This window comes from Panicum hallii, chromosome 5, assembly GCF_002211085.1.
Source record: "Panicum hallii strain FIL2 chromosome 5, PHallii_v3.1, whole genome shotgun sequence".
In the NCBI taxonomy this organism is placed as follows: Eukaryota; Viridiplantae; Streptophyta; class Magnoliopsida; order Poales; family Poaceae; genus Panicum; species Panicum hallii.
Genome location: NC_038046.1, coordinates 17113316 through 17253162, shown reverse-complemented (window position 1 = coordinate 17253162; position 139847 = coordinate 17113316). Strand labels below are relative to the sequence as shown.

General features: G+C 46.1%; 13 protein-coding genes, 2 long non-coding RNA genes and 1 other non-coding gene across 20 annotated transcripts; 9 read left to right on the top strand and 7 right to left on the bottom strand.

Moving 5' to 3' along the window:
* Positions 1-13785: 13785 nt before the first annotated feature.
* On the bottom strand, positions 13786-20622 carry LOC112894599. The gene is made up of 10 exons (XR_003229006.1): positions 19928-20622; positions 19522-19629; positions 18441-18479; positions 16134-16249; positions 15760-16051; positions 15371-15664; positions 15135-15287; positions 14869-15056; positions 14561-14791; positions 13786-14394 (listed from the first exon to the last, which is right to left on the bottom strand). It is a non-coding gene; the product is annotated as an uncharacterized LOC112894599 (long non-coding RNA).
* Positions 20623-22999: 2377 nt separating this feature from the next.
* LOC112894812 (uncharacterized membrane protein C776.05) lies at positions 23000-26838 on the top strand. Its single transcript, XM_025962625.1, has 8 exons — positions 23000-23235; positions 23354-23437; positions 23812-23869; positions 23971-24071; positions 24522-24617; positions 24690-24783; positions 25319-25556; positions 26095-26838. Exons 1-8 carry the CDS (start codon positions 23158-23160, stop codon positions 26465-26467), a joined length of 1122 nt encoding a protein of 373 aa, XP_025818410.1. The 5' UTR covers positions 23000-23157; the 3' UTR covers positions 26468-26838.
* Positions 26839-27554: 716 nt separating this feature from the next.
* Positions 27555-27974, top strand: LOC112892517. Its single transcript, XM_025959660.1, has one exon. The coding sequence runs from the start codon at positions 27555-27557 to the stop codon at positions 27972-27974; it is 420 nt and encodes a 139-aa protein (XP_025815445.1).
* A 2830-nt stretch (positions 27975-30804) lies between these two features.
* LOC112893852 lies at positions 30805-32029 on the bottom strand. The gene is made up of 2 exons (XM_025961367.1): positions 31733-32029; positions 30805-31648 (listed from the first exon to the last, which is right to left on the bottom strand). Exons 1-2 carry the CDS (start codon positions 31862-31864, stop codon positions 31205-31207), a joined length of 576 nt encoding a protein of 191 aa, XP_025817152.1. The 5' UTR covers positions 31865-32029; the 3' UTR covers positions 30805-31204.
* Positions 32030-39269: 7240 nt separating this feature from the next.
* Positions 39270-45575, top strand: LOC112893095 (nitrate regulatory gene2 protein-like). The gene is made up of 7 exons (XM_025960255.1): positions 39270-39491; positions 39572-39658; positions 39779-41155; positions 41891-42072; positions 43465-43688; positions 44139-44469; positions 44687-45575. Exons 3-7 carry the CDS (start codon positions 40141-40143, stop codon positions 45119-45121), a joined length of 2187 nt encoding a protein of 728 aa, XP_025816040.1. The 5' UTR covers positions 39270-39491; positions 39572-39658; positions 39779-40140; the 3' UTR covers positions 45122-45575.
* A 1675-nt stretch (positions 45576-47250) lies between these two features.
* LOC112892249 (serine/threonine-protein phosphatase 6 regulatory subunit 3-like) lies at positions 47251-56169 on the top strand. 2 transcript variants are annotated; one of them, XM_025959388.1, is made up of 19 exons: positions 47251-47499; positions 48479-48582; positions 49031-49117; positions 49200-49275; positions 49392-49466; positions 49618-49671; positions 49960-50019; positions 50096-50212; positions 51436-51530; positions 51820-52022; positions 52168-52265; positions 53379-53482; positions 53562-53727; positions 53815-53937; positions 54032-54114; positions 54209-54350; positions 54565-54594; positions 54893-54963; positions 55047-56169. In XM_025959388.1, exons 1-19 carry the CDS (start codon positions 47461-47463, stop codon positions 55663-55665), a joined length of 2346 nt encoding a protein of 781 aa, XP_025815173.1. In that variant the 5' UTR covers positions 47251-47460; the 3' UTR covers positions 55666-56169. The 2 variants fall into 2 exon arrangements, with proteins under 2 accessions (XP_025815173.1, XP_025815171.1); XM_025959386.1 differs by having other exon boundaries at positions 55044-56169.
* A 1258-nt stretch (positions 56170-57427) lies between these two features.
* Positions 57428-59078, bottom strand: LOC112892516 (histone deacetylase 2-like). The gene is made up of 2 exons (XM_025959658.1): positions 58065-59078; positions 57428-57904 (listed from the first exon to the last, which is right to left on the bottom strand). Exons 1-2 carry the CDS (start codon positions 59076-59078, stop codon positions 57428-57430), a joined length of 1491 nt encoding a protein of 496 aa, XP_025815443.1.
* Positions 59079-61881: 2803 nt separating this feature from the next.
* Positions 61882-68431, top strand: LOC112893246 (probable starch synthase 4, chloroplastic/amyloplastic). Its single transcript, XM_025960459.1, has 16 exons — positions 61882-62006; positions 62430-62538; positions 62749-62824; positions 62921-63848; positions 63965-64016; positions 64587-64709; positions 64794-64869; positions 64945-65129; positions 65228-65419; positions 65517-65585; positions 66415-66624; positions 66743-66868; positions 67061-67210; positions 67410-67471; positions 67562-67637; positions 67735-68431. Exons 1-16 carry the CDS (start codon positions 61882-61884, stop codon positions 67903-67905), a joined length of 2730 nt encoding a protein of 909 aa, XP_025816244.1. The 3' UTR covers positions 67906-68431.
* Positions 68432-68564: 133 nt separating this feature from the next.
* On the top strand, positions 68565-70457 carry LOC112893247 (NADH dehydrogenase [ubiquinone] iron-sulfur protein 7, mitochondrial-like). The gene is made up of 2 exons (XM_025960460.1): positions 68565-69369; positions 69888-70457. The coding sequence occupies exons 1-2, from the start codon at positions 68993-68995 to the stop codon at positions 70120-70122; spliced, it is 612 nt and encodes a 203-aa protein (XP_025816245.1). The 5' UTR covers positions 68565-68992; the 3' UTR covers positions 70123-70457.
* A 3324-nt stretch (positions 70458-73781) lies between these two features.
* Positions 73782-74547, bottom strand: LOC112895852 (histone H2B.1-like). Its single transcript, XM_025963850.1, has one exon. It carries the CDS (start codon positions 74464-74466, stop codon positions 74005-74007), a length of 462 nt encoding a protein of 153 aa, XP_025819635.1. The 5' UTR covers positions 74467-74547; the 3' UTR covers positions 73782-74004.
* An 11664-nt stretch (positions 74548-86211) lies between these two features.
* LOC112895845 (translocase of chloroplast 159, chloroplastic) lies at positions 86212-90982 on the top strand. The gene is made up of 4 exons (XM_025963843.1): positions 86212-87149; positions 87246-87446; positions 87535-87729; positions 87818-90982. The coding sequence occupies exons 1-4, from the start codon at positions 86346-86348 to the stop codon at positions 90746-90748; spliced, it is 4131 nt and encodes a 1376-aa protein (XP_025819628.1). The 5' UTR covers positions 86212-86345; the 3' UTR covers positions 90749-90982.
* A 1489-nt stretch (positions 90983-92471) lies between these two features.
* Positions 92472-93935, top strand: LOC112895846. Its single transcript, XR_003229288.1, has 3 exons — positions 92472-92736; positions 92807-93268; positions 93406-93935. It is a non-coding gene; the product is annotated as an uncharacterized LOC112895846 (long non-coding RNA).
* Positions 93936-97512: 3577 nt separating this feature from the next.
* LOC112896071 lies at positions 97513-97651 on the top strand. Its single transcript, XR_003229360.1, has one exon. It is a non-coding gene; the product is annotated as a small nucleolar RNA Z247 (small nucleolar RNA).
* A 12771-nt stretch (positions 97652-110422) lies between these two features.
* Positions 110423-113708, bottom strand: LOC112895068 (SNF1-related protein kinase regulatory subunit gamma-1-like). The gene is given in 7 exon segments (XM_025962938.1): positions 110423-110664; positions 110666-110930; positions 111014-111186; positions 111386-111652; positions 111950-112392; positions 112494-112655; positions 113063-113708. Coding segments are annotated over 6 exon segments (1461 nt in total). The 5' UTR covers positions 112654-112655; positions 113063-113708; the 3' UTR covers positions 110423-110511.
* A 323-nt stretch (positions 113709-114031) lies between these two features.
* On the bottom strand, positions 114032-116814 carry LOC112895154 (probable WRKY transcription factor 47). Of its 2 annotated transcripts, none has more exons than XM_025963033.1 (2): positions 115559-116807; positions 114032-114438 (listed from the first exon to the last, which is right to left on the bottom strand). In XM_025963033.1, the coding sequence occupies exon 1, from the start codon at positions 116631-116633 to the stop codon at positions 115605-115607; it is 1029 nt and encodes a 342-aa protein (XP_025818818.1). In that variant the 5' UTR covers positions 116634-116807; the 3' UTR covers positions 114032-114438; positions 115559-115604. The 2 variants fall into 2 exon arrangements, with proteins under 2 accessions (XP_025818818.1, XP_025818819.1); XM_025963034.1 differs by lacking the exon at positions 114032-114438 and having other exon boundaries at positions 115424-116531; positions 116699-116814.
* A 7878-nt stretch (positions 116815-124692) lies between these two features.
* On the bottom strand, positions 124693-130414 carry LOC112895227 (plant cysteine oxidase 1-like). 3 transcript variants are annotated; one of them, XM_025963163.1, is made up of 7 exons: positions 130138-130414; positions 126681-126737; positions 126284-126550; positions 125549-125664; positions 125281-125437; positions 125010-125189; positions 124693-124904 (listed from the first exon to the last, which is right to left on the bottom strand). In XM_025963163.1, the coding sequence occupies exons 3-7, from the start codon at positions 126525-126527 to the stop codon at positions 124795-124797; spliced, it is 807 nt and encodes a 268-aa protein (XP_025818948.1). In that variant the 5' UTR covers positions 126528-126550; positions 126681-126737; positions 130138-130414; the 3' UTR covers positions 124693-124794. The 3 variants fall into 3 exon arrangements, with proteins under 3 accessions (XP_025818948.1, XP_025818947.1, XP_025818949.1); XM_025963162.1 differs by lacking the exon at positions 130138-130414 and adding an exon at positions 128648-128821; XM_025963164.1 differs by lacking the exon at positions 126681-126737.
* Between the last annotated feature and the right edge of the window lie 9433 nt (positions 130415-139847).

Below are 139847 nucleotides of genomic sequence, written 5' to 3'. Positions count from 1 at the left end.
CGGATCCCAACAACAAGATTTGTCTACAAATAACCCCTGTATTTTATGGTTTATTTCTTAGCACTCATATTAATCTTGCACATGTTGTTATTACGCCTTGTAGGTTTTACTAGTTCATGCCCGCGCGTTGCTAGGAGGGCCAAAAACATATCCAATGCAGTACATAGAGTATAAAAAATATATTAACAACATGCAATTTTGAGCGTTGCAATAGGCATAAAAAAAGCCAACAAGTAGACATCAGATAATAATAATAAAAGTATAAACATAACATGTCTGCATTTCCAAAAAAAAACATTGACCTTCTGATGACAAAAAACAACACAAATATAGAAACCACTCGGCCCACTCTATCCTTTTACACAAATGGAATTTTAAAACCTTGACAAACTGAAGTATAATTCTTATAGCTTCAGCACGACAATCAAGTGTCTGAACGGCTCTAGATCTTCGCATCAAAATTCTCCACAGTAAAAATGGTCAAGTTGAAGTCTGTCGCTTGGTTTTGAGTGAGTCTGGATGTGTAATCATCAAACCTTCAGCTCCTAGTTAAAACGAAAGCAAAGCACAGAAGTTTATCATAAAACCTTCAGGCTTCAACAGGCCAAGTTGAGTAAAAAAAGCTATTATGATACATATATAAATCATTGATCACAACACTTCAGAGTTCGGAGAGAGAAGAGAGCACTGTTTTGCATGTATACATGCAGGTATTATTCCATGATCCCTTGATCATCTGTACAATTATAAGTAGACATGTGTCCCTGCTCTTTTACCAGAACTCTTAATGCACAGAACCATGAAAAATTCATGGCTTGTGGCTTCTTTAATAAAAGATGTAGTTGATGTGCCATCTGTGAAACTTTAGAAAACGGTTCTAAAAGAGAATCTATAGTGAGCTATGAAAATTCAGGCATGTTAATGATAGGTAACTGACTATGTGTAGAAGGGTCTCATTGTGCATGAAGGATCCTTGCTTTTCATCTGATTTGTGATTCCCTATCTTAAATGAATTTTTTTTTTCTAGTGCTAGGGGTGCATGCCCAGGGAAGCTAGAAGTTCACCGGAAGAAACATATCTATTAGGACACTAAACAAAACAGAGGAAAAGGGCATAGACAAGTGCAACATTTCTTAGTCTACACAACGCACCAGCTAACCAGATGCATTTTATCAGCTCATCATTTAGTCAAGTTTATTTTGCTTGAACTTCTTTCACTATGAGCAAATTGCCAAGCTACCTCCCGCCTCCCTATTGGATACCCTATTAATCTTAGCTACGCAACGTAATAAATGACAGGACAAAGTAACCTACTACTATAATACCCTAAAATTTTCCCATGTAGTGTACAGTGTCAGAACCGGGATCACGGGACTGCGCACACGGCGTACTTGTTCTGAGATAAAGGGTAGGATATGGCCCACACCCTACACCAGTTGTAACTACTCGTATAGGAGTAGGACTAGTCGGAATAGAAGGAAACTACACGAGTAGTATTCGGGTAGGACTCCTAAGCTAGCATCGAGCTAGGATTTGCATGTAACGCTATCCCTCCAGACCATATAAGGACGAGCAGGGACCCCCTCCAAAGAATCATCATTTAAGTTAATACAAACCACCACACAGGACGTAGGGTATTATGCATACTGCGGCCCGAACCTAACTAAAGTTTCGTGTTCCTTGCAGCTTCGAGTTCCTAATCTCGGCGACACCCTACCTACAATCTACCACCTTGGGGATATCCCTCTATTGGTTTGGAGGTTAAACACCGACAGCTGGCGCGCAAGGTAGGGGTGTTTATCGAGCATCCACCGGAGAACTCGATGGCATCTTTCAACTTCACCAGCATTGTGCCCGATGAGGGCACTACTTTCATTTTCAGCTCCTGGGTCTATACCGCCAACGGCTTGGGTGGCTTCCACAGTCATCTAGCCAATACCAAGAAGCCGGAGGCATCCGCTCCAGCACCATGCCGCGACATCGATGACCCCGTCGATGAATTCGGCAAAATTCGATTTTCCGATCCAATTGGAAACTACGCAAGTCATCTCATAGCAATCTCTTGCCCCCTGATCAACGCCGGCGACCTGGTCGCTAGAATATATCAGGTGGACTGCAACATCGCCATGTGTATCAAGCTCACGGAAGCTGCTCTTCGACATCCTGGTAACTTGAGTTCCTTAACCCAACATTGTTTTGAGATTTCCCATCATCCTATTGCCTGCACTGGCGACATCTTCTTTGGCATCGACCGAGTCTACCAAGACATAGCCAAATGTATCAAGCTTGCGGAAGCTACTCTTTAGCATTCCTACTCCAAGAAGCCTGAAGCACCTACAACAGCTTTTGACCATGAGCCTGAAGACTTAATCGACAAACTCGAGCCCCTCGGATCGAGCCTACCCAGATTTGAGGCCCTGTACTCCAAATCCCTCTCCGCGTTGGAGGTAGACCAAGATCATCCACTTCAACTCAGAGAAGGAAAAGCCACCGCCTGTCGGGGGGCTCCCGTCTTTGACAACTTCTTGGATTCCGACGACAACGCTATGCCTTTATTTGGCAGTTACAGGGCTCTAGGACCACATTAGTTCCGCCGGGCAGCCTTGTAGGTTGGAAGGACTTGAAACCCTCCAAACCACTCAACCCCGCCTTATCATGCTCCGCTACTGAACTCGACAAACTCCCATTCCAGGAGGGCAGGCCTCTTGCCCCCTCGAATGAAGAAGAAGCTCAAGCTACGTAAAAGATGAGAAATCATGCACCAAAGCGAGAAGTCTTCATGGCTTACATCATAGAAATCTAGCACACAGATGAAGGAAGTTCAGAGCATGTGCAACTGAATGATCATTACATCGACGGCGATGACTACTTCTTCGACACGCCTGCCCAAAACAAGAACACGGTAGACAACTTCAACGGCACTAAGCTCACTGACCATGACCTAGACGCTCAAAAGCAATGCCGCAAGCTCACGAACGCCAAACGCACCAAACGGAAGCAGCGTATGACAGAGCAGCGGGAGCAGTAGCCCGGCAACCTCTACTACTTCTCCACAACCGACCTCCACAATATCATCAACATTGGTCGGGACACTCGTAACATCATCATCGCCAGACAGCAAGAGAATGAAGAAGTGGAGGCCTACAACCCCACCAACTACCACATTCCTCAAGACTACTGAAGCTCAACTCGGAAGCGCAAGCCGGACTCTCCTGACGCTTTTGATGCAAGGATGGAGCAACCAACTCGAAGTAAGACAACTCTCACCTCATAGGAATGCTTCCAGAAGGCCCTCCACAGTTATTACCAATGGCATCCGAGTGCTACACACTCCACCTTTGAATGCCATCGACTCTGAAGGGCCCGGGGAGCTCCACCATTCAAAAGTGGCAAGAAAAAGGACCGTGAAGAAAGGCGATAGGACTACTCGAGGCATGATCTATGCCAAAATTAAAACCTAATTTAATGAGGTTTTCTGAGGGTCTTTAGAAGTTTGTTTGTACAACCATTGTTTTGGATTACATCCCGAAATAAGGGGTTCTTTGAATTTAGTCCAAAAAGACCCTTTTTTATCACTCAATTAGGGAGTTAATTTGTGTTGAAATTCTTTCTCTGTTGGGCTAATCTTGACTCTTTTGCCATGCAACTCCGTCGGTTATGCCAAATGAGCTAACGCAATTTCCCTTCTTTTCCAGTCGATTCTCTTGTAACCTATTCCTCATGCCACAAGTCTCCTCACCAACGTTCGGTGGCTAAGGATAGGTAATAAGAGGAGGAAACAGGAAAAGGAAGGTGCAGATGAACTTTTTCAATATCAGATCAGGAAATGATATCGCAGCCGAACCGCGGGACTACTAAGAATAGTCGCACGGTTTGGCAAATGATTATGGAGTTCACCAATTTACCAAACAAGGTGTCCATGTCGTCAACTCAAAATCATAGTAACACTCCAAGTACTAGCTATCGACTAGTACTATGCGCACCCTATGTTACTGAAGGGGTTTACACACTCAAAATTTCAGTAACACTCCGATTACTGGTTATTGACTAGTACTATATGCAGCTTATGTTACTGAAGGGGTTTTCGTACCCAAAATCCCAGTAACACCCGGAGTACCGGTTACCGACTAGTACCATAGGCAGCTCATGTTACCGAAGGGGTACTTACACCCATAGCTCCAATAACACTCCGAGTACTAGTTGTCGACTAGTACTACGTGCAGCCTATGTTATTGAAGATGTCGGAGGATTTCTCCAGCCGGGTGGAGGAGTGCACCCGTCTAATCCTAGTTTAGGATGAGTTTGGGGCAAGTCTAGGAATGCTTCATCAAGAGGCGTATGAATACATGAAGCACACAAGGGTTTAGAGTGGTTTAGGTTGCCGGAGCGTAAAACCCTACGTCCACTATGTGTTGTATTGCTTGCAAGTTCGTGGGTACTTTTGTCTGTGTGGAAAGCTTGAGACTTGTGTTCTAACGTGCGCGCTCTCCCTTTTATAGGCTCAAGGGGAGCGCGTACACTGAGCGGGATCCCGACAGGTGGACCCGGTGACATATTAAATAACGTACACATTGGAGCCTTAAATGCCTCAGATCCTGAGATCTTTCTCATCAGCCTCCGTGTGTATCCTCCGCCCGGATATGGTCTTGTGCCATCCAGTTAGCATAGAGTCTGTTGTCGCTGACATGCGTAGAGAGAGTCGTGTTGTTGCTGTAGAGTCAGCTCCCGCTGACAGGCGAAGGGGCCATACTGACCTGCCGTGCTGTAGCCTTTGCGTACTGTAGCAACGCACGCCGTGGCCTTCCTGTAGCAGGTCATAATAACCCTTCGCCCATGCGCACGGCGCTGTGATGTGACTACACACTCCTCGCCCACACACGCGGCGCTGTGATGTGACGTGCCGCCTCCGTAACTGGCAGGCTTACCGTGATGTCAGCATACCTGCCCAACGTATCGGAGGGCAGCCCATGCCCTGTCTTGGGCACGTGCACCCCAACCACCGCATTAAATGAGGTAGCTGGGCTGGCTTCTTGCAAAAGGCACAAATCCTCCAGACACGTGGCGGCACTGGTTTAGTGGCCACTCCCTCAGGGGCACGTGGCGGCACCGGACCTCCTCCCCGGAGGGATGGGAGGTCCGGGCCCCCTGGCTGGCCCAGGCGCACAGGCCCCCTAGGGGTCCAGCTTCGTACTGTGGAGGCTCAGTATAAAGGAGCGAACGCAATGACTCCCAGAGAAGGCGAGGGAAACCCTCCCAGTGCAAGGCATCTGTATGAAAATGCCCGGCCGGATCCCAAAAGACGTTAGGAGGGGCTGCCATCTGCAACAAGAATGCAAATGGTGAGACTTTTTACCTTGCTGAGAAATCACAAGATAAATGGAACGAGATAATCAATTCTGATAACAGCAAAGACTGGAAATTAGATGGATGCCTAAGGTACTTAAGATACCCATCTTAAAAACTACCATAAGAATCCTATCAACCCATTCCAGAGATAAACAACACACTACTCATCCTTAATAGACCAAAACGTACATCGTATTCATACAATTGATGATGATTGATGCATGCACGCACTACTCGTTCTCACAACCAAAAATACTGCCGAATACCTTCGGACTTACGCGGTTAATTTCGGTGGCATACTCATACGTCTCTCACTAATAACTAGTCGATAACTCCTATCCATCTTAACCTATTAATCGTGGTTAGTGTACCTGCAGAAGATCACACACACACACACAAACATATATATATATATATATATCATGAACCTTTCACGGCAGCACGACATGAAAGCGTCCTCAAACATTACTATTTGCTATAGAAACAGCATCTGTACAATTACCGCCATACAGACAACGTTAACATACGTTATCAAAACAACGTATTCACGGGGGTACTGCAAAATGCGGGGGTATGAACAGCGATCGCCATACCCTACGCCGAACCATATACTCCCAATATGATCAACCTAAGTTGATATATTGGCAGCATCTCAAGTAGGCCACTGCTTGAGAAACAGTGTTCGGTTCGCATCACCAACGGGAAGGCTAACTCCCCAGTTAGCTGAGGATCCTTACCTTCTTACCTCACGATGGCAGGTGTCGTTACAGGAAGTAAGGTTGGGTTGTGCATGAATTTAAGTTTTGACGGAAAGTAGTGCTGCAAGTCAGAACTATCTGTACATATATAGATATTCCAGTAGCCACCTGTTAATTCCCATATACTTCCCTAGGGCTTTGCGTTCTAAACACCAACCTTAACGGATCCAACGTACATTGTAAACTCATTTGTTGGACAAATTTTATCCAAAAATCACTTTGTAAAAGCTACTGCAATCGTAAGGATAAACCTACGGCTCTAATACCAGCTGTGGCAGAACCGCCTGAATTATTCCGGTTCAAGCGCGCTAGTCATCGCTATACAGCTGATAACAACTCAACGCACTTCAAACAGAACAACCCGTTGGTCTGTCGGGTCTCCGCCCGATACAACCACGGTTCAACAGGACCGAAGCAGGTTTACCTCACACGAAGATGATTTTACAATCACAGTACAGCTCATCAACTTTCAATTTACAGATATGCAAATATTATTACAAACCTGGTTCAAACTTAAAGTAAAACTTATACAAACAGTGTTTAAACCGACAAGCTGAACAGCTTGTCTATTCTCACAGCGGAAGGAAAAAGATAAACACGTGACTACATACATCGCAAAGGTTGACACCATGCTCAGCCCAAGGCCTGGTGTCACTCAGGAGGGTCACTGCCAGCCGGGGACGGATCCCACTCCACGGACCAGCCATGAGGAACAGAAGTTGGCCACGCAGAACTATCTGCGGGGTTCTCGAAGATTATACCTGAAAAAGATACTAGCAAGACTGAGTATTCTAATAATCAGCAAGTCTTACCCGAGATTGGGTATACTTTAGCCCGTAGCTAGACTCATGAAGGCATTGTAAAGGCTCTGGGTTTATTTTCAGCTGAAAAGCAACAAAGAGTATAATCTACTTTCCAATTTTAGCTTCCAAATTCTAGTTGATTATTCATTCTAAGTTAGCATCTACACTAAGCAAGCAAGGTAGAGATTATTATCCATCAAGATTATACCATCAATAGTTACACTTCTTACTCTATGTGGCAGAAGGAATAAGCAGTCTCAATCTCCGCGAGAAACGGACGATTCTGAATCGAGTTTCATCCTTGCAAGGGTAAACCTAACTCACACATTTGGAACATCCAAAGATCGTTCCGAAGCAACTGTTTCCCTCATATTCCGGGTTATGGATCAGGGCCACCACAAGCGACTGCAGGACCGTACGCACACCAATTGTGCAGAACATACGTCTGTAGCGCGACTATATGATCGTATTCCTGTCTGCCTTGCAGAACGCACTCCCACACGTCGGTGCGTGTAAACATAAAATAAAAGTCGAGTGGTGGAGACATGTCCATTTGCCGGGCCATTCAGGTACTAGGCTTACCGCTTTACCATATTTCGCGGCATGTGGCTAGTACTTTCAAACGCTTAGCCACCACTACCACACATATCGACCTTATCAACTTTAAACAAAATAGACAGGGTAAAACTTCAGGTCATGATACAGCACATGACCCTGTCCATCATCCTTATAGTGACTGCAGAATGGTAAACATTCAATTCCTATGTCGCACGAGTGACATGAAATCACTCGACTTTTACCAACCCTATTTAGCAGAGCGTCTATGCGATAAGGACTCGGGTACAATACATAGGATTCCTAAGATCTTATGCAATTAGGGTTTTATTTCAACTCTTAGACGTAATGCAAGATATATAATATAATAATGAAATTGTAATCAATTAAAATACTGGGATATGCATCGGGACTTGCCTTCTTGAGTGGGGGTGGGGGCAGGAATGTCAGAGACTTCCGAACTTTGGTTCGGGACTTCAGTTAGATCCTCGGTGACATTTATCGGGTCTTCAGAAAACCATTGGTCTTGTCCCAAGACTAACTCGTAGTCTCCGTCATCGAGTGTCGTTGATTCTACATGACATGCAATAATTTAAGTGAGATGGTGTTTGAGTTTAAGATTATATTTCACGATAAAGTTGCAATCCAATTAACACACATGAATTCATGAAACAAGGGGGTTTAGTCTTGAATTATCATTTATAGTTAAGTTATGATTATAGTATTGTATTTATTGAAAACAGGACTAAAACATTTGAATTTGAATTCAAATTTCAAGTTTAAATTCAAATCTTAGGTAAATAGAATTATAAAGTCTTGAAAAATTAATTATAGACTAATTATCAACACATTAGATTATGACAAAAAGATCTAATTACTTAAGCCTAAGGAACATGCTTAATTAATCTCAAATCATTTCAAATTTGAATTACCCAAATTCAAAAGAATTTAAACTATAAAATAGTATTAAGTTTGAAACTTTTACACAAACTCACACATAGCCTATAGAAATTACATACCAAAAATCACAATAAACAAAGCTAGCATGAAGAGGTTATACACAAAACACCTCTTAACCTTGGATTTAAAATAGGTTCAAAAGTATTTGGTTTCAAACTAAACTTCATTAATAAAAGTTTTAGGGTTTGAAATCTAGATTCCAACAAAATTAGTTTGGTAATTTTTTGGATTTTTCTACAGTTTTCTACGAATTTTACAAGACAGTAGCATCAACTACAAGGGGGGGTCCTCGGTATATTTGCGCCTGGGTCCTTGGAACACTAAAAACCCTTGCACAAATGCCCCTGCCAGGCCCCGACGGCGGCCGGCCGTTCGGCTCCGGCATGTTCCCACCGGCGGCAAGGTCGCCGGCGGGGAGATGCCGGCTTGGCACGACCAACAGGGCATGGGGAGACGGTTGGAAGGGTGGGGCTCAACGGGCAGGGGTGGAGCACTGCCGGCGGTGAGGAGGGGCGGCGGCCGGGGCGGCGCGTCGCCGTTCCCGGCGAAGGGCCGGCGAACATGGGGATCTAAAGCGCGCAAGAGCACCAGGAGGAGATGGGGATGAGATTCCCGTACTTGAATTGGCCAAAGAAGTGGTGGAAGGATGCTGTCGACGGTGAGGTCGAGCTCGGGCGGCTCCGGTGAGAGGCGGCTCGGGGTGGGGGCGATTCCGGCGAAGGAGGGCTGGAGGTTGGACCGGATCAGGTCAGGGAGCTAGGAGAGAAGGTGGGGAAGCGGTTGGCCGTGGGGATTTGGGCGGGGTGGCACGGTCGAGGGGAATTCCGGCGAGGAGCACGGGCGGGCGTCGGTGGCGCGAGGAAGAAAGGGAGAACAGGCAAGGGAAAGGGGTTTGGGCCGGTCTTATAGCAGCACATTGCTACATAGAAGAGAGGGAGAGGAGAAGCAGCCACGGGATTGAGCTCAAGACTGCGGGCGACGCCGGTGGTTCCCTCGGATGCGTGGCAGCTGCTGGGCTCCGGTGGCCCGACGTGGCAAGGGGAGGGGAGGATAGCGAAGGTAGCACGGGTGGTGGGGGAAGGGGTGGGGCGACGCGTGGAAGGGCGGCGCAGAGCTGCAGGGCGGCGCACATGGCCGGGCAGGGGCGGCGGCGTGCAGCAGAGGAGAAGCAGAGGAGATTGGGATTGGGGAAGATGAAGGGGACCTAGTTGTAAAAAGTAGAAAGTTCAAGGACCTCACTATAATGCACATATAACTTTCAAACCAGAGCTCAACTGTAGATGGGCCCAAAAGCAAAAGTGCAGAGTTTTTCAAGATCTACAACTTTGCTTTAGGGTTCATCTGCAGAAAAGCAACAGTTTTGAAATTAATATGAAACTTAGCAAAGTTTCCAAATTTTATGTAAATCCTATAGATAAAACTACACTACACATATATCCAAAGGGTAGTTTCACCTACTTTTGCGATTTAAACACAAGTTTTGAAATTTTGCAAAATAACCCTCATACATTTGAATTCTACCTTCCATATTCACCCATTTAGCACAAAAGGACCTCTATTAAAATATAATTATATAAACAACCACTTTTCCTTAGCATTAAAATTTTTAAACACACTTTTGCCACATTTTGTACATAATAACACACTAAAAATCTAGGGTGTGACCATGCTATTTACCTGAGTGTCACACGGACCCCCTCATCAACTTGAAGAAGGGGAGAGCTCTCTCCGCCAGCCTCGAGATGAAGCGGCTGAGGGCTGCAAGCGACCCCGTTAACTTCTGCACGTCCTTGAGTCGTGCAGGGGGCCTCATTGCTTCGATTGCCTGGATCTTGTCCAGGTTTGCCTCGATCCCCCGGTGTGACACCAGGAACCCGAGGAGCTTACCCGCTGAAACACCAAAGACACATTTCTCAGGGTTAAGCTTCGTGCACGTTGCGTGCAGTTTGACAAAGACCTGAGCTAAATTTCCTAGAAGGGAATTCGCTTCTCTAGTCTTGACTACGATGTCATCAACATAAACCTCAACTATGTCCCTAATCAAATCACCTAATGTAATGTTCATTGCGCGGGCAAAGGTGGGTAAGGCATTAAGCAGTCCATATGGCAATACAACATACCAATAAAGACCATCCACTATTACAAAAGCTATATGCTTCCTATCTGCCTTAGCCATATTGATTTGATGAAAACCAGAATAGGCATCTATGAAGGACAGCAAGTCACACTCGGAGGTGGAATCTACAATTTGATCTATACGTGGAAGTGGATAGGGTTCTTTTGGACATGCCTTATTGAGGTTGGTGCAGTCGATGCACATCCGAAGCTTTCCGTTGGCCTTTGGGACGACGACTGAATTGGCCAACCACTCGGGGTGGTGGACCTCTTAGATGAAACCAGCTTGCAGCAGCTTGCGGACCTCTTCACGGATGAAGTTCTGCCGCTTGATGGACTGCTTCTATGGCTTCTGTCACACCGGCCTGGCGTCAGGGTGGATCTTCAGATGGTGCTCAATCACCTCCCTGGGGATCCCGAGCATCTATGACGGCTCCCAGGCGAACACGTCGACATTTGCTTGAAGGAAGGCGATGAGCGCGCTTTCCTATTTCTCTCCTAGGTTCCCCCCGATGCGGGTGGTCTGGGAGGGCTCCGCTCTGACCTGGATGGTCTTCACGGGGACATCGTCCGTGTCAGACAGATGAAATTTGGGCGCCCTGGCTGGTGCCCTAGCGCGCGAGGGTGAGGGCTCGAACCCCTCTACGCCGGCAAGTGGGGCGAGACCTGCTGCCAGAGCATGCAGCTTCTCTACTGCCGCTACGGCAGCGGTCCGGTCACGTTGCACGGTGAGGACTCCTGCAGGGGATGGCATCTGGAGGACCAAATACCCATAATGGGCAACGGCTATGAACCGGTACAGAGCCGGTCTGCCAATGATGGTGTTAAATGGGAGGTTCACCTCCGCAACATCGAACTGTACGTTCTCTGTGCGAAAGTTTTCCTCAGTCCCGAACATGACCGGCAGGGAGATGGTCCCCACGGGTAGACGGGATGCGGGCCCACTTCGGAGAATGGGCATGACGGGTCCAGCTTAGACTCCGCGATCTGCAGCTGCTTGAACGCTGCATAGCTGATGACATTGAGGCTGGCGCCTCCGTCGATCAGCACGTGGTGGAGCTTGATGTTGGCGATGGAGGGGCGGTGACAAGCGGTAGCACCCCGGCCCCTGCAATGTTCTCCGGGAAGTCGGATAGCCCGAAGGAGATGGTGGTGCTCCTCCACCGTTGGTGGGGTGCCACTTTTAGCGCCCCCGGCTTCACCGAGAAAACTTCCCAGCGAAGGGTCTTGACGTCCCTCCGGGAGACAAGCTCCGAGCTGCCGCCGTACATGACGTACAGCTTCTTGCGGTGCTCGTCACCCCCGGACTCGAAGTCAGACTGGTGGTAGAGACCCTTAAGGTCCTTCTTTGGGTTTGGTACCCCAACTCCTTCTCCGCCGCGGCAGCGTCAGCGTCAGAGACCTTCTCCTTGTCAGGCCGCCGCGGCGGGGGGAGTGATCCTTGGAGGCCTGCTCGTGCCTCTTGCTGATGCGCTCCGCGAGCTTCAGGATCTCATGGCATTCGGAGGCGCTGTGGCGGGCCCAGGGTGAACAAGACACGACCCATGGTCACTACGCTGCTGGCGCGGATGCTTGCCGCACGAGTTCTGGCCCCGGCCGCTGCCGCTGTAGCGACCGAGCTCCAGTCTGCGGCTTATTTGCACCGCGGTTCTTCTTGTTCTTCTTCTTGCTGCCGCCAGGGGCAGCAGCACCAGAGCCCCCGTCTGGGTGGGTCCTCCTTGAGGGACAGAGTGCCATGCACGGCCCTCTGCAGCTCTGGCGCACTTGTCCGCCAAGACAAACAAGGTGGTCACAATCTCCACTTGATGTGTCGCCAGTTTCTCCAACATCTTCTCATCACGGACCCCCTGTCGGAATGCCATGATAATAGATGCATCGAAAATACATGGAATGGTTCCACGTACCTTGGTGAAGCGGGAGATGAAGGCCCGGAGTGTTTCCCCGGGTTGCTGCCTCACAGCGTGGAGGTGGGCCATCACGCCGTGTTGCTAGTACGCACTGTCGAAGTTCCCCGAGAACAGCGCGCAGAGCTCTCCCCAGGATTGGATGGATCCCGGGGTGAGATTCATGAGCCATATCCGGGCTGGCCCGGTCAAGGCTACGTGGAAGTAACTTGCCATTACGGCGTCGTTACCTCCAGCCGCCGTGATGGCGGTGATGTAGACCTGCAGGAATTCTGACGGGTTGGTAGACCCGTCATACTTTTCTGGCAGGTGGGGCCCAAACTTGGACGGCCAGGCCACCGCTCGAAGGTGGTCTGCAAGCGTTGCGCAGCCCACCCCAGCCACCGGGGCCTGGACACGTCCCTGCGGCTTCGGTACAGCCATGTCGAGCTCGGCCTCGAGGTTCCGACCCTCGATATTGAGCCGGCGCTCACGCGCCCGCTCCATGGAGACACGGGCGTCCTCTCCCGCACGTCTACGATTGAGTTCCGCCCGTAGGTCTTCGGTCCATGCACTCCTCACTGTTGGGGAGTGCACAGAGCCGGATCCGCCGGCGCTGCCTGAATGCAGATCCCCCCGCCTGTAGCAGGTCATAATAACCCTTCGCCCATGCGCGCGGCGCTGTGATATGACTGTACGCCCCTCGCCCACGCACGCGGCGCTGTGATGTGACGTGCCGCCTCGGTAACTGGCGGGCTTACCGTGATGTCAGCCATACCTGCCCAACGTGTCAGAGGGCAGCCCATGCCCTGTCTCGGGCACGCGCACCCCAACCACCGCATTAAATGCGGTAGCTGGGCTGGCTTCTCGCAGAAGGCACGAATCCTCCGGACACGTGGCGGCGCTGGTTTAGCGGCCGCTCCCTCAGGGGCACGTGGCGGCATCGGACCTCCTCCCTGGAGGGATGGGAGATCCGGGCCCCCTGGCTGGCCCAGGTGCACAGGCCCCCTAGGGGTCTGGCATCCTCATGTGGGAGCCCAAGACCATCCCGCGGTGGTCCGGGGCCGTGGTGGCTGTTCTTGAGCACTTTGCCCTTGTGGGCACATGGAGGCGCCGGACCTGCTAGAGCGTGGGGGGAGGTCCGGAGACCGTGCCCCCAGTTATCAGGCCCGGGCCGTTTGCCCTATCACCCAGGAGCTTAGCGTGAGGTTCCATAAGCCAAGTCGGCTAAGTCGCAAAGCTATATGTGCATTTTCCAACTAATAATTCGAATGCCAACCTACATGATTCAGCAGCATTAGTCGCGCCAAGTATTACAAAAACATCGAAGAGGTTGCCACACCTGATTTACATGAGCAATCCAGAGTTTCGCATGACATGAGTAAAACCTGATTTGCTTGCACCCCTACAGGGGTCTAACTTTTGAATACCATGACATCGACTACTTCCAGAAGCGTTGCCTTCGGTGTAGCTCGGATGTTTCTGATAATTCACATAAGTCCTATGATTTTTGATCCTACTCAAAAAGATTGTTCAGTGGTTTGACCATTGTTTCTCATTCTTACTCCAAGCTATCAACTAACTTACGAGCTACTGACTTCACTTCTTCGACAAACTCTGAGAATTTATCCTCAGAGCAGTCAGATGACATGCTGTCAGCTAGTGGATTCAGGTTGGCCTTGGGTCAATAGGATTTCATCAAGACGTGCGCCACATAGGTTTTGGTGGTATCCGAGATGTAGCAAGTAATCTTCTAAGGGGCTTAGTGAAGTCACTCCAACAACGTCTTGTCACTAACCCGCCCTTCTTCGCGAGGATCCACCATGTCGACTACTATCTGGGCAGCAATCCTGAGTTCTTCAAGTTCCTTTTCTCTTATTTCCTTTTCTTCGGCCATGTTCTTGATATGTTGTAGGCACTCTCCGAATTGCGCATCAGCATCTTCAAGTTTCTTCGCCATACACTCTACATCATCTGTGCAACGATATAGCAGATTCTTCACATCGGTCAATAGATCATATTTATATCTTATTATATTATTGAGTTCTGTGGGCAAGCAACAAGAAGAAGTACTCGTACAAGTTTAGACACAAACACTCGGATATTCTACATCAGATAAAAGCAGTCGAATGAGCATTACCTTGGTGAGTTTTGGCCAGGGCTTTGTTCTTGTTTGACAGATTCTGTATCTCATGCTTCAAGAGCAAAACTTCCGGGTGCGCTCCTGCTTAAGGGTGTCGAACTCATTCCGAAGCACAACATTTTTCATGGTATGCTCACCAATCCGGCGGTCTTTTTCCTGCAACTGGCGGGCTCCATCTTCTACCGCTCTGAGTTTGCCCGACTTGATTCTGGATCGATTGGCCAAGGTCTGTACGTCAGGAAAAGGCGGTCAGAACACCAAATACTAGTCGGCAAAGTCAGATATCATCAGTATAGGATACTTACCGTGGAAAATTTATACAATTCCTTGAAAGTATTTTGAAACTCTGTCAAGGTCGCCGAAAACAACATTGGATCTTCAATGAGGCCAGTCAGGATGGCATACTGCCACTTAGGGGGAGTCACCAGGATTCCACCTGAGGAAGAACCCGCAGCACCTTGATCTCTAGGGGCAGGCTGATGCTGCGGGTTACCTGTCACCTTGCAACTAGTAAGTAGTCGGGCGACAGGTAGATTGCTACCCACAGGTGGAGGCGGTACAATATGTTCACCTGCAAGCATCTCCGGGGACGCATCTTTGGCTCCTGATTTAGTCCTGCCAGTTTCAATGCCGACAAGGGAATTCGACGGTGTATCACGAACTGCAACATCAAATGCCCTCTCTAGCTCGGGGGCTGGAGCCTCCACGGCATCGTCCGGATGGCCTAAACATAAGAAAATAACAATGACAATTGTTCCTTACAACAACGAACCTACAATATACAAGTGAAAGCACTCGGATACTTACAGTGCAGACTTCTTTACTCCTAACTTTTTCTTTTTGAGTGGTTTGGGTGCTGGGGCAGCACCTAAAGCACTTGCTAACACCATTGTGCCAGTCATAGGCAGGGTCTGCTTCGACGAGGCAACCGTGAAGATTACCATCACTATGGTGCCAGCCGAGGGCGGTGTTTGCCCCAGCGTGGCTTCAGCAAGACCTATTGTCAGGTCTACTGTGACGGAGGGCATATCTTCTCCCATCATAGTATCATCCGCGACTGCTTCCCCGATCTTTTGCTTAGCATGCTTGAGGTTTGGGGAGCTAGAATTCAAGATTCAAGAAAGAGAATAACTCAATCAAAATCACCACGAGAAAGCAATCAAAAACACTAGTAGGGTCGATGAAGAGCACTGAACTGGGTGTGTCATCTTCAGCGCCATGAGGCAAAGCACCAGCTTTGCACTTCCGGATGGTGGCCCTTGGTCCCTTGGGGTGACTGGGCAAAGGATCACCACCAGAAGTGCTCTAGCCTTCCTGGGAGGTCTTCGTTTTCTTGCCCTTTGTCACCTCCGCCAAGATGCGGTCGTCATCGGTGCCTTCGTCGTCCTCCCTGCCCTCTGAATCAATAGTGGGCCGAGACAGCATCAGGTGGCTCAGACGATCAATGTCCGGCATTGGAGGCATGCTCCTATATACATTTATATTATCCTGCAATAATATTCCAAGATTTGTCATAAAAAATAGATTAAAGGATATCAGAAGTACTCAAGAGAACGATACGACCACTTACCCCTACCTGTTCGGGAGGATTCTTCGCCGAGTATAGGCTCCGCATATATGGGACGGTTTCATCGCCCATGAGCACCCGGCTTACTCGCAGCAAGGCTTCACCTTTCTTAATACGCTCTGCAGAAAACGGAGACGGATCTGAGACGCCAAGTAATTTGAAGCCAAAGCACGCGCGCTTCTGCAATGGCTGGATCCGCCTGCCCAGCCACGTGTACATCACTGATACTCAATAACTCCTATATCCATGTGCTTCTTGATCATTCCGAGCAGCTCCTCGATTTGGCTCATGTCACGGCATGGCATCTTCCACTCGCCATGGATCCTGAGTGCCCCGGCGGTCCTTTCGGGAAGTGAGGGATGATGGTTTTCAATGTAGAACCACCGCTCCCTCCACCTAGACAAACTAGTCGGGAATTTGTAGGGGATGTCCTTCTTTTCCATCCCCTGCCTCAATTGGAACCTGGCACCACCGACTTCATACATGGTACTCGCTTGGCTGTGGCTTGAGATGGAAGAGGTAGCAGAAAGGTCAAAGTGCGGTTCTATCCCCAAGAAGGCTTCACAGAGATGAACAAAGATAGAATGTGGAGAATAGAGATGGGGTTGAGGTGATGAAGTTGGATGCCATAATAGAAAAGAAGACCGCGAAAGAAATAAGAAGCTGGGAGGGCCAATCCGCGCTCAACAAAATATTGAAACAAAACAATCTCCTCAGCCCCTCATATGGTCTCTTATCACCAGCGGCAGAGCACCACTGGATAATCTCCTTGGGTTGCAGGAGGCATTCATCTACCAGCGTTTTGAGGTCAGCCTCAGAACACTTACTTGTTCTCCACCCATCACCGGCGATGGCGGCTAGTTTGGAATCCTTCTCCTTCGACTTAGTGGTGCCTTTCTTGCTCACAATTCTACACGAGCCGCTTCACTCGCGCTCGGGGGCTGAGGATTGGGGCAACGGAGCAGCACTACAGAGGAGGAGGGAGGTCTTGTTGACTACTCCTAATAGGAGAGGATCAACTGTGATTGGCTTAGATCTGAATCTGGCGGCGGCGGCTACGAGACGGAGGAAGACGAAAGGCCAAGGCAGTGAGAGTGCAAGCGAAAGGGTGAGTAAACCTAAGTTACCGCGCGGCTAAATAACCAGCGATGGCCCCGCAATTACTGTGTGGAATGCAAAAGATTTTTTTTCCTCGGGATAAGATTTATTTTGAGCGGTAATTTCAGGTTACTTTGGAAAAGTTATTTGCTTAACCATTTGTTTAGGGTAGCTATCCTGAAAAAAGAGGTTTTCGAATTTCTGAGCCAATTTACTCATTTTTACCATCAAATCAAATTCTTATTTTTTTTCCACAATCCATACCACGACTCTTTGAATCTTTTTTCCAAACCTTGGAATTTGAATTCAAGATTCGGGGTTGCGGAATACGTGTTATCGACGGCTTATTTTTCAAATTTTTAGAAGATAAAAGCTGAAGATTCAAGACTAATTTGACCCTCAGCCTAATTCTTCGATTCAACCTAAGTCTCAGGGGTTACTCCATATGGAGTGCGAGTTTCATCGCACCCCATATAAAAGAAGATTTGAAAACTACTCAGGGTATGAGCACCTCATAGCCTCGATGCAGCCAAGGAAATACTCGAAAGACACCTTTAAATATGAAGTTTGGAAGAACTTAAAGATGCCTTCAGAAGTACTCGGAAGCCTGCAATACTCGACTACAAAGAGGGGGCTTGTCAGACCCGAGGCCACGGAACTGCGCACATGGTGTACTTATTCTAGAATAAGAGGTGGGGCATGGCCCACATCCTATACCAGTTGTAACTACTCGTACAGGAGTAGGACTAGCTAGAATAGAAGGAAACTAACCGAGTAGTAATTGGGTAGGACACCTAAGCTGGTATCGAGCTAGGATTTCCATGTAACCTTATACCCTGAGACTATATAAGTGCGGGTAGAGACCAACTCCAAAGAATCATCATCTAAGATAATACAAACTACCACACAGGACGTAGCGTATTACGCATACTGCGGTCCGAACCTAACTAAAGTTTCGTCTTCCTTGCACCTTCGAGTTCCTGATCTCAGTGACACCCTACCTACAATCTACCACCTCGGGAGTATCCCTCGGTGGGTTTTGAGATTAAACACCGACACATGGATCAGTTTGTCTATTTGCGAATTGGGACGCCAACCACCCAAGCACCTATTGCATAGAAAGTTTATCTTAAAATATGTTATTTTTTTCTGATGAGTTCATCTTTGCAACTGAAACAAGAGAATCCTAGTCTGACCCTTCGCATCAAATACCTCATCTAAATTGATTCCTCCCAGACTTGCAAGTGCTTCCTGCACATATCAAGAAGGAAACAACCATAAGTGCTAGTACTTGACATCGACTGTGTGCAATTCAGGTTACTTGCATGGGATTATAGTTGCAGAAGTGTTTCCTTTTTCAGGTGATCAAAAAGGATAAAACACATGCTCCTTGAGTCAATATGATATGTAAAAGCTGACACAGGAGAGTTAAAAGACCATGAAAAATGAAAACTACAGTAACCAAGGCGAGAAAATAAGCAGTTGAACAGGAACATGATTATAAATTGTGAATCGCCATCCATTTGTCCTCTAAAGTGAAAACAATCTAAAAAACTGAAGTGTCTTCCTACCTGAATCTCAACATCCAAACATACATTTTGAGATATTGTAGCAACATTTTGAATTTATGATTCATTATATTCTTGAAGAAAATATTGTGCCCTGAAACATCCAAAAGCACGCACAATAACAAATGTTTCCTACTCCCACAAACTTAGCTTATTGAGCTCACCAATCTGCAGCGATTTCAGTCAAAAATTCGATATAGCAACCACACCAACAGCACCAAAAATTTTTTAAGGCGGATGCAAGTATATCTGCAGGCTGGCTGCAGAGACTTTCCTCGATTGGGATTATGGAGTCCATGCGGTGCTGGCACTTTTGAGCATTTATAAATCCTAATCATTCTTGCTCATTTCTATTTATGTGTACAGACATATGAAGAACTAACCTAGGAGAGGGAAAGCTTGCCTACCCCATTTATCTGCTGCCTATACTTGAGTAAAATTCTAATCACTGCCAGTGATGTTTGATTCATTTCTTTATTTTAAATAAGTGGTAATAAGTGCAAGCATCATTGCTCCATAGAGGAAAAAATATTTAACACCACACAATTTACATGTATTAAAGCTAGACTTTCTAATTTATATTTCAGTTTAACTTTACTATGCTGCAAATATCTATATTACTAAATGAATAGGCCCATAATGGGAGCTGGTGTAACATAATTATCCAAATTTATAAAAAAATCCACAATATGGAGCACACACAAATCCAAAGAACATCAACATACCAGCATCCTCACTGCATCTTGGATGTTAGAAACTTGGAGTGGACAAAGGAGTAGACGATTGTATTCCATTATACGTATGTTCAACACCATGGTAAGCCGGTAGCCTTCCTGCACCGATGCACAACATGGTTAGTCACGGGGCAAGGACCCTAGGAATGGTCCTGAGATCTAGACGCCACTTGCCTGCTACTGCAGGATGAGGGTGAGGTTGAGGTCACCCTCCTCCAGCTCAGGTGCCGCACGTGAATGGGTGTGCCAACATGATCGCAGCCATGACAAAGAGAGAAAGCGGACTGGAGCTAGGATTTGGATTGCCAGGGCATTGCCGGCGTCACGTGACGGACTCAAGGCATGTGGAAAAGTTGGGGCAGAGACGGGCGAGGGAAGGTGAGGCACGGATAGGAACCTGATGCGGCACAGGGTGTCATGGTGGGATGGACGACCATAGCCCTCACGGCGCTAGCTGCTGGAGCGGGGATGACAGAGATGGAGCTGTTGTAGATGGGATGGGACTGCGAAGATGGCGGCGCATCCGGCTGCCATCACCATGGATCTGTTTTTCTCTCCTCGAGTTCGCCAGTGAATGGAGCGGGACGACAAAGACGGGGTGCAGAGACAGCGGCCGTAGGGGATAGCGGCGCATGCGGCCAGCACCTCCATGGATTTGTCGTCCGCCGCGGACGCCGTGGATCCAAACGCCTCAAGTCCTCCATGGTGTGCAGGCGGCGGTTCTGCAAAAAGTAAAAAAAACAGGGGGAGGGGGCGGATGGTGAGGCAGAGCAGCAATATGAGCGCGGCCGGGAGTTCCTCGACGGCGCTGACAGCCGGAGCTTTGAGGGGGAGATGCAGGCCCAGGGCAGGTTACAGGGTAGAGGAAGCCGGCCTGGGTCACGAGCGAGGCAGCGTGCTAGCGTCGCTTGCAGCGTAGGGGCGGAGGCGGCGTGCTGGAGCCTGCTGGAGCACGAGGGCGGAGGCGGCCGGAGCGCTGGCAGAGGCGTGGTGGCGGCGCGAGGTTGGAGGCATCTGGAGCGCTGGCGGCAGCCTGCTGTCGCAACCTGAAGCACGGGGGCGCGGCCAGTGGACGACGAGCCGCCAGTGGGGTGGCGGAGGAAGCGGCGGCAAGTTGCCCCGGGCGTTCGGGATTACCCGAAACTTCGGGTCGGGTAATTCGGGATTTAATAAATTTGGAATTTTCAAATTGCTACCGAAAGTGTATCTAAAATTTTAATACCTGACATTTTAGATACCTGAAAATTCGGGTTCGGATTTAGAATTACTCATATTACCCAAAATCTGTACAAAGCACACATTTCAGCAGCAAAAAAACAATAAAAAGCAGCAACATAAACAATATTCCAGATTTCCAGCAGCATAATCACACATAACATGATAACGGTATCACACAATCACACAAGTTCTAGATTTCCAGCAGCATAAACATCAATACATTCCAGATTGCTGGCGCTTGACTGTTGCTCCTCTACTGGGTCTTTCGGCAGGCCTGAGGCAAAAAGGCAGGCCTACGATGTTTGGGTATTTCGGGTACCGCGGGTTAGAACCCGAAATACCCGAAATTAATTCGGGATTTCGCATTTGGTACCCGAAAATGTTGTTCGGGCTTCGGGATTTTCGGTTCCGATTTCAGGTTTTCTCAGATTTGGTCTTCGGGTTCGGTTTTTATGCCCGGAGCTAGCGGCAAGTGACAGGCGCGGTAGGCGGCGATTTCGGCGATGGGAGGAGGTGCGGTGCGGATGTTTTGTTCGGCAAGATGAAGGATAGCGGACGGCTCAAAAATTGTTTTGGCAGGACGATGCGGGCAGCCCTATCATCTGTAGATTGGACGGCTGAAGGATGCGGGCGGCATGACGCACGCGTGATTGACGGTGCAAAATTACGTTCGGGAGACCGATACGGCGTCGGGGCGCTAAGATCGCACGACGTAGGTACCGGTCGCCACTTCTTACTTTTTAATAGTGAGAGATTACTCGATGAAATGGTAACTAAAATTGGAACATATCCTAAATACCAATCCAAAGGTTAGTTACTTGGAACAAAAGCACATTGTTTTCATGGTTCTATTTTCACATCACCGCCTCGCGCTCACCGGCAAAACTTTATGAGCTCTTTCATAATTTCCACGGAACATCTCGGTTCCACACTTTGGTATATTTTCCTCTTTGATTCGAACTCTTTATTGCTATACTAATTATGTTCATCTTTACAAGTTTGTATCTCCTATTTGTCCGGCTGCTTCACGCGAGAGTTTGCTTATGCACGCAACTACAATGAAACTACGAGCATTCAACACCTTTAGCGTCCGTTTATTTCAGCTTGTGGGCACTTTTAAACCATTGGCTTTTAAGATCTCCAAAAATCAGATGCCCCTAAAAGCCGGAAGCTAGAAGCATCCTGGCATGAGCTTTCCAGCTTCAGGCTTTCAGGAGTATATGGCTTTTGGGATAATCTAAAAGTTAGTAGTCCAAGAGCTCCAACAGGGCTGGCAAGGTGAAGGGGAACAGGAGAGCTACCTGCCCTTTCTTCATCGTTGCTTCCTCTGGACCTGGACGTGCCCAAGCGAAAAAAACAGATGGAGCAAAACAAATTACCGTAGGCAGCGACAGCGACCCCAAACTTGTCAAGCCTAAGCAAAGAATATTCCAGGATTTGTGCCGTCCGTGTGCGGCTGTGCATCCAGCCAGCCAGCCAGCCCAGGGGACTGTCACCAATTGAAGAATTTGAAGCTCATTGGTTTGGAACATGGAAGTCGGGCAAAAGAACAAACTGGTTTTGGGATCAGCTAAACAAATCTTTGTTTCTAGATGGGGAGAAACCAAATTAAGTTGATGTCGTTCAATGAAAAATGAACAAAGTGGCATTTGGCTGCTTAAAACATTTGGCTACGTGTAGATAACATGGACCTCATTGTCCCTTTTTTTTTAATGACGTGGACCTCACTTTGCATTTACGCAGCATGGATTTAGAAAGGTATTCACATTTTTTTTTGTCACCTGCATAGCTGCCAGCCTGTCACCATTTTGAGTGGTGCAAAGTAAACCTTTGCCTTTTTCTTTTTCTAAACAGAGAATTTAAAGAAGAAACAAAAACTTGCCGGCAATCCAAAGCAGCACCAACGCGTAAAGCACCTATGCGCCGCGACGGGAAGAAATACTATTATTGTAGAGAAAAAGGAAAGAAAAGAGAAACTAAAACGATTTATCCAGACCCTCCCAAACCAAATCACGAGAAATCGCGTCTCCATCGGCCGCCGGGTGCAGAACGGCGAGGGCACACGTGTTCTGGTGTCGCGCTCTAACGAATCATTGACGAGGAACCCCAAGACGCCACGCAGCTCCGTGAGCTCACGGAAAAAAGAGAAGCTTTTTTAGTATTTTTTTTGGATGGGATCAGATTCGAGAAAAGCAAAAATGAAAAGACAATTAAGCTGTAAGCACTGTCACACCGTGTGATCGTATAAAAGGCCACCAAAATCCAAGGGAGAGCGAAGAATAGGAAAGGAAGAGGAAGGGGGGAAATTCATAAAAGAAAGGTGGTGCAGAGGATAGGGGGAGGAGGGAGCTTTTACGTCTTCCAGAGGCCTTGGTCGCGTCTCGAAGGTTCTTGCCTTGTTCGGAAGGGATGGCGTCGGAGGTGGACGACGAGGCGGGGGCGGGGTCGCCGCTGGTCGCCAACGGGGCGGCCGACGTCCGACGGAGGGTGGGTCGCCGCGCCGCCGCCCGGCTGTTGGGCTGGCGTTGATTGGTTCCTGTTGCGATTCCGATTGTCCTTTTTTCGGGGTGAGCTGTTGATCTGTTCTAGGGGTTTCGTGTTGCAGAGGGACCAGGCCAAGGCGATGCTATCCAAGCAGGCCGTCAAGATCGCCACCAAGGCCGAGGAGCACGAGCGCTTCATCTTTAAGGTCATCTCCCTCCTCCCGCCTCCGCTTACAATCCCTTTCCTCCCTTTCCTGTGCAAATCATGTTGCCATCTCAACAAATCTTGCCGCGCCCTTGCTTTTATTTATCGGAAATTAAGGGATTGTTGTCTTGTGTCTCCGTAATCAGTCCAGTCCGCAGTTAATTCTGGTGGGCATCTGTGATGTAACTGTTCGATGAGTACGAGAGGATATTGGCGATGTTCTTATGCTCTCTTTTTTGGGGGCAATTGAGCGGAATGGGATACTGTAGCTGCACCCACTTTGTGCATTTATTGTTCGTACTGTACTGCAAAGATTATTGGATGTAGGGAATGTTGTCACATAGTCACATGGTGACGCGCGTTTTAAATGTGCAGGTCACACACTTGCTGGGTGTTCTTGGATTTGGGGGATTTTGCTACCTCTTGGGTGCCAGTAAGCAAACTGCAGCATTGAACTATTCGGTTGAGCGGGGTACATCATGAGGTTCTTGTTGGTTCCTCTTGTAACACTGTATGCTCTGTTCCTGTTTGCAGGACCACAGGATGTTCCATATGTGTACTGTCTGTTTTATGTCATATTTGTTCCCCTTCGCTGGATCTACTATCGCTACAAGAAATGGCATTACTATCTCCTGGTGAGCCCAATACCATCTCACATTTTTATGTTCTCGAAATGCACCCAGTATCAGAAATATCCTTGAACTTTGTTCAGTTCATCAGCTTAAGTGCGTTGGTGTCACAGTTTTAGGGCTCTACCTCCTTATACTTTGTTCAGTTCATCAGCTTAATTGCATCGGTGTCGCTGTTTTAGGGCTCTGCCTGAAGCATAGCTGTAAAGTGAAATGGCTTAGTGGCACATGTTAGTACGATAAGTGAAAAGTGCTGTTATATAATATTTGGGCAACTCATTGCAGTTGCATGATATATGTACAGTCTCTTTCATTTTGCAGTTTGAATGTTCCAACTTCCTAGTCACAGTTATAAGTTTGTTGGACACCAGCTTGATGTTCTCTTGATGGAATGCCTACATGCAAACCATTTTCTTGTGTGTAAAATATTGTGATTATATTTTTCCTTTTCTTCAGGACTTCTGCTATTATGCCAACACTTTTCTCCTTGTAATGATTCTCTTCTATCCAAAGGATGAAAAGCTGTTCATGGTTTGCTTCTCATTTGCAGAGGTATGAAAAACAATTTTTTGTTGTTTTCTGATCCATTCCAGAATATGTGTGTAATCCTTTAATTCATTACAGGGTCCGCTTGCTTGGGCACTAATTGTGTGGCGCTGCAGCTTGGTATTTAGCTCATTTGACAAACTTGTTAGTGTACTGATACATCTTTTACCTGGTAAGTGATGAGTGATCTCAGCCATGAACAGCCTGATCCAATGTATGGATACTTTACTTTTGCGGTTATGACATCATTTAGTTTTGTGAACTATTTTAGTTCTTTCAGTTCGTTGAAACACTTGACCAATGCGCGCAAATTATTTATGGGGGTTTACACTCTTTGAATTATTCTTCTCTTTGTTGATTAGCATGTGAATATGAGTTGTTAGCGTGCTAGCTCACGATTTCGTGAACTTCCTTGTTTTAGTCGAGCTGAGCTTCCATCTTCGCTTATTATTGAAAATCTATGAAACTACTAGGAACACTTAAGCCAAAATGTTAAACAATTAGAAATAAAAGTTGATCAACATTTACTCTTGAGGAATTGAACAAGAGTGTGCAATTTGTCTGTTAGTCTACATAAGGGCTCCGAGCCTGAAGTCTGGTCTAGGTTATATTGACTCATATTTGCTCTAGGTTCCCAGATTACATCCATTACATTTCCTTTTTTAATATACATATAGTGCTTCATGACTGATTGAGAACATTTACAGGGATTGTTCTGTTCACTATCCGGTGGTGGAACCCACAAACATTTGCTGCCATGCATCCAGAAGGAAGAGCAGCCAGAGTTACATGGCCATATGTGGAGAACAAATCATATTTGTGGACATGGCTGTTTTTTGTTCCTCTAGCTGCTTACACTTTGTGGCAACTTATGTATTTTCTCATAGTTAATGTGCTGCGTCGACAGAGGTTGTTGAGGGACCCTGAAGTCATGACATCATACAGGTACATGTTTGCATTTTTTTTTTAAGGTCCAGCATGCACTGTACCTATTAGCCTACTTTGCTTGATGTACATCTGTATTTTGCATGCCCTCTTGCTTTGTACTGAGAGAAATGAACTCAATAGCTTAAGGGTTAGGCTTATGAAATTGCAATGGGGGAAGATGGATTTGGGTTTGTCCTTGACACACAGCATGCATCACCTGGCCACCATTGGACGGTGATATTAGCACTAATGAACCTAGATAGACACAGTTGCAGTTGTATTTTAATGCAATGACAATGCCCTATTTACATTGATGCAGTCCGTAGATTTGTTGCTTGAGTTTTACTTTGAATTTATATACAAAAGAATCTTCTCATGCTATGTGCTTAAGTTCGTACCTGTTTTTTTTTCCTTTTTGCCCCCATGCATTCCTCAGTTCCTGACTCCTTTCCAGTTAACAAAGTTTGATTCCATAAACTGTTGGTATTCTCAAATATCCTCGCAACATTGAACCTGGGAAACCCAGTAAATTTTCCTGTTATAAACTGTTTTTCAGGGAGCTCTCAAAGAAAGCACAGAAAGCAAACAACATCTGGTGGAGACTGAGCGGTCTGCTGGGTGATAAGAACCGTCAGGTCATGTACATACTGCTCCAGGCGCTGTTCACAGTGGCGACGATGGCCTTGACTGTCCCCATATTCCTGTCGTACTGGATGCACGTGGTGTTCCAGATACTGAAGGTGTGCGCGGCGACATGGAACGGTGGAAGCTTCATCCTGGAGGTAATGCCTCGGCAGGTAGTACAGAAGCAGCAGAAGAAGAAACTCAACATGAAGCCTATCGAACAGGCGAACTCTGCGCAACATGTGGAGCAGGATGATATGCCGGGTAACCAGCACGAGCACACAACCGAGGAGCAAAAGCAGTAGTGGGGAAACCAAAGCAGGGTGTAAGATTAGATTTTGCAGGTTACTGATACATTCTCGATACTACTTTGTGTGAATGTTCCGTTGGGAGTTTTTTCTTTCCCTTTCGACATTTGTCTGGGGTGGCCTCTAGGTTTGGTTGGACTCCTATCACCATGGGGGATATGGTGTGCGCGTGTTTGACAAGGCAAGGGTGGTTGTTCTGATTTCTTTCTCTCTCTTTTTTCCTTTTTTCTTTACCGGTGCTGGTGCATTATGTGTGTAGGAAACTAGAGGAATCTTTTATCTGTGGCAGTTGCGAGTTTGCTCGAGTTGTTGCAACTCTCATGTTTTGAAAGATGATCATGTTAATGATGTGATGCAAGATGATGTTATTTCTTTGATGTCATTGCTGGCATAAGGTTATCTTGAAGGATAGAATAAGGTGCCTTTTGGAGGAGTCTCTGACGGTTTGCTGTGCAAGCATACGTTCTTGGAAGTTGCAATGCAATCCCAGGGCAACTGGGCCGTTGACTGACGGTCGCAGCACGGTAGATCTGCCCGATCTTCTATGGTGAGCACTGCCTCACTGGCGGACTGCGTTGCTTCCTATGCGGAAGAAAGCTGTTTCGTTCGTTCACTGGCATGGCACAGGCACATCAACTTCTCGAAGACTCCGTGGTTGGCCATCTGATCAGACGTGCTACAATGCAGGCGATGAGATCAGCTTCTTTTCGTCACGCTGACGAGGTAAGCGTAGCAGATCAGAATTATTCGTTAAACACGTTGGCGTAGGAACTAATCCTTCCAAGCAGATGGGCTCGTCATCGATGAAATTACCAGTGCCTTTTCTATTAACCAGTGCCTACATGATCAGGATCCAGCTGATCTGATGACCGGGTCTGATCCGTGGGTGTCTAGTCAATTCCCGTCGTCCTCTAGCTCCCTCTCGACACGCCACGCGCCTACTCGCCATGCACGCCGAGGAGCACCTATAAATGGCGCACCGCACGGTAGCTTGTGAATTTTGTTTGTTTGGCCGTTCGATCACTTTGCATCCGATTTCCCCCGTAACCGCGACATGATGGTCGTCGCGATCCGAGTAGCCACCATGACCATGTCGCCGTCCGCGGCGCTGGCCGCCCTGGGGTCCGCGCTGTTCCTGCTCAGCTCGGCCGCCGCCGCGCGCCGCGCGCTCGGCCGCGGGGACGCCCGCGCGGCGGCGTCCGTCGCGGCTGCCACTGCCCTCGTGGCCGCCCTCCTCGCCGCGGTCCGCGCGCACGACCGGGCGCGCGGCCGCCGGCGGCGGGGCCTCCTCCGGGCCGCGGCGTGGGCTCTGTCCGCGGCGCTCACGGCCATGTTCGCGCGCCGCGTGGCCGCTCTCGCGCCGGGCCCGGCCGCGGCCGCCCTGGTCTGGGCCCTGGCCGGCGCCACGGTCGCCGGAGGGTTCTGCTGCCTCTTCGTGCACGGCCGCGGCGGCGACGGCGACCCTGATCACGTCGGCGGCGGGCGCGACGCCCGGCCAGCCTAGCTGCTAGCTAGGACGCGGCGTCAGCTCGCTGCTTAGTACTCCTCGTGCTTCCACAAAACGTATATACGTGTCATACGGTTGAGTTGTTACAAGTAAAATTACCCGTCCAAAACACAAACTCCTAGTAATAATAAGTGGCCCACCATCCAGTAGTACTAGTGCCAAGCTGGAGGATTCGATCTGGCGCGAGTTGGGCTCTGCCATGTTTGCTTCCTGTCTTCTGGGCTCTGGCTGATCACCGAGCTTGAGTCTTGGGCTCTCTGAACGTGTAGAGTGGATGAGTGATCATGTCTGGTATACTGCAGCTACGCAATCCTCAATAGTGATTAGCCAAGTTTTCGCCAGCATGTCCAACATGGTTGCTGACCATGGAAATGGCTTTTATGACAGATAAATGAGACCTGTTTTCCTGCAAGCTAGTATGCTTCCTTCTGGCACTAATCCCTGCATGCACCGAGACTTCCCCTTTGTCCTAAAAATAAATAAAAACCAGAAGCACCGGCCACACAATGCAAATAAAAACCATCGAAACTTGATCTCATGGACGATCTACCGTCCCGGGTCATACTCTCGGATGCCGACGACATGAGAAGCTCACCTTTTGCCGATGCAGCCGGGTGTTAGAAGTGATCTCCGAGCTGGTCAAGGACCGACTCCTCCGCCTCCCACGCGCTCCGATTGGGGGCGCGCTAGCCATTCATTGGCTATGGGGCCTCCTCTCGTGCAGCGCCATGAAAAGAGAAGGGGAGCCGCCAGGGCACACCGTCAAAAGATCGCCGTGCCACTGGGGTTCCACAAAATCCTAGCTCTACCGATCTGGAGAGGCGCTGAAGCGAGGGGACCCGCCTGCAGCACCGTCACCGACCACGCCGCCACCGCCACTGCGACCTCTTCCCCGACTCGCCGTTCACCTCATCGCCGACTCGCACCCTCGTCGTTGTCGATCTCACTCAACGACATGAAGGTTGTCTACCCTACCTCTCTCTCTCTTCCTATCTCTTTTTGTTCATGTATTCTCTCATTGTAAAACACTGTTGTTTATTCAAAAGCAAGTTATTCACCCTCTGATCTATTCCTAGAAGATCCAAGAAGGCAATCACTGGGAACCTCCACACAACCGATTTGTATACATTAATCAGGTCCACGAGTGACCTGGCCGGAAGCGTCATCAGTGTCTTCTGGTGGAGAACCCTGCAGTACCCCCCCTCGGGTTCGATTTTTCGCCTGGTTGCTTGTGCACAGCCTTATTCGTACAAGGCGAGTCTCCTCCAATGAAGGATCCTGAATGATAGCATATGTGATCTGTGTGGGAGCAAACCTGGAACGGCAACGCACTTGATCTTCCGCTGCGCAATTGCGGCTCCATTCTGGCAATCCCTGAGGTTCAATCTGCCATCGGATCTAGGTGGCAATGACATACATCGGCTCCCTCGACAAGCAGCCATCCCAGCTGCCCACTTTGACACCTTCACTCTTGTTTAATGTTGGCAACTATGGAAGTGAAGGAACGACATCACATTCTATCATGAAACATTAAGGGCTAAAAATAAAGCTAAAACTGAAAGGCTAAAGTTTATGGACCCTAAGTCAGACCTTGCAAACCTGCCTGTCGACTACCGCGCTCAGATAGAAGGCTGGATGATAAGTGGTGCTCGCTTTTTTCTTTGGCAATGTAAACCGATTACAATGCTGTAACTGTTTGCTATAATACGATCGTTAAAGGGCCACGAGAGGACCGTTTTGATGGATTACAATGCTCGAATGAACGAAACGGGCGGGGGTTCTCCCCTCCTCCGTTGACCCCCCAAAAAAAATCCATAAAAACAGGACCATCCACCTAGCGTCTCTCGCGGCTCTGCGCATTCCTCCCTGTCCACAATGACCACACCCCCACACACAAAGAGCGCCACCTCATCGAGTGGACATAATTCACCTAACAACAGATTAGTGATCCATGTTGTCGGATGGAAAACAGGGAATTTTCTCCCAGTGATTTCTTTCACCGCTTTCACCGCCTCACGGCTTTGAGTTAGGAGCGTCAGAACGTCCTCGTGTTGTTTTTTTATAACAACCTTATAATATATATTTTAGAAGCAGCAGTCTTATAGAAAGACCCTCCAAAGAGGAGCTAATTACAAACCAGGCCCAAATAGCCAAACACATACGAACACCTCCACACCGGAGGAATCCACGAGCAAGCTGCAGATCACTGTCGGCACCATCACGAAGCTCGCCGACGAGAGCCACCACCAGAGGCACCGACGTCCAAAGGGACCCAGAAGGTGTTTGGAGCATGAGCGGAGAAGCCTCGTTAGGAGGCTTGAAGAGGAAGAAGACTTTGTGATGAAGAATATGGCCAGCGATCCAAGGACGAAGATAAAAACGGTGCCAGCTGATCGAAGAGCGGAATCCTCAAATCCAGATGAAGAATTATTAGGCTGTTCCTAGCAGTTGTCCCATTCCGATAGGGAAAGAGCGCAGCAACATGCCTGGGGCGTGCGTGGTCCGCACTGCTATCGGAGAGCTGCTCCCAGCAGCTTGCGGAGGGTCTCCCGCATGCAGCTTCCCATTGTACCAGATGATATGCCCACCTCCACGTGTCGTTTGATTACAGGTCAGAACAGATGGGATATAGGAAAGAGAAGGTGGGGAAAAGGGAGCAGGAGAGAGAGGATTCCATGTTTCGGATGCAGGATGCGATCGATCAGTACTGGGGAAGCTACAGTGGCCATCTTGCCTCAATTACCGCATGGGGGCCAGTTTAGGGGAGCTGCTGGGATCAGCCTAACACAACAAACAATAATGATCCACGTCATACACAGCTAGGAGCTTACGCAGAAGGGTGCGCGTAAATGGTGACGAATACAGAGGATTTATGCAGCGCCTTTCCGCATCATCGCTCTAATAATCTACATGATACAGCATACAGGTACAAACTGCACCAGATTAAACAAAGCTTACAAACGGAGTCACTGTGCTAATAAAGTGGGCTATTGAGCGTGTGCCCGTCCAGCATCCGGCATGGCGCTTGCACTCTGCTTGTGCACGAACAAGAACAGCTAACACTTTCTGTTCGTGGTTACCTAGTTCTAGTTATGATACAATGCAAAGCTCCCACGCATTAGCAGGATTTCGTTTTTTCCCCATGCAATTACCACATAACATTTGATCGGCGACGTCAGCTTGGCGACGGAGCTCTTGGCCAGCAGCAGCACCTGCCGTGCCGCCGCTCAATCCGACTCCTGCAGGCCGGCGAGCACGACGGAGCCCACGAACAGCCCGGCGGCCCCGGCCGTGAGCACCGTGGCCACGACGGCCTGCGCGGCGACGAGCGCGGCGGAGTCATCGGGCACGACGACCACCGCGGCGACGGCGGCCACGAGGAGCGGCAGCGAGACGGACGCCAGCGCGGAGGGGGACGCCCCCGCGGCGGCCTCCACGAGGCTGAGCAGGCCCAGGTCCTCGGCCTTGGACAGCAGGCCCAGCCGCTCCAGCGAGGAGAGCGTGACGCCGAGCTCCTCGGCCCTGGACAGCAGCCCGGCCTTCTCCACCGTGCTCAGCACCTTGCGCCGCTCCAGCTTCCGGAACACGTCCACGGACACCTCCTCGCTGCCCTCCGCGAAGATGCCCGCGCCGAACCACTGCTTCGACCAGTTCTCGTCGTACCGGTTCACCTGCGCCGGGACACGCGAGCGGCTTGAGCGGAAATCGATCGGGCAAGCTGGGCGGAGCCACGAGACCGATGGGTGCCTACGTACCTTCTTCTTGGGCGCCATGGCCGTGACCTTGAAGCGCCGTCGGCTCGTGGAGGAGGGCGGGAGGCCAGCAGGCTGGGAGAGCCGAGACGAAGAGCAGCAGCCGGAGGAGATCGCTGCTGGTATCGCGGCCATTTCTTCCTACTCTTCTTCTTCCCTGCTGCAGCGACGCAATCTGTTTCCCAGCTCTGTGTTTTTTGTTTTCCCGGACTGCTTGCTCTCTGTTTCAATGTCCGCAGGAATCGAAGGAATCTGAATGTGGCCACTGGCAGAGGGGGCTTATCTTTCGGCTGGACCCACGTTGGGCGAACTGAGCGAAACCGAGCCACAAGTATGTGTGGGCTCGTGGCGACGCTTCCTGCCGGCCAACCCGGGGGCCACGCACTGCCCCAGATGCAACCACTGTACCACAGCCAAGCACGGTAGGTAGAGTGTTACATGGTCATATTTTTCAAAATCATATATCAAGCACCTCCGTATTCATTACGACAAAATCTTGAAAACAAGATCGCATTTGAATAATTTTTTAAAAAAAAGAAATTCGAACATGGAATAATTTTGTTTGAAGCTGGAATAATTATTTTAATAATATAAAAAAATTCCGCCTTCTGTAATGGTTTAACTGTCAGTTACACATGTGACTCCTAATATTTCTGTATGGCCTTTGCCCACGCCTCAAAGTTTACCATTCTTCATGATACGTGTAAACTTCTAATTGTGGGTTGCTCATTCGTGTGCTATCCCAAATTTGACAAAAAATAAAATTCACTTCTTCATGGTCCTACGTATTCTCTCTGATTAAAAGTAAAAATAAGCATGGACCGATAATTTATTTGGAATCATGATACCTCCATGACGGATAATTAAATATTTTCAAAGTATGTTTTACGTGAATCTATAAGCATCTACCTTATGTTAATTTTATATATTGATGGTCAAAGTTAAACAAATTTAGTTCCTAAAAAAGTTAAAAATATTTGATATTACTAACATTACAACGACCTGTATTATAAGTTGGAAATCGGAGGGAGCACACGATTTGGCCACCAGTCCACCACATCGTCGCTTACTACTTACTACTACTGTCGGGGGAAATCTTCAGCAGGGTGGTGGAATACACCCGTCTAATCCTAGTCTAGGATAAATTTGGAGGAAGTCAAGGAACGCTATATCAAGGGGTGAATGAACATGAAAAGCACACAAGGGTTTAGAGTAGTTCAGACCGCCGGAGCGTTAAATCTTACGTCCACTGTATGTTGTATTGTTTGTGAGAACTTAAAGCTTCCAAGAGCTTGTGAGCTTGGGAGTCTCTGAAATTCTCTAGAACTTGTGTTCTAACGAGCGCGCTTTCCCTTTTATAGGCTCAAGGGGAGCGCATACACTGAGCGGGGCCCCGACAGGTGGACCCGGCGATATATTAGATAATGTACACATTGGATCCTTTATGCCACATATTCGAAAATCTTCCTTTTCGGTTCCTCCCTGTAGTCCTCGATCGGGAAGTTGATGTGCATATCTTCTACCAGGGTATGGTTATGTACCGTTTCACGGCACGGTGCCTGCCGTCAGTGACATGCACAGTGGAAGTTGTGCTGTTACCGTTGGATCAATTCCTGCTGACAGGCGAAGGGGTCGTGTTGACCTGCCATGCTGTAGCTTCCGCGCACACTGTAGCAGTGCACGCCGCAGCCCTCCTGCAGCAGATCATAATTACCCTTTGCTCACGCGCGCGGCGTTGTGATGTGACTACACGCCGTCCGCCTTCGTACGCGGTGTGGTGATGCGACGCGCCGCTTCGGTAACTGGCGGGCTTACCGTGGTGTCAGCATACCTACCCGACGTGTCAGTGGACAGCCCACGCCCTGACCCGGGCACGCACACCCCACCTACCGGCATTTAATGCGGTAGTTGGGCTGGCGTCCCGCAGAAGGCTGGCTGCTACCGGACACGTAGCAGAGCTGGCTTAGCAGCCGGTTCCTCATAGGCACGTGGCGACACCGGACCTTCTCCCCGGAGGGAAGGGAGGTCCGGGCCCCTGAGGCCGACCCAGGTGCACAGGCCCCAGAGGGTCCGGCTTCCACACGTGGCGGTACCGGACCACCCCGCGGGGGTTCGGGCCCGTGGTGGCCGTTCCTGAGCACCTTGTCCTTATGGGCACATGGAGGCGCCGGACCTGCTAGAGCATGGGGCGAGGTACGGAGACCGCGACCCCAGCTGTCAGGCTCGGACCGTACGCCCTGTCATCCAAAGGCATAGGGCGAGGTTACGGATACCCTCGCACCTTCGTGCTGGACACCCTAGCAGGAGGTACCCTGTCCGTCCGTATGTACCGACAATTACTATCAATTTATCTGGAGGCTATTAGCAATCAAAGTGTCGCACGGTCATATTTTTCAAAATTTTGTATCAAAATCAAAATCCGACTGCACCACCGCGTTCCTTGCGATGAAATAAGATCACACTTGGATGATTTTTTTGAAATATTTTTTTAACGGGATCAGTTTTTTAAGCTGGAATAATTATTTTAATGGTATAAAGAAAATATTTCATCTTATGTCATAGTTTGACTGCCTAGAATACTGGAAGTACCGAACAATCAATTGTGGAACCTCAGTAGAGTGGGCCGAAGGCCCATTTCCACTACCGCAGATCCACAAGGTAACCAGGGGTGGCCATTATTATCTTGTTTTATTATTGGTCCCCTGCAGGTAGTAGGCTAGTGCCGGTCGCCATCTCGTCTACCTAGAAATCACTAATTTTGAGTTGATTTAAGTGAGACATTTACAACTAGAGAAGGAAGTTTCTTGCCTTGCCATAAATCCAATTGTTGCCACATATGAGTGTCGGCACATTTTCACTTTCTAGCCTTGAGCTGCTGAGAAAGGAGATTTTTGGTGAAAAATTTTTACCTCTTTCTTTTCTGCTGCACTATTGAATTGCACTATAATTCCACTCTTCCGCCAAAGAAAAGGAAAACAGTTCCTCTACAGTATTGCAGAGGGAACGATTCCTCTGCAGTACCGCTGAGGGACTCATTCTCACTGACATGCGGGCCAGATGGACTCTACGGAGGGACTCGTCCACGGTGTTCTTTTCAGGTGTCATATTTGCTCTCTGGCCTTGCTCTTCAGTCTTTTATTCGACATAAGTAAATGTTAATTATCTGATTGAAACACGGCCTTGCAGCTTTTTCCTTGGAACCAGATCTGTAAGAAAGTGGAACACGTGACGAAACTGAACTTGGATCTCGTAACTGATTAGCAGCAATCATCTTACTGCCATGTATATAAAGTCCACTTGGTTCGTGGGTGAAATGTAACTCCATCACCAGCGTTACTATGAGAGCTCTCAGGGTCACATTTGCAATTGAGCCCTAACTCCATATCGGCATGGCCCAAACATGGCCGTGGGATCCCGTTGGCCCATCCCCATGTGGTGGACCCGTGGATGCACTAGCTTTTCTACTTTCCAGACTATTTTGGGGTTTAGGCTGCTAGGAATCAGAGTAATTTGTGAATAGCTGAAAGCTTACATAGAGTTACAGTATAAAATGAGTTGACATAGGAAGCAGCATTGTTTAGTGGACCTCGTCATAAACATCAAGCCTGCCGGTGTTCTGCAGTTGGACAGGCAGCATCAATATCTGTGTAAATCAAAGGTAAGTGGAGCAAAAAAAAAGTTAAGTGGAGCAAGGAGGAAAAGGGAGAGGTTTCTGGGAGATTGCCAAGGTAACCTTCAGAACCTTTTACACTAGCAAGGGCCAGTTGGATAGCAAGCTCAGTATTTACAGTTTGCTGGTGGAGATTATACTCTGTCATGTATTTAACATTTTGAACACATTAGAGGGCCTTGTATGTCGCAAGAAAACAAGCTATACCACAAAATTGAATGCGAAAAAAGTCACTATATGATTAGTTTTCATAGAATTCCCACACAATTTGGAAAGGTAGAAAAAGGCCAGCACAAATCATGTCATGAATGGAGATGGTTGCCCTGCATCATTGGGCATCGCGAAAGCCAGATAGTGCCATCATCATCATTAGGGTTCCACTTCCACGTATTTTGGTGCGCCCGAGTTAAGAGATAGCCTAGCGTGTTCCACTGCAAATGGAACCCTAAGGGCACCCGCAAATGGTTATAACATGTTACTCTCAATGGTTATAACATGTTACTCTCTATAATAGCGTCTACATAGGATATAGCATATAGTGTAGATGATCTGTCCAACAAATTTATTATAGCTCAATTTCCTAAATTATGCGGGTCCTACATGTTAGTAATCTTTTAACACTCCAAGCCTTATCCTCTTCTCCAATCCGACGGCGAGGTGAATATGGTGGGACCCGCTTTGCCGAGGACGTGTGCTAGCGCATCTCGCTTAGGGGTGTTCGGATCTAGACTAAACTTTAGCTCATATCATATTAAATATTTGGTTACTAATTAGAAATATTAAATATAGACTAATTATAAAACTAATTGTATAGATGGAGGTTAATTTGCGAGATGAATTTATTAAGCCTAATCAGTTCATAATTTGATAATGTGGTGCTACAGTAAATATGCGCTAATAATGAATTAATTAGGCTTAGTAGATTCGTCTAGCGAAATAGGCTCAATATGTGTAATTAGTTTATACTTAATACTCATAATTATTAATCAAATATTTAATACAATTAGTTTAGTTCTTAGATCCAAACACCTCCTTATCGTTGCGACATCATCTTCTCCCTCCATATTTTTTTTTAGTTGAGGTGGCTCCACTATAGAGAGCCCCTGACGATCTGTTGGGCTGCCCTAATATAAATCCCTAATGCTAAAGGCCCCTTTCACAGTTTCGGGACGGTGACCAAGAATTTAACTTGCTGCTGGTAGCTAGGTTGTGTGTAACTGTGAACGCTGCAGCTTCCACCCATCTTTTCCCCCCACAAATCTAGGACCCCCCTTCTTTCAAGAAAAAGCAACGACGCTGAGCTGGAGGCGATTAATGAGGCGCCCGCGGCCGTCACGTGCTCCGTGGCTTGGTGCCCGGGGAAGGCGTGTCACCGTGTCGGCACGCATCCAGGATCCACCCGTTCCCCGCCATCATCTTCGGCCGAACATGCCATCATTCCCGAGCGTATGCTTCGCCTGGAAAACACTCCAGCGATCCGTCAGGTTACTACGGGCCACGTACGGGTGTACACCGGCCGTGCAAAGAGGTAGAGCTACGGTCACGTGCCATGTGCCCATGTTTCTGGGGTTTCCCAGGATCTTTCATCTTGATTCGAGACTAGGATTAAAATGAATTTAGCGACTGAACCTGCTGTGCCAACCTAATAATAATGCCGGATGTGTTGTGCAAATGTAGGATAATCACTAAACGTACGCAAAGTTTTTCTTTCCCTAGTTTATCAGAGTTTATGATGCAAACGAATGCACTGACGTAAGTTATGATACTTTGTTATGAAACCAACCGCCGATGTAATTTACAAGAAAAAGTTGTGGGAACTATTTCGTTGACGAGGTTTGAAACAAAAGTTGAAGATTTATGAATGAGCTTTGTGTGTGTAGAAGAGTTAGTTTGTTGTAGGCAAAATAGCCAATTTCATCCCTCAACTTTTACCTCAGCCTCAAATTCATTCCTTAACCATGAAATTGACTAGTTTCGTCCTAACTTTCTATTTGAGCTTAATTTCATCCCTAGTCCTATGTTGGCATGCCAAGTCAACAAATGGGTGATTTAAAGTGAGACAATAGACATAAATAGAATTTTTTACCTCTGATTTTTCTTCACATTCGATGTCTCGTAAAAGATATGATTCAACAAACAATGAGTAAGTACGAATAAACAAAAGTGTAAATATTTTATTCATAGACACAAGATCATCAATAACTTATTTTAGCTATGTTAGTGAACTATGAGTTAGTATACCACTTCAATTGATACCGCTGTTGGATTTGGTAACATGTCTAGAACTTTACATACATTCTGGTATGACTTGGCATGCTAGATCACCCTAAAGATTAAATTGAGTCTAAATGAAAAGTTTGAGGACTAAATTGGCCCCTTTGATAGTTTAAGGGCAAATTTGAGCCTTGGAGTAAATCTGTTTTGCCTTTGCTGTATAAGGATGGAGAACACATTAGTGGTACTGCCCCGTTTGTAAGCACTTTGTGTGGTAGTTTTTTTCCTTTCTTTCTCTCTTTCAAAGCACTCTTACTAAAACTTTGCGTTTGCAATGGAAGCAATGCCGTGCGTTACTCACCCCCATTTTTGCAGCAGCAATAGCTGCGCCTGTCGAAAGAGCAAATTAATTTGTTTGAAAACGTCCTACCGATGGAGATGGTAACGCCGGACACGGGACGAGCGCGACGGGGCCACGCTATATCCAGTCGCGTGTCAGCTTCAGCCTTCAAGGCCCGTGTTACGAATGCGACGAAGAAAATATTGCAGGCTGAGCGGCTGACCACGCCCTGACGCGCAGCCGCCAGAAGAAGAAGAACGGGGGTGATTACGTGTGATCCTGCCATAATCTCCGGCGCTTTTCGTTGCGTTCGGTGGCTCGTGTTTATCCGAGATGATAGTGATACTAGCCCCAGTAGAGTACAGCAGCCAGTGCGTGCTACCACATGCCGTGCCGTGCTGCCCCCACCGTCCTCTTTCTTCTCTGCTCGAGTAGTTGAGTGTGGGGCTGGGGAAACTGCTAGCGCCACCCACAAGCTAACCCAAACTTGTCGCCCACCCGATTCTAGAAGTGCCATTCCCATGGCACACAACTTCACAAGCAATGGATTTGTTTCGGGGAGGGGTGTACTAAAACCATAGTATATCCGATTCTTTTCACCATGGACCCTTCTAGTTGGAGGATGTTGTGGCGCATTTAGTTGCCCGATAGTATTCGATTCTTTACATCTTTTGTTTTGTATGGCTAGTCAACCAACGTAGAAAATCACAAACCAGCTAGTGATCCATATCGTATGGTTTTACTTCCTAGGATTGCTTAGTGAAAGATGAATGTAGCACCGTTGCTAGTACAACGAAAGTTCGACTCGGTTACTCAGAAATATACTTGTTCCGAGTAGGGGATGTCTGCAATTCGGTTCTTTACTTTTGCTTGGTATGGCTAGTCAACCAACCTAGTAAAATCACAAAATTAGATGGTGAAACAGCAAAATGATTTGTGTATGTCCACTCAATTACTTGGTCGAGGAGCAAGGATAACATAAAGGTTCAACTTGGTTATTTTTACATGTTTGCTCCGAGAGAAAACATAGCAGTCGTGCAAGTAGCCTTGCACACAGCTTGCATCCCCACCCCAAAGCGGCTCCATTTTTCACTTGCGTATAGTAATGAAGTACTAAACCACAGTAATTAGGCAGTTTTTAATACATTTACGGCCTCCATGAACCATGATGGACAGTGTGGACCTAACAATAACAGAGGGCAAGAGGAAAAGGAGAGGACAAGTGGCGAGGAGTTTCGGTGACAGGCAGTGGAAAGCAGCAGCTCTGACCACATTCCTGCACCACCCCACCCCCACCCGCGCTGCACAATTTCCTCCTACTTTATTGCACAACCGAATCCCACGCCTTCTCTTCTCTTTCCCCTTCTCCTTTCTCTCTCCCTCCCTCCTGCTCCTGCCGGCTGCCGCCGCTGATCCCTCTCTCTCTCTCCTCCCCCAGGTCCCAATTGCCGGCCGCTCCTCTCTCTCTCCCCCCCATTGCCACCTACTGCACCGGAGGGAGGCGGAGAGGGAAAGGGGGGACGGGTTCTTGGGAGCGAGTAAGAATCACATGATGCCATTACCGCCGCTTCTCCCTCTTTTCCTTATCTTGGCATATTCTTCTCCTCCGCTTGTGTAGATCCTTCCTTTTTCAGCCCCGCCTTCCCAGCCGACCAAGGTTGCTATCCGCGAAGCATTTCTTATCGAAGGGCTCTCTGGTGTTAAGGTAAGGCAAGCAGCCCCAGCTCACTTGTATTCAGGAATCGTCTCCCTCTTTTTCCTCTTGCTGCAGCTGATTGCCTGATTCTTCATTTTTGGATCGATTCTTTTGTCTGCCTTGTTCCAGTTCCAGCTGCATCGGATGTTTGATGCAAAAGCGGCGCAATCGGTAGTTTCTGTGACCGGTTGTTGGCTTGTTCGAGAGGAGGAGCAATTTCTCTGCCGCGGCTTTTAAGCGAATTTGGGGGCAATTTCAGTTAATTTAGTAGGAATCAGGGAAGCCCATCCGGAATTTTTCATTTTCGCGCTCTATGATTAGGAGCTGTGGCTGGGTATTGTCTACTCCCTGGAATTCTAGTGCAGATTTTTACCAGTTTCAGTCGACTTTGATCGAGCCCAGAGCTACCACCAAATTGGGTGTTCCAGTGGGTGTCGCAGTCTGCATTCTTCTAAGACCATCGGTGGGGAATTTGTGCCCGTTGGTGGCAGATGGGTTGCTCCAACTCCAAAGTGGACAATGAGGAGCCCGTGAGGAGGAGCAAGGACAGGAGGCAGCTTATGAAGCAGCTGGTGCGTCGCCGTCCTGAGCTTGCAGCCGCGCACATTGCGTACCTGCACGCCCTCCGCAACACAGGAGCCACTCTCCGAGATTTTGCTGAATTGGAGTCTGCATTGTCGCAGCAGCAACCTGTAGGCCCTGCGGCGCCACCGTCACCTCATCCACCACCACCGCCTCATCCTGAACCATCGATGACGTCCTCAATGCCACCCTCGCCGCGCCCCCCACCGCCTCTGCCTTTTAGTCCAATAACCACCATAAGAAAGATGGAGAAGAGGAATGATGAGCTACCACCACCATCTCTGGCTTTTAGTCCACCAGGGATAAGAATAAAAAAGATGGAGAAGAGGGATGATGAGCTCCTCCCACCACCTCTGGCTTTTAGTCTACCAAGGATAAGAACAAGAAAGATGCAGAATAGGGATGATGAGCTTTATGGGAATGATTCTATGGATGAATGTGATGATGATGATACCGACAGCTGCTCAACTCCTCTACCCCCACCCCCACCACCAGGTGTAGCATGGGAGGACTTGGATCCTTACAATTCCTTGAATTTTCCATCTCCGTTTGCTGATAGGAACGATAAAGAAGTGGGCTCACAGGTTACCATGGAGGATGATCCTTGGGTGGAGACAAACCTGGAATTTGATGGAGAGGAGGATGAAAGTGTGCTTGGAAATGATGATAGCATTGTGAACAGGGTCCAGATGAATCCAGCGAAGAGCAGAGCTCTAGGCGATGACAACTCTTCAATGGTGAACTGGGTGAGAAAGGACTCAGACTCTACAGCGGTGCCATGGAGGAATAAGAAGTCACTCATACAGATTGTTAAGGAGATTGATGAGTACTTCCTGAAAGCAGCAGCAAGTGGGAACGATGTTGTCATTCTTTTGGACTCTGCTGGTGGGCGCACTGATGCCTTAGAGTTAGAGACAAAGAAAGGTAATATATATCAGTGTACTGCCATTATATACGCATTTTTGAGATGTAGCTTCTGCTGTATTCTCCTTTTCTTTTTGAGCGGTGTCAGTACTCTTTTGGAGAAGTCTACAAATCATAAAGCAAAGTAGTTGATATTAGGTTGATGTAAATGTTTTACATCCTGAAAAATGAAATTGACGACAGGATATCCATAGACCCTCAACTGGTACAGAAATTGAATTGATTTAATATGACCACGAGTCATGGTTTTGTGCTTTTGACATTATTCACTCATATCACTGTCTCACTTTTCACTAAGAATCCAGACTTGGAAGAGCGGAGGAACTTACAAAAGCAACCACATAACCTCAATAGATGAGGCTTAAGCAAGTCGTAGTGATGCTTGTCACCTGTCTTCAAATGAAAAGATCAGCAAGAGAAATCGTTTATGCAGAACCTGTCTTAATTTGAAGCTTTATGGGGTTTGATGTTCATGTATTTCTAGGAGAAGACATATTCATGCTTATGAATATATATAATCTTTTATTTGATTTAGTTAACCTATGGAGCTTCTGTTCTACGTCGAGTTTGGTTCTCCAAAACATTATTTTGCATAAATGTATTACAACATCCATGGAAAGTGACCTGTCAATACATCATGCTGTTGCAATAGGGTAAAAAAGAAAGGACAGAGACATTGTATTTCTTGGTGTCCAGCCAAACACTGAATATTGTTGTTTATTTTTCCGGGTGCAGGAAAAAATTCCAAATCTGCGAAGGTTTTCTCCACGCTTTCTTGGAGCTGGTCTTTCAAATCTCAGCAGGCTAACAGTGAATCCTCAATTCTGAATTCTAGTGATGCCTCTGGATATGGTTACCATGGCAAAACACTGGAGAAGCTTTATGATGAGGAGCAAAAACTCTACAAGTTAGTCAAGGTGAACTATTGGACTCCTAGCATTATTTGTGGTTGGTCTATTTTCCAAGAATTGATTTCCTCAATGCCATCGAAAATTATAACTATCCCTTATGTGCCCTCAAGAAACCAATTTCCCTTGCATGCCATTGTTTCAAATTTTTTATCCCCTGCTTGTCACTTCCGTTATAAGCGCGTTAGTGTGCTGTTAAGTAATGATGAAAAGGTGATTTTTCGCCTGAAAGGAATGGACCATATTTTGGTCCTTTTCCTTTCGTGCAGTTATACTGACATGTGTTTGATGCACAGTAAATCATGTATTTTATAACAAGTTGCATGCATGTCCAAGAAATCTGAGAACAGTAGCAACAAGTTAGGAGCTGGACACAGCGACCCCTCAAGAAAACGATTATCCTGCACAGAGTTACTTTGTTTCAATCAATGGCAAAAAGAAAAAAAAAAATCCTTCAATCTACAGAAGAAATCAAGTAAAGTACTTGAGCGGTTGAGCCAAAAGTCAACGGAATTCATCGCCTCTGTGATGTCCAGCAGTTCCAGAAAGTTCGAAAGGCATGAGGCCGCCAGGTCTGTTCCTCACCTGCGCTGCGTAGTACTTGGCTCCATGGTGCCAAGCTCATGCTCGCTGTGCCAGAATGGGTGCTTGTGGACGCAGTCGCCGCCAGTGCTCCACTCCTCATTCTCAAAGTGCTCAGGCTTACTGTCTGGAGGATCACCTTGCTGGCGGCACGGTTCTCACCGCCTGCACGGGGCCAGGAGGCGCTTGCCCCGGTCCTCCGCGCCCACGTGCTGGTTCTCCGTGTCAGCAAGCTCGCCCAGGTGCCAGCAACTTGGCGGATCGATTTGGGGGTGGGTTTGGTGGACTCGTGTGGAGTCGATTTGGGGGAACAGGTGCGCCTTGCTGAGAGATAAGGCCTGCAGTGGGTGGTGCCCATGTTGTCATTGGAGGAGGGGCAGTTTAAGTATTGGAAATAGCCAGCAGTGGTTCTCCATATTATGGGCCCGCCTAGTCATTGGGGGAACCACTTAACAGCCATCGACGGAATGGCAACCCAAGGAAATGGAAATTTAAAATAGTGGCAGTCAAGGGAAGTGAATAATTTGGATGGCACTCAGGGAATCCATATAATTTTTAGTGGCATTGAGGGAATTCTCTCATTTTCCACTGAAAGTATGCGATGCATTACCCAGTGCAGTCTGTTAGTAGAATAAAAGGCTGTTAGCTAGACTTTGAGGTGTAACAAGTTATTTGGGAATTTGTTTCTTGAACAACGCCTGTTTGTTTTCTATTAACAAGAGAGAACAACAGCGTGATGTCAAAATGTCTACATGTTTCCATTTTATTGGTTTACCAAAAGAGAGCACACTTTTATTTTTACTATCCTTTGTACTGCAGGATGAAGAATTTGCAAGGCTCCAGTACAAAAGGCACATGTCAATGCTACAAAAGCTGGAATCAGGAGAGCACGATAAGCTGCATGCAGAAAGAGTTCGTGATGCTATTGAGGAATTGCAAACTCGGATAATCTCATTGGAGGAAGCTGTGAGTTTGGCGTGTTTTTCAATATCAAAGCTTAGAGACGAGGAGTTATATCCTCAGATTATTGAATTATCTGCAGGGTAAGCTCCAGAAGTAAGCTAACTAAAATACTTCTATAGTAAAAAAAAGCTGCTGTTTTAAAAGAAACATTTGCTTATACCTATTCTTGTATTAACATTAGCTGATAGGTGGATTTGGAACTCCCAAGCATGGCTTAGTAACTTGCAAGTCACTCTGCTGAGTGTTGTCATACTGGAGCTTTTTTGTAATTAGTTAGTAGTTTCCTTGTACATAATGTGACCTTTTGTCATGGAATATTAATACTTAATAATTAATGAATGCTGACAGCAAGTTATATTGTAGCTCAGTGTCAATGCCTCAAATGTTATATTTATGCTTAGTCCTTATCACAATACTATTCATTCATGTTATCCTTATCACAGTATTATTTCATTCGTGTCTCATGTTATCCTTATCACAGTATTATTTCATTCGTGTTATCTCTTCTGAACTTTCTTGTTTTGACATAGGCTTGTACATATGTGGAGAAACATGTACGAGTGTCATCAGGTCCAGAACCATATTGCTCAGCAAGCTACTCTCCTAGGAAACACACCTGGGAGTGAGCCAACAAGTGACGCTCATTGCCAAGCAACATCTCAGCTGGAAATTGAGGTCTCTGGATGGCACAGTGCCTTCTGCAATCTCATTGCATTGCAGCGTGAATACATAAGCATCCTTAACCAATGGATTAAACTCACAGACTGCCTTCCTGATGATGATGGCTTAATGAAAAGCTCATCTGGAATCCGTAACCTCTCTGAGGAACTCCAGCGTGCTCTTGAGAGGCTACCTGAGAAGGTATATTAGAACCAACTTGGTCTTTTCTTTCAGTTAAAATCCAGCTTTCAGGAACTTTTGGTTCAGAATATATGATTTTTTTGGTTAATAAGAAACCTATGCATTCTTCATATATGAACTTGACTAGTATACTCACCTGGCATGAACTCCATCACTACTTACCATTTAGCTATTTTCACAAGCTCCTCTCTTAAATGACCCTTATTTATACAAACAGGTAGCAGGTGAAGCAATAAAGACTTTTATGTCAGCCATACACTCTATAGTTGTACAACAGAGTGAAGAGCGCCAGCTGAAGAAAAAGTCAGAAAACATGGAGAGCAAGTTCCAGACCCACTTAGAGAAACATAGTGAAAATGCAATGCAAAGCTCATCCCAGCCTCCAAATAAGAATCAGTATTCAGTATCAAAGAATGAACTGAAATTGGAAGCATTTAGAAAGCAGGTTGAGGAGGAGAAGGCAAGATACCTAACCTCTGTTAAGACAAGCCGAGCCATGACGCTGAACAATCTGCAGACAGGCCTTCCAAATGTGTTCCATACTCTGATGGGATTCTCAGGAGTGTGCGTGCAGGCATTTGAAGGTATCAGCAGGTGCAGTGAAGTCGCTGTTAGCCACTCCGGAGCGGTTTCACCTGCCATTTGCGCGTGACCCTTAGCTTGGATGGCTGTGATTATTCATTGTAAGTAGGCAAAGTATAAATTGGTTCTACGTGAATACCCTTCTTTCCATAACTTCTTCAAATAGTTTTTGGGGATAAATTTTAAGTCAATACAGGCACATTAGTCTTGAATAGATCACAAAATCTCAGTTGGTGAGGAGGTTGTTACTATGAGGTTAGTGGTAGAAGTATGAACTACCACAATTGAACTTTGTGGCTGGGATTCTCGAAAGGATTCATGCGGACTTTAACAGCATGTTCTCACAATATGATGATGCTACTCATCGCAATATATTGCCTAAGTCCAGAGGCTGTCCTGGATCACAATTCACACCCGATATATAATTTTCTTGTCCAATGCTTGACCGTGATTAAATGCATGGGAAGCACTACTCCGTCACAATCCTTTACAAAATTTTACTGCATTATTGTTTTGTCTTGACATTATAAGTTTCTTGATTCTATTTACATACTCTTTATCTCAGCCTCTTCTTCCAACGTGAAATTGCCCTTAAATCTCTGTTGTGACAATTTTTAGTTCTGGTGCCGACATGTAAAATGGATATAGGTTTCTAAAGTTTTTTTTTCCGAGTTATGAAGTGGGTGTTAACATTACTGGATATATTAATTTGAGACAATTACATGTCAAAGTTATTCCACGTAGAAATGTCACGCAGTAAAGCTTGTTTTCACATAATCTGTTGTTGGAACCATCATCTCAATCATAGAGGGTGTACTTTGAGTTTCAGCTCAAGATCATGTGGGTGTGAACATGGCAAGGATGGGGATTGGATATGAGACTGAGAATGCAGAACCGTAAAAGATTGAATGGACCACGCAACGTGCAGCATTGGTAGTAGCAGTATTTTTCCTTCTCCAAAAGATTTATGCTGCATGTGCACCCGATGGTTCCAGGCTAACACCATGTGTTGTCTAGTGTGGGAATCTATTTTCACCGGCCAAAAGGTCCCGAGATATATACGTGCTTTAGACCAATCTTAATGTACAGTGTTATCGTACAGTTATCAAAACTGTCGCGTCAGCTTGACACTGAAATAAAATCACCCCCTCAATGCACAGTTTCATTGTACAATTTTATAGATAAGCTGTCACATTTAATTATTCATTGGTGCTGTGATTAAATATGTCATGTGATCAATAGAAGTTGATGAATGCATGTAGATGAAATTCAAATCCTCCCAATGGAGTTTCATTCTAGTTTCATGGCTCTTGGTAAACGTGTACTCCAAGTTTTATCACCATGAAACTCTATTCTTCTCTTTCTTCATAAATAGCTTGTCATATTATCACGAAATTCTATTTTTCTCTTTCTTCGTATATAGCTTGTCATATCATCACTGTTGTCTATGTGGCATATCATTTAATGAGAATGAAACTTATATGACACTAGAATGGTCCTACGGATCAAACAAGACCAATTTAGCAATATCACAAATGCTGGTTTTAAGAAAAAGACTCATGTCTTAATGCCCATATTAATAGTGGATGGCAGACAAAACTAACTCCAACATTTATTTGTGTACGTGGTTGTACAAAAAGAAGGGATTCAACATTAAATCAATGCTTTGCAATATCATAAAGGTATAATATTTTTCTTGTTCGTGTAGACATAACATGTGAAAAGAAAGATGTGTGCCTACACATGTGAAAAGATAGATGCGGTTAACATTGAATTCTAGGAAATTCTTTATCAATCATGCGTTGTTGCAAAAAAGAGGAGCATATACAAAATCGTTTGGGTGTTTACACCTGCGTCATACTTCATCTAGTTTTAAATATACGAGAATGCGATGTTTATGGGCTCATCTTTTGCATGTAATAACTATATAGTTTTAATTAGCAAAGATCTTTATACAAGAGCCACGTAATTTTGGTACTTTTTCCTGAATAAATATTTGGTACTTGGAAAAAAACCAAGCCTAAAACTCTCGCCTAATCATTCGCCATCTTCTTGCCTGGGCGAAAGTAACATCCCCAGACGCAGACCAATCCAACCCAAATCAAACTTTACCCAAACGGAGGACGGAAAACGGAAGCCCAAATAGAAAAGCGCTCTTTTTTCATCCTCTCGTGTGTGTGCGTGCGTGCGTGCGCCCCCGCCCCACACCCCCCCCCCCGCTCCTGCCTCCCCCACCTCGCGATCCCAATTCGATCCGCTCGCCTGCCCTCCCGATCCACCCCGCCCTCCCCGGCCGCCCAATTCGGCCGCCGCCGCTCGGATTCGCGCGGGCCCGCCCGCGGATTCGCGCTCCCCGGCGCCCCAAACCCTAGATCCGCCGCTGCTCATCCCGCCGCCGCGGCCGCCGCCATGTTCTGGCGCATGACCGGCCTGTCCGCGGCCTCGCCCGTGAGTTCCTCATCCTCATCACTCCCTGCTGCTTCTCTCAGGTTGGTCGCGTGGGTGCGTGGCGCTGTGACTGTGAGCTGCGGGTGTGGTCGTTCTGGCTGGTTGTTTTGTTCGTTTCGGATTGGGTCGGTGGATTGGATTTGGATTCGGCTGTTGGGTTGTAATGCTCGCTCGCTTTGAATGATTTTCCCGGGAAGTTCGTGGGTGGGTTATCAGTGTACGTGCGCGCTGCGGCTGCGAGGTGTGTGATTTTTGCGTTGGTGAGTACATTCTAATGCTGTTCCCGTGGATTCTATGGTGCTCGTGGAATCGGGTGTCGCAGAAAGAAGCTATATGCCTTGGTTCCCATTTGGTTAGGTTTCGTCACAGCTTCGGAATGACCGGAGCATCTCTGCGACAGGAGATTCATTTCATGGCAGTTGCGTTGTTTACACTGGACCTGGTGTATCGCTTGGGACTCTATTTTATGAGCATTTACTTTAGTCAAATGTTTGTTAGCATCGTCAAGTGTGACATGAAGAGTCCGCCACACAGGGCGCTGCTGCAGTCGCAGACAGGATTTGTATGGTGTGTTGGAATAGTGTATTAATCGCAATATGCTCTTCCCTGTATTTTTTCCCTTTTAGTTCTATAGTTGGGAATGCTCTGGTTGGAGCTTTTGTTCATTTTATTTTATATATATGGAGGAGAAATTGTTGAATGGTCTCATAATATAGGGTTTGGTATTCAACAAATTAATCATCTGAAACTTGTAATTTTGTTTCAATGCTCATTTTATGTATAAGCCTGCAACTTATTATATTGCCAAATTCCATGTGTGAAATGATCAGGAAACTTAATCTCATGGTCAACATGAATTACTTTTATTCTAAATTGTCATTGCAAATAGCTCATACCATGGAGATCTTGCATCTTTTTTCCCCATTTGTTATCATAGGGAAGTTTTTCACATAGCTAACTTAATGTTTTACTGTTTCAGGTGGATACAATTCTGGACAAAGAAAATTTTACATTGGAAGAACTTCTTGATGAGGATGAAATTATTCAGGAGTGCAAAGCACTGAATTCACGACTCATAAACTTGTAATTTTCTTATTAATTTTGGTTATTAGTGACATTAGTGGCATGTTTAATTTACCGTTGCAACTTAGCATTCTTTCTTTTATTTTGTTATACACTATTAATTGTTGCAGAAATAAATAAGGCTCCTGTTAGACAATAACAAAGAGTGCTTATGGGAAAATTGTGTTTGTTTCTGCACTTAAATTGTTGCATCTGCACAGTTAAATATGGAAGACAAAGCTGCTCACTTGTATGCTCATAAAATTGTATTTGAGTTAGCTTTTTTTGGAATTAGCACTGTTCTGTATAATTTTTTGTGTGTTTTGTTTGTCATCTGCAAAGAGGTGGGCTTTGTGTCTGGATGCCTTATTTGGGCTTCCTTTCTTGAGTATTACAATATGATGGTGTTTATTATATACCCAAATAGGGCTGCTTTCCCCATATGTAATGCTTGAATTGTTATTTGTAGCTTACGTGACAAGGCCCAGGTGGAACAGTTGCTTCGCTACGTTGTGGAAGAAGTTCCAGAGGACAGTGAAAAAAAGCGCTCGTTCAAGTATGACATTAATTTTTAATGTTACTGTCATTTTGTTTAAAACCTGAGCTTTTCACTTAAAACTTCTCTCAACTCCTTGTAGGTTCCCTTTTATTGCTTGTGAAATATTTACTTGTGAAATTGATGTCATTTTGAGGACCCTAGTCGAGGATGAAGAGGTTCACATTCTTGTCATATATTTGCTCTTTATAATTTTCCCTTGGACTATTTTTAGCTGTAGATTGTTAACGTTGTAGCTTATATTGTTTCCCCTTTCCTACTTTTTGTGTTGCAGCTAATGGACTTGCTTTTCTCATTTGTGAAACCTGATCATCCACATAGCACATTATTATCTGGTTATTTCAGTAAGGTAATTTAGTTTGTTGCCCATTGTTTATGTCTGAACCATCAGATAAAGCCGTGTTTAGGTCTCTTGCAGAAGTTTGCTATTTGGTGGTTAGACTTCATTCTGTAGTTTTTTACTGAGCTTGAACTCAGTTCAATCAATCATTCTGTTATAGGTGGTAATATGTTTGATGCTGCGGAAGACTGCCCAACTTATGAATTATGTTCAGGTATTCCTCACGTTCCTTTTTAAACAGTGGATGATTTATTAATTGCACTCAGCATACAAAGCCTAACTTCATATCTTCTATCCTCTTCATTTTTTTTCATAGTTTGGTTTAAAAAAGAATTATAGTATTTTACACTCTGTTTAGCTTGTGTCTATTATTGCCTATCTGAAATCTGCTTAAGCAAAATGGTTAACTCTTTCACCATGTTTCTTCTACAATACAAACTTGTAGTTTCTGTGAAGCTAAGCATCTCAATGGAAGATAACCTTATTCTTTTTATTTTTATAGGGGCATCCAGAGATAGTTGTCCAGCTTGTTGACCTAATTGGCATCACATCGATAATGGAGGTATATATGAAGAATTATTCTCTGATTAATGTACTATTGGGTGCACTTGGTTGATGCTGCCCCTGGAATTTGTCAGGTGCTGATACGACTGATTGGTGCTGATGAGAACATATATTCAAACTATGGTGATACAATGCAGTGGTTAGAAAATACAGATGTCCTTGAAATGATTGCTGATAAGTTTAGCTCATCAGTAAGTTACAAAAGCTCTATTGCCCATGAACTTGTATACATAAGCAATATATACATGCAGTATTTATTAGTTTGGCATTGTTGGTCACAGCATATTTATTCATGTGATTTCTTTAGAGGAAATAGCAAGCATAAATTCCTGTTCAGTGTTCCTGTTTGAGGTATTTATTGATATGCTCAGGAACACAGAAACTTATTATGTATTTGAGATGTTGATACCTCTATGGCATAAATAACAGAGATTATCTCAGTCTTGAAACAAAAATAACAGAGGAACTATCTGCATAACACTGCAAATATTGTAACATGGAAATAGATAAACAGTGTGAGGAGCGTTGCTTGTCATCAAATACAACCTCTAAAAGTTTCATGCCCTCAACAATGAAACAATGTATTCACCCCCGCTAAACTTCTAAAACTTTTTTTTTCAAGGAGTAAACTTCTATAACTTGTGCAACCTTCATTCCTGATCTAGTTTTATAGGCAGTGTTTTAAAAAGTGCTAGGCGCTAGCTGGGTTAGGCCTAATCACTGGTAGGAAGGTTAGGCTACTATCATACAGGATGGTGCCCAGGTGACTGATTTTTGAAAAGTTCATGGAGGTTATTTTTTCATGTGGCAATACACTAAGTGTTGGTTTAATATTTCTTATAAAGATAAAAATATTTTAAAAACATTCTATGAACAGTCATCTTTGTTACTATCATCCCCTCACACATCTTGCAGCTTATCAACCATAAACCACTGCCATCATCAATAAACTGTTGGCATTTATTCTCAAATCGATGATCTCTCCTCCCACTTTACTCTCCCTATCAAATTGCACACATCCTTTGGTGAGTTGAACTTGACTACCTTGCTGCTAAAATTATTCAGTTCAACTCACCATTCTTCTTGGTTGTCACATCCCGTGCAACTTGACTGGTTGCTGATGCTGGCTCAGATGAGCTCTGGGCCGTATAGAGGAGAGAAGTGCCTAGCTTATTCAGCATGTCCGTTAATTTGGATGGCACATCAGCAGTAAGACCGATGATTGTGTTAGGGGGGTTATTTATACTGGAAGTTTATTTGGGAGATTAAATGCTGTTTGAGTCGAGGGTGAAACTTATTCTTCCATGATATTTGAGGGGTTTATAGAGAATTTTGCCTCTGTCCAATTGCGTTCCCTTTGTTGTATAAGTATTTCCTAGCAGAAAAGTTTATGTTGCAAGTTCTTGCCAAGCAGGATTCTCCTGAAGTGCATGCCAACGCTGCGGAAATTCTATGTGCAGTGACGCGATGTGCACCGCCATCTCTTGCTACAAAGATATGCAGTCCAAGGTATTCCAACTTTATTTTTTGGCAACATGATGAGTCCCTATTCAGTTTTTTCCCTATTCAGTTTTTTTGGGAACTTTTTTGCCAAGGAGCAAAGTACGTATCTTGGGTAGTTTACTGAAAAAGAGTCTAATCCTTGTTTTGGGAATCTTTTGCCTAGGAGCAAAGTACATGTTAATCCTTATGCAGTCTATCTAAGAAGTGCTACCCCATACAAGTGGGCATTTTATTGTTTATAATCCCTCTTTCTCATCACTTAAATTTTTCTTTGTCATGTTCTATGAAATTTCAGTTTTGTTGGAAGGTTGTTCCATCATGCTCTTGAAGAATCAAGGCCCAAGTCTGTTCTGGTTCATTCATTGTCTGTGTGCATATCTTTGCTGGATCCAAAAAGACTAGCATCAGCTTCCTATCAAGCATTCAGAAGCAACTTAAGTCATGGGGCATTGGTCACTGCCAGTCCAGAGACAGTTGATGGTATGCTTGAGAGTCTAGGTGAGTGTTGGATATTTCATCCATATTTATTTGGTTTGGATAATCTTGCTTCATCATTTCTAGGCCTTTGAAAATCACATGCTAGGATTCTTTTCATGTCTATGCTTTCAATGATTTTATTGGTATGGCTGACATAATTTTTTAGGCAACTTGCTGAAGTTATTGGACACTTCTTCTGCTGAAAACGAATTGCAAACAACATATGGATATTTACGCCCACCTCTTGGAAAACATCGTCTGAAGGTACAGGATGATGACCCTTTTACAATTAACCATGAACTTCAATGACTATTTTTTGTTGCTTGAGCTCTTCATTTCTCATATGGATGGATTTATGTATTACATGTTTTTAGTTGTCAGAGAGTTATCTAGGCTTAATCACCATTAGCCCTGTTCATGAGTCCAAACCAGCTCAACCCTTGTTTTGAATGGGTTTGCTGGTTCCAGGGTTAAACTGCATCCTTGGAAGCAGGTTGGGTTTCAAATGGTTTAGAACCAATCAAACCGGCAAACCTATATTTGACCTTTCAGATGCCCACACAAACAAAAAAGAGAACGCTTCCTATGGTGGAGAGTAAAAATGGTTCAAGTAAGAGTGAATCTTCTTGAAGAAAAACAGCACCGCAAATATTTTTATCCAAACTAAGCCATTCACCCTATCCACACTGCCATATGATCCATCCCTTTTCCCTCCACATATTGCCTCTTTCATAAGTCTTGAAAGTTGAACACTAAAAGAAAGAAAGAGATCCTTTGATCTCTAGAAACTAGAAAGCATCAAGCGAGGAACACAGCTTCATGCTTCAACAGGTGGTATCAAGAGCGGCATGTGGAGTACCTTTATGGAGGCGAAAAACAAGCTTTGTGCGACAGCATATCTTTGTACAACAAAGGCTGTTGCTGGCATGGCTTGCCATAGCAGCAAGAAACCCTGGACTGCTTATTGCGAGGCAGCCAATATATTAATGTTGTGAGAAAGGTTATGGAAGTGCCATTGGTGCTGCCATCTAGCTCTGATGAGGAATTTTTGGTCCCCTGGCTCAGACTAATGATGCTTCCAGGAAGATCCAGGCTGGACTAGCATTTGCGTCTCAAGATCACTAAGCAAACATACCTCCAGCACAATCTTGGCAGTGTCCTTAGGCCTGACCAGATATATGGGTGACAAGGCACAGACCAAAAAGGCCCATAAAGAACCTAGACATGCATGCATTTTCGAGTCCTGAACTGATGGCATCGAGTACAGTTCAGTCTTAACCTTCATGATATTTATTGGTTTTTATTTTATCAATTTTAATGTGTATTGTTCGTTTTCATCATTGTGGTTCTAAGCTGGATTTATTTTGTATCTTTCAGATTGTAGAGTTCATCTCTGTGCTGCTTACAATTGGTAGTGAAACTGCTGAAAAGGAGTTAATAAGGCAATCAGCAATAAAGCGTTCAATTGATTTGTTCTTTGAGTAAGTGTGGATATCATTTTTTTTGTAAAGCTGTTTTTTTCTCTGGTAAAATTCCCTTATTTATAATTGTTGGGAACAGGTACCCTTATAATAACTTTTTGCACCATCATGTTGAAAATATAATTGTTTCTTGCCTGGAGGGTAAAAGAACTGAACTTGTTGAGCATGTTCTTAATGAGTGTGACATTGTTGGTAAAATTCTTGTTGCGGAAAGACTTTCTTCTTTGTCGACTGAGTCTAACGGGGTAAGTTACTAATAGGGTGTAAATTCTTTTATTTCATTGTAGCGGTAGAATTCCTTTTTCATCTTTTTTGTGACTTCCTCTGCTCAGCCTACCGTACCCTCAGAAGAGAAAGCCCCTCCAAGAATTGGGAATGTTGGTCACATGACAAGAATAGCCAATAAGCTTATTCAGTTGGGAAATAGTAACAGCACAATACAGGCACACTTGCAGGTTATTTTTTCCTTCATCTAGCAATCTTTGGTTTAAAGGCATTAGTGGTTTTCTGCTGACCCTTGTGTTTTGAACATTTCTATCCTTTTAATAGGAAAATACCGAGTGGGTTGAATGGCAAACAAATGTGCTGGTCAAACGCAATGAAGTGGAGAATGTTTATCATTGGGCTTGTGGGTATGTTCCCTTTTCTTATCTTTCCTTACATATATATATATTATTTATTGCTTTCATTTTATCTAAACATTGCTGCCATGCTTTGTTGAGGCAGGCGCCCAACATCATTACATGATCGTGGTAGGGATAGTGATGATGATGACTTCCGAGACAGGGATTATGATGTGGCTGCTCTTGCTAATAACTTGAGTCAGGCATTTCGTTATGGAATATACAGCAACGATGACATTGAAGAGGTGTGTGGATGTGCATCTTTTAGATTGGAGTGTTTCACTGCCAACATATGAAAGATCAGTTCCTTTGCATCTCATAGTTCTCTTCTCCATTAGCATGACCAGTTGGCTGTATGAGATACTAATAATTTCATGCTTGTTTTGTAATTTCTTATACACCTGTACATTATAGGGTACTGCTACATATTGATGATACATGTTGGTTTTGTGAATGCAGGCACAAGGATCACTTGAACGAGATGATGAGGTAATACTTAAGTGTGAATTATATCTCAATATTGCTTTCCTGCTCATTTTAGTTGGTTGTAACATGCAATGTGATAGATGTTCACTGCAGTTTCCGGAACATAAAAAACACAATCAACTTTAAGTAGAAAGGAGAAATAATACATTGGTATTTTGTTTTGTGGAAATTGGACATTCTGGGTAGTTAGTCAGTAGAGTGCAATAGTTTTTTGATTATGTTATTTTTCTTCAAGTAGATTAAGGTTGAGATTCTGGCATCTTAGTGAGTTTGTGGACTCCTCTTTTCAATGTTCTGTCAGGATGTGTATTTTGATGACGAATCAGCTGAGGTGGTAATATCTTCTCTGCGTCTGGGAGATGACCAGGAAGGGTAATTTGCTGTCTTGAAATGTTGTCACCCTTTGTCTTTACGTAGTGGCTGATAGATTATGTGTCCATGTCTTTATAAAGCAGCTCCCTCTTTACAAATTCAAACTGGTTCACATTTGATGGAGAGAGAGGCATCAATGACCGTTTATCCGGTTCTGTTCCTTCATCATCACCCAATTCTGAGGAGACTTCCCTAAAGACCGAGGAAGCTGATGATGGTAAAGTCATTGGCACTGAGGATGAAATGGAAACCGTGTGCCTTGGAAATGGCAGTACAGAGGAGGCAAAGGATGTAGCAGAATGTACTGAACAGCCAAATTGTAGTACGGCAGATGAGCCATTGCAAAATACAGAAGGTATTGAACGGCATTCAGATGTTTTGAATGGCGATACTGAAGTAGGTACAGATGAGGTTGCCTCTGCAGTGGCGGAATCTTCAGCCACATCAATTGATATAGTGGCAGAGACAACGGTAGATGAACCATTAGTGGCAGAGAGAACAGTAGGTGAACCAGCAGGCTCGTCTGATGCAGACAATTCTGTCTATGAAACTTCACCTGGTGTTAATGGAAATGAGCCAGCTGACTCTGAAGTATCTTCTGAACAAGTCAGCCATGACACTGATGTACAGCAACCAGTAAAGGAAGTTGCCGGCGAAGATGTTGATGAAACAAAAACTGATGCAGTCAAAGCAAGCGACTGAAATAGCAATATGTTGGATTGAGCTGATCAGAGCAATTACTTGTGAACTGAGCCTCTGTTGACTCGGCAGTCTGCATTGATGTTGCTTCATGTGTGCTCAGCTGCCATGGAGTAGTCTGAAGCAAACTGCTGTACAATAAGCAAGTGTATTGTTCTGCCATCCATCGTGGCATATCACTGTACAAATGAAACCATTGACTAACGCACGCATCGCGTTGTCTGAAACTGGTCATTTTCTTTGAGTTTTACCTCCAGTTCATGTGCTCTGTCTGGTGGCAGTCTTCGTGAAATGGTATATGATACCTGAAAGAACATTCTTTGGGTGGCAACTGGTTTTGGCTACGTAGTCTTGTTTCTTTAGGTTAACTTTGGAACTGTAATATGATATGTGATATTATTTCTAGTCTAGCTATTGTTGTAAGTTTATTCAGACTCCACGTGTCAGTTCACCTTGAACATGCTATTTTTTTATAAAGATTCCCGGCTCCTTGTATTCTATTATAAATGATTCCATCTTGATCAACACAATCGCTGCGATTTCAACATAGCAAGATTCGTGCTCCGTTGAAATTTGACCCTTTGTTTCTAAACGTGAGATGTTTAAGTTTGTTCTAAGTTACTCCCTCTGTTAAAAAAAAGTTATTCTAAAATTTAAAATTTATCCAAAAAAGTCATGAAAGTGCTATTTAGAAAGTGCATGTGTACGTAATAATTAATTAGTACTAAATATAGGTAATAAATAGGAGCAAACATGGTCATTTTATCTTCTTGTTAATCTATCCTAGAATTCTTAGAATGTCTTGTTTTTTTGACAGAGGGAGTAAACTAATTTTAATAAAGTTCATAAAAAATGCACCACGTCCACACCAGATCATTAATAGTGATTTTAACTGGTATTGTGGATTTTATATTTTTTGAAAAGTTTGATTTAGAATAAATTAAAAATACCTTATATTTTGATGAAACGGATAATACGAAGGTCATACTGGAGACGGTAGCACGATTGTTTGGCTAAATTTGCTGGAAATTTTAATTTGAAACCATTTCTGCTCGGTTGCTGACCATTTAGAGAAACGGTTACCTTAACACGTATTTGTACTCATATTCTACCTCGATTCTTAAATTTATCACATATTTGAGATCGGAGGGAGTATATGTCACTGAGACACAACTGTGGTTGATTCGCAAGTTCACCGAATGTCCAGAATATTAAGAGTTGACCTTCAGCCCCATTGTTTACACTTTTGTTGGACTTCATAGAATGCCAGCTCATTTACACAAACGGAAAACGAATGACACCCTGTTTACATGAAAGGGATGTCAGAACATGAACTTTTTCTTCACAGCTCATACAGTTGCTCCACCCCCTTCCATTTTACTTCAGGTTTGGTGATTATTAACACGGCTCCTATAATACCCTAATTTGACGTTCCTCTCCTAAATATAGCGAAAGTTATTGAAAATGTAATGATTCTGATTTTAAGAGCATCTATTATCTTAACGTAAATATCATGTGACAAACTCTAAATATGTATAATAGTTGTAAAATTTTAAAGCTTGATATCCTTAAATGACACCCCGCCCCTTATAAATTTTGGCTGATAATTAGATAAACTGCAAGTATGTTTGAGCTTCTTTTTTACAGTTTAAGAAGTCCTATGTACAATCTTGTAGGTAGCCGTGATTCACGGAGCAAATAGTATTTTCACACGGACATGTCAGCATTTTGTAATATTTCTTACAGATGATTTAAGCAGAGATTATTAGAATTCATGGTCATGCGCATGGTATTCCATGTGAAGCTTTCCGGACCGGTGCTTCTTCACCGGCTCCGGCCGATGCGCATGGTGGTGGCCGCCACTTTCTCTGTCGTCCTTGGCCAGGTCGAGCTGCCGCTTCCCCAGCTCCATGAGGAAGCCGCGCTCCTCCATCTCGCCGCACCGCCGGTGCAGCCTCTCCATGGGGTCATCGTCCTCCCGCGGGGCCGGCCTGTAGAAGAGCGCCTCGGCGTCGATGCTCCCGCCGGCCGGCTCCTTGAACTCGACGCTCGGCGCGGCCTCGAGCTCGCTGAGGTTCCGCAGGACCGCGCACTTCGTGCGCGTCACGTAGGTGTCCGTGTTGTCGTTCTTGAGATTCTTATCGACTGGGTAACGGAGCTTGTAGCCCTGGCTCCGGTAGTAGCCGTCGTAGCAGTGCGCCGGCATGTCGTTGGCGATCTCCTTGCCGATGGCGACCGCCGTCTGCGTGCGTCGAACAAGTTAAATTCAGAACAGGTGAGCACGAACTGATGATGATCAATGGCATAAATGAGGGTGACTCAAAGTATAAGAGACTTGAATTTCACTTTAATTTGGTTTCTGAAATTTTTTTATTTGGTAGCGGATCGGAGCATATATGTACCTCGTAGCACCAGCAGGCGGCGACGTGGTTGATGGTGTACCCGCCGCCGCCGAGGAGGAGCAGCGGCGTGTTGAAGCTCCGCATGAAGCTGACGCACCGGGCGTGGCCATCGATGGACAGGTTCAGGTGGCCGAGCCTGTCGCCGGAGAGCGAGTCGCCGCCGCACTGCATCACGATGGCCTCCGGCTGGAACACCTCCATGACCTTGCTCATGATGGGCTCGAACAGCCGGCGGTACCCGTCGTCGTCCATGCCCTTCTTCATCGGCACGTTCACGGCGCGGTGCCGGCCGTCCCCTTCGCCGACGTGCTCGAGGAGCCCCCTCCGCTCCGGGAAGAAGCCCTCGGTGCGCTGGTGGAACGACACGGTCATCACCCGGTTGGACCCGACGAAGGCGGTCTCGACGCCGTCGCCGTGGTGCACGTCGATGTCCACGTACAGCACGCGCCGGAAGTGGCCGAGGAGCTCGTCGATGGCGAGCACGATGTCGTTGACGTAGCAGAAGCCGCTGGCCCTGTCCCGGCACGCGTGGTGCATGCCGCCGGACCAGTTGACGGCGACGTCGGCCTCCCCGCTGGCGAGCGCGCGCGCCGCGGCCAGCGACCCGCCGGCGTAGCGCTGGCAGTAGTCCCAGAGGCCGGCGACGGGGGGGTTGTCGACGGAGCGGCCGTCCGTGGAGACCACGCCGACGTTGAAGCACCTGGCCCTGCTCGCGACCTCGCCGCCGGCGCCGAAGCCCTCCGGGGTGAGGTCCCGCAGGAGCCCGACGTAGCGGCCGTCGTGGAAGCCGGAGATCTCGGCGTCGGTGGCGGGGCTGGAGCGGAGGCGGGCCATGTCGCCGAGCAGGCCGTAGGAGCGGATGAGCGCGTGCGCCATGTCGACGCGGCGGGGCACCATGACGTGGTCCTCGCCGTAGTCGACGCCGGCGATGTGGCGGTCGTAGTAGTAGCACACGCGCCGCTTCGCGCCGTCGGGGCACGACTGCGACGGCAGCGAGTTGCCGCCGGTGTCCATAGTCGTCGTGGGAAGCGACCGATTCGAGCGTGAGGGATGCAGAGTCGAGTACCAGGTAGAACACATATATGTAGACGCGCGGACGTGGTGTTGGTGTCGGATTGCAACAACCAAAATAGCATCGGAATCGGCGACCCGAGTTCTCAATCCGGATCGCAATACCAATGCACCATTTTATTCTTTTGATAGGTGTTCCATTTGGCACTCAATAATTATTCCATTACTGAATTATATATATCATCGCCCACGTTCTTGAAACAAAAAAGAAACAGAATACCTACATAAAAAATTTACAAATTCCAGGCCTGGAGTGTGTGTGAGTTGGGAGTTGGGAGTTAGTCGTTTTCTTCTTTTCTGTTGACAGTCAACTATAATCATTAGAGTTTTCATGATCTTTCTATCCTGGTTAAATTAACTGCTATAGTGCTATTCATGGCCATTACTTTCATCTCAAAAGGCTCGAGCAATTTGTCTAAAAAAAGGGAAGAAAAAGGGAAAATCTTCGTACTGACTAGTTTTGTTGAAAGTCAACAATAATATTGGGCTTGTTTGGGTACTCATCTTGAAATGTTGACATGTATGAGCTCAGCTCCATATTGATCTTGCCCGGGTGACCATTATCGTTGTTGATCATGCTCCCTGATTTGAAATTGAGGTCAGAGGTTCACACCTGGTGAGGTTCAGAATTAATAAACGTAAAGATAAATAATATCATGTCTAACACAACAGATTTGCATAGAAAATTATAGAAAAATCATTATGGCTTGCGTAGCTAGTTGGTGAATCACTGACATAGTATCCCTTTCAGAATCATATACAAAGTATCAGCAGTTATATTTTAAGCTTGCAATTATAGTTGCAAATGATTCTAACATCATTTTGTACCTGTTGAGATAGCATACTGACATTCATTATAATTTAAAATCACAGAAAACTAAAACATGTGCTTTCAGTTTTTCGACAGGCATACCTTAAAGATTCTGAGAACTTCAAGCCATTTCATGAAACAACTAGATGGCAATTAACGAAATTTATCCAGGGCTGGTCTGATTCATGCCATAACCTTGTCCTTTTCCTCATTATGCCACTGCAAATGCACCAACATTCAGAAGCAGGAAGATCAAAACCGAAGCCCACATGAGAGGACTGTGCATAGAGAAGACACGAAGATTTTAAGCCATAAGGACAATATGTGGAACAGAGTTAGTTGCTCAAAGGGAACTATTCCAACAGAATTAAGATACTATTTGATATAATCAAATGTGTTTCCAGGGTTTAAATGAATCTGTGTATTATAAGTGCTAAATTATCGAAGAAGTGCTTACCAACTGCTTCTAGCTAAGTTGAAGACATGAACTGTGTACTCAGTTATTCAAACTACAGTGCAGAACGAAATAGTGAACACTTCTGATTCCTGACTGATCTCAATTCATCATCAGAGGCAATTGCATCACTGATCACACCATCTCTTTGCACAGGAGGGGGGAAAATGATTCAAATTTCACCTAATTAGGATGTTTAGTGTTTGAAACTCGACCACATATTTCCATGATTCCTGGGCAAGAGCTTTCTTTTGGAAGAACTAGCTTAAACTTCCCCTGACCCAGAGCCACATGTCAAGCTACAACTCAAATCTGGAACAACCATAACTCCATAAGAAGCACAAGACACCAAAAAAGAGCCAAAATTTGTACTAGCCACCAAAAAACAATATGGCTGGACGTACTCAGACTCTAGTAGAGTATCTAGAGATGTTTTGGTTGTAACTGGGAAATCCAGCTGCGCTCCAAGCAGGGGCGGACCCACAGTGGGGGCAAGGTGGGCTATCGCCCCACCTCAAATTTTGAGATCCTTTTATAGTGCACTGCAAAGTTAGAAAATAATTAAACATTAGGTGGGGCGAAACAGGCTCTGGTGCTAAATTTGGCCCAGCAGACCACCCGGCCCACTTCTTTCCCGCGGTCCCGCCCACGGCCCATCCTCGGCCCACCATCCGGCGGCGCTTCGCCCCCCGCCCCACCCCCCACCCAGCCAGCCCGGCCCAAAACCCCCCGCCCCCGCCCACTCCCGGACTCCACCCGACCCCCGCGCCGCCAGCCGCCCTCCCCCCGACCCCCGCGCCGCCCCCCCCCCCCCCGCGTGCCCCCGCCAAGCGCCGCCCGCGCGGAGCCCCCCCCCCCCCCGCCCCCCGCCCGACCGCCGCCCCCGCCCCCGCCCCCGCCGAGCGCCGCCCGTGCGGAGGGCCCCTCCCCCCCGGCGCCGCCCGCCCCGCCTGAGGGGCCCGCAGAAGGCCCCACCCCCCCGCTCCGCCGCCGAGCACGCAGAGCCCCCTGCCCCCGCCGAGCGCCGCCCGCGCGGAGAACCCCCCCCCCCCCCCCCCCCCCCCCCCCGCGCCGCCTGCCCCGCCCGAGGCCCCCCCTCCAGCGCCGCCCGTCCCGCAGGAGCCCCCCCCCCCCCCCCCCCGCCTATAGTATAAAAAAAACGTGATGCCCATTTCCCGCGGGCACTGGTTCAGACTTCAGACGGCAGACTACCCAGTACCCACTGTCTCCGTGGCCCCACCTATCAGCGGGCCCCAGGCGGCCAGATAGCCTCGTCTCTGTTTGGCCCTCCTCCTCCCTCCGCCTTCCCCGCGCAGCGCACGGGACACCCGCCGCCCCCAGCCCCACCGCACGGCGACGCGCCCCAGCCCACGCTTCCGTCTCACTCCACTCCGCAGCTTTTTTCCAACCGCCACCCACGTGAATCCCGACGCCGCCGCCTCGGGGCCCACCGCTCACTCTCCCCTCCTCCCCAGCTTCCTATGGCGTGCTCGGCGGCGGCGGGCGCCGAGGCGACCGCTCTCCTGTGCCGCCGCCCCGCACCGTCCTCGATCACCGGGCGCAACCGCCTTGCGGTGTCCCGTCGGCCTCGACACGGCAATCTCAGGTAACTAGTAGTAGGTTGCTTTGAGAACGCGCGTGTTTTCCATTGTAGCTGCATGAAGGACAGTAGAAGGCGCTCGTGATGTGTTCGGGGTATTGCTTTTAACATGGAGCGTTGGGGGTCTTTTGGCGATCGCCGTGTCGTGACTGGATTCGTATTGCTGTATGTTATATGCACACTTTGCAGTGGCCGCACACTGTGGGAATCGTCGACCGTGCGTGCGTTGTATGTAGGGAATGGCCTATCGCAGTCTCTACTAATGCTTTGTCATGCTTGATCACACTGTTTTAGGCATTTATAAACACCAGTGCTAAACTGTCCAGTAATGTTCTGCAGTCATGATCAGATCATCGTGGCTCCTTATGTACATATGTTTAATTGCTGGAATCGACGATATATGTATATAGTTCTATTTTCTTGTGCCAGGACTGGCGCGCAACCTCCTCAGAAGAGCACACCTAGTGCTAACTACCGTAACAGGGTTAATATTCAGAGAGATAGAGCAGGAGCTTCCAGTGATGATGAACACCAACAGGTATTGCAGCAGATTCTGTAGCAATTATGTGTTCCATTCCATAAGATGTATTCTATGCTTTAGTGTTTGATACGAGTGTTTGTTCAATGTTTCATATATTTTTATTATTTCACTGCAACTTATGGATATTAATTAGCATGAACATTATTAGGAAGTATTGATCCTCTTCTGGTTGCTTTTAAGAGTTCCTGTTTTGATACTTTCCCGCAGAAGTCTGAAGATGAAAATGGCCTACAAAACATTCAACTGGAAGATTTGGTTGAAATGATACAAAACACCGAGAAGAGTAGGGGATTCTTTCCTTGTGAATCTTCACATAGCTCTTTATGATATACAAATCTGAAGACATTTGCATGACAAAATTCAAACTTTATTTTGTTAGATATATTGCTTCTGAATCAAGCTCGTCTTCAGGCATTGGAACGTGCTGACAAAATTATTAAAGAGAAGGAAGCTTTGCAACAGGAGATAAACAATTTAGAGATAAAATTATCAGAAACGGGTGCACAATCTGAGCTTTCTAGCAAAGGAATGTCTGATGCAGAGGCTCTGGAGTTTGATGTACTAAAGGAAGAGAATATGCTACTGAAGGATGACATAACTTTTTTTAAAGAAAAGCTTATTGAGATAACTGAGACAGAAGAGAGTCTATTCAAGCTGGAGAAAGAGCGTGCTCTTTTAGATGCTTCCCTTAGGGAGCTGGAGTGTGCATTCATAGCTGCCCAATCTGATATGTTGAAACTTGGTCCTATGCAACATGATGCCTGGTGGGAGAAAGTAGAAAATTTGGAAGAATTGCTTGAGTCCACAGCAAACCAAGTTGAGCATGCTGCTCTGATACTAGATGGCTATCACGACGTCCAGGATAAGGTTGACAAACTAGAAGCATCATTAGGAGCAACAAGCATATCAGAGTTCTGTCTTTATTTGGTTGATCTTTTGAAGAAAAGGGTAAAATCAATAGAAGAACGCTTCCAAGCTTGTAATCATGAAATGCATTCTCAAATTGAACTTTATGAACACTCAATAGTGGAGTTTCATGATACTCTCAGTAAACTAATAAAGGAAAGTGAGAAGAAGTCAATGGAGCATTATGCAGAAGGCATGCCATCAGAGTTCTGGAGTAGGATCTCTCTTCTGATTGATGGGTGGTCACTTGAGAAGAAAATATCCAACAATGATGCAAATATACTAAGAGAAATGGCTTGGAAAAGGGATAGTTGCCTTCGGGAAGCATACTTGTCATCTAGAGGAAAGGCAGAGAGGGAACTGATAGATAGTTTTCTAAAGATGGCACTACCAGGAACCAGGTACCACTTTCTCCTTTGCCAATAAGAGGAAGAACCTTGTTTATACAACAACCTATGCTTCAGAAAATATTTATATGTATATTTGGTATGATCAAATATTTTGTTATTGGATGCAGTTCTGGTTTGCACATTGTCCATATAGCAGCAGAGATGGCTCCTGTTGCAAAGGTGATCTTTGTTACTGATTCAGTTTTTCATCAAGTATGTGTGATTTAATTATCTTATTTCTTGATAAGTTGCTGTGTAATATGCTGCATAAAACTAGGTGCAAAACAGAACCTAGCAGTCCTGTTGATTGTAAAGTATCACTTTTTCTAGTGCTCGATTTGAACTGTAGTAAGTTCTAATAGGGGGGCATGTGTGTTTTGGTTTGCGAGGGAGGCAGCCAATAGTATTCTCCAACTCATTCAACAGTAGTGTTCTACTCAAGATTTTGAGAATCTTAAGGATTGATTGGAGAGGGGAACAAATTCGATACAATTGAAAGTGTACCTAAACCTGCAAAGTCACAGTCTTGATATTGGTTCACTACTAAATTGCCTGAAGCTAAGTTAAATTGTGTTGATCTCCAATCCATCTACCAGAGTATAAAATACATACATATTATGCTGGTTCCTTATATCAAACCACCAATGTGATGGTTCGCTAATTATTTTAGAGTATTGTTTGGTGCATACGCTAATTACTTTCCGATCCAGTTGGTCATCTTTTAGCCTTCTTGTTCGCATTATTGTGTAGGTTGGTGGTCTGGCAGATGTGATCTCTGGTCTTGGGAAGGCACTTCAGAAAAAGGGGAACCTAGTTGAGATAATTCTTCCCAAATATGACTGCATGCAGCATAACCAAATTAATAATCTTAAGGTATGTATTTGGTTTCTTATCTCGTATTATGCATTTAGTTGCATTTTCTGTTTGATTTAAGATTGCTGTTTGGTGATTGTGCAGGTTCTAGACGTTGTGGTGCAGTCCTACTTTGAGGGGAATATGTTTGCCAACAAAATATGGACCGGGACTGTTGAAGGTTCCAGTCAACACTCAGTTCTACTATTGTATTATATTAAATATGCAGAGGCCTAACCAAATTTAGCAAATGCAGGCCTTCCTGTCTACTTTATTGAGCCGCAGCATCCAGGCAAGTTCTTCTGGAGGGCACAATACTATGGGGAGCATGATGACTTCAAACGTTTTTCCTACTTTAGCCGTGTGGCACTGGAATTGCTTTACCAATCTGCGAAGAAAGTTGACATAATTCACTGTCATGACTGGCAGACTGCATTTGTTGTAAGATTTAAAGATTGCGTAAAATAGATCATGTTTTCCTTAGGTGATTTACTAAGTTGAAGGTAATTTATTTCTTTTTGTTACATTGCAATCTCCAGGCACCTCTTTATTGGGATGTATATGCAAATCTGGGCTTCAACTCAGCTAGAATTTGTTTTACCTGTCACAATTTTGAATATCAAGGAACCGCACCAGCCCAGGATTTAGCATATTGTGGCCTTGATGTTGAGCACCTGGATAGAGCAGACAGAATGCGGGATAATTCACATGGTAGAATAAATGTCGTTAAGGTATCGACCTATGGAAAATGTGTAGCAGAAGAGTTGAAACTAGAGTTTTAGCTTTATGGTATCACTAATAATGATTCTATGCGTTTATGATGTTCAGGGTGCAATTGTGTATTCCAACATTGTCACAACTGTATCACCAACATATGCTCAAGAGGTGCGCTCAGAGGTACTATTTCTTCTTACCTTCGGGTCCAGTGTGAACGCCCATTGGATGCAACTATCGTATTGATTTCTGGCCTCTCTTGTCTGTTGTATAACAGAAACGTTGTGGTACCCCTATTTTCCCTAACCCTCTTACTTTCAAAAGTATAAAAAGTATATAAAAAACTAAAGAAACAAAATTCTGTAAAGATTCCCCAAAGGATCAAAAATTTATTCATGTATGTTATCGACATTTGTCGCATTTCAAGGTTATTGAAATGAAGGGAGACCAATTTCCATAGTTGTAGGGGGGCCACCGCCAAGTTAGTTCTTGTATAATTCATTGTTTAAACAGTAGTCTTCCACTATTGAGGTTTAAGGCCAAAAACTATATTATAAGGATGTTGAGTTTGTAAATAAGACATTATTGAACAATCCAAAGCAAACCTGTTGAATGTAAGTTACGGATCTTTGTCTAACGGTGCAATATTTTCTTCTCAATATTTCTCCATGGACAAAAATAGATCATCGCATGGGAGTTGCTAGGGATGCAAGTTTTGATTCTCCAAAAAAGATCATTTTATTGAACTACACGGATTTCAAAGCTATGGAAATGGGATACAAGTGAACTAACGAACTGACCCCAAGACTACCTATTAGGGTCACCACTTGCATCCCTAGGAATTGTATAAAGAGGATGGATGCTTGAAATTTTCTAATTCAAATACACTACTTAGTCCTTAGATAAGGGTTGACCTGGCTGTGGTGTTACTATTTGCCATAATTAGTTTTTAGAATCATGACTTTATCCTGTCTCAACGTTTTGTTACTGACAACGTTGCTCCATTGCTCAGGGTGGGCGTGGGCTCCAAGATACACTTAAAATACATTCCAAGAAATTTGTTGGAATACTTAATGGCATCGACACAGATACATGGAATCCTTCTACAGATAGGTTTCTCAAGGTCCAATACAGTGCTAATGATCTATATGGAAAATCAGCAAACAAAGCAGCTCTCACGAAGCAGCTCAAGATGTCTTCTGCAAATGCTTCCCAACCACTCGTATGTTTTTATCCTCAAAGCCATTGTAAATCTTTGTATGTATAGGCTGACTCTGTACTTGATTTGAGCATATTCCTCTCTTCAAGATTTACTAGAGAACTGAAGTTTCCTCAAGCAGGTCGGTTGCATTACAAGGCTTGTTCCTCAAAAGGGTGTACATCTCATCAGGCATGCAATATATAAAACAGCTGAGTTAGGTGGACAGTTCATTCTCCTAGGTTCCAGTCCAGTACCGAACATTCAGGTGTGTTTCCTTGGCCATACTTGAAACTTGAAAGAAAAGGAAAACAGCCTTCAGTTCCTCATGAATAGTTTATTAATCATGAAAGAAGCACGCATTGATTGTTCAAAATACCATGTTTTTTAGCTCTCTATTGAACAGCTGTTTCCTCGCAGTCATAACACTTGACGTATTTGTTGTCCATTTCTTTCACAGAGGGAGTTTGAGGGTATTGCAGACCAATTTCAGAACAATAACAATATCAGGCTGCTTTTGAAGTATGATGATGCTCTATCACATATGATTTTTGCAGCATCAGATATGTTCATTGTTCCTTCTATGTTTGAGCCATGTGGCCTCACTCAGGTATGGTTTCTTCATATTTAATTTAATGGTTTAGCAATTAGCACTGTACACGATATGTACTTGTATTTACTGACAAACGTCCTTTACCGTCTTCATCTTCTGGTATCTTCGTATAAGTAAACTAGATAAGTCATGCCTGCTTGATAGTTAAACGGGCTTGTCTTCTGGTGTGCGATTCTGACCCGTTTTTCTTCCATAGATGATAGCTATGCGATATGGTTCTGTGCCAGTTGTTCGGAAAACTGGTGGTCTGAATGACAGGTAAATCATGAGCCATCAATCCCTGCAACACTGTTGGCACCTTCAAACACGCATTGACAATGCTGCTCTGATTTGCTTTGTAAATTTTAGTGTCTTCGATTTCGACGATGAAACGATACCCATGGAACTGCGAAATGGTTTCACATTTTTGAAGGCTGATGAGCAGGTGATTGCCGTATCTGTGTACATCCTGAGCTAACGTATTGGAAGATATGATATTTTGGTGCCTACAGACAGCTAATGTGAGGTGTTCATCTTGATAGGGCTTTGATAGTGCATTGGAAAGAGCTTTCAACTACTACCATAGAAAACCTGAAGTCTGGAAACAGTTAGTGCAGAAAGACATGAAGATAGATTTCAGCTGGGATACTTCAGCCTCCCAATACGAAGACATCTACCAGAGAGCAGCTGCTCGAGCAAGGGCGGCAACATAAACAGCAGAGATTGTTCCTGATGCCTCCATGGACTCTCCCGGATGCTGCTTTAACGTATGGTAAATGCAGTTCTATCAGCTCCCTGAACTGAGCTTAGTCGCAGGAGAAGCGAAGAAACACATTGTGCATCGCTACCTACTTGGGTGTACAAATGGCGGCGTGGCGTCACGCGCAGTTCCCGACGGATCAAAAGAGATGTATACAGGAAAATACAGAAAGGGTATTTTTCGAAGCACACATCATCATGAGATCAGGATGCTTGGAGACACAGCTACTGTTGGTTGCAGAAGCACACATGAGATTAGGATGCCAGTGCGAACAAATATCCAGTTATACACGTGGTTGTGTAGCTCTATGAAGCTGTTAATTGAGAGATTATAGGGTTCATGTAATGTTTTTTTGCATAAACTGGTGCAAATTATACTCTTATCTTTGGAAAGTCTGTCGTCTCAACAACATGTTTGCTTCAATCGTTTAAGACGAGAGAAGTGATAAAGGGTATAGAATATTGGGTCTGTTTGGAGAAGTTAAAAGTTGGATGTTAAACTTTAGCATATATTAGCATTTATGTATATGCTAAAGTTTTTAAATCTTAACTAAAGTTTAGTCTGCTCCATTAGCACTTCTATTTAGATGAGCTAGGGCTAAATTTAGCACTTTTATCCATTAGCATTTGCATCCAAATGGAACAATAGACTATGGTTGTTTCTATTTGAAATACTTACTACTGAACGACAAATACTGTTCTGGGTCAGAGGGGGCATGGGAGTGGGATATCGCCGCGGTGCGTTCGGAGACGTGATCCTTGTTCGTTCCTCATCAGGTGGCTCGACAAACAAGTCGTGTACACGGCACGCGTGACGCACCACGCTGCTCGTGCCTACGTCTCCCTCACCTCAAACCGACCTTGTAGCTAGCACCGCCTGATCGCGTCCATATCAGCCGTGTCTGCCTCCCACCCACAGGTCGCGCTCGTGTCGCTGCCACGCGCCGCACCGCACCAGCTCACCTGCATCGTCAACTCGGCGGGCGAACCCACCGGCCACCGCGCCCCGTCTCCTCGCCTCCAGGTCCCCGCCCGATCACCATGGCGCTCCTCCCGCGTACGGCGCGGCTGGCGCTCCTCTCCGCCTCCCCGCGCGCCTACTCCGCCGCCGCCGCCGCCTCGTCCGCGGCGGCCACCCGCCCGGCGCCATACGGCGGGGCGCCGCCCCCGGCGCCGATGTCGAAGGCGGCGGAGTTCGTGGTCTCCAAGGTGGATGACCTCATGAACTGGGCGCGGCGGGGCTCGATCTGGCCCATGACGTTCGGGCTCGCCTGCTGCGCCGTCGAGATGATGCACGCCGGCGCCTCCCGCTACGACTTCGACCGCTTCGGCGTCATCTTCCGCCCCTCGCCGCGCCAGTCCGACTGCATGATCGTCGCCGGCACGCTCACCAACAAGATGGCGCCCGCGCTTCGCAAGTAATTTTTGTTTGCTACACCTAACCTTTGTCTTACTGTTCGCTTACGTAGATCATACAGACTTGAGACTTGTGTGATTTTGTTGATTTTATTTTGGCCTGAATAAGAACAGCTCTATGTTATTCTAGTTAGATATCGGCAGTGCGGCCGTTTGATTTCTTAATTCAGTGAACAGTGATCATTAGTCCCAGTCCTGTTTCCTTCTGTTAGTTGAAAGACGATAGTGTCAGTCGTCAGTAACTTGAAGAAAAATTCCCATTGTGTTTCTTTCACACGTTTCCTTGCTCTGGCAAGGCTTATGCTCTCGACTTCTCGTCCAGCACAATCACTGGTATTTGCAATGTCTTAGTAGAGATATCAAAACAGAGAAATTCCTCATGGATTCTGCCTGAGTCAAAATCTTCTTTGATGTTGAGGCCATTTCCGCTGAGATTGTTCCTGCTTCTTACAATACAATCTTACCAGCTTGTGGTTCCCCAGCAGTGCTGACGTTTTCATCTTTGTTGGTTCTCCTGCAGAGTCTATGACCAGATGCCAGAGCCCCGCTGGGTTATTTCGATGGGCAGCTGCGCCAACGGCGGCGGATACTACCACTACTCCTACTCCGTTGTGCGGGGGTGCGACCGGATCGTCCCCGTGGACATCTACGTCCCTGGATGCCCGCCGACCGCCGAAGCTCTGCTATACGGCGTTCTTCAGCTGCAGAAGAAGATCAACAGGCGCAAGGATTTCCTCCACTGGTGGACCAAGTAACTGCCGGCGCGGTCTCTCTGAATTCTCGCCTAGCTGTTGTGTCCCAAGAGTCTGTGCGACCTAGGCTAGTCGTCTGAGAAGTGCGGACGTGAGCATGGAACTGGTGTGCTGAACCCCGGGCCTGGCCCGCAGTCTCTGGACAAACAACGAAACACCTAGTGGTGGAATGTTGCTGCTTTGTTAGTGTTCGTGTGTTACGCTAGAGGTTGTAATGTGCTGTTCTGTGATGAGATCTGATTGTATGGAGATTCTTGGGCAACAAATTGGTCATGACCGGTAATCCTGAGTATTCCTCAAAACAGAAAAGTAATCCTGAGCACTCCTGCAATTTCGAACTTCGGAGATTATATTCTTGAACCGAGTAATTGGCTCGCGTAGCTGTTGGGAATTTACATGCTCCAAATGTTGATGCAAATCACCCTCACCCATGCGTAGATGGAAAAGAAATCTTCCTTCGCCGTATCGCATTGACCTCTTCCCCAAGCCAAAAAAAAAACCCCGGCAATTACTGGGCTCCACCTACACTTGCCTCCTGAATCCGCCCCCCAGGACAGCACAGCTGCACTGCACAGGCACGAACCCGGAAACGAGCCCGCGCCGCCGTCCTCCCCGATCGCCTCTCCCCCGCCGATCTGTTCCCAAGGGCAAGAGGTGAACCCCATCCCAGTCGAGCGAATCAACGCGGGGTTCTTCTCGGCCTCTCGCGATCTCACCACACTGTAACGAACCCGCTTGTGCCCCGCCGCAGGACCCGCGTCCCAGCCGGAGTAGATCCATGGCTCTGCCGTCGAGGCTGGCGCAGCTGCAGGCGAAGGCGTGCGAGGCGACGCGGTTCGCTGCGAAGCACGGGTGCGCGTACCAGCGGGCGCTCGTCGAGAAGAACAAGAAGTACGTCGTGGAGCCACCCACCATCGAGAAGTGCCAGGAGCTCTCCAAGCAGCTATTCTACACCCGCCTCGCCAGGTTCGTGGATTCGATCTCCGTCCTTGTCCTCCTCCTCGTATTCTCGTCCCCATCTGAGAACCTGATGGGGGAGATTCGTTGTGTGCTCCGTACCCCGTGATCTCAATGCCGGACTGTTTGCTGTTGATTTGTTTACCAAATAGCCTGCCCCAGTGCTAGCTTCTTATGATTATGACTAGTGCGGCCGTACTTATCTGCGTTGTGTTTACCGTTGAGTTTTAATGTGGGAGTGATGTGACAGGCTGGTTTGAATATAGGATTCGATGATTAGCCTGTCTTCTCAATGAAGATGCAGAGGCAAACAAGGTTTTGGGGTTTTAGCTTTCCATATATGTTCTTTAAGTTTGTTGTATGTGATTTCAACAATTGAGGTTTTGTGGCCAACAAGGCTCTACGAAATTGCTTGGGGCTAGACAAAAAGAACGCCACTGCCACTTGCAAGCCAGATCAGCATGCAAAAAAATTCAAAAAAAAACTCGTTTAGTACTACCCCGCTTATAGTATAAAAAAAACGTGATGCCCATTTCCCGCGGGCACTGGTTCAGACTTCAGACGGCAGACTACCCAGTACCCACTGTCTCCGTGGCCCCACCTATCAGCGGGCCCCAGGCGGCCAGATAGCCTCGTCTCTGTTTGGCCCTCCTCCTCCCTCCGCCTTCCCCGCGCAGCGCACGGGACACCCGCCGCCCCCAGCCAGGGGCGGACCCACAGTGGGGGCAAGGTGGGCCATCGCCCCACCTCAAATTTTGAGATCCTTTTATAGTGCACTGCAAAGTTAGGAAAAAATTAAACATTAGGTGGGGCGAAACAGGCTCTGGTGCTAAATTTGGCCCAGCAGACCACCCGGCCCACTTCTTTCCCGCGGTCCCGCCCACGGCCCATCCTCGGCCCACCATCCGGCGGCGCTTCGCCCCCCGCCCCACCCCCCACCCAGCCAGCCCGGCCCCAAACCCCCCGCCCCCGCCCACTCCCGGACTCCCCCCGACCCCCGCCCCCCCCCCCCCGCTCCGCCGCCGAGCACGCAGAGCCCCCTGCCCCCGCCAAGCGCCGCCCGCGCGGAGAGCCCCCCCCCCCCCCCCCCGCGCCGCCTGCCCCGCCCGAGGCCCCCCCCTCCAGCGCCGCCCGTCCCGCCCGCTGGAGCACCCCCCCCCCCCCGCCCCCGCCGAGCGCCGCCCGTGCGGAGGGCCCCTCCCCCCCGGCGCCGCCCGCCCCGCCCGAGGGGCCCGCAGGAGCGCCCCCCCCCCCCCCCCCCACCCGGTCGAGTGCCGCCGAGCGCCCGCCCGCAGGAGGCCCCCCCACCACCACCCCCGGTCGAGCGCCGCCGGGCGCCCGCCTGCAGAAGACCCCCCCCCCCCCCCCCCCCGCCCGCTCGAGCGCCCCCCCCCCCCAAAAAAAAAAAGGCACTGAATCTCCCCAATTCAGCACAATTCACAGCGGATCGCCGTCCGTCGACCCCAATCCGCGATCGAGGTTAGATTATTTCCTCGCAGCCTCACGTTTACGTAATTAGAGCAGCTCTAATTTTGTTATTGTTTGTACAGGTAAATAAGGAGATTGTCGTGACCGGTCTTTTTCGCCCCACCTAGTTTGTCGTCCTGCGTCCGCCACTGGCTCCAAGTGACACCACTGAGAACCCCAGTGCTGGGTGTAGGCATGGAATTGCATGTGATAAAATAACCAGGAAGCTGATCAGAACAGGAGTGCATCAAGAGACAGAAACATCAATACGAAAATTTCAAGAGAAGTAAACAATCAGAGCTGAAGGTCGGGAAAGATGCACATTTCATTTTTGCCGGCTAACCTTTCTGTATCTCCAGTAATTTCAGTTAGCATAGATAAGGAACAGAAAGAGAAGCCTCTATGCAGAAGGCATTCCAAGCAGCAAGAAATAAGCATCCCGGTGGTGCAATTGTACAATAGATGCCAGAAGATGCTTCACAACAACACTGGAGCAGTGGCCAGACAGCCTACACAAGCTTATTGAACATACTCAAGAATTCACTATAGAAATGATGCCCAAATATACTTTTAGCCTTCACAAAGCTGTTTAACTGAAAATGACAAGCATTTCTCCTGTCCAGACAACCATCCATACAGATGTTTTAGGATCCAAGCAGAAATACCCAAGCATGTTATGAACCTACAAATGCAGAAGACATGGCAATCGACAACAGATACAATAATTACTCCAGAAATTTCACATCTCAAAGCACTACAGAAATCTCAAAGTATGCAATAATGCAACTAGTAAGCACATCACTTCTGAGCCAGAATTGTCATTTAGTTCACCACATAAAGCAACAAACAAGCATAGCAAATCAGAGTCATAACAGTGAACAGAGGACCGAAGTTAATAACCTCTATGCATAGATAAGGAACAGAAAGAGAAGCCTCTATGCTGCAGGCTTTCGAAACAGCAAGAAATAAGCATCCGCTATGGTAAATGATTCCCCCTAAATAACCGAAGCCACATGTGGTACATTTCAGTTAGCAGAGTTATGTTCTCTGGAACATCAAATATGGCAAAAGTCAAGCAATTGTACAACAGATGTCAAAAAATGCTTCACAACACGACAGGAGCAGTGGCCAGACAGCATACACTTCTGAATGCAACTAGCAAGCACATCACTTCTGAGCCAGAATTGTCATTTAGTTCGCCACATAAAGCAACCAACAAGCATAGCAAATCAGAGTCATAACAGTGAACAGAGGAACGAAGTTAATAGAACAAGCACCATTGATGCTCCAGATCCATTAGGTACACAATTCGTTCATACAACTACACACTAACCATCCATTTCCATTCGATTTTGCTGAAGACAATACTACAGCTACCAGATAATTTAAACCGAGGGAGCCAGGACTAGCAGCACCACCCAACCGAACTAGTACTGGCACCACCAGAGGCGGCAAACCTAACTAAGACGAGGTGAACTTGGTAACGGCCTTGGTGCCCTCGGAGACAGCGTGCTTGGCGAGCTCCCCGGGGAGGACAAGGCGGACGGAGGTCTGGATCTCGCGGGAGGTGATAGTGGGCTTCTTGTTGTAGCGGGCGAGCTTGGCGGCCTCGCCGGCGAGCTTCTCGAAGATGTCGTTGATGAAGGAGTTCATGATGGACATGGCCTTGGAGGAGATGCCGATGTCCGGGTGCACCTGCTTGAGCACCTTGAAGATGTAGATCTTGTAGGTCTCGACGCTCTTCTTGGCCTTCTTCTTGCCCTTCTTGCCCTCGCCGTCCTTGCCGGCGCTGGACTTGCCCGCGGGGAGGCGCTTCTCCGCCTTGGGCTTCTTCCCCGCCGGGGCCTTCTCGGCCTTCTCGGCCGCGGGCTCCTCCTCCGCGGGCTTCTTCGCCGCCGGCTTCTTCTCCGCCTTGGGCGCCATCGGTGGTGCTGCGGCTGCTCTGGGGCTCGCGGCGCGGTGGTGTTTGGGGGAAGGGGATGCTTGGATTCGATCGCTGTGAGGTGTAGAGAAGAGGAGAGCGGTGCGAGCGGTTTATAGGCCAGGAGAGGCGGGCGCTGATTGGTGCAGGGGTAGGAGCCGCGGATCGATGACGTGGAGGGGCGTGGGGCGTTGGCGCCGCTGCTAGCGCTGGGCTGCGATGGGTTTCGACGCGGATTGCTGACGTGGTCAGAGCGTGGCCGGGAGGGGGCGCGCGGAGGCGGGGCGGGCCTCTTTCGCGGTGGGTTTGGACGCGGGCCCCATCTGTCGGTGACGAAGTTTTTCGTCGGTGGTTCTCGAGAAGAAACGGATTTGAGGGGAACTCGGAATGCACCGCGATCTCTCCACCGGCGGTTGTAAAAATCACATTGTTTGCTAGTGATGTACTAGTCACTAGTGGGAATTTTGTGTCTAGAAATTCTGTCGCGAGTTTTCTGAAAGTCTAGAAATATTATGATGTTAGGAAAACAGGGGTTTTATAAAAAAAATGGAGTACACTCAAGCACCCCAAAACCTTTCCGATACCGTAGTTGTTTTTCTTTTCCAGAAAACGTGGTAGTCCTCCAAAACTCTAAAAGAACCATGCATCCAAACATATGCCCAATTTTTCCTCTCATTTGTAAAAACTGCAGTTTGGTTCTATACAAGTTGGTAGCATTTAAATGATAATTTTAAACTGTAGATTCAAAATACCATGGTTCTCTAGAAACTACATTAACAAAGGAGATTCTTAATAAAAAAATATATACAAACTAGGCTAAGAACCTGTTTTCATCTGGATGGGCTAAAGCTAAAGGTTTTTTTTAGTGGAAATGGGGGCAAACCTGAATTGATTTACCACGGATGCCGGCAAGCCGGTAATGAAGAGTGCATGGCACCAAATACATGGTCGTCCTGGCAGGATTGAAGAGTACAGCTGAGGGGAAGATGAGAGGTGAAGAACATTCACACCACCAACAACATAGGGGAGTGTGAAGCTCAAAGTTGATCCCAACAGACAACATCCGTGATTTGTGCACATCCAGAATCCAATCATCGCCCGCCAATACCATTTGAGGGGAGGAATCCCTAAAGGGGAGGGTTGATGACACAAGAGCGAGAATATTCAAGAGAGGGGATCATGGTCTCGCAACCCGGCATTTGGTGAGACAAAGCAATCAAGGAAATGGATGACGACAGGGCTAAGCCACTGGTAGCAAGCGCTCGCAAGCAATCAGCTTGTGCAATCATCAAGAGGATTTTAGCCATGAGCCTTGTAAAGAACTTTGTGCGGAACCAATGAGTTACCTCCACGGCGACGCTTACAGGTAGGATACAACGTCATTGACGCCACCGCCACTGATCAGGTAGAACCGGAATTGGATTTTCATCTGGAGGAACTTGCAGTTCCCATGGGAGGAGAGCGACGTGACGACGCCTCCAAAAAGGTGAGCGGCGCCCAAATGTGTCGATGTCGTTAGCCCAACAAGATCAGGCATAGCTTTCGCTTGTAGCTCATGGAATCCTACAACCGCAAGGTCAAACCACATCGGCCATGCTTGATAACGCGCAAGCTCCATCGAGCCTGAGCCCACAGTTGCACCCAGGCCCAACCATGTCAGATACACCTTGCTGCTTGAGCCCTTGGCGGCTCGCACACACAACAAGGTGCGGTGGTGGAGGAAGCTTGTTGGGCAGCCGGTTGAAACCACGAGCAACTGCAGCCACTGGATTGGAGCACCAACCCAAAAGTTCCATCCTGGGCCTCTACGCCGCGGCACTGCGACCACTACGATCGGGGCGAGGAGCGGCACCTTGCTGCTTCAACTCTTGGCGGCTCGCTCATGGAGCAAGGCACCACTCCAGGCCTACAACAGCTGGAGCCCCAACCTAGGCCTCCGCCAGCACCTTGCTGCTTGAGCCCTATGGCAGCTCGCGCTTGCAACAAGGTACCATGCCACCAAAGCCTCGGGAGAACAGATCCGGTAGGGGAGTGACTGGATTTGGCCCAGGGTGACCTGGATCTGCCTCCTCGCTAAGCAACTATCGCCATGAGTTCCACTGGATGGAACACCAAGCTCGAGAACGGGAGGAAGGGAAAGATGTCTAAACTTTAGTTGGCTAAAATTAGTCCTATCCTGTTTGGATGCATCGACTAAACTTCAGTTGTTGTACTGTGAAAAGTCGTTTATACCTCTATACTAAGCATGTGTTGCGAGATGATAGGATTTGACAAGTGTATTTTGGTATTTTGCTATCCGCTGCTAGAAATTAGCCCTCGTTAGCTAGGTTTGGAGGGCTAATGGTCTAAACTTTAGTTGGGGAGTTGGCTAATTTTGTTGCTGAGAAGTGCGAAACAGCCAGCGTTGAAGAGGATAAATTAGAAGAGGACAACCACGAAGGATGGCGGCCCTCTCGCCTCCCCTGCTCCCTCCCCTCCCTTCCACCCACCCCGACACCATCGCCCACTCCACTAGCCCCACGCCGTCGCTCACTCCGAGCCCGGCAGCCACCTCCCCTTCCTCCTCCCCGCCGGTGTCGGGGGCCCTTCCTAGTGCTGCAACTGGGCGTAGTAAGGCCCTGTGCTGGTGTCATGATACCCCGCCTTCTGGGAAGTCCGGCAGCGGCGCATCCCCGTTATCAATCAAGGACGTTCTTCTGGCTGCGCCGATGTGGCCCCGGCGAACTCTTCCCCGGCACCCAAGGTGAGTTCCGACGGCGATTTCTCCCCCCGGGTCATGCTGCGGCCTATCGCCTCCCGACCGCTACCCCTGCAGTCTGGCCCGGACGAGGAGGGCTGTCACACGGCGGTTAGTTGGCGCACTGAAAGTGCATTTAGCCCCCTAAGTGGGTTTGGTATTGATGACATACAAAATTAAGGAGCTAATGAGTTTATCGAGTTATGGACAGGTTAAAATTCAATAAAATGAAAAAAAGTAAGAAAAGACACTAAATTTGCTTAAAGGATGGTGGTGGACTTAAAAGAAGATCTTTTATGATTTTGAGTTTAGAAAACACTATTAAAACGGATGCGAATGGATAGCATGAAGGTGTCAAAGTGCTTATTTGAGATGCTAACCATCAAGGAGAGACATAAATCACACACTTGTGCACCTAATTTTCTGACTGTTTCAGTGTGTGTCGGAAGTTCCGACCCTAGGTTGGAAGTTCCGACACTTGTCGGAAGAAGCGGGATTCTTCTGACAAGGGGTCCTCGGGCAGCTGTTTTTAATTGGTCGGAAGTTCCGACCCTGTGTTGGAAGTTTTAACAATCACTTAACTAGTGCACTAACGGCTAGTTTTTGGGGCTTGGGTATTTATACCCCCTTAGCCCCCTTCACTTGCTGCTGACCTAACCCGACCCGAGACAAACACCTCCAAGAGCATTTACTACAACTCCCAATCCCTCTTTGAGCTAATCCTTTAGTTGATTTGAGCTAGAGCTCGAGTGAGAGCAAGATTGAGGTGTGAGACTCAACCTTTTAAGTGAAAGGGCAGCCAAGTTCATCTCAAGAGCACTTGAAGCATCTTCATCCTTCGATTCACGTTTGTTACTCTTGAAGCTTGCTTCTAGACAGTTTGGTGTCGCCCGTGGAGAGTCCTCTCGTGTATGTGCGGCTCGGGAAGTTTGTATTACCCTATCCTTTGTGGATTTCATAGTAGGTGACTCAATCCTCCTTTGTGGTTGATTGAGTGAGGTAAAGGGTTAGTGGAAGACCCGGCTCTTTATGAGCTCCTCAATGGAGACGTAGCTTCCTTAGTGGAAGTGAACTTTAGGAATAAATCTCTTGTGTCTTGTGGTTATTGCATTTATTTAGTTCCTATTAACCTAGAGTTTGTTTTCTGCCGATCTACGTACTCGAGTTGTTGTGCTTACAAAGATCACCTGCAATAGTCTCCTAGTATCATTGTGCAACTTTGGATTCAACCAGGTTCTGCAATTTCAAGTTTAATTTTGAATTTCTTATACGAACTTTAGTTTTGTCGGAAGTTCCGGTCTAGTGTCGGAAGTTCTGACACATTTAATTGCTGTGAAGAATTTTTCAGGTTTTTCAGGTATGCCTATTCACCCCCCCCCCCTCTAGGCATCTCAAGATCCTTTCACGCACGCGCAAGGAGCTCCAGCGCCTTGCCAGCCAGTTGCGTCGCTTTTGTCCCGGTCGACCTCCAGGGACGGTGTTTCAATTGTTTCTCTCCTCGGCACCGGACTGCGTCCTGCCAATCCTCCACTCAGTGCTTCCGGTGTCGAGCCACGGGTCACCGCTCCTACAACTGCCCGGCTCGGCGCTTTGCCCCGCCAATAGTTCCTCGCCTTGGTCCGGTCTGGCGGTCAGTCTCCCGTGCACCCCCCTCGTGTGCTGCCATGGTTCCACCGGTGAGTGCCTTGCCGATTCCTGCGGCGAACGGCTCTGGCACTAGCCGCCGACGTCGGCGAGGCCGCAAGCAATGCGGGAACCGTGACGGCTTGGCCTTGGCACCCTTCCCCTTGTCGAGCGATGACGAACGTTTGATCAGCAGGGCTGGCCACCCTCTTTGGCTACTTCGCGTCACCCAGCATTCGAATATGAGGAACACGAAGTGAACCACCCCATACTAGACGTAGGGCATTCGCCCGAACCAGTCTAAATCCTTGCCTTCGATTGTTAGCCATCGAGCCACTACGAAGCACAGCACAAACTACTAGCCGGTGATCGAAACACCGATAGTTGGCAGCTAGGTAGGGGAAGTCGCGCACTCTCACCGCCACGTGATCGCTCGATGGCGGCCCACGGCGTCACGCTATGGCTGGAGTCAGCAGAGGCTCCATCTGCTTCGGGAGCGTGAAGTTTACCGTTGGTAGCGCCGGCGGGCCCAGGTAACCAGGCCATCGGCTTTGGGAGCCTGAAGTTCATGGCTGGCCGGCTCGGCCACCTCCACCTACGTGGCGCGGGGACAGTCCCTACCCTGTTTGGAAGCTGGGACTAAAGGCCATTAAAGCACTCATAAAAAGGTCATGATACCTCTGGTCTGCTGCCCCTGGTCTTGCCAAAGCTGGTCCGTTGCGCCGAGCGTCGGCCATGCTCTGTTCCATGGCTGTGCTTGTGCGCTGGCTTGAGCATTGCGATTCCATTATGATGTCCACAAATTACAAATTACAAATATGTCCAACAAATTGAAATGTACAGCTCAAAATTACGAATTACATTGTCCAGAAGTTCCAAACAGCAAAAAGTTACATCTATGCCCTATTGAACAAACCATCGGCTATCCAATCCCGAAATTGATTCATGGTTCGATCTTCATCTCCATGACGGGGATTAGTTCCATTTCCTTGAGAAGATGAGGCTTCGGGCAATGGAATGTATTCGTCATCACAATCACACATGTCGAAGTCAGAATCCGCCAAAGCACTTTCACGAATGAAATTATGGAGTGCCGTGCAAGCAACAATTATTTTACTTTGTTTTGGCATGGAACTCATTAAATCTAATAAAATCCTCCACTTCATCTTTAATACTCCAAAAGATCTCTTAATGACATTTCGAAGTGAAGAATGTGCATAGTTAAATAGCTCCCTTTTACCTCTTGGCCCCGGGCCTTGACAAACTCCGGGATGTGATACTTTGTACCCCTGTACGGTGCAAGATATCCCAGTCAGTTTGGGTAGCTCGAGTCGACGAGATAAAATTTCCCTGCACATGAGAACCTTGTTGTAAGAGTCATGAAAAATCTTGGAACAATAAAATAAAATGAACAATTGATCTTGCCATTACCTTGAGGTGGATGTGGAAACTTGTCACCATATTTTTGAAGTGAGTCGTTGAACAGCCTCATATCATGAACTGATCCAGGCCATCCCGCAACGATAAAGGTATATCTCATATCAAAGTCACATATTGCCAAGATATTTTGAGAGTACCTTTTTCTTGATGTATGTTGAACTACCTTTGTACTTGGCACCACAATAGGTACATGTGTTCCATCTATTGCCCCAATGCAATTGTCAAAGTATGGAGAAAAGTGAGGAGACTGTAGCCTTTCATGCACTGTCCTAACTTCAGGATCTATTGGCCTAAGGATACCAGTTGCTAGCTTGACAAGACCTTTTCAAATTTCCAATTATCTGTTTCGGTTGACCTCACAAAACGATCTTCAGCTTGCCTAGTAGATTGAGGGGCACCAAGAATCCATAAAAACATCGCTAATGCCTCCACTGACGACATCTTGTGACTGGACTCTAATCCATATGACTCCACAAGCAAATTATGAAGTTTATTGAAGACTGGCCTACTCATCCTAAACATATTGTAGCAAGATGTTCTGTTGTCTATAGTTCTTAATACCCAATCATATCCACTCTCTGCAGGTACTCTCCTTGCAGCTTTGTTCATGTAAGTATCAAAGTAATACGTACGAATCATTGAAGCAACCATAATGATTTTTCTCTTCTTCATCTCAGACAGTTCCAAAAGTTGTTCAGTTAGTAATATATCCTCAGCCACCTCCTCCTAGCCCTCCTCATCAGATGAACCCTCCTGCTGCACCTCCTCTTGGCCCTCCTTCTGCACCTCCCCCTGACCCTCCTGCACCTCATCTTGACCCTCCTCCTACTCCTCCTCATGGCCCTCCTCCTGAGCCGAGCCATCTTCCTGCACAGGAATTCCACAACATGCAACAAAGGAACAACATCATCAAATCATAGAGCAGCACAATAATGCAGTAATTGTACCACAATGCACACCAATCAAAGAGCAACATACCAATCAAAACGCATCACACCAATCAAATAAACATAACCAAGATCATCACTAATTCACAAGATAGTTCATCACAAGTTCACATAACCAAGATCACAACAAGTCCATCAGAAAGTTCATAAGATAAATCAGCTAAACTTAGGATAAAACACTACATTCATGTTCTAGTATAACTTCACGTTTTGGTAGTGCCTCTTCAACCACATGAACCTTGCTTCCTTCATTTTTATGTTCTTAAAAAAGGCCCTTTGGCTCTGTTTTTCAAACAACTTAGATGCCATCCAAAATTCAATCGATTCTTCAGAAGCCCCACACTCCATAGCCAGGCTCTGACAGTATGCCATATCCTCTTCAAGTCTCTGTTGAGCCCTTTCTCGTTGAGATGTCAACTGTTGTTTCAGCATTTTGGATTCCTCTCTTTCACGCTTGAACTCTTGTATGAGCCCCTTCATCAGCTTGACCATTGGACTCTTACTTTTTTTGTTTGGACTTGATGCTGTATCCGTAGTGTTGCTTCCGCTCTTGCGGCTATACAAGCTCATTGGTTGTTCTCAAATCCATCCCCATCCCCATCCCCATCTCCATCTCCATCTCCATCAGAGTTAACTCCATCATCATCCCCACGTGTTAGGTCCATCTCTCCAGGGACATAAGATGAAGAGCCATCAACTGTGACACCATGGAACATCTCTGCCATTTGGTCTATGTAGAGAGGGACCCCGTACTTGAACTTCTTGCGCTCTGGTTATTTTTGCAATTAGCAAAAGTACATTGCAACTAGCACAAGTAACATTGTGAGAGCATGACAAATTAACTGAGCAATTAGCAAAATTACCGCACAAGCTTCCTTCCAGGTTTTTTCACTTGCAATAATTTCTCCATGAGGACCCCGGCCAAAATCTGTGTGGTTATTCAACATCAACCAAAATGTGTAGAGGCTCTTGAGTTGAGTCCACCTATTCCTCAATTGTTTGCTTGAATGCCTCAGCCCAGACAATTCCAAATATTTTTCCCTCATTAGCTTGTACCCTCTAGTAGACATTGTCCCATTGGGGCAATTGCCTGCCCTAATTTGCTCTACGGGTGCATCATATAAATGGAGTGCATTTTCTTCGGACCAATTTGCCTTGTCAAAATTGGTCTATTAAATGAAACAAAATTAAAATATAACATGCAACAGTTTGACATGAACAATCAAAGAACAAAGTAACAAATCTAATTCATATGGCACAAACTAGCTAACAGACTAACAAGTACCTAAGCTAACAAACTAACAAACTTGCTACTAGTTGGACACAAATCAATTTTACCTCCCGGGGATAGCCTTGAGCGCCGGTGTCATCTTTTTGCTCCATCTCATCGTCGCCGTTGAGCTCCTCTGCCTAGGCTGATGTCAATCCTTGGCGACCGCCCACTGCCCCGTGCGGCATGGCTCCATGGAGGCCTCCTCCTCCCCGCGACATAGATGTCCCACGGGCACCCAAACCAATTGCGCCCAATGCATCGTGGGACATGAATATCCCATGGCCACTGGCGCGGCCTGCGGCATCGGACATGGATCCCCCACGGCCGCCACCTCCTGCGCCGTTGGGGATCAAGCCACACATGCGGCCGCCAGATCCAAAGCCACTGGTCAATGCTTTGCCACGGCCACCTCCTCCGCACACACCTTGGCATGCCTTTCGGCCTGTCTTTGTGCGACCTCCCTCCGTGCGGGGGGCGCGGAAAGTGGTGGCACCGGATCTGCCTTTCCGGCGAAGAGGAGGAAGCCCATGGGCCGGCAAGCACCGAATCTGCGGGCTAAAGGAGGTCCTGGTACGCCTCAAGGCCAGGGAGGAGCTGGACCTCGGAGTTGAGGTCGAGGTGCTCCATTCCCACCCGCCCATCAGACAAGCCGGAGGTCGTCGGAATTGATGAAGACGCCTAGGAGTACACGGACCAATCGTATCCGTTGTTGACGCCATGCGCACTATCATCCCTTGCAAAAAAGTCCGCCAAATCATTCCTGTCGCCGACCAAGGTGGATGCGGAGGCAGAGGACCGAGGGGCGGCGAGGGCGAGGCGCGAGGAGATGCGGCGGCGTAGGCAGAGGGCCGAGGGGTGGAGGTGGGGGCGAGGTGCGAGGGGCGGCGTGAGTGGCAAGCGCGCGAGAGGCGGTAGTGGCGAGAGCAGAGCGAGGGGAGAGGCAACAGCGCGAGTGGATAGGGTTGGGGGGAGGGGCGGAGAGCGGAAAGTGGGAATTTTAGTCCCCTTTAGCCACCCTTTAGGGACTAATGGACTAAGGTTCCGTTTGGTTCCGGAGAACTAAACTTTAGTCTCGTCACATCAAAAAAGAATCTTATAATTTAGGACTACTAAATAAAATCCGTTTACAAAACTTTTTCATAGATGGGTGGTAATTCGCGAGATAAATTTAATGAGCCTAATTAATCCATAATTTGCAATAGTGATGCCACAGTAACCATCCGCTAATCATGGATTAATATATCTCATTAGAATCGTCTCGCGAATTAGACCAGAAATTTTGCAATTAGTTTTATAATTAAACTTTATTTAATACTTCTAAATAATAAGATTTTCTTTGATTCGATAGGGCTAAAGTTTAGCCCTTCGGAACCAAACACGCCCTAAAGAGTTTTGGAACCTTTTAGTTCTGTTTTAGTCCATGTGTTTGGAACCCTGGGGAGGCTGGCTAAACTTTAGTAGGGTGATCCAAACAGGCCTTCACACGCATTATTGCCATCGGACACATGTGCCGAAGTTATAAACACGGGCCCAAGATCGAAACTAAAGCCATTGAGGTATGCACGGTATAATCTAAATTTTGCAGGCCTCTTGCTCTCAGTATAACAAAATTTTAAAATGTCATAAATCGGGATAATGGCATTTCTCATCGATAGAGGTTACTATTTGATCTCAGACACCGACACATGAAGCTGAGAACACCACCGCTGCGAGATAAGAACATAGCACCAGTTTTTTTCTTTCTTTCTTTTTTGAGGAAGAAGAACATAGCACCAGCCGTGGCTTCTTCAGAGGAAGATGGGCCGAGAATGGGCCGTCTGCAACATGATATGTGCATTCAGATATGGGTTTGTATGTATCTCAAAAAAAATATGGGTTTGTGTCGTGTGGCGAGCACGGTTCGCCACCCACGCCACTCCGATATGGAGAGTGTTAGCCATAGCGTGATCGACGGTGATTCGGGGCAGCCCATGTCACCGCCGGTTGCCGGATCGGAGGTGGTGAGGGCTCTGACTTCAGTATGAGAGTGAAATAGAGCCATCATCTGCTGGACCATAGGTTACTACGGATGGGATGGGGCCACGACCACAGGTGTGTACTATATTATATAATCTAATCTACTAACTTAAAAAAAGCTTAAGTGTAGTGCATAATCTAATCTACTAACTCAAAAAAAAAAGAGATGTACTAATGGTTAGAAAGTCCGCTCGATTGAAGAAATTAAAAGTAGTATGGTCACTTAGTCCGGTAGAAATAGCACAACTATCCACTATAAGAAAATTTGGAAAATAAGTATGGGTGATTTGGAAAAAAAAAATTCAGCATTGTTAAAGTATGTGTAAAATCAACATTTTATTTTCATTACTTATCATACCATTTATAGCTTCTAAAGTATTGGATTAAAAAGTTTTATGTATAGTATCTGGTCTAAATCTTGTAATCAAAACTATATTTTTCACAATATGATGCAACACATGGTAGCCGGTGTCCATCCTGCCATCTTGTAGGAAGTTAATATGAATTACATTTTTCTTGTTGACTTAAAATATGAACCAAACAAACTAAATTTATTGTAACATTATAACATCTTGATAACCAACCCAAATTAGAACTCACAATGGAGCTGGCAATGCAAATATGAACCAAATAAACTAAATTTATTGTAACATTATAACACCTTGGTAACCAACCCAAAAAATTAGAACTCACAATGGAGCTGGCAATGCAAATAACATTTTTGTCACTGTACGTAATAAAACGATGGCAAGATGCTTCACGTTGTCTATTAGACAGGGCAATATAAATGATACAAGATACGTAGTACACCAAAAAACCAAACCCAAAAGAAAAAACATCACAAAAGCACAACAATACACCTAGTAAACACAAAAAGTGTCACCGCTAGATTTGCTTGCTTCCTTTGCCATCTCATTGCTCTTTGGCTTCTTATACGTTGAAGTTGTGTGATACCATCTTCTCCCAAAATTACAGGCTAATAATCCAAACTAAAAGTATATTTTCACCAAAAGAACTAAAAGCCTAATGATATATGCTACGCCATGTACATATTTATAACAAAGACCCTAGCACTTAGCCAGCTTAACTAATCACCTCAAAAATATTATAAAAAGATAATGAAGCAGATTATGAATAACCTTTTTATTTCCTTTCCTTTTAATGGTTGATCCAAAATATGCCAAGAAAATCAATAACCTCTATTCCAGAATGACACAAACCACAACACACATGACACATCTAGCAAAACTTCAAGCAAAATAAAACCCTCAAATACAACAAATAAAATCACAACAAAATAAAATCAAACAAAATAAAACTATATGAAGATATTTCTCTCCAGAATTTCAAGACAAACCATATAAACAAAAAAGGCCCCCTCCAAACAAATAAAATAAAATAAAAATAAAAATAAAAATAAAAAACCACAACACAAAACCACAACACACATGACACATCTAGCAAAGGCAAACAAAAGCAAAGAAACAAAGAGAGAGAAAAAACACACTTATCATTTCATCATTACCTTCACCCCCTTGGCCTTGCTTGCCTTGTCATCTCACCTCTAATTTGTGCTGTTGCGCAGCTGTGTGGCACCATCTCCTAAAATTACACACCAAATCTAACTGAAAAAGGCACATATGTTTTCCAGCTTAAAAATCTGAAATTTGAAGGAACCCATCTATAAATATCTGGAAGATAATTTTATTCCCCACCCTGACCTAAAACCCTCCCCTCACCTTATCTTCTCGACGCCTCCCACCCGGCGACCCCGCTTCTCCCCCCTCGAATCCTACCGCTGCTGTTTTCTTGCTTCCTTGCGTGCTGGCGGAGCAAGAGGCGGCCATGGCCACCACCACTGACGCCGCCGCAGTCGCGCCCGTGGAAGAAGAGAGCCCCGCCCCGGCGGCGGAGGCTGCGGCCGCCGCCGAGGGGAAGCCGACCAAAAAATTCGAGGCGGCGGCTGCCGCCGAGGAGGAGAAATTGGAGGGGCAAGGTGAGGGGTTTGGGGGTCCGGAGGCCGAGAACGGCGAGGGGGAGGGTGCCGGAGGAGGGGGTGACGGCGGGGAGGTGGAAGAGGCGGAGGAGGATGGTAAAGGTGGGAGCTCGGGCGCGGCGGAGGCCGACAAGGATGATTTCGGCGGGGAAGCTGTGGCGGCGCCCGCGCCAGCCGTGGAGTCCAAGTCGGAGACCGGAGAATCGGTGGAGGCTTCTCTGGCTTCCCCTGATGCGTCGGAAGGTGATGAGAAGGATGGATTGCGGGAGCAGGAGGAGGAGGAAGAAGGTGCTGCGTTAGATGCCAAGGCTGTGGATAAGGTAGCGGATTCCGCGGAGTCGGCAGTGTCCGAGGAGAAGCTGGTACCGGAAGATGACAAGGCCGAGGAGGTATGTTCTGGGACTGGAGATGGTGGCGAATTGGGCAATGAGAAGGAGATTGATTTCTCTGCTGAGAGCATGGAGGTGACCAAACCAGAGGATAAGGTAGCCCCTGTTGCTGAAGCTAATGCCGAATTAGATGACAAGAAGGGAGCCAGTGATGATGTGGTGTCTCCGGGAGGTGAAGAAGCCCTGGAAGAATCAACTAACAAGGGTGCTGACGTTGAAGAGGAGGCTGCCAAGCCCGAGCCAGCCAGTGAAGCGAGTCCAGTGGTAAGTGAGCGTCCTGAGTCTGATTTTGCTGCTTATATTGTTGATGCTACCATGCTAGTGGTTATGTAAACAAATTTAAATGATGCATCGATACAGGTTCTGACTGATGGAAGCGAAGAGGAGCCTCCTCCTGCATGTGCAGGCAGTGTGGTTGAGGACAGCCCTGAGATAGGGCAGAATGCTAAAGACCAGGCTGCTGCCAGTGAAGCCCCGAAAGAATCAACTAACAAGGGTGCTGATGTTGACGATGATGACGAGTCCGCCAAGCCTGAACCAGCCAGCGAGATGAGTCCAGTGGTAAATGCGCGTCCTCAGTCTGATTTCGTTGCTTATATCGTTGATACTAGTGGTGATGTAAACAAATTTAAGTGATGCATCAATACAGGTTGTGAATGATGTAAGCGAAGAGGAGCCTGCTCCTGCATGTGCAAACAGTGTGGTTGAGGATAGCCCTGAGAAAGGGCAGAATGCTGAAAACCAGGCTGCTGCCAGTGAAGCCCTGAAAGAATCAACTAACATGGATTCTGATCTTGAATATGAAGACGCCGAGCCTCAGCCAGACAGTGAGGCGAGTCCAGTGGTAAGTTAGCATCCTCAATCTGATTTTGTTTCTTATAGCGTTTATGCTAGCGGTGATCTAAACAAATTTAAATGGTGCACCTATCCAGGTTGTGAATGATGGAAGTGCAGAGGAGCCTGCTCCTGCATCTGCAGACAGTGTGCTTGAGGATAGCCCAGAGAAAGAGCAGAATGCTGAAGACCAGGCTGCTGCCAGTGAAGCTGTGGAAGATGTTGGTGCCAAGAAACTCACAGAGGTTGAAAGTGCTGCTGCTGCTCCAGAGTTGGCGCCAGAATCAAGCAATGAAAATAATGGTGCTGATGAGACTGAAGGTGATGCTGAGGTTGCTGATCATGAAGAGGAGGCTGGTGACAGTGACATAATTGAGGCGGAGGCTGTGGCAGATGATGAGGATGGGGTTGGCAACGAGGCTGATGAGGATGAGGATGGGGCAAACTCTGACACGAGTCCCGCACGGGTTGCTATCTTAGAGAGCTCTGAAGCTGCAAAGCAGATCATGAAGGAGCTTGCGGAAGGATCCTCTAGTGGTAGTGTGTCTGGCTCAAAAGACTTCAATGATAGCATGGATGGGCAGATTATGCTTGATGATTCAGAGGATGATGAGGATGATGATGGGGATGAGAAGGGATTTGATTCTGCTGCCCTGGCCGCCCTTCTGAAAGCGGCGACCGGTGGATCGTCAGATGGGAAGATCTCAGTTGCTTCCCAAGATGGTTCTAGAATATTCACCATGGATCGACCTGCTGGTCTGGGTTCATCGGCAACATCTCTAAGGCCTACTGCTCCTCGACAACCTGCCAGGTCAAACCCATATAGCCCCTCGGAGCTTGCAGTTACCGCTGATCCTACCGAAGAGATGACCGAGGAAGAGAAGAAGTTGCATGACAAAGTTGAGTTGATAAGGGTGAAGTTTCTGCGTCTGGTTTACAGGTTGGGAGCTACTCCTGAAGAAACAGTAGCAGCACAAGTGTTGTACCGTTTGAGCCTTGCTGAGGGTATTCGGCACGGAAGGCAGACCAACCGAGCTTTCAGCCTTGATAATGCACGGAGGAAAGCCTTAATTCTTGAAGCAGAGGGAAAAGAGGATCTGGACTTCTCATGCAACATACTTGTTCTTGGAAAGATTGGAGTTGGCAAAAGTGCAACCATCAATTCTATTTTTGGTGAAGAGAAGACCAGAACTGATGCCTTTAGCTCAGCTACCACCAATGTACGAGAAATTGTTGGTGATGTGGATGGCGTCAAGATTAGAATCATTGATACACCAGGCCTTCGACCCAATGTGATGGACCAAGGATCAAACAGAAAGGTTCTCTCTGCTGTCAAGAAATTTACCAAGAAATGTCCCCCAGATATTGTTCTCTATGTTGATCGTCTGGATAGTATGAGCCGTGATCTCAATGATTTGCCTCTTCTCAAAACCATTACTGCTGTTCTTGGTTCATCCATATGGTTCAACGCCATTGTTGCGCTCACTCATGCTGCCTCTGCTCCTCCTGAAGGCCTCAATGGTGCTCCCATGACATATGAGGTCTTGATGGCTCAGAGATCCCACATCATCCAGCAATCCATCAGGCAGGCTGCAGGAGATATGCGTTTGATGAACCCAGTAGCCCTTGTTGAGAACCATCCTTCTTGCCGGAGGAACCGCGAGGGCCAGAAAGTGCTTCCCAATGGCCAAAGCTGGAGGCATCAGATGCTGCTTTTGTGCTACTCCTCAAAGATATTATCAGAAGCCAACTCACTTCTGAAGCTTCAGGACCCTAATCCTGGGAAGCTTTTTGGGTTCCGTTTCCGCTCCCCACCTCTTCCCTTCCTGCTCTCCTCACTCTTGCAGTCAAGAGCCCACCCCAAACTTTCTGCTGAGCAGGGTGGCAATGAAGGTGATTCTGATATTGAATTGGATGATTATTCTGATGTGGAGCAAGATGATGATGAAGAAGAATATGATCAGCTTCCACCCTTCAAGCCCTTGACCAAAGCTCAGCTTCTGAGGCTCACAAAGGAGCAGAAGAATGCTTATTTTGATGAGTATGACTACAGGGTCAAGCTTCTCCAGAAGAAACAATGGAAGGATGAGATCCGCAGGTTAAAGGAGATGAAGAGGAGGGGAAAAACTGATCTGGATGATGATTATGGGTATGCTAATATCACTGGTGAGAATGATCAGGACCCTCCTCCAGAGAATGTATCAGTTCCCTTACCTGATATGGTGCTGCCCCCTTCATTTGATTGCGACAATCCCACATACCGGTACCGCTTTCTGGAGCCAACTTCAACTGTCCTAGCAAGGCCTGTTTTAGATGCGCATGGGTGGGATCATGACTGTGGTTATGATGGAGTAAGCGTTGAAGAGACACTAGCTATCCTTAATCGGTTCCCAGCAAATGTAGCAGTTCAGGTCACCAAGGACAAGAAGGAATTCAGCATCCATTTAGACTCTTCCATTGCAGCAAAGCATGGGGATAATGCCTCATCGCTTGCTGGTTTTGATATCCAGACTGTCGGGCGGCAGCTTGCATATATTCTCCGTGGTGAGACCAAAATCAAGAATATCAAGAAGAACAAGACCACTGGAGGATTCTCAGTAACTTTCCTGGGAGACATTGTGGCAACTGGACTGAAGGTCGAGGATCAGCTCTCCCTTGGGAAGAGGCTGTCACTAGTTGCAAGCACTGGTATGATGAAAGCCCAAGGGGATACTGCATATGGAGCTAACTTGGAGGCACGCCTGAAAGACAAAGACTACCCAATTGGCCAGTCCCTGTCAACTTTGGGTCTTTCTCTGATGAAGTGGCGCCGGGACCTCGCTTTGGGTGCTAACTTGCAGTCACAGTTCCCCATCGGAAGGGGCTCGAAGGTGGCGGTCCGACTTGGTCTGAACAACAAGCTGAGTGGGCAGATCACCATCAGGACAAGCACCTCAGAGCAGGTTCAGATTGCGCTTTTGGGTCTCGTGCCGGTTGCAGCTTCCATCTACCGGAGCTTCCGGCCCAGTGAACCGTCGTTTGCTTATTAGCCTGTCAGGGACTAGTTATTTGATCACAATATCGTTTCTCATCCTTTCCTAATGAACTGTATTTCCTGTCATTTCAGTTTCCTCTTTTGTAATTGGCAGATTGTTTCTGCCGTAATTTTGTCTGAAGAAGGTTGTGAGATTTGTCTGGAACTATAGCTGAATAATGTCGTGGGATCTATTATCCTTGTCGTTATCAATCTATTGCAGTGTTGCTATTCCTAAGACTATTCTGTATAATCTGTCAATAATTCTGCTTTGCTATTGGTGTTGATGTTGTGATTAGTGTTACTATCTGGTGATAGCATGCCTTCCATCTGGCTGCTAATGTCTATGATCTTTGTGGTTATCAGTCTAATATTCTTCTGAATTCAGAAACTGCTGGAGCAACACGTTTCTGCATATGCATCATATTGAAGATCTATACTCTTTATGTTTCTGGACATGTAACAGTAGTCGAAGTGCACGCTTTTACATCAGATTGTATATGTCATTCAAGATGCATCATGGATTCATGGGCTTGTAAAGAAAACAATGCTTATCAGCATTTAGCTGACGCTAAATGATTCAATTGACTAGCCCTTTTCTTTTAGATTAGATGGTTGCAGTTGATCTGTTCATCCAATGCCAACAATCTCTGCTATTGCTCCTCGACATCGGCTCATCCTGTACCTCTGCAATTTTACTCAGATATGATGTGATTGGTGTGATGGTGCTTGCATAGGCAGGCCAGCAGAGGAAGCCCTTGCTGTTAGATGCTCTATGTTCCCAGTTTACCTCAGATTTAGGTCCGCATTCATGATTTTCTTTACTTCCTGCTATGCTTCTTGTGATTGCTTTCTGCTTGGTGGAATTCTTGTGGTCAGATTCCTGCAGGTAGGCGATGGCAGTTTATGTGCCTGGAGATGCTGCTTCCTCTGGACAATGACTGGTATAGAACAGCTGAGCTTTTCCATCAGCGTCACTTCATCTGGAGTTCAGTATTTCAATGTGAGCTATTCCTTGACCTATGCAATTGTTAATCCACCTGTTTATTGGGATTTGTTTATTGGATTATATTGGTTTTGGGTGTTTGCCATTCACAAGGTTTTACACTGTAAAACACTTCAAGCTTGTTTGAAGTGAAGTAAACAAAAATCTATATTGGATCGTAGAATTGGCAAGGCCATGTATTTCTGTAGGCAGGAGCAGACCCAGCAATCGGCTGTGGCCCTGGCTGAACTGTTGTAAGCTCTAGTCAGTGTTCATGCAAGAAAATCATATGACAAAGGCAGCCAACAGACAGAGTGTTCTGCCAACTGGCCTGATATCATCCTGCTGGGTCTTTTTTTCTTGACTAGAGATCACACGATTTCAGTTGAATTCGTGGCCTTTACATGTTTGTGCACGGGTATAGGGGGTGGCCCTGGGCTGCAACCCACCCAGCCGGGATCCAGGATTCGCCCCTGTGTAGGTGTTCTTCATGTCAATATCCTGTCTAGCTCATGTTAGTTTCCTACAATTCTTACACCAAACCAACAATGTAACCTGCTAAACCTACTAGGATTTTAGGGACCCATCCAATTATTTTAGCAGAGCTAATTGATGGGTAGGATGTGGATTTCTGTATTTGTCTAATAGAAGGGGAAAATGAAAAATGCATCAGGGCAACGAAAGCAAAATTGAAAATACAAGGGCTAAGATCACGTGGTCATTTAAATGTAAAGTGTTCTTTGGTGGAGTCATATTGACACACAAATAAAGTGGTTCTCTTCAACAGCTTTGTAGTGTAAGTGATGGAATTAGCATGCCAGCAAGACCATTCAAATTAAAAGAAATGAGAGCTAATGCTATTTTCAGAAGTTGGACAATACAGAGCGCCCCGAGGAGGGCGGTGGCCAGGAGGGGATGGCAGAGATGATGCAGACGAGTGGGACAAGGAAGAGAACTCGGCGTCCCCCGGGAGGAAGATGAGTACAGGGATAATGATCCGCTGCCACTTTACAAAGCAGGTAACGAGAATCTCAGCACTACACACATGACGGTCTACAAACCAGTTGAATGCAACAGTTCTTTTTACAGGGGCAACTGGGCAAGTTACTCTAAAGAGGAAGCAGAGCTGATGATGTCCGGGATTGAAACCTTGAACTGGTTGAATAATGGTGCGAGATGAGTTACAATAATGCCACTTCTTTGCCTTGCGGTCCTCTGGATGTTCTTCCAGAAATAACTCAACTTGTGTTACTAGTTGGTAGGCTAAGTGGTGATATTGGACTGATATTGTTTCTCCGAGTGAGTACACATTGAGTGATTGAACTTGGCCATCTTCTTCATAGCATATTCTCAATGTTTAAATCTACAGCTGCACCAACCCATCAGTATTTCAGACCTTGTGGGATGATGCAAGTGTTCTCCTTGAGATTATCAAGCACACAATCACGTCCTGTTAATATGTATGGGTATTTTGCTGTTCGTGATCTCTGAGAGCCATTTTAGAGTTACATATTCAAGCGCTGGAAAGATGATCCAGCAACAATCGCACCGGTAAGTGATGCTTGTTATTGCCTTCTGTTACAATCGCACCGATAAGTTATATATTCAATTGTTACAATTGTTTCAACTGTTCTGCTGGTGTTATAATTAGTAGCGTTTAATAAAGTTCTATCGTTGTATGATTACAGGCTCACTCTTTCGTGCCTCTCCATAGCCCTTGCCGTGGAATATATGTGTTGCAATATATCTTACTAAACATTGGTCTTTGGATAAAAGAGGATGGAGATGGATCTGCGTGCTGACAAAACCGCTGTTTTGTGGGTATGTCGAATCGGACGCTTCAAAGGCTGTATTTGGAAGGACAGCTTCGCAGTGATTGTCATGGCTTCGACATGCATTATACTTTTCTGCGGGACAACATTCAGACTGTTAGACAGGTCCTAGCGGAAGCTGAGCATTCACCGGATGTCAGATTCAGTTCTTCAACCAGTGGTTTTGATGAGGAAGTAGGACTATATGATGGCACATTTTGTGGAAAGGGGACAATATTCAGGCACTTCATCTGAAGAAGCAAGACGAATTGAGCGCAGTTTTGCAAACGAATGATTCGCTTATGTAGATGGACTTGTCAGGCTGGAGTCGAAGTTGTTGTAGCACCTGAACGCTCTCTGTTAACACGTGCGAGCGGTTGCCCTCTGAACGATAAAGCCTCTCTGTCAGCTTGTGAACCATCTTCTTTTTTAGTTATAAGAATCGATATTTTCAATGTAGTATTTGAATAATGGGAATATACCAGCTACATTCAAATTATTGATCAAAATGTTGGAATACATCTTTAGAAATGTTGAATGGCCTAAAATAATAAATATATTTTGCAACTAATAAGAAGAATTGGAAGAAATAAAAGAGGAAAGAAAAGAATGAAGTTCGGAAAACAAGAAAATAAAAAACATTAGCTTGCCCCTTCCGTTTCATTAAAAAAGGAAGACCTAACATGAACTAGTTGAATTGCAAATGTTTTTCGACGGGGCCCAATTACACAAAGGAGAGAGCACAAAAGATAGCTTATGATGTCCACGACCGAAACCTTGGAACTGGTTGAAAAATGGTGCGAGATGTGTAACCACAATGTCACTCCTACGCTGCCTTCCACATCATCCCTACAATTGTAGCTGTCCCAAGGCAGTTACATGGTCTTCAACTGAAATGGGGTGGAAGTGTGGAACATCCCGCTTGCAAAACTTATTAGGTGTTTTTTATTGTTCGTTAACTCCTGCAGAACCTTGCCCTACTCATCATGCCCAGATATGCTTGCTTTAGTAAAGGCTGTCCAAATCGGAAAATACTATACATTGCTTGTGCTACTGGAAGCCTGTTGGTCGCACCCCGACCCCCAATGATAAGATCTAAATATTTATTATTTATTTATTTTGTTGTTTTTCCGTTCTTGGTGGAACGGTTTTCCCTTTCAAACTATTAAGAAATAGATCTCCTATATCTCCTATTCCTATTCTGTTAGGATTCCTTGCCGTGGCTGGTTGCCTGCCTTGTGGCTCACGCCTGGAGCAAGTCGGTATTTCTCTCTGATTCTATTTCTATATAAAGTCAGGGAGGTTGAGATTGCCTTGACCTAGGTCCCATATATTGTAATCCTAATCTCTTAGTTGAATACAATCCGATATTGCGTGAATTCATCTGCTATCATGGTATCAAAAGATCGTCATGATCCGTGACCTCTCGCTTCCGCTACCCTACCCGCGTGCGCCACCGCCATCATGCCCATGGTGCCGGAGCTCTCTCCCCTCAACACCGCCATCGTGCCCATGCCAAGCAGCGCGCGGCCGGCCAAGAGAAGGAGCACCTGGCCCTTGCCGAGGCCGCTGATGCCGCTGCCAAAGCCGCCTCCGCTACCATCGAGCACGAGTGCCGTGCCGCCTCCGACCTCGAGTGCCAGGCGGCCGCGGCCCGCCTACGGGGCAACTCGCCCGTCAAGCCCAACACCCACATCGACGACTAGGACTCCCACGACGCCACTACCTATGAAGCTGTCGTCATCACCAATCTTCACGCGCAAGCTGCCGATGTCCAGAACATCCGAGCACTTGCTCATCGTCCTGGATCCTCTCTCGCTGAACTACGACCGCTGGCGCAACCTCATCCTCCTCACCCTCGAGTGCTACGCCCTCACCTCGTATGTCATCTCTGATGCGGTCCACCTTGATGTCCCTGCCTGGCGCCGCATGGATGCCATCGTCCTCTCCTGGTTGTTCGGCGTGGTCACCACCGAGTTCATGGAGACCGTCCGCATGCACGACGAGATAGCTCGCCACACCTGGCTCGGAATTGAGGCGCAATAACTTGGCAATCGCGAAACTCGGGCTCTCCATCTCGATGCCGACTTTCGCATCTTCGTCTAGGGCGATCTCTCCGTCTACGACTACTGCCGCAAGATGAAGGGAATAGCGGATTCCCTTGGGGATCTTGGCAAGGTCGTCCACGATCGCACCCTCATCCTCAACGTCATCCGCGTCTTGAACGAGAAGTTCGCGCACATGCGCATCCACTTCCAGCGCGCCCGCCCATTCTCGACCTTCAGCGAGGTCCACAACAATCTCCTACTCGAGGAAATCTCCATCAGCCGCAATGCGATCGCGCCCTCCATCGCGCTCATCGCCTCGATGTCCAAGGGTCCCATCGCCCCCAGCTCGTCCACCTCCGGCACTCCTGCACGGGGCTCCTCGGCCTACTCGGGCGGCAGGTCAAGTCGCCCTGCCAGAAACACATCTGCAGGCTCCTCCGATGGCTCAGGATGTTGTCACAGGCGCAAGGGCGCCAATGGCGCCAACTGGCCTTCCTTCTACAACCCATGGATGGGCAAGATCACCATGTGGCCCGGCCAAGGGGAGGGCAGCCACTAGCAGCAGCAGGGCCAACAGCAACGGGGAAGGCCTCGGGCTTCCAGCAGTGTGGCAGGCCGCAGCAGCAGGCTTTCCAGCAAGCCCTGCTAGCTGCCTCGCTGCCTTACCTGCAGGCCCAGGCTCATCAGCAGCAGCTGCTGCCCTTCGTGACGCCTCTTCCCTAGCAGTTCCTGCCGCCGATGCAGCTCCCTCCACAGGTGTTGCAGCCACCTGTCCAGCAGCAGATGCAGCCGCACATGCCTCAGCAGCAGCAGAACTGGACCCCTTGGTCTGGTTCATGGGATCAACAGTCTTTGGCTAATTATTTTTAGCACCATGACTCTGAATCCCCCCACCGTCACTGATTGGGTTGTCGACTCTGGTGTTTCGACACATGACTCCTGACACCGGTAACATCTCCTTGTTCCGTCCACCACGCTCCTCATATCCTTCATGTATCATTGTTGGCAATGGGTCTACCTTACTGGTTGTTGCATCTGGTCATTCAGTTCTTCCTGACTCTTTTATCTTAATAATGTTCTTGTCGCTCCTGATATTATTAAGAATCTTATTTCTTTTCGCCAATTTACCACTGATAACCATTGCTCTATCGAGTTTGACCCCCTTGGCCTTCCTGTGAAGGATCTTCGTTCCAAGAACGTGATCGTCAGGTGCAATAGTGTTGGTCCTCTCTACTCCTTATTAGATGAATATGTAACATATGTATCTAGAAGGTTCTTGACTATAGATAGAATACAAATCTTCTGTAATTAGGAAACCTTGTAAGCCACGCCAGGGGCTCTTCTTGTCTATATATAACACGCAGGCGGCACGAGGTCAAGTGCACGCTTCAAGCCCTCTGATTCTCTTACATGGTAACCAGAGCCATAAAAAAAATTAGATCCATCTTCCACCATGTCAACCTCCTACGCCGCCGCCATTAATCCCTTGGTCGGCCAAGCTGTCTCCGAGAAGCTGACCAAGAACAACCATGCACTATGGAAGATGCAAGTGCTTGCCATCGTGAGGGGCGCACGCCTGGAAGGATTTCTCACAGGCGCCACAAAGACCCCTGCATCGTCTACCGTGAAGAAGACAACAGATGGCAAAGATGAGGAGGTGCAGAACCCACTCTACGTTGAATGGGTTGCTACGGATCAACAGGTCCTGGGATTCCTGCTCTCTTCTATCACTCCAAATATTTTGTCTCAGTTAACTGCTTGCAAAACTGCTGCTGAAGTATGGAGTGCTGTCGAGGCCATGTTCACCTCGATGTCACGAGCGCGCACCGTCAACACCAGGATCGCGCTCGCCACAATGAAGAAGGGCAATCTCTCCATGGCGGAATACGTTGCCAAGATGCGGTCTCTCGCTGATGAGATCGCGTCTGCTGGCAAGATCATCGACGACGACGAGCTGGTCTCCTACATTCTTGCCGGCCTTGATTACGACTACAATTCCATCGTCTCAGCCCTAGTCGCCAGGACTGAGCCGATCAGTGTGGGAGAGATGTTCTCCCAGCTGCTCTCGTTTGAGCAGCGCATGGATCTTCTCCAGCCTGATAGCCGCTCCTCGGCTAATTCCGCCAACCGGGGGCGCGGTGCATTGCGAGGCGCGCGAGGCAGAGGACGCTCGCGCGGGGGTGCTCCATCTCGCGGGCGTGGCCGAAGCAATGGGCAGCGCCAGCAGAATCAAGGCGCACAAAATAATCAGCAGCATGGGCCTGACAACAGACCTAGGTGTCAGGTTTGCAAGATAAAAGGACATACTGCTGATATATGTTGGTACAGATTTGACGAAGACTTTGTACCAGAAGAAAAATATGCAGGTGCAATGTCTACATCCTACGGAGTAGACACCAACTGGTACATGGATTCGGGCGCTACAGATAACATCACCAGCAACTTGGAGAAACTATCGATCCATGACAGGTACAAGGGCCACGATCAGATCCACACGGCAAGTGGGGCAGGTATGAAAATCAGTCATATTGGTCATTCTACTGTTACAACCCCTAGTCGTGATCTTCATCTCAATAATGTTTTATATGTCCCCAAGGCCAACAAAAATCTTGTTTCAGTTCATCGCCTCACATCTGATAATTCTATCTTTATAGAATTTCACCCTGATTCTTTCTTGATTAAGGATCAGGCAACGAAGAAAACTCTGCTTAGGGGACGCTGTGATCGTGGGCTCTATCCTCTCCCTGCTAGGCGCACAATAAAGCAAGCCTATGGATCTACAAAAATTTCTTTTGACAGATGGCATTCTCGTCTAGGTCATCCGGCTGCTCCGCTTGTGGAGAAAGTCATTAGCCAATTTAATCTTCCTATTTTAGCAGATTCAAATAAACATTCGGTGTGTGATGCATGTCAAAAGGCCAAGAGCCGTCAGTTACCTTTTCCTCATTCCAGCACTATTTCCCAGCATCCTTTAGAAATTATTTATTCTGATGTGTGGGGCCCTGCGCCCAAATCAATTGGTGGACACAAATACTATGTGAGTTTCATTGATGATTATAGTAAGTTCACTTGGATTTACCTCCTTAAATTCAAATCTGAGGTTTTTACCAAATTTCGAGAATTTCAGTCTCTTGTTGAGCGCTTATTTAATCGTAAGATTATAACTATGCAGACCGACTGGGGGGGTGAATATCAAAAACTGCATCCCTTTTTCGCCCAAGTAGGCATCACACACCATATCTCCTGCCCGCATACACATCAGCAGAACGGGGCAGCCGAACGCAAGCATCGCCATATTGTTGAGGTTGGTCTAGCTCTTCTTGCTCATGCCAACATGCCGCTAAAATTTTGGCCTGATGCTTTTCTTTCCGCCACACATTTGATAAATAGAACACCTAGTAAATTACTATCATATGACACGCCCCTCTTTCGACTGTTCAACCAACAGCCAGATTATTCCTCTCTTCGTGTCTTTGGATGCGCCTGTTGGCCCAATCTACGACCCTACAATACCCATAAACTCCAATTCCGCTCCAAGCAATGCACTTTCTTAGGATACAGTCTGTTTCATAAAGGATTTAAGTGCCTGGATCCTGATTCTGGAAGGGTTTATATTTCTCGCGACGTAACTTTTGATGAATCTCTATTTCCCTTTCAATTTCTTGGTCCTAATGCTGGTCGTCGGTTTCACGATGAAATTAACCTTCTACCAACCTATTTGTTAAATCCGACTAGTGGGGTTCGTAGCATAAGTGATCATGTGGCTGATTCTTCAATTAATCCTGCTAATAATGATTTCCCAGCGCATCAAGTCATGCAGGAATTGCTGTCATTGCAAACAGAGATGCCTAGTGCTTCTTCTGGCGGAGCTGACCCCCAAGGTGATTCACCTGCGCCTCCAACGACTTCCGCAGGTGTATCTGTCCAGGAGTCTGAGCCCGGCATATCGTCCCATGACACATCGCTTGGACCAACGGCCACCTCTCCGATGCATGCGGGTGATTCTGTGTCCGGTGCACCTGACACGAGGGCGCTCGATCAGGATCCTCCGGCGGCTGTACTCATGCCGGGACCTTCTACGGCACCTTCGGCTGGGGGCGAGCTATATCAAAGGCCGAAGACCCGTTTACAAAGTGGTATTCGCCAGGAGAAGCGCTACACCGATGGTACGGTTAGATATTCTTTCTTGACATCTACTGGTGAGCCACAAAACTTATCAGAAGCATTAGAGGATAATAATTGGAAACAGGCAATGGATGTTGAATATGATGCGTTAATGAAAAATAAAACATGGCATTTGGTTCCTCCCCGGAAAGGGCGTAATATTATTGACTGCAAGTGGGTATATAAAATCAAATGTAAACAAGATGGCAGCTTAGATAGATACAAGGCTCGGTTGGTTGCAAAAGGTTTTAAGCAACGATATGGTATTGATTATGAAGATACTTTCAGCCCTATTGTTAAAGCTGCTACTATTCGAGTTGTTCTCTCTATTGCTGTGTCCAGGGGTTGGACTATTAGACAATTGGATGTTCACAATGCTTTCTTGCATGGGCTTCTTGAAGAAGATGTCTATATGAAGCAGCCTCCTGGGTACGAGGACAATTCCAGAAGAAACTATGTCTGCAAGTTAGATAAAGCTCTATATGGATTGAAGCAGGCGCCTAGAGCATGGTTCTCAAGGTTAAGTAAGAAACTTTATGCCCTTGGTTTTAAAGGATCCAAAGCCGATACTTCTTTATTCTATTACAGCAAGCGTGACATCATTATGTTCATGTTAATTTATGTTGATGACATCATTGTGGTTAGTTCGAAACAAGAGGCAGTGGCCGCATTACTTCAGGATCTCCATAATGATTTTCCATTAAAAGATTTAGGTGACTTACATTACTTCCTCGGTATCGAAGTTGCCAAAACTAAGCATGGAATTATTCTGACACAAGAAAAATATGTAAATGATCTGTTGAAGAGAGCAAATATAGCAGATTGCAAGCCAGTAAGCACACCTCTATCCACTAGTGAGAAACTCTCAATTTATGAAGGAGATCCGCTCGGTCCTATAGATGCATCAAGATACAGGAGTATTGTAGGAGCCTTGCAGTATCTTATACTGACAAGACCTGACATTGCTTTCTCAGTAAATAAGGTTTGTCAATTTCTTCATGCACCAACAACAGTACATTGGGCGGCTGTTAAAAGAATACTGAGATATCTCAAGTCATGTGCAAAGCTTGGTCTAAAGATAAACAAGTCATTTTCTTTCTTGGTAAGTGCATATTCAGATGCTGATTGGGCAGGCTGTCCCGATGACAGAAGATCAACAGGTGGCTTTGCAGTATTTCTAGGAAATAATCTTGTATCATGGCATGCAAAGAAACAGGTTACAGTATCAAGGTCAAGTACTGAATCTGAGTACAAGGCATTGGCCAATGCAACTGCTGAGATTATTTGGATTCAGACTTTATTGAAAGAATTAAAGGTATCCAGTCCGCCTGTTGCACGGTTGTGGTGTGATAACATGGGGGCCAAATATCTTGCATCAAATCCTGTGTTCCATGCTAGAACTAAACACATTGAAGTTGATTTTCACTTTGTCAGAGAACGGGTAAACAGTAAATTACTTCAAATTGATTTTGTTCCTTCTGAAGATCAAGTGGCAGATGGTTTCACCAAAGCTTTAAGTGTACGAAAGTTGGAGAATTTCAAGTACCATCTCAACTTAGGAAAGTTGTGATTGAGGGGGAGTATTAGATGAATCTGTAACATATGTATCTAGAAGGTTCTTGACTATAGATAGAATACAAATCTTCTGTAATTAGGAAACCTTGTAAGCCACGCCAGGGGCTCTTCTTGATTATATATAACACGCAGGCGGCACGAGGTCAAGTGCACGCTTCAAGCCCTCTGATTCTCTTACACTCCTTGCGCTCCCCATGCCCTCCACCCCATCATGTGCTCTCGGCGCAACTGCTCCCGCTTCTATTTGGCACTGCCACCTTGGCCACCCCGGTCTCGAGGCCCTGTCCAAACTCATCAGCACTTCTGCCATTATTTGTAATAAAAGCATTGGAAACTCAGTTTGCCTTGCTTGCCAACTTGGCTGTCATGTTCGGTTACCATTTCATACTTCATCTTCTAAAGCTGTTAAGAATTTCCACTTAATTCATTGTAATCTATGGACCTCCCCTATGGCGAGTGTGACGGGTTACAAGGACTATCTAGTCATTCTTGATGATTGATCTCATTTTTTTGTGGACGTTCCCCGTGAAGCTGAAGTCTGAAACTTTTTTGGCTAATTTCTTCTCTTATGTGATGACCCAGTTTGGCTGTCCCATCAAAAGTGTCCAGTGCGACAATGACCATGGGATTGACAACTCGTCGGCTCGGACCTTCTTCCTCACCTATGGCGCCCTCCTCTGCATGTCGTGTCCTTACACGTCTGTGCAGAATGGTAAAGCTGAGCGCATGATTCTTTGGATGAGTAACATTGTGCGCTCCATGCTCCTCCAGGCATCTCTTCTTGCGTCCTACTATGTTGAAGGTTTGCACACTGCCACGTACCTCCTAGACCGCCTGCCCACCAAAACCCTCAACCTTGGGAAGGCGACTTCTCTCTGTTCGGTACGCACCCCACATATGAGCACCTTCGGATTTTTGGCTGTGCTTGCTACCCGAACCTTTCCGCCACCGCTCCACACAAACTCTCGCCACATTCCACCCTTTGTGTGTTTCTCGGATATTCTTCCAATCACAAGGGTTACCAGTGTCTGGACCTGTCAACCAATTGAATCCTCATCTCGCGACATGCTGTCTTCAATGAGGCCTCGTTTCCCCTATCCTCCACCCCACAACCGGCTAACGAGTTTGACTTCTTATTTGAGTTCGAGGCTTGGGTTCCACCCATTGGACCTCAGGCTCTCCCTACAGGACCGACGACTCCGTCTTCTCCCGCGCAGCCACGGCACAGCACCAGCTCCTTCGACAGCGGCCTCGCTGTCCATGCCCACGCCACACGCGGCCTCGGGACCGGCTCCCTTGCTCACGACATAAGCGCCCACGGCCCCGGCTTCTCCTGTGCCACGCGCAGCCATGATTCCTACCCCATCGACCTCGCCCCTGCCCGCGCCACACGCGGCCTCGGCTTCCTCGCCTGCCCCTGTGTCGACCCTCGGCACTGCTTCAGTGCCGGCCTCGTTAGCAACACGAGCAGCCCCGATGCCGTTGCCACACCCAACAGTACCTTGGCCGCTGGTACCCCCGCTAGCGCGTACCTATGTACATCGCCCGCGGCAGGCTGCTGCACCGTTGCCAACTCCTCCAAGTCTTCCCCAGGGTGCAGTCCCGATTGCTCCTATCGTGAACCAGCACTTCGTTGCCACTCGTGGGAAGCTGGGATTCCGACAGCCGGCTGCCCTCCACACCGCGCCACTCTCGCCGATTCCGAAGACCTACCATTGCGCTCTCGCTGATCCCAAATGGCGCAGCATTATGGAAGAGGAGTATGCTGCGTTGCTCTCCAACAACACCTGGGATCTTGTGCCACGACCACCAGGTGCCAACATCGTGATCGACAAATGGATCTTCCGTGACAAGTTCAAGGTTGATGGCTCCCTTGATCGATACAAGGCTCGCTGGGTTCTCGGGGCTTCACACAATGTCTTGGAGTGTACTACAATGACAGTCCAGTGGTCAAGCCATCCACTGTTCACACTGTTCTGTCGTTGGCCTTATCGCAGCACTATCCTGTTCATCAGCTTGATGTGAAGAATGCCTTCCTCCATGGCACTTTGACCGAGACAGTCTACTGCTATCAGCCTACTGGTTTCGTCGACTTGGCTCTTTCGAATCATATCTGCAGGCTCAACACATCTTTGTATAGTTTGAAGCAGGCTCATCGCGCTTGGTACAGCCGCTTCGCCTCACACTTGCTATCGTTCGGATTTGTTGAGGCCAAGTCTGACACTTCACTCTTCATCTGTGGCCGCGGGTCTCACATAGTTTATTTACCGCTGTATGTGGACGACATTGTATTGACTGCTTCCAGCACTGATTTCCTTCGCCGGACCATCTCCGCCCTTCAGCAGGAGTTCTCCATGAAAGACCTCGGCGAACTGCATCATTTTCTGGGAGTGGCTGTTCAGCGTCGCTCCGATGGTATGTTTCTCTCTCAGCGGCAGTACATTCTGGATGTTTTGGAGCGTGCCAGCATGGCTGAGTGCAAACCATGCAGCACACCCGTGGACACCTACGCCAAGTTATCAGCTTCTGAGGGTGATCCTGTCAGCGATGCCACCCAATATTGGAGTCTTGTTAGAGCCTTGTAGTATCTCACCTTTACTCGGCCTGATATCTCTTATGCAGTCCAGCAAGTGTGCCTTCACATACATGCTCCACGAGAGCCTCACTTGACAGCCGTCAAGAGGATACTGCGCTAGTTGCATGGTATATTGAGCCACGGGCTTCTTCTTCGACCATCATCACCTTCCGAGCTTTCAGTTTACACTGATGCTAACTGGGCTGGTTGTCCGGATACGCGCAAGTCTACCTCTGGCTTCTCTGTGTTCCTCGGCTCTAATTTGGTCCCCTGGTCCTCCAAGCGGCAGTCCACCGAATCTCGATCCAGTGCCAAAGCTGAATACAGGGTTGTTGCCAATAGAGTTGCCGAGGCGAGCTGGCTCTGTCAGTTACTTCAAGAGCTTCACTGTCCGTTGCCACGTTTGAATCTTGTCTATTGTGACAACATCAGCGCTGTCTACCTCAGCACCAACCCTGTTCAACATCAATGCACGAAGCATGTTGTGATTGATCTCCACTTTGTGCGTGAGCGAGTTGCCATTGGTGATGTCCACGTGCTTCATGTTCCGACGACATCTCAGTTCGCCAACATCTTCACCAAGGGGCTTCCTACTTCAGTCTTTACAGAATTCAGGTCCAGTCTGAACATCCTACCTACCGATGATCAAACTGCGGGGGTGTTAGGAAATAGATCTCCTATATCTCCTATTCCTATTCTGTTAGGATTCCTTGCCGTGGCTGGCTACCTGCCTTGTGGTTCACGCCTGGACCAAGTCGGCATCTCCCATAAGTCTGTTTCTATAAGTTAGGGAGGTTGAGATTGTCTTGACTTAGGTCCTATATATTATAATCCTGATTCCAAACTATAACATATTTCTTGCTTATCCGTGGAACAACTTTCCATTTAAACCAGAACATTTTTCTCTCTTGCAACATTCTTTTTCTTATTTGTGGAACAAATGGTCCTTGACCGATTGCTCCAGTACAAGGATCTCTTACACTAGCTCGTGCATGTCGTTTAAATCATGAGTTGTGCTCGTTTCTCGCTGTCCATATTAACATTTGTGAGGATGGGATGCTAATGCGAGAATACTGCTGCAACAATTTTTCTCCCATGGAACATTTATTTCCTTCTAAATAAAACATTATTTTCATACTAGATCTAATGCAAGAATAGCTGTAATTTAGCTGTTGGGGTGGTCTTTAGGTGTTCTTTTATAGAAAAACAAAACTACACGGTTTGGCTTTCCCAGCCCAGTCCATCCAAGCCCAACATCTGCATTACCAACCCGCCGCCTCAGCCTCCGTCCCAAAACCCTAATCTGATTTCCGTCCTCTCGCTCGAATCGATAACAAGGCACGGTGATCATGGAGGAAATCCTATTTGCTCTGGAGGAAACACAAGAGGTAGTTGATCAGAAGTTGGACAAGACAGAGAGCCCCGAGGAATGCGGCAGCGAGGACGACGACGACGACGACGACGATGATGATGAAGAGGAGGAGGAGGAGGACGGCGACGATGACGAATCGGAGGATTGGATGCCTTATAGGGATAATGTTCAGCTGCCATTTTGCAAAGCAGGTAGCGAGAATCTCGGTGCTACAGAACTTAACTAAGACTGTATGGTGTATACGATCCGTCGATCTGGTTGAATGTAACTGTTCTTGTTACAGGGGCAAGTTTGTAGAAGAAACACAGAAGCTAGCTGATGACGTCCTTGATCGAAACATTGAACTGCGTGAAGAATGGTGCCACATGAGTAACAATAACGTCACTCCTTTGCCTTGTAGTCCTCTAGATGTTCTTCCAAAGATAACTCCAAGCTGTGTTACTAGTTGGTATGTGTGCTACCACCGGCGATATTGGACTGACATTGTTTCTCCAAGTGAGTATACACTGGGCGGTGTTTGAACTTGGCCATCTTCTCTCGCAGCCCATTCTCACTGTTTAAATTTGCAGCTATGCCAACTCATCCGTATTTCAGACCTTGTGGGATGATGCAAGTGTTCTCCATGAGATTATCAAGCACACAATCGCGTCCGGTTAAATATATGGTCATTTTGCTGTTTGTGATCACTGGGAGCCACTTCGGAATTATCTATTCAAGCGCTCAAAAGATGATCCAGCAACGATTGCACCGGTAAGTGATGCTTGCTATTGCCTTCTATTACATTTGTCTAAGAAATTGGATTCTCAAGCCTATGTTGGGGTTATCCTGTGCTTATTTTCCAAAGCTGCTATGGAAAAGCAGTAAAGGGAAAGCTACTTTGTTATTTCTATTATTCAGTACACAAGAATTTATATTAAAGGGTTTGTCTAAATCTGCTCCATCAAATTGGGTTACCAGAATCCACTGCAACCCAATGGAACCTCAGTTATTTTAAAAATACGAGTTTTGATGAATTTCCTGGACAATGGTTTTATACAATTTCTGAAGAATCACTTTATGTATTATACCTTTTACTGTACTAAAGGTAAAAGTTAACAAACTGATCCATCATACTGTTTATCTCTAATCTAGTATGTAATTGACCACATTTTCTATTCTTTTTTTTCCTTTTCATGTTACATGTAACTGTCGGGAACACCAAATTTTTTCAGTTTCTTTTGAGCTATATGCTCCCACTTTGACCTGCCTTTCTTCCTCAACCTCACCAAACACACACCAATATTAAATGCACATTTCATGTTACCCAGATCAGATCAACTTGCTGCCCCCACCCTGCTGTGCATGACCAAATTCACATGTTTTCTAAGCTATTCTGCTACTGATACAATTATAACGTATATACTTTTGTAGATGTTCTTCTACTGATACAGTTATACTGAATTTTCTTTTGCTGTATGAAGTCCTAACATTGTGCAACTGCAGGGTTACTCTGCCTTACCTCTTTGTAGCCCTAGTCGTGGAATGTAAATGTTGGAATGGATCTTAGTAGACATTGATCTTTGGATAAAGGGGAAGATGAATCTGCTGAAAAACCACTGTTTTGTGGGTATATCGAGTTGAGCGCTTCTTTGTGTACATATGGAACAAAGTTGGAAGGACGAATTCAGGGAGAGTGGCATTCCATGGACATGCATTTTGCTTTCCTCGGCCACAGCATTGAGTCTTTTGTGGAGATTTCAGTAGAAGCCAAACATTCATCAGAAATGAAGATTAGCGCTTTGACCAGTGCGTTTGATGATGAGATTACACTCTATGATGGTACATTTTGTGGGTTTGGAACAATAGTCAGACATTTCATAGCTGTGAGGCTGCTGGGGGAGTTGCTCATTTCATCAAAGCTGGATGGTTCATTATATAGTTGGAATTTTAAGCCTGGAGTTGGAATTCTCAAGGCACCTGCTCATCTAGTCTCTGATTTGACTCAGTTTGTTGTCAGAGTGTCCTTTAGAACACAGGGCAAATATGCATCAACATGGCAGTGGCCAGTGGAGCTCCAGCTGCAATGACATACGGTTAATTGAAATTTGATTGTAGGCAGGACGTCTGAAGCCTGAACACATGCGGTCTGAAACTAATGCTAATGAACCGTGAAGCAACTCATCTTTAGAGGGGTTCTTGCACTGGTTTCTGTTTCAAATGAAACAGATCTCTAAACTAGAAACTGCTCCATTTTGTTTTTGTACTTGGTGGCATAATCGGTGAAGCCTTGTGATTATCTTGAACGGAATATAATGCAGTATGGTTGACTTTTTGATTGCACTTGCTCTGAACCATGTTGTATGAATGCCAGCTCAGGATTTTATAGAACGATGTGAAGCTTGCAGATAAACATTACTAATCCTATTTGCATTGTTTAATGCATGGGTGCAATATTGACTGATTCAGGGTGTGTTTGGTTGAGCTTGGCTGTGAAAAAAAACTGCTGTAGACTGTGAGCTGTAAAAAAATCTCCCAACACTGGCGCAAATTAAGGGTCCGTTTGGATCCTTTGCCCAATCTGCTTTGCCTCACCGGATAGATTTATAGAACCTTGCCTTTATTGCGAAGGCGATCCATGTTGGCTCTCTTGTATGCGCCAGCTTTGCTGACAGCGCAAAGTGATGCTCTGCGCACTGGTACCTAAATGGAAGCCCACAGCTACCAGAAGCATGGGTGCTTGTTTTGGATGGAGATCAATCCGTCAATTTTTCATTTGGTCAGTGGATTCGTGAGGTACACGCCAATTTGGAAATCCTTTTGGAAAATTCAAAATTCACATTTTTTGTTGGAAGTTGATTAATGACGATCTGGCGATAACAAGTAATAAACGTCAGCTATTGACCTGCAAGCTAGGGGGAAGGTCACCTTGCATCTCCAAGTGCGTCTTTTTAATTGGTGTGCCGACGAAAATAACCTTTCTTAAAACGGTTATAGAGTGTGGTCTTCTTCACACCAAGCGCATTGGCAAGATCCTTGATGGTTTTGCGCTCTCTCAAAGGAACATCTTTGATTGCTTCCATGTCTATTTCTACTTTTTTGCGACCACAATTTTTAACTAACTTGTTTCTCACACCTTCTATCCCACCATAATCCTGTCCATTGCGCCACACACTCGGCACAAGCCTAAGTGGCACACCAAATTTCAGTGCAACAGCCTTGGAAACTCCATGGTGCAGCACGGGAGGATCTGTCTTCGCCAACAGCTCTAGATATATGGCGATCTTCAAGTCATCCGAGTAGTATCTCCGTTTCTTCACGTATGAACCTGAACAAAGCAAATCAAATTTAAAATCTAAAAAGGACCAATCAAGATGGCAAGATAAGCATGGTCACTATCAACGGTAGCACATCCGTCAAACATAAACAGAATGTAGTATTAATAAAATAATGTATGTTCTCGCTGTCTACTATACCACCGCCGACAATAGGATCAAGGGTACTGTATCAAGTAATGAAGCGATCCGCAGCAACTTCCAGGTAACTTTCTCAACTTTTTGAATTTTTAGGTCAAGTAACATGCAAAAGATTTATGAACTTTTGCATCAATTAACATGAAGAAGACTTCTGAATTTTGAGGTCAAGGAAACATCCAAATTAAAGAGCTGTGAACTTTCAGCAGGGTCAAGACATGATCTGTCTGCAACTAGGAGGCGTGCTACAACTACTGCAACTGAACCAATCACTAAACTTGCAAAACACTGAAACTGAACCTAATCCAGAAACTGAACCTATCTCTGAAATTAAACTGAAACATGAGCTACAACTTCTGTACCGAGTACAACAACTGGAAAATGAGCTAAACTGAACTTAACACTGGAACCATCAATTGACTAATCTGAAAGCCGACAACATCTAAAAAAAACAAAGAGATGTTGATTTGAAATTACAGTGTCGAAAGTCGAAACCGACAATATAGAGTCTTTCCCTGACCTGCAGCAACGTTACCTCCTACTCCTCCATGTGCCATAGGTCCAGCCACATCTTGCTCATTTGCATCATCTAAAAGAGCAAAGGGAGATACTCAATCTCTCTGAAAACAAAGATAAGCGCATACAGACAGCCCAAGAAATTCGCTTACCCTGCTGGCCGGTAGCATTCTCATCTCCTCCTCCTGAAGCCGCCACTCCATCTCCTTGTTCTTGTGCAGGTACGACGACGGCAAAATGAGAAGCAAGTCAGAGCAGGGAGCAAACACAAACAGGCACCGGCGTCTGGTTCATGATACTGACAATTACCTCCATCTCCATCCTCCCGCGCCATGATGTCCAACTCTACTAGTTCGTGCGCAGGGCCATCCAATCTATGGCGGGGTTGTTTAGGTCCAAAACGGGAGGCTCAAGGCTGAGGTCAAAGGGATGTGCCGCCATTGCTCTCAACTCTACACCGAACCTCCTACTGCATGCGTAGAGTAGGGAGAGGGAGGCAGTGAAGAGATGATGATTTGATCGGGAGAGAGGGCGACACCGCGACACAGATAGGTTAATGGTGCTGTTGGTTCCAATGCAACCCTGTAGCTAATGATGCTGTTGGTTCCAAGGCGTGAGAAAACGCTTCGTTGCCTGGGTATTGACTGAGTAGCTGCATTGCATGCACGCGTGAACTCTGGCGGGGCGGGGCGGGGCGGGGGATCGGGGAAGAAACGCTTCGTATGCATGCGTATTGATTGCTGCATAAACCACCAGAAAGGATACGCTCTTAGTATAAAAATAGTTTATTAGAGGGTGTTTGGTTCAAAGGGACTTATTACAAGCCCCACTAATAAACCTCTAATAAACCTCTTTTTATCTAAACACGAATAAGCCTGTAAGCCTCTCCAAAGAATACTTAGGAGGTTTATTTTCTGTGAATCTCACCAAAATATCCTTTTTTTCTTCCACTACTCTTATCTCCCTCACCTACAAGATGATGGTAGAAAGATCATTATCAACTACAAGAATTTTTTATAAACCGGTACAACCAAACCAAACACCACTTTGGGCTCATAATAAATCCCTCCATGCGAGAGACTTATGGGCTTATAATAAGTCCCTCCAAACCAAACACCTCCTCAGTTTCTTGGATATAATTTCGGTTTTTCTAAAGGGCCTGAAACGTCAGCAAATGAGTAGGAGGATCGCCTTCTGATTGTTAACACATATATTTGATCATCAAACTACTCAAGAAACGGCAGTAATAAACTGTATTTGAGAGGACTCAGAAGCCTTCTTAATCTACGCAGAATTTACACGATTAACACAATCTGAAAGCATGATTCCAACTAAAGAGACCACATGAACTCGGCCTGTTATTCCCACATTCACGTTACATAAAGCTCTAGCTTTCTCCACTGATCTGGCTCCTTTGCCCTGATGCTTCTCCAATATTTGCTGAAGCCAAATAGGTGTCCCAGTAACCAGGTGGCTCGTGGATGAAGCACGAGATCACATCGCGCAGGGTCACAACACCGACAACCTCAAGGTCACCATCCACTACATATATACGGTGGGTTATTCTTGATGCAATGCTGTCAATAACACTACCAAGGGAAGTGTCAGGGGCACAGGTGGGTGGCGGCTGCACCAGGCAGTTGTTCCCTGAATCAGGAAGAGTGGAACCTAGAGTCTTCATAAATTCAATGACAGTAAGTTGCCTGTATTCAAGAAATCAAGGAAATTAAATGGGGAATACAAAGTACTACAGTAACAAAGATCACAACATAAGATGGCCTGATACCTGAAATTCGAAAATAAGTCAGGTCTAAGCAGCAGAAAGCGAATATCCCTTATGCTCACACTGCCAACAAGTTTCCTTTTGGGCCCTTCCACTACTGGTACACCACCAATTTTGTTATCCTTCATGCACTTGAAAGCTTCTAATATTAGATCATCACTCTTCACGGTGATAACCTGAATAAAGAACAAAATTGCAATATCAGCATTTACCAATATCTGTTGCAGACCAAATACACAAGGATGTTAATACTGTAGTACTTCGCAGCTTGCAGATGTAAATTAATCAGAATACAATAGCCCTGGGGAACGGACAGGCTATTGTGCTAAAAGAGTGGAATTTAACTGAAGCAGCAATTTAAGGAGACAAAATAACCTCATCGATCGACATAAAAGGAAGTCCCAAGTCTGAAAGAGGAAGTGCAGAAATGTAGTCAAACCAATCCCTTCCTTTACACTGCTGCAGTCCTTTGACAACACCAGTCTGAGTAATGAAGTTCTTGATAACAGGTTTGTCAGGCTCAATCACTGGGACATTTCTCAATCTGTACTTGGAGAGCAATAGTAGTACAGTAAGCATGGAACTGTCTAATGTAATGGGGACAAAAGGAGACCAGTGGTATGACTCCACAATTGAACGAACCTGCAAAAAGTGAGAATGATTGAATGAGTACAAGCTAGCAGTGCTTACGCTTAAACAAGTTATCATCATGCACTGTTCATCTTAAGTAAAGGGCCCCAACAGATGGCTGAAGTAAACCTTAGCAACAAACCAGAGAGTTAAGTTACATGTATTTAGACATTAAACCAAGTGTTGGGGTATATAGCTGTAACTTCATGCAGATGAATTCTTAAATTGATTAATTTTGACAAAACAGATTTACTATTACCCATGTAGCACAAAAGTGCATAACAATTCATGATAGAGTGGATGTCTTACTGTTGTTGATTTGAAAGGTTCTTGTTCAAGCAAAACTTTGTAGAAATCTTCTCCTAAGTGATCTGCGGAAGCTAAACCATCCTTTGCCACACCCATTTCAGCAGTTAACCCACCAGCAACAGCAGCCCCTACTGCAGCTGCAGTCAAGCCAGCCACTGCCGCTGGGCCAGTTGCACCCAATGCTGTGACCCCCACTGCACCAACAGCACCCATTCCAACTCCTGCAGCAGTTGCCGATCCAGCGGAGAGAGCAACAGAAGCAAGCTCAGCATTTTCCAGTACCCAAAGGATGACTGCCGAGTAATCAATAACACCAAGATACCGCCCTTTCCAATCAGCTAGGGCCCCAGGTTCCGGATTCAGCACGGGTGCTGCCCTTATGTTGTGTTCCGAGAGAATCCTCACAGCCTCAAGAACAGAGGTGTCACCAGGAATTTCAATTACTGCACAGAAGAACATTGCGGATTATAGACAGTATAATAAACAAGATGGAATACATGAGATATAAAACAATTGAGTAGATCCGTTTGGCAGAAGTGGGTACCTCGGCCAGTAGGAACCTCAGGGAAGGATGAGACTGGAATCTGAGCAAAGGCAGCAGTCAGTGATTCTTGCAAAGATAGTGGCAGCTTCTTTTTGGATTGGATAGCTTCAAAGTAGGCATCACAGCTTGGGAATTCTGCATTTTCCTTGGACTGATCCATGTCTACAAGAAACTTAGTCAAACAGACATAATTTATCAACACATTATCACCAATTATTACAGATGCAGAACAAGAAGCATCAAGATAAGGTTTGCCAGCATACTCAAGTAGCGAATATAATTAACTCTGTTTGCAGGAACTATGTCTAGATTAGGCATCCCCTCAAAAGAACAGGGTGGCATTCCCATCATGGCATTACAACAAACACCCTACTGGCATGGTTTGAACTTGAAATCATCTATCGAAATCATTCCAAACCCCACAAGGCAAGGAATCAAGGAAAATTCCCATCCACTTTCGTACCCATGGAATCACATAAACCGACAGTAATTCAGACAACAAGATGGATTGTTAACTACAGCACACCAGAGCATGAAGTATGTATCACCTTGGGCTTGGATGCACGAACCTCCGCGAAGAAGTAGCGCTCTCAAGAAGCGCCGCCGGCTCCCGGACGAAAAGAACTGGGACGGAGGACGGACCGGCGTGTGTGTGGTTTTGGCGGATCCGCTACCCCTGTACCCTTGGCTCCAGATTCTTGGACGGTGATGGGAATTCGGAAACTGTGGGCGGCAGCTTTCTTTCTTGGCTGCAATCCAGGGGCAGGGGGCGCCCGGATGGGAGGGCAAGAGAGGAGAGGCGGCAGGAGTCGCGGGACGCGAGATGGCGAGAGATGACCGCACCACGTGTGCGGTGGGGTCCACGTGCGCAGGATTGGAATTAGGGATGGCAACGGGGAATTACCCGTCGGGGAACGCCTCCCCATCCCCGTCCCCGCAGGTAGAAAATTTCCCCGTCCCCATCCCCGTTAACATTCGCGGGGGCTAATTTCTGCCCATCCCCGTCCCCGCGCGTCGCCGTCTCGCCTGCTGCGGCGTTGCCACGGCGGCCCGGCCGCCCGCTGACCCTTGCGGCCTAGCTGCGGTGCTGCCCCCGCCGCCCGCGCGGGCGCACCTGGCCGCCTGGCGAGCGAGCGAGGAGGCGGAGGCGGCCTGCGCGCGTGGGAGAGAGCGAGAGATCGAGAGATGAGGAGGCGGCCGTGCGGGGGGTGGGGGCGGGCTGAGGGAGGAGGAGCAGGAATGGATGAGGTGGGTGTTACCAGCTCAGCGTAGGAAGTTTAGAGAGGAAGTTTAGGTGCTCCGGAGTGTCAAACAAAGATTCCCTTATCGCCATACGCCGGAGACGAGGGTGCTATCAAGAATCACCTTAGCCGCGCTGCGCTGCTTGATTTTGCAGCGGATGCTTCAAATAAAATAATATTTTTTATCTATTGATCGTTGCAGGTTGCTAGCCGTTACACACGTGAACTGTTAGTTACATGAACTGTTCCAAGTAAATTGCTAACCATTACACACATGAACTATTCCAGCAGCTTGCAACGTACAACTCAACACATCCAAACAAAAAGTCCGAAGCCAATCGAACAACCATCATCTTAAGGAAAAAAGCATCCCACCACCATCTCTAGAAAAGGAAAAGGTACAGCCTAAACAGTTCAATGGATGATCAAAACCATTCAATCCTTCAAACTCCTCTTCTCAACTTCTCTTCTCAAGAGCCATGAGACACAAGCAACCAATCCACCCAAGGATACTGGCCATCACAGTTCAATTTTTTCTCCTCCGTTCGGTCAGCAATTTCAATCTCAGTATTCCATATGAAGCCAACTATAGTTTCCCTTTGGAAGAGGAGCTGCAATTGAAGGTGCTCGATCTTCATCACGAGTTGAGTCCATAGCTTCTAGCCAAGGTGTTGTCGAATCAGGTTCAACTTCACCTATATCTCCTGCACCGTAAATCAATGGAGATATGAGCAATCAAGAGTGGAGTGATGCCAACGATGGTGAAGAAAAGAAGGCAGGTCGTATGAATTGGAGTGAGAAAGAGGATCTGAAACTAGTAAGTGCATGGTTCAGTAAAAGAGAATTCAAAAAGGGTGAAAATTTTTGAAATAATCTTGTAGCGGAATTTAACTGCGCCTTGGCATTGTGGGTTGTTGGGCTAAATTTTAGAATATTTATATTGTTTAATCGGATCTACAGGTAACTGGGGATGGGGTTGATGGACTGTTCCCAGCCCCGCAATCCCCGACGGGGATAAGATTCAGCCCATTTCATTCTCTATGGGGATCAAATTTTTACCATACCTTTTCTCTAAGGTTTCGTTCGGTTAATCCCTTTCAAAAAAGATTAAAAGAGATTAGAGAGGATTAAGAAAAATTTTAACTTGTTGAGGATTTAATCTCTCCTAACCTCCTATAATTCCTTTGAGTTCCCTTCCTCCTTCCTCCCGAACATGGCTGGAGGAATTCCCCGCGGGGAATCGAGGATCGGTTGGAAATGGGTGATCGGTCGTATTATTAAAAAAGGAATTGTTGAGGGGCACATGCTTCGGCTCGACATCTAAAACAACACTGACTGCACATAGCGTTATATATACGAGGCTATTCGCATCATATTTTTTAAAATAGAGGGGGTAATTAGAAAAAAAAGTAGGATGATACGAGAAAATATGTATTGGTTCATATCCGCTCCAATTGAATCCCTAGCCTCTAAATGACCTCAAATTAAAAGCAATTGTATAAAATTACAAATTTCCCGTTTGCCATCAGATCTTTGCGTCGAGTGGTGGATTTTTTCCGGAGTTTTTCCACGTAGATATTTCCCTAGTGATATTGCGCGCTGCCCAAGAGTCGGAAACGAAATTCAGCAAGAAGCAGGATGATCGTGCAACATAATGCCCAAGGGAAATAATTAAACCAGACATCTTTGAATCATGCGGAACAAACCAATTAAAATGGCGTTACAATCAGAATGAACTAGGTTAAATTATTGTGTATGAATGAACAAATGAAATGGAATGGGCTTTTCACAAATAAAAAAAGAAGTTGAATGGGATAAACCTACAATCTCACAACTTTTTACATCCTCATTTATTCGTCAATCGCATCGGTTAGCAGGGAGGTGCCGAGGTCAACAAGTCGTTGATGGCACTTCCACCGCACTGCTCGCCGACGTAGCTCGCGACGGCGGCCATCACCGCCGCGCGGAACTTGGGGTCGGCGACCGCCTTCTGCATGATGCTGGCCACCGGGACGACGTTCTGGCTCGACGCCGCAGCCGGCGCGCCGCCGGAGAAAGCCACGGCGCCGCTCGATGGATAGCGTCGCGGCGGCAGCACGGCCACGGGCCCTACGAGCAGCGGCGCGTCGCGCGCCCGAGCGGCCGTGGCAGTGCCCGTCGCGTCCGCTGGTGCAGACGAGGAGGAGGAGGAGGAGGAGGCGGCGGCGGCGGAAGCGAGAATGGCGGACGCCATCGCGGCGGCGTAGGGCGTGAGCGGGTGGTTGTGGGCGCCGTCGTAGGTGGTGACCAGCACGGACATGTCCGCCGCGCACCGCTGCACCTTCTTCCTGACGGGGCAGTCGGGCGCGCCGGTGCAGCGGTAGTAGGCGCGCGGGCACGGGTTGCCCTTGGCCACCTTCTGGCCGTACTTCCGCCACTGGCACCCGTCGTTCACCGTCGCCGCGCTGCTCCGCGCCCGGAAGGAGACGCGGTCCGCCGGCCTCTCCTGCTGCGGCGGCGCCGGCAGCATCAGCGCCTTCCGCTTGTTGGCCCCGCTGGTGCCGTGCTGATGGTCGTCGCTTGCCGCCCTCTGCCGCTTGGTGCCGGCGGAGACGACGGCGCGGACTGGTGGCTCGCCGCTGTCGCAGCGCAGCCCAAGGGCCAGACCGGCGGTGGGAGTCACCTCGTCGTCCCCGGCGTGCGCTCGCAGCTTTGCAGCGATGTCCCCTCCTGTGGCGCGGCAACTTGCGCCGATCGCGTTCGTCGGCCCAAGGCTAAGCGTGAGAAATGGCCCGGCCGGTTCGTCGACCAAGTTCATCTGGACGCATATGTATGATGTATTTTCGGTAAACTGAGAAATTATTGTGAAGATCTTCTTGGGGGGAAATTGAATAAACAAGCTGATTACCCTCACTAACATTTAAAAAAAAACGAAACAAAAAAGCAAATAGACTGCAGAAATGAGAAAAATGATGGCAGTCTGACCTTCTCTGCACCTCTCATCATCAGCTCCTTGAAAACAAGAGTCTTGAGCTCCATCAACAAGCACTCTTTTTCTATCTTCTCTTGTACGGTCTAGCACCTTTAATTTGCTCCTTTTCTGCACATGCAGCCTGCAGGCTCTCTTGTCTGTCTATATATAGGCCACCTGTGCCGTGCCGTGTGTGGCCCTATGTATTACCTGAAAATGTCAAAAAGCTGACCAAACTACTTCTACCCAGTGCTGCTGCTTCGTTATTAAAAAAAAAAGCGGTGCAAAAACACGGCAAGGCAACGACATTAAGCGGTTGATTAGTTCGTTAATCTCGGCGGTGGAGACGTGACTGCTTTGGTCATCGGACTCTGACGCCTTCTCCCTAGCTCATCCTGTCCGCCGCACGCTTCGTGCCTTTGTCCACGCGCACGCGCGTGCGTGTGCATGGTCTTGGTCAACTCGGTCCTGATCCGGCAGCAAGTTGGTAAGAAATTCTTCAAAAGGATTATCTGGGGTTGGGGTGCCAAGAAGAATTTTCCTGTGTCCCTTTCAAGAAAAGAAAAGATTTTTCCTGTGTCAAGACTCAAGAGTAACAATAGACTAATAGTTGTTGCCAATGCATGTAGCTGACCAAATCCGGGGTAGAATAATTGCCAGTTTCAGATAAAGTTTCTCAAAAAGGTGCTACACAGGACTAATTCATTTGAGGTTTGTTTAATTTGCTACCACATAATTAATTTTAGGCCAACTCGCCGATCTGCAGCCGGCGGCAGCACACGTCAGTGTATGTGTTCTAGCATGCACTGCTGGTCTTTGTTGGCGACCAACTGCAACAAGGCATCCTCGTTTCCCATTGAACTTGTAACAAGGCGCGTGCATTCTGGTAAAAGAATCACGTGAAAAATGCTTTTTATTATTAGCATGACTCGTAACATGTACTCTTTGTCACAAATAAATAAATGGCGTGATCTAACTTGGGCATGGTTTGCAAAACTAGTCTTTTGTTCTCAATTCCTCCAATACTTCTCTAATGTTTAATTGTTTACGCCTGGAGATAGCTCTAAAACTATACATGTCATCTAAGCAATGCATACTGCTAAAACTATTTCTCTAATGTGCTCTCTCTAAGGTTGATTTAATTACTGTTTATTAATGGTTGCAAAACTGGTCTTTGATTCTCAATTCGTCCAATACTTCTATAATGTTTACGCCTGGAGATAGCTCTAAAACTATTTCTCTAAATTGTTTCCAGTCCTCCAATACTTCTATAATTGTCTTCTATAATGTTTACGTCAAACTTTCTATGCATGTTCGCAGCTTTCGACGTGTATATATATGCTCACTCAGTACAGTCTCCCTTCATCAGTCAGTATAAAAGAACAAAACAGAAACAGTGCCGTCTACATCACTAAAAGGTATTAAGTAATGAAACAGCTTAATTGGAATCCATGACCGTACAAGATTTTCAGCCTCTGAATTTGAATTGTCCGGAGGTGATGAAAATTTCAGCATGGTCATCAATATTTTTTCAGGCGCAAGTAGTAAGCGCTGACGAACAGGAAGCCAGGATAACGTAGCAGCATGTCATGCTGCTGCCTTCGATTTGCACTAGCACTAGTATTTCCATCAAACTCGAATATGGTTTCAAAATGTACTAGCCGTCAGGTTGAGTTTCCGCTAGGCCGGTTCTTGGCAGGAAATTCTGACTTGTCTCTTGCCGTCATGATTAATCAGTATATTTCCCATTCTACGGGACCGGGTACAGGACATTTTACTGTGGAAGTCTATCTTTTCTGCGAGCTTTACTTGCCAATTGTTACTGAACGTTTTAGGGTGTTCTGTGTTGAAGGCTGGTGATTGAGTCTTCTGATTTCTGGTTCCAGAGGTACGGTTCTCAAGAATTCAAATCTTACCTTTTAAATGCATGAGACTAGAGGACTACATGAGGAACAGTTGCACTGATCAAACAATCTCTTGTTCCAATCTTAACTTGAGTTCACTATTACAAAGCCCTTGCAGATTCGAAATGTGAATATATGAATTGCTAGTTTGGAGTACAAGTTATGACGCTAGGGAAATGTTTACATGCTTCAGTATTATAGTGGGACGTTCGGTTTAAAACTAGGTCATCGGGTTCTGACAAATTAAAGTATCCGTTATTTTTGGAGTAAGGAGTTGTAGATATGTTCTCGGTTGTTTTTTTATGTATATTTTGTATAGACTAGACTCCTAATAGGGTAAGATCTCCCCATTATATAAATTTCAAGGCGGCTGATTGTGGGTTAATCTAATCGAATGTATCAAGTACTTTACCATTTTTACCTTTCCCCTTCACCCAAGTTTTCTAATACTTTTGTGGTTTCCCTCATTTCTATGGAATGAATAGATGTCCTCACTGGTCTACCGAGCATTGGGTACACTAGCATATATTTGTCTTGACGGGGTCCTATAGACAAGCGTTCCATGGATATACCGGTGATTGGCGCGGTGTTGTTCCTGCGGTATAGCACATCTGACGCGTGTTGCACAAGAGGTGCTTAGGGTGTGTTTATATGAAATCATGCCCTACACTGAACGCGTAACAGTGTGAGATCTATAGTGAGCATGATACGCAAGACACGTCGTCGAAGGAAATAAGGAATTGGAGCATTGCAGGGCAACACGGCTAGAGGAGCCATTAGGGCGCGCGACACTATGGTGTCGCTTTCACCATGGAGATGATGAATGAACAACAAATTAGGTTTGGAAAAAGAGTAGAGGAAAGGAGAAATGGAAAAGATAAATTTGATTGATTCGATTGTAGGGGTCGGTCGGCCTTGGCAGGAGCAGAGGTCTTGCCCGTTACAATTCATCTATGCGAAAAACACGTCAAAAACAGATCCAAAACTCAATCTACAACCCTATTTTGAACCACTTGTGATTTTCATAGGATGTTTCATGTAAACGGTGGAGATTTCCAGCCAATGTGACAGAGATTTCCACCAATTCCTGAAAATTTCTGCTAATTCCCAGAATTTCAGCCAATAGCATTTTCTGATCGCCATAACTCTCACTCGAACTCTGAATTGGGTGATGCATATGTCCATTTCGATTGTTTCGACGAGGGCTATCAAATGGTGAACTCGATTCTACAGTTTGGCTTCATCTTGCCTTAGGTCCAAGCTATTATTTGTCTTTTCTTGCTCGAACTCACTTTAACCTGGCACGGGCTAGCTAGGGATGGAAACGGATTGTGTAAGGTGTAGGTAGAGTAAATACCCGTCCACGATAATATCCGAAAGTTCAAGTTTTACCCATCCTAGCGAAGGCTATCAGGTAAAATTCCATATCCGTACCCATACCCGACGGGTTTGGGGTACCCATCGAGTCTATTCATAAGAGCACAAATAATAATCTAACAAATAATAATCTAATGATATAAATAAATTTAGTCCGAAGATACCACCCATACAAATCAATGCAAATCTTTATGGTATAAAGATCTAAACACTCCGTCTAACGTGATTTATTCTTATCTTTGGGATCTTCTTTGTAGTTGCATTCAAGAAAATTTTTGAGTCAAGTATTTCATATGAGAAGCAACAAGCAGTGATAAGGTACACCGCTAGCAAATAATTAAGCAAAAACTCACTTCTTATTTATAGTTCACACAATCTCACATACTAGATCTTTGTAGTTCATATAATCTATATTAGAAAGAGACTAAACATGATAATAATATAGGTTCTCTAGGTCACAATACTTGTATTTCGGGTACCCGCAGATAACAGTGGATGCCCCTACCCGACCCGCCTAGCTCATTTCAGGTACCCGACCTGATCGTGCCTGCGGGTGAGATTTCATACCCAGTGTTCACCTACACGGGCTACATGGCCGTGTACACGGCGTGTAAATGTTACTCGATAGGTAGACGTGCAATTTAGGCTACAAACGGTATATTACACGTTACATGGCATTAGACGGGTTACACGGTGTGTAGCATGGAAAAAAGTTCTAAATGAGCGAGTACAATGCCGTTTAGGGTGAGCAGCGTCCTATTTAGGAGAAAAGAACATATTGTTCAAATGTCATGTTTAAGGATTCAATTTTAATTCACACAAATTGGATGCAAAACTCTACAATAGCCTTTCTCACTTGAAATTATCTTTTAACTATTATTATTATTATTTTAAGCATTTATACATATTACTATACTTATGTTTGTCAATATAGTAAAAAATGTGTAATCTGTGTACGCCGTGTACACAGTTTACACACTACACAGACCTACACCGACCATTTACCGTTTACCGTTTAGGTGAATACTGTTCGTACCATACCCTCACCTACCGGGTACGAAATATGCACATACCTATACCCGCGGGTAGGATTGTCATCCCTACCGCATGCCAATTTTAGGTGTCAATAGGGTGGTACTGCACACTTTTATGTTAAAACACTTTTTGACGACCCCGCCAGGACGAAGAAGGTATTTCAGTTTTGATAGCTGCATTACTCTAAGAATTATCTGAAGCAGACATTCAACGAACTGCCTCTCTCCTATTTTTGGGTAATGATGGGTACATGAGGTTGTCTGATCTTTCCGCAAACATTTGAAATACATCAACCCAATGGGTGGTTTCGGACACCATTATACGCATAATTTCAGAGTTCTATTTCAAAATAAACGATAGGAAAGGTGTCAGATAGTGGATTTAAGGCCCAAAAAGGTATCTTCCTTCAGGAGGGATAACTGTCGATGTGTCGGCAACCCGACACAAGCGATCTGGCTTCCGATTAACAAAATTTGAGCCCGCAATCAAAGCACCACGTTATCTCTTGGTTATCAACTGTGCACTGCTCGGATGATGTTGCCATAAAGGCTAATTCTTGCCTGTGAATCGAAGAATACAAGTAAGAACAAGAAAGAACGTAACAAAAATTGCTGATGAATGATTAACCTCACGAAGTTGGAGTTTCACGAACCGATGACAACGAACTATTCAAGATAGATTTAATCCAAGCAAAAATCCAATCCTAACATGGGTGACGGCTACTGAATATAAAGGTTTAGGGACGGCCACAAAACCCCAGACAAGCCCCCAATGGACTCCAACACAATACACGGTTCAACGGTCCAAAAACTGGTGGTGCAGCACATGATAGATTCTAGACGTCCACTTGTTTTGATGATTTCTGTTGACTCACACAAGATAATAACGTGGAACTAGTGGTATTGGAAAGCTTATCTTTTTACATTTCTGTACGTATGTAGAACATAACAAATGAACACCGTATATGGCTTGGGCGATGATTTTAAGGCGGACTGAACAAGGACTCCGAGTTGGATTAAAAGTTGGTATGTTGTGGACCTCCACTTAGCATGCATCCATGGCTCTTTTCAATTACTTTTTAAGCTTATACATTGTTTCTAATCATAATAATTTTATTAGGTAGCAAATCATTCTTAAAATTACTGAGTGTACAGGAATAAGCTCACCGTATGTTTTTCGTGAATGGCCGTGTGTATACTTATCATGTCCACATCAGGTAATAAAAAAAAGGCATCACTAAGATAAAGGAAAGGCCACTCTTAATCAAGGTGATAAAATAGGGAATGATCTACAGTACATTATTTGTTCCTCAATCCGACTTGTGAAACTATGATTAAATTTTGTAACGCCTATTGATAAAGAGGATATTGTAGATCTAGTTCATGTAATCCTTGTAAAAAAAGGCCAACCGCTGGTCTGCTGTTGACCGGAATTTAATTCGTCTATCTGAAGCTGAATATGTTGAAAGCATTGAAATCACATCCAACACTTCCACACTTGGAAGGGAGGAGAAAAACCTCAAGTCATGCTCATGATCGATTGCATTCATATCAATCCAAAAAACTTCTGGTTTCAAAATGAAATAGTTTTATTTGTGCAACGAGCAAGCAGAGGAAGAGGCTGAATTCCTCGCCGGCATGCTTTTGCAGCTCGGCTAAGTGATGCAACCCTATTGCAAACAAGGGCTAGTCGCAATGGACCAACCCAGATTGTTGAAGCCCCTACAAGGGCTAGTAGGGGTGGAGTTCGATACAACACGCTGGGGTTTTGCAATCCTACATGACGCGGTGCCTTAGCTTAACCCTTGGGATTGAGCGCAATTTTTCTCAAGCTAAATCCTTTCATAGACAGAGCCGAGGACCAAAGAATGTAGTGGAAAGGCACCAGCGGTGAGGTCACGTTGTGGAGCTTGGTGGTGACTTGGCAGCTTAGATGCGCAGTGCTATATAATAGTTCACGGTTAGGCAAGCAGAGGTGGCTATGGGCTCATGTGGGTGTGGACGTGTGGTGAAGGTTATAAGCAGGATCACGTCCGGGTTCTGGCACTTCAACTACTGGACCATGCCGTAGGGGCATGGCAGGCAAAGGCGGTAAGATGCTCACATGGCATATACCAACTTTAGAATCTTGCGGAAAATAAAACCAACTCCAGTGTCCTATAGCGTATACCACACACAAGTTGGTATCATCTTGCAAAATTTCACATATAAACATTTCCACACTCCAACTGAAATGTTCTAAATATGCATATCAAATTACCTAATGATGAAAATAGACGGAAAAAATCTCGTTTCCGTCCAACCGTATTTCTTTATTTGTTCCATATTTACGGCTAAACGGAAACGGAATGGAAAGTTCTGAAAACAGAACGGGAAATGCGAACAGGGTGAATAGGAATGGGACGGGATACGGGAGAGGGTACACCGGAAGAAAAACGACCTTTCGCCGCGCATGTTAGTACCGGATATAATTTGATTCGGTACGAAAGCTGCCATGGAGCCATTATAGTACCGGGTTCAAATTTGAAAGCCTCCAGAGCCATTTTAGTACCGGACCAAGACACCGAACGGTACCGGATGGTATGTTGAACCGGTACTAAAATGGTACATCCATTTTGTACCGTCAATGACACCATCCGGTACTAAATGGATGTCTTGTCCCGGCACTAAATGGTCCTCTACGGGTTACTTCAAAAGGAAAGCATCTATCATCCAATCACATGTGATACGTAGGTGGGATGGTAAGGAAGCTACACGTGAGACTGAAGGTTGTGGGTTTGAATTCTCGCGGGCACGCACGCATTTACGCGGGAAAGATTTGCACGTGCAGGCCTCCCGATGGTTCATAATATTTTTTTATTTTTTATTTAGTACCGGACAGGCGGTATTGGTCAGCCCAACTAGTACTAAATGCGCCATATGTCCGGTACTAATACTAGTTTGTCTAGCGGTGGTATATCCCACCCGTATTTTCATGATACTGTTTTCGAGTGGGATGAACTCGTAATCTTTCCGTTTTTTGTTTATACGGGATAGACTAAATAACTTGTCCTACCAGCCCAACAGGACCGTTACATAACCCCCCTCACGGACTCACCCCTGGCGGCCGCCGCCTGCTCGCTGGACGCTGCCTGCCTGCCTCGCTCTCACTCCCACCCCGCGCTGCTGCTTGCTAAGCTGGTAGCTGGAAGGCTGCTGCTTGCCTGCTTGTCTGCTGCCTGCTGGAAGGCTGGAAGCCTGAAAGCAATGCACCCTGCACCGTGCCCAGCAGCCACTCACCCTGAAGCTAGTGTTGGCTGCCTGGCTTGCTGCCTTGGCTATGCAGCAGCACGTCTGCTGGTGTGTGCTTTGAATGCCTAATGTTTGACGGTACATGCTCACGTCTTGTAAGTTGTAACGCATCATCCCGGTATAAATTTTCGATTCTCACCGTTCCCATTGCATTCCCACCCGTATTTTTTCGTTTCCGTATACCCATCTATCCTGGTTCCCATCCCGTTTACGGATATCCCGGTTCTGATGAAAAATTACGGCAACGGAAATGGGTAAGAGGTTTTCCCACCCGTTCCCGTTCGTTTTCATCCTTAGAGTTACCAAGTCAAATAAAATTATTTTACATTAATAAAGGTAATATAAGATTGATTGGAGTTCTGTGAAATCACCAAATGGCAGTTACAACCTAATGAAGAGGAATTAAGTAAACCAAATAATAAGTTTGCTACAGGCCCTAATTTCTCTTGGCCTCCATATCAGCATGGACCAAACACGAATCTATGTGCCTCGCTTGCTGAGAACTCACATCCGAATATTTAGGTGCATAGGGAAGCCATTCATTTCAATGGTCCGGGGCACTTTATTAAGCCAAGCATATTGTCCATCCCCACCTGCGTGCACAGCTTCGCTATCTGCAGGTACAACAGAGCACCATTAACTAAAACTATTTTAGTGATGGCAAATGGATCAAAAGAAATCACAAGCATATGTAGCTCTAGAAGCAATATGTGACACACCGAAGTAGGAGCAATCCCTTCCTTCTTCTAGGCAGTAGGGAGGACCCATGACATCGAGTACCGCGCAAGGCGACATCGCATTGAAACAGTGCAGGTTTCCCCCATCCTCTGGGTACAACACCACAGTCTTCGACGTGGCATCAAAGATGGCATCAGTGTTCAGCTTGGCCAGACGAGCACCTGTGTGTTTTTAGTTCAGAGGGAGCATATTTTAGTATTTGACTAGCTATGGTCAGCAAGGTCTGTTTTGTGGAGATAATTAGATACTTACCATTCGGCATTCTTGTGACCTGGTTGCTAGAAGAAGCCGTGACCCAGTCATACGACTTTATGTGCATGGAACCGAGGAGGATCTTACTGAACACAGTCATCCCCGGGTGGTCGTGGAGCGGGATCACGGCAGATTGCGGAAAGCAGAAGACGCAAAGCTGTGGTATAGTCGTTTATTATGTGAATTCATTCAAATACAATTGATGTGAAAATTGCCAAAATTTGTAAGATCCAGTCATGAAAGAATGCAGAAAAAAAACTTGATTTACCGAGAGTGTTGGAGAATTTGCGAAGTGTACATATGTCACTTTGGGATGGTCTTGGGGATTTTCTGTAAAGCATGACATGGTTGCATCGAGGCCAATATCCTGTAGTGTCAGGCTATCTGCATGCACAAGGTTAAACTTATAAATGGCGTTTGTAGTGTCATAGGCTATCTACATGCACAAAGGCTAAACTTATAGATGGTGTTTGTAGTGTCACAGGCTATCTGCATGCACAAAGATAAAGTTGTAAATGGTGGAAATTAATGGACTACATGATACCAAATCACATCTTGTGCAACTTCTCAACTCTACAATGAGATTGCGATAGTAGTAAACTCTATAACCATGCATGTATTCCGAATGAGTGATATATCACAAAAAGATCAAGAAAATGGTATTTGTTACTATTCTTAATTTCATGGGCACAATGGATGTGGATGTGGATGTGGTCCATGCACAAGTGCAGTTCACATGTAAAACTATATGATTGATGAATGCGATGAAGGATACCATGCCAAAAACAGAAACTATAGGTGCAAAAACCATTGGTCCCCCATTGAGGCAAACAAAGCCAACATAAACGAATGTGCCGTACACTTTCTATTCATCCTATTGTGTGTGCCCCACTTTCCTTCCCTTTCATGCCTCCTAGACCCAGACCGCACATGTACAAGAAATGCCTAGCTAGGACTATTGCCATCATTGATAGAAAGGTAAATAAATCGATGTGCAACGTACCGAGGAACCCGGTGAGACGTTCCACATCACTTGGCGGTGGCACAAAGCCTGGGGTGGCTGCCGCAAAGACATCCCTAGAGATGTCGTAGATCTTCTGGATTGTGCTCGTTGTTGAATTTGTTGGTGTCGATATCATGCTAGAGGACATTGAACGGTTGACTCGACGGCGGCGTCTCCTGTTTGACGATGAAGATGCTACTAAGGATGCAGACTTGCCAGCAACCTTACTCCCTTGTAGCGGCATCTTTGTAGCAGCTTGAATTCAACCTAAAATAATGAATGCATAATTTGTACCAATAATAAAGGAATGCTAATGTCATGCAAGATTATATAAGAACTCACAAAACTATTTAGGCAGAACAGTGGCATGTTTCGTTCTCCTGGGTACAAGGCTCACCTTGTTTTGCTGAATGATGTTAGCCTTGGCAGGGAGAGGATTTAGCTCACTCTTGGCCTGGCAAAGGAAAGCTTAAATGCTTACAAACTGAAGCAGCCAACAAGGAAACAACGCACCTTGATTCTTTCTCGTCAGGGCGAGGACTAGAAAGACAACAAGCAAACAAAGCACCTCTTGCCCTGAGATCACGTAGTTGAGTGGAAGAGGGAAATGTGATTGGAATGGATGCAAAAAAAGATACACCGAGGTAGGGGTATATATACGGAACTTGAACTTCAGGCTCTTTTGGGCTGCAATAGATAGCGTAAACTACGCGATACTGTTAGCGATATTGGTGGTATGATGACTTTAATACAAAACTTCCTACCCTTTGGGTGGCAATAGATAGCGAAAACTATGGGCTATTGTTAGCGGTACGAGCGGTTTGATGCTTTTAATATTATATTCCTATGGGCTGAGATATGAATAAAATAAGCCTCTTATGGTTTATATTGACTTATCATATTTTTATTAATAATTATTTTAAATCTTGTTCTGTTGACTTATATCTTCAAGATATATTACATTTTGATATGTTGAAAAATACAACCAACTCGCCCGATTTCCTTTTCTTTATTTTCCTAATGTCCATTAGCTATGCTTGTCATTTAGGGTGCGTTTGGATTGATGCATGCCTCGGCGAGGCCAAATTTCAACCGTGGGCTGTGGACGAGCCTATCGTTTGGATTAAATCCATCATTTGGATACCCCTAGCTTCCATGCCCACATCCTAGTTCATTTTAGCGCCCGAACGTGGCCAATTATCAGCCGCCTAAATTTAGCCGGCCAATAATTTTGGCACGTCATATATGGATCCGCATCCAAACGCACCCTTATACTCGTAGCAGGAGCCATACAGATGGTCAAACAGGTGGGTCTGATCTGTCACGGCCCAAAAACGATCAGGCATGGGCTGGCCCTAGGACAACAACAGGATGAAGTAGGGCCATTCCGGACTAACATGCGGGCTCAGATGACGGCCCATGGACCGCATCCTAGAGGTTTGACCCGTCCTGTTGACCAGTCAGTATGTCCAACTCTGTGGACGTGGCCGCCAACTCATCCCTAAACAGCCGGACCGTAGCTCTTCTTTTGTCAAGCCACTCATGCAGAGGAAGAGCACGGTCACATGGATCTCCCACAATAGTGGAGCCCACAGAGGTCAATTGCCTCGAAGATAGGGCAGAAGGTAAAGTAGATGGTGTAGAAGGACCCTAATATGACAATAAAGTCAAGATCCTTCCTTGAGAATACTAGCTCCCCTAAAGAAGGATTCAGGCTTGAGAGGAAGGACATAGGAGCAAGGCGAGCACTCCATAGTTCGGATAAATAGTATTTTTTAATTTTTATGAAGTTCTCTATGGTTTTGATGTAGCTTTTATCTAGGAGTATTATAAGATATTGAGTCCACGGAAAATGAGAAGTGTTCTAACAAGAATCTAGTTTGTCAAATGAAAGTGGCCGGGGTAAAGGTAACCAGATGTGTTTGAGATAGAGAAATCTTTCAAGTGCTAGCTTGCTAACTATTCCTAATAACAGTACGTGATCTTTACTAGCTCCAACTACTTTCCACCACCAGAGTGTGTATCCTCAAGAACGGATAAGAGTGGGTTACAGAAAACTATTCTGGACTTACGGAGCAAGCCGAACATGGTGAATTTAATGGATAGAGTTGCCTACCGCCTACCGCCTACCACTATAGTATCCTGGTGTAGAATGCAAACCAAGGCGTAATCTTTAGCCTAAGCATTGCGCTTAACTATTGATTACTACTTCTTTTGGGTTCCACGAAAAGAGCAGTTGCGATAAGGTAGAGCAAAGCTAACTACAAAAAACAAGGAACCCGCAACTACACCAAGCAAGTATTCAAGTACCACTAAAGTAAAAGGAAAGTGTGCAAGTTACCAACGAAAGACAAGTCACCCGACCTCAAACTTCATTCCTCTGAGGCACAAATTCGAATAGGTGATGACACATCTTGCTCCTCTTTGGAACTTGCACCTCACTTCTCTCCCCATTTTTGAAGAGTATGTACAACATGCATGGCTTCACTGGAACAACAATTCTTCTCCAATTTTGATTAAAGTGTCGCCAAGGGGATATATATATATATATATATAGTGTCCTAAAATCAGTTCCATGTAGCGGGTTTTAATAGGCAAAGTAGACCTGGCGTGTCGGCAACAAAGGGCTGACCAGCCTGACCTGACCCAGGCCAGCTAGCCTGGTTAATTTCCTCACACGTCACCGACTTTCTTGTGTACATTCTGGATAGCTTCCATGTCTGTTTCTTGGCTTGCATGAGCTAGGAGACAATGAGGTTGCACTTGTGCCAGGCTGAGCAGCTTGTGTTTTCCATGGTTGGGGCTCATTTTGCTCCCTGAAGTCAAATACTCAACAAAACTGGTAGAACTAGCTGACTTAAATAAATCTAATTTGAAAGAACTTGTTGGACTTAATTCATAGAATTTCCCAAGAATGTCAGTGGTCAAATTCATACGAAAATGATCACCTACGCGCACAGTCACTTAGATAGTTTTCACTTGTGCACATGATTGCATCTGGCTCCTATAGTATTTAGAGAAGTGTGTGGGCGCGCGCGTGCGTGTGGGTGGGTGTGTGATAGTTACAACCAAATGAAGAACAAATTAATAAACCAAATAAGTAAGTATATCATAAAAGTTTTGCTACCGGCCCTCAGCTCTTAGACAATGGACACAAACGCAAACCTAGAGATGGACACTTTTCTTCCACCTAGAAGATCTATGAACCTGGCTTCTCGAGATATTGTTCCTGAATGTTCATGCACATATGGAAGGCGTTCATTTCAATTGTGCAGGGCACTCGTTTCAGCCAAGCGTCCATCCCCACATGCACGCATAACTCTTCTACCACCAAAACACCATTAAATCAAAGTGTCAGTGAAAGCAAGGCATGATGAATACATATCTTGCATGCATACTAAATTAATATTGTCTCATGCATGCTTCTTGCAGCCATTAATAATATTACATCAACGCATGGTTTTTTAAAATTCTGACATTGAGGCAAGGCCGTGAGATTCTATTGGTCATACTCCTTCAATTAGTTGGCGCAAATTAAGGAGACTAGAACATTCGACACACTTCGCGCGCTATATCATTTCAACAATCAAATATAAGTATTAGACAGCTGAATTTACGCAAATCAATGAAAGAAATCAATGAAAGGCAACAACCGCTTGTTCTATCTATTTCAGATGATAGATACACGTCACGGAAAAAGTCTATCACAAAATTATAGTATATACTAACAAAAAACATCATCAGTACTTGTTCTATCCATTAGGAGTCTTGTTCGGCATCTTAATCATCAAACACCCGATGAACAAACTATCTATCATCAAACACCAGTTGCCAAATACATGGTGGGCATATACCTAGATAGCAAGTTGAGTCCCTTAAGGTTCATGACGCCGGCATGCTGGGAGTAGCACGATCTTCTGACCGTCGACCAACTGGCTGATGTTGCCGTTGGCCACCTCCGGCGCCACCCATCACGGTCCTGATGGCGCCCTCGAGAAGTAGAGAAAAGGGATTATGGGTGGTGCTAGCTCGAGCGGCGACGGGTGGCACGGCGACCTCTTCCGCAGTGTGGCGCCCTTTGTTGGCCATAGCGGATCCAAGCAGCGGTAGAAATTCGAGTGATGGGAAAGAGTAGAGAGAGAGAGACAGAGAGGAGCCAGGCGAGAGAGGAATGGAGGAGAAGACGAGGGATGAGAAGAGATAAGGTGGGACCTATCATGTGCCTTCTGATGAGAGGAATGCTGCAGCCCGCCCTTTCCAGAGGACTTCTATTCTCAGCGCAGGCCATCGGCTGCTATGTTGCTACATGCACAGACCATGTACTGCAGGAACAGCTAGGGTTCTAAAATATGAATATTATTTGAAAACAAATAAAAATATTCAATGAAAAATATTCCGAATGTATTCCATAAAAGTTAGAAGTTGGTCTGAAAATAAAAAAGTGTTCCAGAACAAGATATAATATTTATTTTAGAAAAAGAAATTATTTTGAAACAAATAAAAATATCATTTAAATATAGGCAAGTGTGGTATAGTTTTGAAGATCTCAACGTAAGAAATGTAACGGTGCAATTGAAATTTAATTTGGATATTTAGTTTGTGAAATAGAGCATTTTTTGTTTGGATGGGCATTGCACGGAAATCGAGGTGGTGTGAATTGCAGCAAATCCAGTGCGATACGTCCCTCGCACTCTCTCTGCGATACCCCTTCGCGTCCCTCACGCGCTGATCGACATGCGTCGATTTTCAGCCGTGAAGCGCGGAGAGGAGGCCAAACAGGGGTATCTTTTAATCATTCCGATAATGCACACAACCGAGATCTAATGAGAACTTTCCGTCCGTATCTCCGCAAGTAATTAGTTGGAGCAAATCAAGGATAGCCGGCATATGCCTTGCAGGGGATGCATGCTCCAATTCATTAAAATGGAACTGCAACTAGGATATTACGCGATTTTTACTCCCGTGTTGAAAATGGAGTAAAAGGCCATGTACCAGGGCTCATTGGAGCCCCGGTCAAAACCACCGGCGCGTGCTGAATAGTATTCAGCTCGCAGCGGTCTAAATAGACGATCACATATATAGAATTTTTTTTAAAAAAGGGATAAAAAAATTTAAAATTCGAAAAAGGGGTGGCCGTTGGGAAAATTTAGAGAAATGGGTGCCTCCCGCCCGCTGAACGGGCGGGACGCGTGGGGCCCGGGACATCCCGCCCACCCAGAGGGCGGGATGTCACCCGAGGGCCTCTTCGCAAATAAATTATTTGCGAAGAGGTCCCTGGGAGGGCATCCCGCCCAACCAAAGGGCGGGATGTCCCGGGCCCCACGCGTCCCGCCCGTTCAGCGGGCGGGAGGCATCCCGCCCTTTGGTCGGGCGGGAGGTCCCCCCCACCGGCTATTTAAGCCCCAACCTGCCCCAAAAATGCCATTTTATCCAACAAAAATCAGAAAAAAGAGAAAGAGAGAAGAGGAAGAGAGAAGAGGAAGCGGCGAAGCCCTGTCCACGCGTCGATTTTAAGGTATATTCTCGTTCTAGCCATATAAGTACTTGAAAATAACTATAATTTAGGAAATATTTGTTAGAGTAGTTATGTTTTGAATAGTTTTAGTATTTTCATTTGTTTTTAGTATAATTTATAATCTGAATAGTTTAGAATCTGTAAAATATAATCTGAGAGTCGCTGAAATTTAGGATCGTCGTTCGTTGTGTATTAATATGTAGTATAACTAGTTTATTAATGATTGACAGATATGTCTTCCGAGAAGGGTATTTTCAGTATATATTACGGAGAAGGAAATGTGATTTATGGGCCGAATGGGGTAGATTTAAGTGAATTCAACTGTGCGGTCAGAGGAATTACCAGACCGCACGAGAGGACATTTGAATCCCTATGCAACTGGTTAATGAGGGGACTAAGGATTAATCAGGAGACACACACTGTGAGTGTTCAATGCGTCATAAATCGTACCACTCACGCTTTGATCTAGGAGCTTATGCCACTTGCAAGCAACGAGGACTGGCTAACTTATCTGCAAAATGCAAGTCATTGGCAGTGGCCACTGGTACTCCTTGTCAGTGTGCACCAAAACCCTCCTTTGATAAACATTGAAGCTGGTCCGGGGGATGAAAATATTGATGAAGAAGTCGAGGAGGCAAACATTGAGGCAGGTGGCACCGCAGCACCTCAATGCGTGGCTGATGAGGGGGAGAACATACCCTTTATTGTTGAACAGCTGCAAGACGAAGAACGTGAATTGGATGAAGCAATGAATGCCGATTCGTCTGATGATGACGATGATGTGCCTCAAGATTGGGTAAGCAGCGACTTCAGTCATCTTGTCGTAGATGACGGATGTAGCTGGCCTTCGGATTGCAGGGAGAATGAAATTATCCAGGGTGCAAGGTACCACTCAATTGAAGAGGTGAAGGAAGCTGTTAAGTGCTGGTCTCTCTCTCTTATGCGAGAGTTTAAGACAGTCGAGTGCAAATCTCGTAAGTACGATGTGGTATGTGTGAAGGATGGCTGTCCATGGTGGGTGCATGCCTATAAGGGTAAATGGAAAGATTATTGGGAATGCTCCATTGTCACTCAGCACACTTGTCATTTGCCTGGGGGGCAGAAGAGCCATCGCAACCTCACGTCGCAATACATCGCAAATGAGATGTACGGGACGATAGTAGAGAACTTGTCATATGAACCAAAGTCTATTATCAGGTACATTCAGGAAAAGTACAAGTATACCATCTCATACAGTAAGGCGTGGAGTGCAAAACAAAAGGTGTTGGAGATGAGGTTTGGTACGTTCGAGGCTGCATATGATAATGTTCCTCGAATGCTGGCCGTCCTATGAGGCATATCGGTGCAAACTTTTTCAGGCAATTCAAGAACAAGCACCTTATGGATATGTTCAAGAGGCTATGCAAGGAAACGAATCAGCAAAAATTTAACAAGCAGTGGCAGAAACTTGATGAACTGACCGGGAAGAAAAGAGCCGAGGACGCATCAAAAAACATAACTGCACAGGATGAAGCAGAGGCTTTGTGCTCTTTGCCAACAGATACTGCACGTACTCGCAGAAGGTCTGGGTCAGCGGTGAAAAAATTTTCTGAATGGATTGAGAATGAACCTAAGGAGAAGTGGGCGTTACTTTATGATACCGATGGTGCAAGATACGGTATAATGACCACCAACTTCGCCGAAGTTTACAATTGGGTGCTGCGAGGTGTTCGTGGGCTTCCACTGGTTGCAATTGTTGAATTCATTGTCCGCGGGTGTACCGATTACTTTCGGGAGCGGTTCAATAAAAATCAGATATTCATGCGAGATTCAGACAGAAATTTTGGATTCAAGGTAACAGAATACATGACTAAGAAGGCAGAAAGCGCCCGGCTACACCATGTACGGCAATGTGGAACACAGGAGCTCAAGTTTGAGGTATCTCCTAAAGATAGGGCGCGACATGGCATGAGGCGTCAAACTCCTGTAAAGGAGTGCATTCTCAAGTTCGATGGAACTTGTTGTTGCTCATGCATGAGGCCCAAGTTGCTACACTTACCTTGTTCTCATGTAATGGCTGCTTGTGCAGATACTGGACATCCTGTCGATATATATGTTTCACATTACTTCAGAAAGGAGACAATTGCTAGCACCTGGCAGTATGAGATCTATGGGTTCCGTTTGGTTGGATCGTTCACTGAGACAGCGAATCCTGTTATCTATATTCCAGACCCAAGATCATCACGGGTTAAGAGAGGACGCCGTCAGTCACGGCGTATTCGTAATGATATGGATGAGTCAGAGCTCCGTCCGAGGATACAACGCTGCAGTGCATGTAATCAGATTGGACACACGTATAAACGTTGTCCAACCAATGATGCTGGCCCCAGTTGTGCTGAAGCTGGCCCTACAGGTGATGCTACAGATGGAAGACCTCCGGTTGCATCAAGAAGTGGGAGACGTCGCCGATCGAGTGCTAGTACGTCATCAGGCATCATTTAGTTGTAATTTTATTTAAACGTTGTTTGCTCATATGTAATATTTGCTGCGTTGAGATTCTATCAGACCTAGATACGTATTTGTAATATTTGCCGCATTGACTGAAGACACAATATTTGGATTCATGTATTTGTAATATTTGTAATGTTCATTATCATATTATTTTATTTTAAATGGCTTCATGTATTGTACTATCGTAATATTTAGATTCTACGTTGCAAACGTTATCGTTTAACTATCTTCGTACGAGTTTTCGATACCGTAATCTTCTTTGGAAAATTGAATTAAAATTTTATGTGCATACATAAGAGTATGGCGAATGAATCTTATATTTGAAAAAATTCTGAATTTCAAATAGTTTCTGAAACAAATAATCTAAGAAAAAATATAACAAAAATGGACCAGGAGCATAAGATTATAGGTTTTAGAACTTTATAGGTTTTAGAACTTTGACTATATATTAGATATTAAATAATATCACATTAGAGAATAATAATAGATTTTAATTAGAAAAGGGTTATAATTAGGTTTAGTTAACATTTCAAATTTGAAAAATTCAAGACAAAAGAAGTTAAATTTACATCAAATTTGAGTTTGAAACTTTGCACAAAGGTACCTAGAGTTTATAGAATAGTCATACCAAACTTCATAAACAACAAAGCATGAAATCCTAAAGTTATGCATAAACTTTCCTTAATCTTAGTTTTAAAATAGGAGTAAAAGTATTTTGTTTCAAACTAAACTCCATTAACAAAAGTTATAGAGTTTGAAATCTACTTTCTAACAAAACTAGTTTTGCTATTTTTGGATTTTTCTGTGAATTGTTACGAATTTTGGAAGCCAGAAAACACATACACATGAAATAACAGTGCACCGGGAGGCATCCCGCCCAGTTGCCGGGCGGGAGGCATCCCGCCCAGTGGCCGGGCGGGAGGCCTGCCAGGGACCACTTCGTGAATAAAAAAAGTTTTTTTATTCGCGAAGAGGTCCCTGGAAATTTTTTTTGAGCATCCCGCCCTATGGTTGGGCGGGATGCCTCTTTCCGCCCTCCCAGCGGGCGGGAGGCACCCATTTCCCTAAATTTCTCCAACTGGCACCCCTTTTTCGAATTTTGTTTTTTTTTATCCCCTTTTTTAAAAAAACTCCACATATATATATAAAACCATGGGCTATAACCAGAGGCGGAACTGCGCCTAGCCCAAAGATTAGGGCCATTCGATAGAGATATGATGGGCTACCTGAACTGGACCTCTATATCTGTAATAGCTACAGTATGGAAAATCCGGCCCAACGCCTAGAGTGCGTTCATCCGTCATCCCTAGACGTTGGGCTGGATTCTCCACACGGTAACTACTGTACCAATAAGAGACTCAGTGCAGCAAGTTCAAACTCTCTACTGACCCCTGGGTGGCCCTAGGTTTGGGCTTGGCCCAGCCCCACCCCTAGAGAACAGCAAACTGGATCTTGGCAGATGGTACACCCAACATGCGGTCAGGGGCGCAGGGGCACTCGGCCTGTCGGTCGGTCTGGCCGGCTCCCTGGCTGCCTGACTGCTTGCAAGAAATATGGTCCAATTAGATTATACTTGTGATTTTGATAATTGTGTAATAACATACTTAATAGGACTAATAAATTTGTAAGCCCAAGATTTATAGAATTTCCATATTCTATAAATGGAGTCCAATTTATATACAAGACGGTCCAAATCGCTGTCAAGGTATTTAAATTGAAGTCAGTAGCGTGAATACATGCGTCGGTTAAACCGACGGCATCGTATTTGAACTGACTGGTGCATTGGAAAATTGCTACCGTGGTCAAATCAGTAGCACCGGTTTAACCGACGGTATTGGTCGGTGCATTTGTCAGCTACAATGACGACCAAGTGAAAAAACACAAAGATACCGGTTGAACCGATGGTGCCGTCGGGCATTCATAATTCACTGATACAATTCCGAATTTGGAGTTGTTGCGTTCTGTCTCAGAGAGAATTAACCGACGCTTTAGACTTTTCGGCAGAAAAGCATGCAACGCCTAGCTATGTAAGGCCTATATAAGGCATCACTCCGGATTATTTGAATCTGCTGGAGTTCATGAGAAGCTATAGAAACTCTGCTAAAGTTCTCCAAGCCAAACAAAAAGTTTATTGATCAAATACTTAAATTTAGCACAAGCTTTGTGAAGTGCAGTGCTAGACTAGCTCTAGAGAGAGCGTGAGTGCAAGATGTTGTGACATTATGATGGTTCTTGAGTGAACCTCAAGCTTATATCTCAGTGTGCCGACCCTTCGTTGTTCATCGGCAAGTCTCCGACGCTCCGTCTTGATGTGGAGCGGCGATGATGGCATTGTTCGGGGGGACGAGGAGACCCCTCCTTCATGGGAAGTTTCGTAGTGAAGACGGCATCAAGATGGCCAGAAGATTTAGCGTGAGCCTTTGTGGCAAGTCAATGGGAGTTCCGGAAGAGACTTGGTGACCGGGAAGCAATACTCTTTGTGAATGCTTCAACAACATGGACTACGGATGGCTTAGTGCCTGCCGATACCATGGAATAAATTCTTGCGTCAAGAGTTCGCTTCCTCTCATCCATTACTTTAAATTTCTATATTTCATACTTGCAACTTGTGTGCTTTTATATTCTTAGAGTAGCTCAAGCTAGGATTGACTGTAGATTACAAAAATTTATTTGGGATGAGAATTTCATACTACATAGTTGCGTATTAAGATAGCGTGTTTTAGATTATATTTTGTGCAAACTAGTTTGAGTCATAAGTTAGTTGCTTAATTAATCCCCTCCCTCTGTGAGGTACCGATTCCCTTTACTGCTAATGGGCCTGTGGGCCGTCGGTAGGGGGATGGAACGTGGGCTGCTACGATTTTTCAGCCCAAAGGAGAAATTGGGAGTTTGGAAGGCCGTTATGTTGTGCAATTATGATACTTTTTATTCATATACATAGGATACACTGCTTATATGATATTTTTTGCCAAAAATAATAGGTATTCAACTGAATACCTTTGAATAGAAGGGAGAATATGTAGTGGAAACTAGGTAGTAGATGGAAACAAGGCATCTGACAAGTAGGTCTGCGATTTAAATGGCTGAACTTCAAACATGTCCACAAGGCAACGTCGTCATGAACAAACAAACAGGACAAGTTACAAGAATTCTGACTTGTCAGAATTGAACTAAGCCAAACTAGAATTGAGCAAAAGAATATGTCCGAGCGATGGAATATATGAAAATAACCTCAGGTGAGCATAAACTGGTCACGACAGTTCGGGAATTATTGGACCACAAAACTTGGCCCGAGGCCATAAGCTATACATCGAGATAAAGATAAATACCAAAATTTATGAACAGGGCATATATAGTATCCTGGGGCAAAAATACCATTTACAAAAAAAGGCCCTCATTAAACTGGTGAGAAGTGGTAACCGCATTCATGGTTCATAGAGGGTTCCCCTCTTGTCTTGCATAGTTAAGAGGATAGTTTCTCAAGGCAGGCAAGTTACAATGGCGAGGAGCTTCTTGCCTTGTGCATGTCATCATGAGAAGCAGAGCAGGCAAAGGACTGCGATGCAATGGCTGTATGTGGAGAAGAGCTGCCAGAAGAGGGTGATGACATGGCAGATAGGATGATGAAACCAGCTGTGCAGCAGCTGGTATTGTACCACCTACAGATCAAGATAAAAACAACTTCAGTGATAACAGTGTCATGGCATGCAGTGAATGTGTTGTCTAAATGATTCCATGGAATTGTCAAGAAGCATAAAAAAAATGCAAGGTTGAGAGCCCTACTTGCTTACCACGCATCTTTACTCCAACATTCAACTATCTATACAGCTAATAAATGCTCTACACCAACCATGAGAAGCAATAAATTTAAAAATGTGCAATTTCTGATTGTGCCATGGCAGCCGATGGCCAAATTTCAGCTCCTCCTCACTCGGTGCCTCCCACCACGCTAGCATCCACCATGCACGGATTTGGATTCTGATCCCACCCCCTTCGCAAGTGATCGCCGGCCGGCAATGACAACGGCCACCCACAACCACGGCAAGAATTCACTGTCACTCACTCAATCGATTGATCCCAGATTTGTTGTGTGATCTGAGGTTAATTATGTTGGATGTTTTTCTATAGAGGCCACCACGGCGCATAGCATCGCCAGAAGCAGCAACGCCCCGGCCAAGAAGCCACCGCCAATGCAGTGGTGCAGAAGCCTCTGAAGCTCTTGCTGGCAAAACCCAAGAAAAAAGTTGCTCCTGGCGCGAATCTGGAGACGCTTATGAGACCACCAAAAAGTCCAGGAACGGTTGTGGCTGCAAAATAACCCTTCTTTACTGTGCAACAGGATTTCAGCAGTAGCAAGGTCGACCGGGCTAGCTTGAGTCAGCTGTATACTGGTTAGCCCAGATCAGTCTGTCCAAGTCTGTTGAGAAGCAATGGGTTGCCGCAGAGTTGTTTCACCTTGCATTCAAGTGCTAATCTCTTGTGAGACTTCAACACTATGCAATTTTTTTTAGGTTCACACTTCACATCTTTGAGATGGCTACGTACATATGCATGTTAAAGACAATCATTTTTATATATCAGGATTTTATTTTTGAATGGTTGTGCTTGTATAACCAGTTGATGGGAGCTTGACATATGTGGATGATGTTATAGTTAAATACTAAACATACTGCTTCATTGAATTATATAATTTTTTTGACAGCCAATTCCCACGATCCAAAGTGAGCTTAGGAGTTACATGTCACGCCTTGATAGTACAACACTTTGATCTCTTTGTTTCATAAACTTCAGATTGCCCATGCATGTAGGAGAACCAACCAAGAGGTGAAGCTGCCTTAGCTCGCTAGACCCTGACAAGAACTACAAAATCATGTCTAGAACACTGTTCATATCTATATTTGCATATAATTTTGCAGATTCCATCGGGATCTGGCGAGCTAGGGTAGCTTCACCTCTAGATTGGTTCAGTTGCATGACATAGGCAGTGTGAAGTTCATGAAACAAAGGGATGAAAGTGCCGGTATTATCAAGACACGTCATGTAACTTGTAAGCTTACTTTGGTTCGTGTGAATTGGCTATCCACAAAAAAAACAACCATATAATTCAAAGAAGCAGTATTAAAACCTTGTTTGGTATTTAACTAGAACATCATCCAAAGATGTTAAACTCGCATCAACTAGATATGCTACACAATCACAAACCATTCAAAAATAAAATCATGCAGTACAAAAATGATTATCTGTAATATGTATATGTACGTAGTCATCTCGATGATGTGAAGTGTGAACCTAGAAAATTGCATAGTGTCGAGGTCTCACCTGAGATTGGCACTCGCATGCAAGGCGAAAGAACGTTGCGGCAGCCCAGTGCCCAGTGCCCAGTGCTTCCTGACAGACTCGGCCAGACTGATCTGGGCTAACCAGTATGTAGTCGAGCCAACTCAAGCTGGTACTGATCTGGGCTCTTGGAATAGAATGAGAGAATCCCCTCACTGGTCATATATGTAGTCGAGCCAATTGAATAGAATGAGAGAAAGAAGTACTGACCAGTGAGGGGAT

Coding starts and splice junctions, on each gene's coding strand:
- LOC112893852 (XM_025961367.1), bottom strand. CDS start 31,864: ATGGCCGCGATACCAGCAGCGATCTCCTCCGGCTGCTGCTCTTCGTCT. Junction 31,649..31,732: donor CCATGGCGCCCAAGAAGAAG/GTACGTAGGCAC, acceptor GTCCCGGCGCAG/GTGAACCGGTACGACGAGAA.
- LOC112893246 (XM_025960459.1), top strand. CDS start 61,882: ATGGCGTGCTCGGCGGCGGCGGGCGCCGAGGCGACCGCTCTCCTGTGC. Junction 64,017..64,586: donor AGATGGCTCCTGTTGCAAAG/GTGATCTTTGTT, acceptor ATTATTGTGTAG/GTTGGTGGTCTGGCAGATGT. Junction 65,130..65,227: donor ACTGGCAGACTGCATTTGTT/GTAAGATTTAAA, acceptor TGCAATCTCCAG/GCACCTCTTTATTGGGATGT.
- LOC112892516 (XM_025959658.1), bottom strand. CDS start 59,078: ATGGACACCGGCGGCAACTCGCTGCCGTCGCAGTCGTGCCCCGACGGC. Junction 57,905..58,064: donor CCGCCTGCTGGTGCTACGAG/GTACATATATGC, acceptor CGACGCACGCAG/ACGGCGGTCGCCATCGGCAA.
- LOC112895227 (XM_025963163.1), bottom strand. CDS start 126,527: ATGCCGCTACAAGGGAGTAAGGTTGCTGGCAAGTCTGCATCCTTAGTA. Junction 125,665..126,283: donor ACGTCTCACCGGGTTCCTCG/GTACGTTGCACA, acceptor TTGTGCATGCAG/ATAGCCTGACACTACAGGAT. Junction 125,190..125,280: donor GGTCACAAGAATGCCGAATG/GTAAGTATCTAA, acceptor AAAAACACACAG/GTGCTCGTCTGGCCAAGCTG.
- LOC112892517 (XM_025959660.1), top strand. CDS start 27,555: ATGACCATGTCGCCGTCCGCGGCGCTGGCCGCCCTGGGGTCCGCGCTG.
- LOC112894812 (XM_025962625.1), top strand. CDS start 23,158: ATGGCGTCGGAGGTGGACGACGAGGCGGGGGCGGGGTCGCCGCTGGTC. Junction 23,236..23,353: donor CGGCCGACGTCCGACGGAGG/GTGGGTCGCCGC, acceptor TTCGTGTTGCAG/AGGGACCAGGCCAAGGCGAT. Junction 24,784..25,318: donor ACTGATACATCTTTTACCTG/GTAAGTGATGAG, acceptor GAACATTTACAG/GGATTGTTCTGTTCACTATC.
- LOC112895845 (XM_025963843.1), top strand. CDS start 86,346: ATGGCCACCACCACTGACGCCGCCGCAGTCGCGCCCGTGGAAGAAGAG. Junction 87,447..87,534: donor CCAGCGAGATGAGTCCAGTG/GTAAATGCGCGT, acceptor GCATCAATACAG/GTTGTGAATGATGTAAGCGA. Junction 87,730..87,817: donor ACAGTGAGGCGAGTCCAGTG/GTAAGTTAGCAT, acceptor GCACCTATCCAG/GTTGTGAATGATGGAAGTGC.
- LOC112893247 (XM_025960460.1), top strand. CDS start 68,993: ATGGCGCTCCTCCCGCGTACGGCGCGGCTGGCGCTCCTCTCCGCCTCC. Junction 69,370..69,887: donor ATGGCGCCCGCGCTTCGCAA/GTAATTTTTGTT, acceptor GTTCTCCTGCAG/AGTCTATGACCAGATGCCAG.
- LOC112892249 (XM_025959386.1), top strand. CDS start 47,461: ATGTTCTGGCGCATGACCGGCCTGTCCGCGGCCTCGCCC. Junction 49,118..49,199: donor GAAAAAAAGCGCTCGTTCAA/GTATGACATTAA, acceptor AACTCCTTGTAG/GTTCCCTTTTATTGCTTGTG. Junction 49,672..49,959: donor AACTTATGAATTATGTTCAG/GTATTCCTCACG, acceptor TTATTTTTATAG/GGGCATCCAGAGATAGTTGT.
- LOC112895154 (XM_025963033.1), bottom strand. CDS start 116,633: ATGTTAGTGAGGGTAATCAGCTTGTTTATTCAATTTCCCCCCAAGAAG.
- LOC112893095 (XM_025960255.1), top strand. CDS start 40,141: ATGGGTTGCTCCAACTCCAAAGTGGACAATGAGGAGCCCGTGAGGAGG. Junction 41,156..41,890: donor AGAGTTAGAGACAAAGAAAG/GTAATATATATC, acceptor TTCCGGGTGCAG/GAAAAAATTCCAAATCTGCG. Junction 44,470..44,686: donor TTGAGAGGCTACCTGAGAAG/GTATATTAGAAC, acceptor TTATACAAACAG/GTAGCAGGTGAAGCAATAAA.
- LOC112895852 (XM_025963850.1), bottom strand. CDS start 74,466: ATGGCGCCCAAGGCGGAGAAGAAGCCGGCGGCGAAGAAGCCCGCGGAG.